This window comes from Schistocerca serialis, chromosome 3 (genome assembly GCF_023864345.2).
Source record: "Schistocerca serialis cubense isolate TAMUIC-IGC-003099 chromosome 3, iqSchSeri2.2, whole genome shotgun sequence".
NCBI lineage: Eukaryota > Metazoa > Arthropoda > Insecta > Orthoptera > Acrididae > Schistocerca > Schistocerca serialis.
Window position 1 is genome coordinate 251,359,596 of NC_064640.1, and position 144,179 is coordinate 251,503,774.

Below are 144,179 nucleotides of genomic sequence, written 5' to 3' on the forward strand. Positions count from 1 at the left end.
GGTTCCTGTCAAAATCACCCTCCCCTCCCTTCTCCATCTGTCCCTTCACCATCCCTTCTTGTTAAACTAGTACCATTTATTTTGAAGAATGAATACATAGGTCTTTTTCTGCGTTACTTGAAGACCTAGAAAAGGAAGGAAGGAAGCAACCACGCAAGCAAGGAAGACAGGGTGTGAAGTCCCATTGGTCTTAAGACACAATGAGCAATCACTTGATGTTACATTGGCCACATGGAAAGTAACATACTTTCAGCACCATTGAGCTAGTTCACATACTATCATACACATAGGGCACCACCTCAACTTCACTTTCTCTAATCACCGAGCACAAAGATCTCTGCACCTAACACCATTCTGTTTTCATTTCTAGGACAGGATGAAGATATAAGTGTAGAAAAGAAACTGCTAATATGCATAAACACTGTAGCCAATGTAAAGAAATACAAAAATACACCAAAACAAGTAATGCAGCACATTTTCCCAAGAGTACAACAGTCAACTGAATTGGAATCCTTGTGAACTTATTGCAGTTGCCAAAAACAGTGCTGATATGGCCAGACAAAAAGTAAAAACCCAACTGCAAAAAAATAGATTTACATATCTCCTTAGCCCAGTATATAATACTATCTCCATTTTGGTTGAGGGCAGACTTGAAAAAGCTGAAAACACCAAGGGGGGATTACAAGCCAGGGACAAAGTGAGTGGGTGGAGTGTTAGCTGATAGTGGACAAATGTATTTGCTAACAAAAAAATGTATGAAACTTGCTACAAATACATAATTAACTTCTATTTCTGTTCATCATCTTTTAATATATGACAGCATGCATCACAACGGTCCATGTAAGACTATTTACGCAAGTTTAAGATACACCTAAAAATTTGTTAGTCTGACAAAACTGAATCTGTAAGGATCTGTAGTTGTAGTGCTGCAAAAAGCACACACGTCAGAGATCTGAAGTGAATTCTGGTTTTGCAATAATATGATTCATTATCTCCATTTTCATTTACCCATTAACTGCCATAAACCCCGTCTAGGGAATTGTCTTTGTAACAAATTTTGTATTTATTATATTGCATTGTTGTCTAGAAAGGCCATTGTGTGTAGAAAATGAAAGCTAATATTTCTAATTGCACAACAGAACAAGTAACTTACACCAATACCTACACCGTTCCAGCAGAAACTGAATAGGGCTTATGTGGTTTGGTAGCAGCACTAAAAGGAAAGTCTGCAGTTGAGCAATTTGAAGAATTTTTTGATGAACAAGTACTGCGCTTTATTGCCAGTTAAAGTGTCTGGTATGCAATACAAAAGAATAATTGCAGCTATTAGTTATCAAATAAATGCATAAAAATGTTCTTAGGTATACTGCTCTTCAGTAAATAGCATGCTCTCCCACTGGAATGGTTGTTTTTGAATGAAAATAAGGACTTTGATATAAGGTGCATACAGCAATGTATGAGCCACAACAGATACCCAGAAATCAAGCAGCACCTTCACTTCAGTGATCATCCACTTCAACGACAAAACACATCTGAACAGAATCCCAGTTGAAGAAAGGGATGAACTTTTCAAAACTTGTGACTTGATGGATTGTTGAATAGGAATTGAATGAACTTTCATGTTTAATTTTTTTCTGACAGCCTGAGCATTGATCAGCAAATGGTTCAATATTACAAGAAAAAAAAAAGAAAAAATAAATAAATAAAAAATCTAAAAAAGTTATTTGTGGGAAACCAGAATCTCGAAGTTGTTAACAACACATATGGTGACAATATATGAAAGTGGGTAATTTACTGTGTCACAAATGGCATTTCAGAGCAAATATTTTGACAATACTCCAATTTCATCTCCACAGTTTATTCAGTCATCAGACAGTGAGTAAACAATTACAAATCAAAAAATATTCAACATTTTACGACAGAATAGTAACTAGGAATGAACATATGTCTCACTTGAAGTGCCTCAAGAAAATAGCCAAATTCTCAACAAGCTCTTTTAGAATCTCGAGAAATGTTGGAACTGTGCTACCCTCTTGACTGGATACGCAATTTATGTACTGTTAGTGTAAGAACTAGTCCACAACTGCAGCTATTGGGTTAAGCTACATGTAGGGTAGTGCTTGTATAGCTCTCAAATGTGGTTGTTATGACTGTGGTTGTCACACGCATAAAACGCAGTTGTATTAATATGCAGCTTTAACACACAGATTGTCACACGCATAGTGGTGGGTGTTTCACCACCAGGCCAGTCTGCACATGATGTCATGCATGGGATGCTGTGGCCACTGATGGCTTTAAGGTAGTCAAGATGCTGCAATAGGAACAATTTTTTGTATGATGACCTGCAATATCTGCTCTAAGTTAATACAGAAACAATAGTTTACTTACACAAAGGACTGACACAGCAGATCTCCATATTGTGTCCAGAGTTTTAAGTATAAATGTAGTAAATAAAAACAATTTTATCTTCCAACAGAAGAGTAGTACTCAGGTTACTACACAGACCCTGTAATATGGTTCCTGTAGAAGACTGCAGTCTTCGAATTTACATAAATTGAAAATTGGTGTTGTATTTAGGAATCTCAGATTAAAAAGTGATCACATTGCAAACCCAAGTGATGAATAAGCAATTTCCAAAGGCCTGAGAGGAAAAAAATAAAAAAAAAATCTGGGAGTGTGTCACTGACAATGATGGAATCAACTGACAAATAGTTCCAAAGAATGCTTAGACAACAGAAAAAAGATGTCCATTTACAGTTTTTGTAAATGTAAGTCAATTTGGAATTTTCAGACATTCTTGTATGTTGATATTGCCACAATAATTCATTCCCAAACACGATTCAATGCCAGATTGAATGTATCTGGAAACAAAGTTAAATAAAAAAAATTGATCACAGCAACTATTAAAGAAAGCCTGTTTGTCCAAAGCATTTTGCATGCCTAAAGTTAGCAACTGCTTGTAGTTTGATGTTACTTTATTTTATTTGAAGTATTAATTACTTTGCATACATCAGTTGTATATATTATAGATTATAGTCTGCAGCACACATTAATTTGTCCCCTAAACACACACTGAAGGCAAAATAGCTAAGTGTTTGAATACAATTCCAATCTAATTTATATCACTATAGAGCACAGGTAGGTAAGGAAGGATGTAATTACATAATGCTGCTGCAAAGAAAACTTATCTAATACACTACATATTTAGGGAAACAAAAGCTATACTTTGCGTACATACAAAAAACTTATTTTAGTTCTTCAAATTGTGTATCACTCCCACTGTATTTCACCTTTATCAGCTAATGTACTGGATATAACTACATGACACTGTATTTTATTTTTCAATGAAATCCATGAAATACTTTCATGCCCATGATTTCCTCTTTGTTAGCTATAAATATTGATTAAAGGTATTTCATGTAATGCAGCTCTTTTCTACTCTCACCAAACAAACAATGCAGCTCAAATGAAATGACTCAAGTATCTTATTGTGTCTTTTGGTGTTGCTATTTCCTGTGAATAGGAAGCAAGGCCTCCAAGTATGACAGCCTACTGGACTCATTCCACATGAGAGAGCCTATTGTCCTTGCTCTCACCAAATGTGTGGAACTGCAATATCAAAAGTTTGCTTAAATTTTACAGTCATTTTTGCACACCTTAAAAGCCATGTTCTCATTTTCCAGAACAATGAAGTAATGCCCACCTGAGTACTGCCATTTCAAATACTCCACATTGAAGTTAGAAAACTTATTGCAAGAAATATAAATCTTTCAGATCAGAGAAAACACCTGGCTTCATAACGTATTCTGAGACTAAGGGCCATAAGCTATGCTTACAGAAGTCGTACACAGCACAAAATTCTTACTTGTAGCCACATAGAAAACACAGCATTTTCAAAATTTTTACCAGTTGCAGTTAATCACAACATAAGTTGGATTTATTCATTTTTTAAAAAAAAAAAAAAAAAAAAAAAAAAAAAGCTATTTAGGAAATACTCAGTGGCATTCTGCATTTATTTCAAATGCATGTTTATTAGTGTGCCACACTTCTTGTAAAAACGGATGTCTTATTATTTAGTGACAATAGCACTTACGGCGACTTCCCAAGAGTTTTAAAACACCCAATTTATGCTAAGAGCATGAAGTGTATTGTCTGCAGTTTACTTGAAATCAAACTCTAAATGTAGACCTTTCCCAATAATTTCACTATCTGCACCTTTTGAAAATTTATGTGCCCCTACCACAATTTTCTCCCTCTCCCTTCTCTAAAATTCCTATAAGCATCTTTTTCTTTACAGTGATTTATATATATGCCATCTAAAATTTATTCTAACTAACAATTTGCTTTGATGCAATTCCATGAACACCCAATTACAATTGGAACAGTATGAAGTACACTGGTCTGGTATAGACACTTTTAAAAAATATAGCCCTTTACCAGTGTGAATGTTAGATTTCAGGAAACAAAATATTTCAAGAAATCTTCTCCAACTTCAAATGGCATGAGATTATTTTGTTTTTCATTTCTTCTAGTATTGCATCAGCTGAAACATTTTTAGGAGTTGCGGTATATACTGGCTTCATTTTACTGTAAGTTGGCTGCAAAGTTTCATCCGACTCCTTTAGTGTATCCCAAGCACCCACTACATTATCCAGTCTTGAAACAAGTATTTTCAGAACTTTGAAAATGAACTTCCACCAATCCAGGAACATCCAGAACATTCACATTACCTCTTGCACCATCATCTGTCTCATCTTCATCTGTCAAAGCAGCAGCATCCAGAGGAACAACAGCCACTTCAACATTTTTACTGTCTTCACTCAGTCCTTCAAAATTATCATTATAAATAATGTCTAAAGCTTCATTCATCATAACATCTTTGAAGAATATGCCATAGTTTGCTTTCATTTTCTCTGTTTTATTCTGCTACACTGTATGAAATAAACTTCACTCACTAACTCCACTACTAGGATTGAATGCTATTGTGTCCCCCTTTTATTGCAGCTGTGTCAGCAGATGATACTGTTTTTATACAGTGATCTAAAAAGAGATTAAGTTTTCTAGACAACAAAGTAGGCCAATAACGGCAAATTATTTACTCACAGTATTATTATGTAATTCTTTTTTCTGCACAACCAGTCAATAGCTAGCAAGAAGTAATCAATAAACAGAGAGGATATAAAAAGTAACTTTCTGCATTTTCTGCAATTGTGGTCTCTTACAACATGAGAAAAATCCCATTGTTTGTATGTAATCAAAAAATTACAATAATTACTGCTAATAATGTAGGTTTATAGCACAATAACTGGAAATCAATATATGTTGTCCAATTATTAGTAATAAATTAAAAGACAAGAGACTAAAAATAAATCATTGGGAGATAATAAAAAAACAGTAAACTTCTAGTACTCTGAACCTCACTATCATCTAATTATTTTAATGTTTGTTTGGAAAGCTTGACCCACAAGTAGTACACTCTAATGAAATTTCTTAATATCAAACACTTAACGCACTTCACCAACTGCAAATTCATTTTTGTGATAATCTGTTGAACAGTAAAAGTCAGTATACTGGTTGCACACACACGTTTTTATTAATTTTATTCAAAAAATACATTTTTTTCCAAATACTGTACCAGTTCCAAGTCAACTATATGAAAGAAGCTGGCTGGTAAAACTGACTGCTGTAACTACCAGTCCAAAGTTTGACACACACACACACACACACACACACACACACACACAAACTCAGTAAAAACACAATTTTATCAAACCAAGGAACATCAGTACAGCCTTCAAAATCTAGCTGTAAATACTAAAAAGTTAGTGCTGCAAAATTTGTTGCAGGCTGTTAGAAAAATGTCTCTCTCTTCACAAGTAATAACTTATGCAAATTCGTGAAAATCCTGCACTGGGAGACTGTCACAAACATTCCTTTGACTTCATGCAATGTGAGCACGCATTTTTGCTGATATTTCTGTGTTGCAGTCAGGGCACACAGAAAGGGAGGGGCCACATTCCACACATGCAATCACATGGCCACATGGAAGAAACACCAGTCCACGTTCTCTTTCAGCACAGATTTTACAGAAATGTATGCGAGATTCCTTGGATGAACCAATAATGGCATTTTCTTCTACTTGTTTTCTGCAACAAAGAATTACATACACACACACCATTAGTGCTACTTGCACTTCTACATTTAAAACAAGTCAGACCTTAATATACGACACCCTTTAACCATACACTTAAATTTTAGAGTTGAGCACGCGCACACAGAGAGACAAGTGTATTTTGCCACCTGTTGTGGATGGTAAGGCTTTAGAATTTTGAAGGCACTTTGAAACAGACGCACAGACAAACCAAAAATCTCACGAGCAACAACAATAAATTAGAAACAATGTGACAACCGTCACCCGTTCTGATTTTCTTTCTTCCATTTAAAGTCACTGACTACATAAAATGGCTCTGAGCACTATAGGACTTAACATCTGTGGTCATCAGTCCCCTAGAACTTAGAACTACTTAAACCTAACTAACCTAAGGACATCACACACATCCACGCCCGAGGCAGGATTCGCGGTTCCAGACTGAAGCGCCTAGAACCGCACGGCCACACCGGCCGGCCTCACTGACTACATAAACAATGACATTGTACTGTTATCTCTATGTACATTCTTACCACCATAACCGGAATTTGACAGGTTTCCACTTGTGAGGACTTATGCAAGCATTCAGTCAGTCACTTGGATGATCACCAACAGTTCTTAATAACATTAGTTCTGCTTGGAAACTCTCAACAACATTCAGTGGCAAACTTCCTCCAGGAATTAACCAAATACAGACATTTAGAACAAGCTCTACGGTACAATTTCAGGAACTTGACGGCATCATTTGGCTATTTTAGCTATTTTCTTGAAACTAGTCATTACGTTTCAGTTGTGGAAATGGGAAAGAGCTTATCGGCACAAAAATTTCTACTTTCAATCACTTTAGATGAACTTACAGCTATTGTATCTTTGTTTCCCTGTTATCTTGTAACTGCACTTTTTCTTCATTTCCCTCCCTTCAGTCTCTTAAACAGGTTTTTCAATTTTAATGGTTCTCTATTTTTATCATTATTGTATAATGTCCGCCCATGGTAGCAGAGTGGTCAGCGCGACAGAATGTCATACCTAATGACCCGGGTTCGATTCCCGGCTAGGTCGGAGATTTTCTCCGCTCAGGGACTGGGTGTTATGTTATCCTTACCATCATCATTTCACCCCCATCAACACGCAAGTCACCGAAGTGGCATCAACTCTAAAGACCTGCACCAGGTGAACGGCCTACATCTACATCTACATGACAACTCTGCAATTCACATTTAAGTGTTTGGCAGATAGTTCATCGAACCACAATCATACTATATCTCTACCATTCCACTCCCGAACAGCGCGCGGGAAAAACGAACACCTAAACCTTTCTGTTCGAGCTCTGATTTCTCTTATTTTATTTTGATGATCATTTCTACCTATATAGGTTGGGCTCAACAAAATATTTTCGCATTCGGAAGAGAAAGTTGGTGACTGAAATTTCGTAAATAGATCTCGCCACGACGAAAAACGTCTTTGCATTAATGACTTCCATCCCAACTCGTGTATCGTATCTGCCACACTCTCTCCCCTATTACGTGATAATACAAAACGAGCTGCCCTTTTTTGCACCCTTTCGATGTCCTACCCGACGGGAGGCCCTAGCCACATGGCATTTCCATTGTATAGTAGTTTAATTTAACTTCCAGTGTACCGACAGGGCATAAACTATTCCACACCTTTTCAATTTTGCTCATAGCTGCTAATCTGATGATTCAAACCCATTAACCACATAATGGTTGGTCAAAATAAAACTGACCCAAAAATAGTTGGCTCTTCATGACAAATCAAACATCAAAGAGAATAAGAAAACTACACAAAACCAGCATGGACTTCAAAAACATTGCCCAAGTGAATGATACCTTTCAGAAGTCGGACAAAATCATCATACCAGTTAGCTGTACAAGAAGGAACTAAAAGTTTGATACTTCACAATGTTCTGAGCATAAGTTAAAGCTTCCAGGCTAATCTGTATTTTGAGTTTGACTGATTGTTTCTATATGAATAGGTACTGGGATGTTGGGATCGTCAGTTTCTCTGTTTCTTCAGATGAGGGCTGTTTACGCCTGATTGGTTGGTTGGTTGAGGAATAAGGGACTAAACAGAAGGTCACAGTTCATTCAGTATTAGTGACATCCATGAAGCACACGTTATGACGATGGAAATACAAAGGAATGGTAAGACCTAGCCATCAGGTAGACCGTTCACCTGGTGCAAGTCTTTCGAGTTGACACCACTTCGCCAACTTGCGTATCAATGGGGATGAAATGACAATGATAAGGACAACACAACACCCAGTCCCTAAGCAGGGAAAATCTCCGACCTCGCTGGGAGTCGAACCCGGGCTGTTAGGTATGACATTCCGCCATGCTGACCACTCAGCTACCAGGGGCGGACACCTCTGAAATAGAAAATAGGGTATGGCAGAAACAGAGACAAACTACATCTTAAATCAATTAAAACAGTAATACAGTTAGGGTTAGAGATCCCCAAAATCAACCATCCAGCATGGGACACCCCAATCACTCTGCCCCTGCCCCTTCCAGTCAAATGTTCAGCCGATTCATTCCCCAAGGTACCAACATGACTTGGGACACACAGAAAGACAACCAAGCAGTCATTATGACTAAGTTCAATGAGAAGGTCATGAATAGCAGATACCACACGGTGAGAAGAGTGTCAGTCAGTTGCCTGCAGACTGCTCATCGAGTCACTACATATTAATATGTGGTCAAGGGAGGCCCCATTAAAGAAAGTGGAGGGTCTGTTAATGGATCAGCCAGCTCCACATAAGAAACACTAAATGTTCCTGACAACGTAGGTCCCCAACATGGGATGTAAAAGCATATCCTTTCTTCTCCACAGTTTCAGAGCCATCAGTGACATAGATGGTAGCACCCTGAAATCCATGAAGAACTAAATGTAATAGATGCCGACAGGTCATGGGACAACAGATTTTAGGACCCTGAAGAAGATTGGTCCCAATTCATGGTTTGGGCACCAATCAAGAAGGGTGTGCAAGAAAACATGGGGATCACAATCTATGTAGGAGAGGCAAAGATTTTTGCAGCAGGTTGCAAGGTGCCTTCCAACTGGTAATGCCACCCAAGAGCAGATATCAGGCAGTCGATGTCCCTTATATGTAAGAAGAGTGGGATATGCTGGATGATCAGGGAGTTGGTGAGTGGCAGTTGCATGGGAGACCAAGAATTGGTATCACTGGAACTGATGAGTAAAGATCCTCGCTTCATCAAGAAGTCTACAGGAGTCATCTGGAAGGCACTAGTGGCCAGATGAACTCCACGATGATAGACTTAGTCTAAGTATTTCAATACCGAAGGTGCCACTGAGCCACAAATCTGGACTCTCTAGAAGATTTGGGCCTGGTACATACTGAGAAGAGTAACACGATTTGCACCATAACAGGTGTGGGTAAGAAATCTGTGCATTAAGCTTCTATATGCAACTAGTCTAGTTGATGACAGTGGCACAGCCAAGTCAGCTTTTTATCAAAAAGTAGGCCCAAAAAATTGAAATGCGCAAAAGCTCTTCCTAGTGTTGGGTACCCAAATAGATTTCTGGGTCAGGAACAACCCTGGTATGATGGCAGAAACGCATGACCTGCATTTTTGGAGGAGAGAATTAGAAACTACGAGGAAGGGCCCACACAGAGGCCTATCAGATGGTGCCTTGAAATAAAAATTGATAGGGAGCCACAAAATCCCCAGTTACAGAAAGTAAGTTAAATGTCATGGCAACACAACGTGTCCTATACCATATGTACATCAAGAAAGACTGCCCTGAGGTGCTGGCATTTAGCATAGTTGGCTGTGGATTGACCCTTCCAGAAACCACAGTTACAGGGGGACAAAAGTCACCTAGACTAGAGAAATCAGCGTTATCTGCAGGCAACCATATGGGAGACTCCTTTAAGCCAAATATGGCTGAAGACTGTGAGCAGATATCTTTGTATAATAATTAACTGCTTAATTATCTGATTACAAATTTAATCAGGGCCTGGGAGCATATCATGAGATAAGGCAAGAGGCTGAAGCAGTTCCCTGTCAGTGAAAAGTTCATTATATGATTAAGCATAGTGGACTGAAATACAAGGGGAGGTTTTCAATCTGTTGTTTCTGCAATAGAAAGGTAGTCAGGTAAGGAGAAGATGCTGATGCTGCTGCAAAATGTGATCACAAGGTGTTCAGTAAGAACTGATGCATCAGTACAAATACCATCCTGAAGGACAAGGCCCAGAACAATCTTATACTGAGCTTAGCCCACGCCTGAGATGAAGAGGGAGGAGACATAGCACTCCCGGCACTCTTTCTTACTATGTTTAAATAGATGGCTATCCTTAGCATGATGTCAGTTAAAAGTGGTGAACTGATGTGCAAAGGATGTCACTTTAAAGACTGCATGGCTCTTTGGCAATCCTAAACAGCTACTGCAATGTCATTGATCCAAGATGGCACTGGCTGGCTGTGGAGGGGATCTATAGGAAGGGGAATAGCACTTTTGGCAGCATGGTTGATCACATCGGAGATATCTTGCACAACCTCATCAATGCAATTAGAGAACTGCCAACTGGTTCTTCAAAGCACAATGTGATAGCTGGTTTGGAGACGACAAGGAAGTAACAGGATCAACAGAAAGTCATCACTGTCATGAAGATTGTCATGTGGTGACAAACGCAGTGAAGTCACAAGAGTGTTGGGAAGAGATTATTAGATCAACAGCTGAAAAGTTTCCACAGTACTGAAGTTACAGTACTCTTGAATGATCACATTACCAGTGCCTAGGTTAGGTGTGAAGGGACTGGGAGAACCGGTCATGCCCCAGGATCACTGCCTCTCCCCGATGGGGTGGAACCGTATCAATGAGCATTGGTGTCATCGTCCCGATTCTTCTTCTTCTTCTTCTTCTTCTTCTTCTTCAGCCTATTGTAGCCGGATTCTTCTGAGGACCTATTCATGATGAGCATGTGAAGGCAGCAACTGGCTGTTCTTTAGCAACTGGCTTTCAGTGGGCCACTGATATGTGGGTTTCTGGGGAGAGGACTCCTGAGAGAGGCCTGTCACCAGTATACACCAGAGGAGGAAGCTGGAAGTGGTTCTTGAAGCTGGCACAATCCACAGTGCAATTTTCCTAATGACTCAACTTCTCCAGATTTTTTTGTATGTTTAGTGTTCTGCAGCTTACAGAAATTTTAAATATGTCATTAATTAATTGTTCAACAAAGCTGCTATGTGGTAATAATTTATTTCACTGGACTTGTTATGGGTCTTGCCCATTATCAGCAGTATCTTATACGTGATGTACTTTGTTTGGGGTATCGCAATGACAAGATTTTGTAATATTCATGTAGTAATATGATTACACAATTTATATACCCATATATGTAATCAGCATAAGCATTTTTTATGAAATATATACAGCTGTAAAAAATTCCTCGTGCTGATTACGTATCTGTATATATAAATCATGTAAATATAATATTAAATGAACACTGTGAAATATTATCATTTGGATACGCTAGAGAGTATTACATTTAAGATACCGCTGATGACTGGCAATGCCTGAGACTTGCTGGTGAAATAAAATACTGCCATGAAGCAGCCTTTGCTGAACAATTAATTAGGATGACATATTTACAAATTCTCCAAATTTATCTTCAATATGTTTCACAAAAAATAATGTCTTTGTCACAGTTTGAGTACATAAGTGTGGTTTTTTTTTTTTGTTTTAGGGCGCACAACTTCAACGGTCATTAGCGCCCAGACTACGTTAGGAATGCACCGCGAGTTACAAGTTCAAAACAGCAACGAAACGAAAAACACGATAAAAGACAGACTGACAGGCATAGGATTAAAAAAAAAAAACAGCATAATCAAATGTCCTTAGAGAGGGTTGTCAAGTTGATAAAATGAAGAACGCGAGCAGCTGCTCGTGGGTCATCCGCTAAAATGGCATCTAGAGTACATGGCAGGCTAAGATCAAGACGCAGTGTGTTAAAATCCGGACAGGACGTTAAAATGTGGTGGACCGTCAGCAATTGCCCACATGGGCAGAACGGCGCCGGCGCAGCAGTCAGCAGATGGCGATGGCTGAACCGGCAGTGTCCAATTCGTAACCGGGCCAAAACTACCTCCTCCCGCCGAGAAGGACGTGAGGAGGACGTCCAAGCCGCGGGAAGAGGTTTCAAGGCCCGAAGCTTGTTGTCTGTAAGTGCAGCCCAATCGGCATGCCACAGCGATAAAATGCGCCGACAAATTACCCTGCTACAATCTGACGAAGGGACACAACAAGAAGCTGTCCGAGGCTGGAGGATCGCAGCCTTGGCCGCGGCATCTGCAGCTTCGTTCCCAGGGATACCGACATGGCCAGGAACCCACATAAAGCTAACCGGAGAACCGACGTCCACCAGCTGCTGAAGAGAGCGTTGGATCCGGTGCACGAAATGGTGAACCGGGTACGGATCACTGAGGCTCTGGATGGCGCTCAGGGAATCGGAGCAGATGACATATGCAGAATGTCGGTGGCGGCAGATGTAAAGAACAGCCTGGTAGAGGGCAAAGAGCTCAGCTGTGAAGACCAAACAATGGCCATGGAGCCGGTATTTGAAACTTTGTGCCCCGACAATAAAAGAACACCCGACCCCGTCATTGGTCTTAGAGCCATCTGTATAAATGAAGGTCATATTAATGAACTTCGAACGAAGTTCGACAAAACGGGAGTGGTAGACTGAACCGGGGGTAACCTCCTTTGGGAGCGAGCAGAGGTCAAGGTGGACGCGAACCTGAGCCTGGAGCCAAGGTGGCGTGTGGCTCTCGCCCACTCGAAAGGTTGCAGGGAGTGAAAAATTAAGGTGTTGAAGGAGGCAACGAAAGCGAACTCCAGGGGGTAGCAGGGCAGAGACATACAACGAGAGAGTCATCAAAAAAGGAATGATAAGACGGGTGGTCGGGCATTGCCAGTAGCAGACAGGCATACCGACAAAGCAGTATATCGCGCCGGTAGGTGAGTGGCAATTCACCAGCGTCAGCATGAAGACTCTCGACGGGACTAGTATAAAACGCTCCGATCGCAAGTCGTAAACCCCTATGTTGTATGGAGTTGAGGAGTATACAAAGCTCCCATAATCCAGCTTGGAGCGGACGATCGACCGATATAGGCGAAGTAGGACGGTTCGATCCGCTCCCCACGACATGCCACTGAGAACACGGAGGACATTTAGAGAACGGGTACAACGGGCAGCCAAATATGACACATGTGGAGACCAGCTAAGTTTCCTGTCAAATGTAAGACCTAAAAATTTTGTTGTCTCCACGAATGGGAGAGCAACGGGACCGAGTTGTAAGGACGGTGGGAGAAACTCTTTGTAGCGCCAGAAGTTAATACAGACCGTCTTCTCGGCATAAAAATGGAAGCCATTGGCGACACTCCAGGAGTAAAGACGGTCAAGAGAACGCTGAAGACAGCGCTCCAGGAAACACGTACGCTGTGCGCTGCAATAGATGGTAAAATCGTCCACGAAAAGGGAGCCGGATACATCAGCTGGGAGGCAATCCATTATTGGATTGATCGCTATGGCGAAGAGAGCGACGCTCAAAACTGAGCCCTGTGGCACCCCATTCTCCTGGCGAAAGGTGTCCAACAGGACAGAACCCACACGTACCCTGAACTGTCGATCCATTAAAAAGAAACGAATAAAAAGAGGGAGGCGACCGCGAAGGCCCCATGTATGCATGGTGCGGAGAATGCCCGCCCTCCAACAGGTGTCGTAAGCCTTCTCCAAATCAAAGAACACAGCCGCGGTCGGGTGCTTCCGCAAGAAGTTATTCATAATGAAGGTCGACAAGGTAACTGGATGGTCAACAGCAGAGCGGCGCCTACGAAATCCACATTGTACATTGGTAAGTAGGTGTCGAGACTCGAGCAGCCAAACCAAACGGGAGTTAACCATTCGCTCCATCACTTTACAGACACAGCTGGTAAGTGAGATGGGTCGATAACTGGAAGGCAAGTGCTTGTCCTTCCCCGGCTTAGGGATCGGGACAACAATAGACTCGCGCCAGCATGCGGGAACATGTCCCTCAATCCAGATGCGATTGTAAGTACGAAGAAGAAAACCTTTACCCGCAGGAGAAAGGTTCTTCAGCATGTGAATATGAATAGAATCAGGCCCTGGAGCAGAGGACCGTGATCGGCCAAGTGCATTCTCAAGTTTTTCGCATGGTGAATGGGGCATTATAACTTTCACGATTCGAGGAGCGGAAGTTAGGTGGCCTAGCCTCCTCTGCCTGTTTGCGGGGGAGGAAGGCAGGGTGGTAATGAGCGGAGCTCGAAACCTCCGCGAAAAAGCGGCCGAAGGCATTGGAGACAGCCTCAGGGGCCACAAGGACGTCATTCGCGACCGTCAAGCCAGAAACTGGTGAGTGGACCTTAGTGCCAGATAGCCGGCGCAGGCTACCCCAGACAACAGAAGAAGGAGTAAAACTGTTGAAGGTGCTTGTGAAAGCAGCCCAGCTGGCTTTCTTGCTTTCTTTAATAATACGACGACACTGTGCACGTAATCGTTTATAATTGATACAATTCGCCACTGTAGGGTGGCGTTTAAAGGTGCGTAAAGCACGTCGACGAGCACGTAAAGCGTCTACATGCTGCGGTCCACCAGGGGACCGGTACGCGACGTGGAGAAGAAGTAGGGTGAGGGATGGAATATTCAGCAGCAGTGAGAATGACTTCCGTGAGGTGTGCGACCTGACGATCGCAGCTTGTGAAAGTTTGATCCTGAAAGGTCACCCTGGAAGAGAAGAGCCCCCAGTCTGCTTTGGAGATGGTCCAACTAGATGAGCACGGAGAGGGGGTATGCTGCAGGAGATGGATAACACACGGGAAGTGGTCGCTCGAATATGTATCTGAAAGTACATACCACTCAAACCGGCGTGCAAGTTGGGGAGTACATATAGAGAGGTCTAAATGGGAATAGGTGTGAGATGTGTCCGAAAGAAAAGTAGGGGCGCCAGTATTGAGGCAGACAAGATTGAGCTGGTTGAAAAGGTCTGCTAACAGGGAGCCCCTCGGGCAGGATGCTGGAGAGCCCCAAAGGGGATGGTGGGCATTGAAGTCTCCAGTTAACAAAAATGGTGCAGGTAGCTGAGCAATAAGTTGCATCATATCTGCCCTGGTAACGGCAGACGACGATGGAGTGTAAACGGTACAAATGGAAAATGTAAAAGTGGGGAGAGTAATCGGATGGCAACTGCCTGCAGGCCGGTGTGCAACGTGATGGGATCGTAGTAAATATCATCCCGGACCAGCAACATAACCCCTCCATGAGCCGGGATACCTACCACAGGGGGTAGGTCAAAACGCACAGAGGTGTAGTGTGCCAAGGCAATTTGATCGCATGGGCGTAGCTTTGTTTCCTGGAGGGCTACGACGAGCGGACGGTGCAAGTGGAGCAGCAACTTCAAGTCCTCTCGGTTGGAGCAAATGCTGCGAATATTCCAGTGAATAAGTGCCATCGTAAGAAGAAAAGGAAGATGAAAGAAGGGGTCACCTCGAAGGCCGCTGAGGGCCTGGCTTCGAGCGAGCACTGCTGCCGCTATCAGTAGGCGGACAGTCATCGTCCATTGGTTCTATAGATTCATTGGCCAGCTTGGTAAGATGGCCGGGAGGGGGAGCTTCCTCCGCCGGTGAACGGCCAGATGTTCGGCTACCAGCGGTGCGGCCAGGCGAAACGGATGACGGCCTGGGGCAGCAACCGCTGGGTGGCGCAGGAGAATAAATGCGCCGTGGCGGAGAAGGAGAACTGTGCTTCCTATGAGCCTTCTTGGAAGGTCGTTTGGTGGAAGTACCGGTTGATGGCTGGGAGGTCGAGGTACGTAGGAAGTCTGCACGGGACGGTTCCTTCTTGAAGGCCCGTGCATCTGACTTCTGGGTCTTCGTCTTAGCAGAAGCTGATGAAGGGGCTGGTGTCTGTGGGGTGATGGGAGGAAGAGGAGACGTCGACCGCGCGATCTTAGCACTGGCCGAACGGACGACCGTGGTGCTGAAGGTCAGATCGCATGTCTGGGTTGCCACCTCCCTGGTAGTCCGAGGAGAGGCGAGGACAGTACTTTATTTCCCCGCTGGGAGCAGCGTGGGCTTCCTACTAGCCAATAGCTTGCGAGCAGCCGAGGTGGACACTTTCTCTTTGACCCGAATTTCTTGGATACAGCGTTCTTCCTTATGGACGGGACAGTCACGGGAGGATGTGGCATGGTCACCCTGACAGTTCACACAACGAGGAGACGGAGGTGGACAGTCACCCTCATGGGCATCCCAGCCACAAGTGACACATTTAGCCGCACTGAAACAAGACTGTCGAGTGTGATTGAAACGCTGACACTGGTAGCAGCGCGTAGGTGTCGGGACATAGGGGCGAACAGAAATAACCTCGTAGCCCGCCTTGATGCACGATGGCAGCTTAACACTATCAAAGGTCAAGAAAAGTGTCCAGGTCGGTACAAGGTCATTGTTGACCTTTTTCATGACCCTATGGACAGCCGTCACGCCCTACTCAGCGAGGAAAGATTGAATCTCCTCGTCAGTCAATCCGTCAAGAGATCTAGTATAGACCACACCACGAGACGAATTCAAAGTTCAGTGAGCCTCCACCCGGACAGGGAACGTGTACAGGAGTGTGGCCTGAAGCAGTTTTTGTGCCTGAAAGGTGCGCTCAGTTTCTAGTAACAAGGTACCATTACGCAACCTGGTACAAGATTTGACAGATCCGGCTATAGGCAAGGGAAAGAAGGCAAGGGAAAGAGTAAGGAAGACAGTGAGATGGAGAAGAACAAAGAAAGGAACCAACCAAAGAAGGAAGAAACGAGAAGTGAAAGTACTTCATGAAGAATATTCCAAGAAAGGAAGGTAGAAGCTAGGGAATAGCCAGGTTGACATCAAAGGCTGCCACCATGAGAAAGAGCAGAAGATGGAATGATAATCTGAGATGAGAGATTGCCGTATAGGAAAGAAAGTGGGTGCTGCAATAGCTTGGGGCCCATGCTCGCCACGCATATGTTTATGGAAGAGTGAGCTTCCTGAGGTGTCAACATGTTTTAGTATGAATTTTCACAACACTTAAAATTGTATGGCAGAAAATCACAATCAGTACAATTTCTGGATTGCCTTTATTTTTGATACCACATATTTAGCAATTCCAGAATCTTAATGTACACTGATAAGCCAAAACTGACTACTGTCCACCATGCTGCATGCCACCTGGTGGCACTGTGGGCACGTGACATAACAAAAGTATGTAAGCACAGCATACACAGACAGGGGATCACTCTAGTGAAGGTATGGGCTGCAAATGGAAAAATCCATGGAGATAAGCGACTTGGACAACAAGAGAAATTTTAATTATGCAGAGCGTGTGATCGAGTGTCTTGAAAATGACAAAGGTGGTCAAACGTTCATGTGCTACCATGAGCATATACAGAAAAAAAGGTAGAAGGGCAGTGAAACTACCACCAGGCACTAAATGGTTGGACAACCATGACTCTTCACAGAATGTGGGGCTCTGAGGCTTGTCTGCTCTGTAAAGTAAGATAGATAGTGACCTGTCGCATCTCTGCCGAAATAGCACAATGTTGGTGCACGTACAAGCGTTTTGGAGCACAGCATTTACCTTACATTGTCGTGGAGCTCACAGCACACCACCGCTACATGTTCACATGTTTACCCAATGACACTGTCAATTATGATTGCAATGGGCACGAGATTTGACCGTCAATCAATGGAAATCTGTTGGCTCTTTGGGTAAATCACATTTTTTTCTACACTAGGTCGATGGTCGTCTCCACAAACGCCGTGATGACAATGACGACTGTGTGTTTAAGGGATTAAACAATGGGGTCATCAGTTCCTCCTTACGAGAGAAACATGCCAAAATGTAAAAAGCTAAAACAATGAGTAGTAGGCTGCTCAAACTATGTAAACAAGTCAAGGAGTTTAAAAGGGCATGACAGTAGTTGGACAACAATAGGCAAAAGAAAAGAGATAAATGAGGCAGCATCTTGTACAGGGGGAGCTAAAAGCCCAAGGTGAGGGGGGGAAGAAAGGAATCTGCAGTTGCTTTGTGGGTACTTACCATGGAGTGGAGGGGAGGGGAGAGGAGGGGGGGTAGGGGGGGGGGGGTAGAGGCAGGGCCCTCGCCCCCACAACTGCCCCTAACACTGGAAATGGAAGCGTGTTACAGATTACAGTAAAATCCATTCTCCCTCAGAAAATGCAACACTTTGGTAGTAGCTGTCACGTCATCCACAAGCACCTGAGGTAGGCAAGCTGAAAGCATGCTGCAGATTGGCCAGCAGGGCACACTCAACATGAACATACACTATCATCAGACCACCACAGCTGCAGTGAGGAGGATCCTCCAGACACAGCAGGAACTTGTGGACGAGTCGTGTGGTCAACCCACAATCAGTACAATGCCATCTTTCTGAAAGGCCTGGAAAGATGAATGCCACACCTTAGTGGACAATTTAATGGCTCAACTTTTTTTGGATCGTAGCAGCCTGCCATTCCAGTTTATAGAGCCTCGAAATATTGTGTCGCATTTTTAACCTTAAGTGTGGACCCAGTATCCTGACGTCAAGTTTATTTCCTGTAGTTGCGTCTTTAGGTAGACGGTTGATGAGTTCATTTCCTGGAATACTTATATGGCTCAGTGTCCAGATGAAGGTCACTATCTCTGGAGAGTTGTAGAGGTTAGCCAGTAGCTCCCAGATGTTTGCGACCAAAAGAGTTTTGGGATAGCACAGGGTTATACCTTTTAAGCAACTAATGGAATCACTACAGATCATAAAGTTCATCGTGGCCTGGGATTTGACGTACCACAAAGCCTGAAAGATGGCAACAAACTGTGCAGTGTATACACTGCAGGTACTTGGCAGAGTGTGTTGCTCATGACCCCATGAATGTGCAAAAGTGTAGCCGACCGTGCTGTTTACTTTTGATCCTTCTTTGTAGATGCATACCGAATTCTAATAATTGTGGAAGATTGAAAGAAACAGGTGTCAGAAGGGTAGGCTCAGCATCCTCCTTCGGGCCACGAAACAGATCCATCTGTATCACAGTACATGGCAGATGTCAAGAGGGCTCTAGGAACACAAGACTAACGGAGGCTGTTGGAGGTCCTTCAGTAGAATATAGAGTCGGATCCCAGTGGAACAAAGTTGAGTGACATGGATGGGTAGGCATCTGACAGACTGAGTTGTAGACTAACCTGCTGTGGTGGGACACCGGCTTCTGCCAGGAGGCTGTCAACAGGGCTCGTATGGAATGCACCCGTTGCCAACCAAATGCCAGTGTGGTGAACAGGTTCCAGCAGGCTCTGTAAGGACAGTGCTGCCGACCCATTCACAGGCCAAGGGGGATAAAATCACTGCTCAGAAGAACTGTGAGGTCCACATCCCACAAGCAGTGACTAAGAAGACAGAGCATTCTGCTTCTTCATGAAAGTGACCTTGAGCCAGTGGACATGGGGCACCCAAGTTAGCTTGTGGTAAAATAAAATACCTAAGAATTGTCAAGTGCCAATGACTTCAAGTAACTGCTCACCAAGATCAATTTCTAGGTGTGTGTGCACAGTCCCGAGTCATAAAAAAATGCATAACTCTCGATTTTGCAGGGGAAAATTGATATCTGTGGTTCAGGGCCCAGTTATGGACACACCAGACAGCTGCGACGTCTATAGAGTTCATTCCCAGTTTTTCTGTGCACCGTTCAATCTTTCGACCAACTTTGTTGTATGGGAGCGAAAGCTGGGTGGATTCAGGTTACCTTATCAATAAGGTTGAGGTTACAGATATGAAAGTAGCTAGGATGATCACAGGTACTAGTAGATGGGAACAATGGCAGGAGGGTGTGCACAATAGGTCCTACATTCATTACTTAATGCTCACAGCTTTTACTCTGCATTACCACACCAGTGAGAACAAGACTATGGGTAATAGCGAATTTATTTTCAATTGATTTTCAATTGATTTCGGGCAGTTGTCGATCACCATTAATGTCTGTTCATCCAAACATGCAAGTAAATAATGTGTCAGGGTGTGCACAAGATGATAATATCATGGGTCTTGAACCCTCAGTCTCATCCTCACTGGTGAATGGAATACAGAGTAAAGGTGTGAGCTTTGAGTGATTAATGTATGGGCTACAATACAGAGATGTTGACAGTGTGACACATGGAAGTTTGGATCAGTCCGGGAAGTGTGTACGGATAGTTGTTAAAGTAATCAGTTGTGACCAGCACGAAATTCGGGTTCAAGTCTCTGGCACAAATTTTCACCCATCAGCAATAGGTAGTATATCTATACCTAACACAGCTGATTCTAAGTTATTTGCATTCAGCAAATTTATTTCCGATGGCTGTCAATCGCCAATGTCTGTTCATCCAGACATGCGAGTAAATATTTACTTACTTGTTAATTATTTACTTGTTAATTACTTCTTGACAGCTACAACCTATTGCCTGGGGAGATAAAATAAAGCCATACAACTCCCAGTCCTGTGTATAATAAGTGTGTGTAATTATTACTACCTGGCACAGCCAGAAACTACAAAGAAAAAACCTAACATCAAAATAAGGAAAGAGGAAAAAGGAAACTACTTTCTACCACTATAAAACTATTACTAACCAATTACTGAATTACTTGTATTACTGGTGGTACTACTACTTTTAGAAGTGATATGTACACTTTTTGTTCATTCATTAGGTACATCTGAACTGTAGACATATCCTACTGAATGAACACAATGAAGTGTGCAAATTTTACTCAAAGAAGCAGTAGTACCAACTACAATAACAAGAACCCTGGCTCCTAACTTGCAATAAAAATAAAGTATATTATAAAAATTTGAGATATTCCAGAAGTAACAGTTCACTGACACTGTGCATAGTGTACTTCCTCTGCCTACTACACATCTCTAGCCACCTACCTCAGAACTTTCACAACACATTTCCTGCTATATTATTTTCCAATAAGAAGGAAACAAGCTTGTTAAATGCTAGTTAATAACTACAGATTTTAAAACTGATATCTGACAAGAGTTTGTCAAAATGGGTTGGGCTTCTGCATTGACTTTACTGGCACAGGAGAGTGGGAAGCCACAGATTTCACTTTTTAAGACACTGAGGTATTGACAGCAAATTTATGATCAGGCTTAGTTCAAATGTTAGAAGAAAACTGGACATCAGTTTGACATGCCTTCCCACAGCTGTAGCATTTTTTCGTCATTACAGTGAAATAAAAAGTTATCAATTTCCTCTGTTTTTCATTGTGTTCTCATTTCTGTATTTCTCCATACAGCTACCATGAAGGAAAACTTTGAAATAAGCATTTAGTTTGTTCATTGGGGATCAGCAGTAATTCACAGTTTTTGAGGCAGATCCTATGAGACTTTTAAGCTGGCCAAATCAGAAACACTGTTTCTTTACAAAGAAAACATTTTTAATGCAAGAAATTGATAATACTACAAAAAATGACCATGAACAAATCAGTTTTGATTGTATTAAAAAAGGTGCCTTGCAGAGTACGGATTTAGATGAAAATTTTATCTACCAACAGGACAGTTTTACAAGGCATGACAAAATGTGCATCACGTAAACACAAACGGCTTAAGCCACACCATGGTCTCACGATTTAAGCATTCTGAAAATCTGAAGGACATCTGAGAATCTAGTACTAAAAACAATAAAAATGTAAATAAAAGTAATCCGAATTAGTAACTTCCAGAAGTCTGGAACGAAGCATTGGAAGTTGCAACACCTAAAGTAGTACAATTAGGGTGTGCTTCCACAGAACACACTCACCGTATAAATATGCCTCATTTACAATGGCATTAGTCTGACAATGTTCCTTATAGTCTTGAGAGAATATTTTTGTGAATAAGAAATTCAAATTTTCAGTGTCCCCTATGTGTCACAATAATTCATCCCTATACAAGCATAAACATCAAATTACCTTCATTTCAGAATACTCTCTTTAAATATAAGTTTCCAGATAGTGTCACTTCATCAGCATGAGAAGCAGAAAACATTAAGTGTCTAAATAATTGCACATCTAAAGTTTTACTTTATGTTATTTTTAAATTTCAATTATTTTGCATATTTTCATGTGTAAAATACGTACTACAGCAGCTGCACTTGCACATTCTTGTTAACACAGTCTCCCAAACTAACCCCAAAGCCAAAATATCTGTGTGTTGAAATACATTTCACACTTAGTGTAAATGCAGATGTATCAGAGGTGGATAACCAAGGCTTCAATTAGATAACACTACAAGAAAGAAGCCCAATTTAATATACATCCCTACTTATGATGACAATACCAGGTTTATCTGTAATGTAGATCTAAAAGTACTTTTTACCCAAGAAAATGAGTGAGTCTGTCACTGTTAGTCATACTTTATCTAGTAATCTGCAAAGAAGGAGAGCCATATGGTGCAATCAAGAAGTTTCCATTCCAAAGCCGTACAGTCCAGAAATTGTATACCAATCAGATTGGATTGGATTGGATTGGATTGTTTGGGAGAAGAGACCAAACAGCACGGTCATCAGTCTCATCAGATTTGGAAAGGATGTGGAAGGAAGTCGGCCTTGCCCTTTCAAAGGAACCATCCCGGCATGTGCCTGGAGCGATTTAGGGAAATCACAGAAAACCTAAATCAGGATGGCCGGATGCGGGATTAAACTGTTGTCCTACCGGATGAGAGTCCAGTGTGCTAACCACTGCGTCACCTCGCCCGGTATACCAATCAGACAATATCACCGTGAGCACTTAAGTGATCAACGCACCAATGCACCAGGTTGGAAATACCCATTTCGTAAAACATTGTGTCCTGCTATGTACACTACTGGCCATTAAAATTGCAACACCAAGAAGAAATGCAGATGATAAACGGGTATTCATTGGACAAATATACTATACTAAAATTGACATGTGATTACAATTTCATGCAATTTGGGTGCATAGATCCTGAGAAATCAGTACCCAGAACCACCACTTCTGGCCGTAATAACGGCCTTGATACGCCTGGGCGTTGAGTCAAACAGAGCTTGGATGGCGTGTACAGGTACAGCTGCCCATGCAGCTTCAACACGATACCACAGTCCATCAAGAGTAGTGACTGGCGTATTGTGACGAGCCAGTTGCTCGGCCACTATTGACTAGACGTTTCGAATTGGTGGGAGATCTGGAGAATGTGCTGGCCAGGGTAGCAGTCGAACATTTTCTGTATCGAGAAAGGCCCGTGCAGGACCTGCAACATGCGGTCGTGCATTATCCTGCTGAAATGTAGGGTTTTGCAGGGATCGAATGAAGGGCAGAGCCACGGGTCATAACAAATGTAAGGTCCACTGTTCAAAGTGACATCAATGTGAACAAGAGGTGAACAAGAGGTGACCAAGACGTGTAACCAATGGCATCCCATACCATCATGCCACCTGATATGTCAGTATGGTGATGACGAATACACGCTCTTCCAATGTGTGTTCACCACGATGTCGCCAAACACGCATGCGACCATCATGATGCTGTAAATAGAACCTGGATTCATCCGAAAAAATTATGTTTTGCTATTCGTGCATCCAGGTTCGTCATTGAGTACACCATCGCAGGTGCTCCTGTCTGTGACGCAGCGTCAAAGGTAACCGCAGCCATGGCTCCGAGCTGATAGTCCATACTGCTGCAAACATCGTCGAACTGTTCGTGCAGATGGTTGTTGTCTTGCAAACGTGCCCATCTGTTGACTCAGGGATCGAGACATGGCTGCACAATCCGTTACAGCAATGCGGATAAGATGCATGTCATCTCAAATGCTAGTGATACGAGGCCATTGGGATCCAGCACGGCATTCCGTATTACCCTCCTGAACCCACCGATTCCATATTCTGCTAACAGTCATCGGATCTCAACCAACGCGAGCAGCAACGTCGCGATACAATAAACCGCAATCGCGATAGGCTACAATCCGACCTTTATCAAAGTCGGAAACGTGATGGTACGCATTTCTCCTCCTCACATGAGGCATCACAATGACGTCTCACCAGGCAATGCCGGTCAACTGCTGTTTGTGTATGAGAAATCTGTTGGAAACTTTCCTTATGTCAGCACGCTGTAGGTGTCGCCACTGGCACCAACGTTGTGTGAATGCTCTGAAAAATTAGTCATTTGCATATCACAGCATCTACTTCCTGTCGGTTAAATTTCGCGTCTGTAGTACATCGTCTTTGTGGTGTAGCAATTTTAATGGCCAGTAGTGTATATGAAGAGGTCTGTAACTGCCTGCTGCACATCCTTATCTGACAGAAATATCCAACCTCTCAAGGACTTTAAGGGACCAAAGGTGTGACAATTGCATGGGAAGAAATCTGGACTTTAGGGCAGGTGCTTGACTGTCTCCCACTTGAGCTAGCAAAATTTCCACGTTGCAACATTTGCAATATAGGGTGCTATGAGGTGGCAGCATCAGCAGGTACACCATACAACAATGGTGCTTTTTGACACACATGCCGCCCTGGACACATTCTTCATTCTTGATGGATGCCTAACCGGTGCGTGTCCTTCGGCAGTCAAAAGAAGAATACTTGCACATTGGGCCTGTTTGGACACATTTGATGATAATGTGACCATAGTTCAAGTTTCTGCATTTACTGCACACATGTCTGAAGGACACGAGTGCCATACTAGTCTGTCAGGGCTTATATACCTGCAGCGTGGTCTCACTATGGTGTATATATATACTGCAGCAATACCCTCAAATGGTAACTTTTTGATTGCCCTTATACTAACTGACACCTGTTATACATCGGCTTTCAAAAATTTTCCGAGATCAAATGCAACTTTGCACTTTATTTTCTCAGCCATCAATGTAGTATTCTCAAGCTCAATTTCCTCTTTGTAGCCAACTAGTTTGATGAGGTTTTTCCACTTTAAATGACTAAGCACACTTATGTATTACACAGCTTATTAACTATTTTTATTCACATCAGGATAGCTCTACAAGTTGAAAACCGGTTCATAATACATTCTTGTGGAATAATACAGAGTTACATTTGCTCTTCAAACTTAAATATTCCACAGTTGTCACGAATTCTAGCAACGGATCGTCAATGACATAATCAAACAATCTGTCAGCCTAATTGTCATTGTTGTTGTTGTTGTTGTTGCTGTTGTGGTCTCCAGCCCAGAGACTGGTTTGATGCAGCTCTCCATGCTACTTTATCCTGTGCGAGCTTCTTCATCTCCCAGTACCTACTGCAGCCTACATCCTTCTGAATCTGCTTAGTGTATTCATCTCTTGGTCTCCCTCTACGATTTTTACCCTCCGCGCTGCCCTCCAATGCTAAACTGGTGATCCCTTGATGCCTCAACACATGTCCTACCAACCGATCCCTTCTTCTAGTCAAGTTGTGCCACAAACTTCTCTTCTCCCCAATCCTATTCAATACCTCCTCATCAGTTATGTGATCTACCCACCTTATCTTCAGCATTCTTCTGTAGCACCACATTTTGAAAGCTTCTATTCTCTTCTTGTCCAAACTAGTCATCGACCATGTTTCACTTCCATACATGGCTACACTCCACACAAATACTTTCAGAAACGACTTCCTGACACTTAAATCTATACTCGATGTTAACAAATTTCTCTTCTTCAGAAACGATTTCCTTGCCATTGCCAGTCTACATTTTATATCCTCTCTACTTCGACCATCATCAGTTATTTTACTCCCTAAATAGCAAAACTCCTTTACTACTTTAAGTGTCTCATTTCCTAATCTAATTCCCTCAGCATCACTCGATTTAATTTGACTACATTCCATTATCCTCGTTTTGCTTTTGTTGATGTTCATCTTATATCCTCCTTTCAAGACACTGTCCATTCCGTTCAACAGCTCTTCCAAGTCCTTTGCTGTCTCTGACAGAATTACAATGTCATCAGCGAACCTCAAAGTTTTTACTTCTTCTCCATGAATTTTAATACCTACTCCGAATTTTTCTTTTGTTTCCTTTACTGCTTGCTCAATATACAGATTGAATAACATCGGGGAGAGGCTACAACCCTGTCTCACTCCTTTCCCAACCACTGCTTCCCTTTCATGCCCCTCGACTCTTATAACTGCCATCTGGTTGCTGTACAAATTGTAAACAGCCTTTCGCTCCCCGTATTTTACCCCTGCCACCTTCAGAATTTGAAAGAGAGTATTCCAGTCAACATTGTCAAAAGCTTTCTCTAAGTCTACAAATGCTAGAAACGTAGGTTTGCCTTTCCTTAATCTATTTTCCAAGATAAGTCGTAGGGTTAGTATTGCCTCACGTGTTCCAACATTTCTAAGAAATCCAAACTGACCTTCCCGAGGTTGGCTTCTACCAGTTTTTCTATTTGTCTGTAAAGAATTCGTGTTAGTATTTTGCAGCTGTGGCTTATTTAACTGATAGTTTAATAATTTTCACATCTATCAACACCTGCTTTCTTTTGGATTGGAATTATTATATTCTTCTTGAAGTCTGAGGGTATTTCGCCTGTCTGATATATCTTGCTCACCAGATAGTAGAGTTTTGTCAGGACTGGCTCTCCCAAGGCTGTCAGAAGTTCTAATGGAATGTTGTCTACTCCCGGGGCCTTGTTTCGACTCAGGTCTTTCAGTGCTCTGCCAAACTCTTCATGCAGTATTGTATCTCCCATTTCATCTTCATCTACATTCTCTTCCATTTCCATAATATTGTCCTCAAGAACATCGCCCTTGTATAGACCCTCTATATACTCCTTCCACCTTTCTGCTTTCCCTTCTTTGCTTAGAACTGATTTTCCATCTGAGCTCTTGATATTCATGCAAGTGGTTCTGTTTTCTCCAAAGGTCTCTCTAATTTTCCTGTAGGAACTATCTGTCTTAACCCTAATGATACATGCTTCTACATCCCTATATTTGTCCTCTAGCCATCCCTGCTTAGCCATTTTTCACTTCCTGTAAATCTCATTTTTGAGACATTTGTATTCCTTTTTGCTTGCTTCATTTACTGCATTTTTATATTTTCTCCTTTCATCAATTAAATTCAATATTTCTTCTGTTACCCAAGGATTTCTAGCAGCCCTCGTCTTTTTACCTACTTGATCCTCTGCTACCTTCACTATTTCATATCTCAAAGCTACCCATTCTTCTTCTACTGTATTTCTTTCCCCCATTCTTGTCAATCGTTCCCTAATGCTCTCCCTGAAGCTCTCTACAACCTCTGGTTCTTTCAGTTTATCCAGGTCCCATCTCCTCAATTTCCCACACTTTTGAAGTTTCTTCCGTTTGAATCTACAGTTCATAACCAATAGATTGTGGTCAGAGTCCACATCTGCCCCTGGAAATGTCTTACAATTTAAACCTGGTTCCTGAATCTCTGTCTTACCATTATATAATCTGAGACCTTCCAATATCTCCAGGCTTCTTCCATGTATACAACCTCCTTTTATGATTCTTGAACCAAGTGTTAGCTATGAGTAAGTTATGCTCTGTGCAAAATTCTACCAGGTGGCTTCCTCTTTCATTCCTTCCTCCCATTCCATATTTACCTACTATGTTTCCTTCTCTTCCTTTTCCTACTATCGAGTTCCAGTCACCCATGACTATTAAATTTTCGTCTCCCTTCACTATCTGAATAATTTCTTTTATCTCATCATACATTTCATCAATCTCTTCGTCAGCTGCGGAGCTAGTTGGCATAGAAACTTGTACTACTGTGGTAGGTGTGGGCTTCGTATCTATCTTGGCTTAATTATTGTATACAATATTACATTTGTTTACCATGTGGGATAACTGTCAGTCCTTGCACCAATTTATGATCCTCAGCATCTTCCTGCATTTTGATAAAATAATGTGGTGTTGCTAGTTCTTTAGATACAGCAGCAATATCCATTAGCAACCTCGTTGAGTTTCCAGCCTTATACAAGTAATGGCATGTTACACTTTCTTGAGATACATCCAGAACTAATTTAACACTGTTCATTGATACTTATCAAGAGGATTTTAATTACAAGGAAGGTCTTCAATCAAGTTGGAAAAGTTCTTCAATATTTCACACACTCTTAATCCATTCATGAAGTGACACTGCAAAACTGTAACGTCTTTACAAAATCATGCCTTCCGTGACTATGAACCATGTTAGCCAAGTTCATCCTGAACATTTCTCACAGAATACACAATTAATTCCTACTGAGAAGATTATGGCAATCAGAAGGTCATAGAAAGCCAACACAACATGTCGCTTCGTCTTACTCATGGCAGAAAAGTTATTTCAAAAAGCAAGTGCCCTGAGCCAGAATCTAATTGGCATCCTATCAGCTCTTGTGGCTTTCCTCTATTTAGTAGTTTAAGTTTATTTTCAGTCAGTCAATTAGTTCTGTCATTTCAGTATTCATACTGAGTTGCTACTTTAGTGGCACGATTTTCAGAGCAACTATTTTAAAAAACCATTCAGGATATGACATTGTGTCGTTCTGTTTCAGTGCAAGCAGGATTGACAGCAGTATGTCTAGATGACAAAGCCGTAACTAACTTAACTGACAAAAGCTCCCAAGCAGTTTCATTTTACGTTATGTAAGTCAACACATAAAATTCATTCAATTCTTCCACTGCTCTCCTTGCATGCATTTTCCCACCTTCTGCTTTGATTTGTCAACAAGGCTATTGCTTTTATTCTGTTGAAGCTTCCTCTGCTTTTTTAAAAAAATAGTTTCTCTAATATTGCTTTTAAACACTCCCATGACTCCCTCACAATAATGACTTACACATACCATCTGTTGGTAGTTGCACATACTCTAAACACTATGCCGTCCAGCAACACCACAGTGGTGTCATATGCATAGTATCGCTCAGTGGCTGGCAACAATACAGTGATGTCATGAGCATAGTACCGCGCAGTTGCCAGCGACAGCACTTTAGTATCTTTTGCATTCTGTTCGTGTTTTGTTTAGGTAACAATAAGTTACACACATCAAGTATGTGCCCTTTCATCATGGCAAATAAAAGACTATAGGATTATTTATGAATAATGCGTGGACATCTTGTCTGACTTTTCAGTAGACTTGGCCGAGTGGGAAGAAGACATTGAATATCAAAAAAATTAAAAGTGAAGCAGAATCGTCGGAAGATAGTGAAATACATCCAAGAAGGATTCCGCGAATGCTATGGTTGCCAACTGATTCGGATGAATCAGAGGAAGATGACAGTGCACAGTTGTCAGTGGTCAGACTTTGATCTACTGAGGACCAATAATAAACTTGAAAGATCTCCCAGTCCAAACATATTTCCCAAAGATACACAGAGCATCAAGGATATCATAGAATTGTGTATTGGGAATGATCTATTTGATTATATTAGCAACGAAACCAACAAGTACTACAGTCAAAATTGCAATAGAAGGAAATAGGATTTTAAAAAATGCCGAATTTGTCAATGTTCCCGGACCCAAACCTAGAAAATCTGAAAGATGCCGTGTTTGGTGCTGTTTACAAAAATAGCTTAACTGCACATTGCATTCTGAATGTGCCCCCTGAGACACTATCTGTTGTGGAACATGCCGTTTCTCAATTTCGACTTGTGGTAGAAAACGTTGGACACAACATTAAACACATCTTGCACACGTCACGTTGTTGCTGTCTTCAGTCCAGAGACTGGTTTGATGCTGCTCTCCATGCTACTCTATCCTGTGTAAACTTCATCTCCCAGTCCCTACTACAACCTACATCCTTCTGGATCTGCTTAATGTATTCATCTGTGTGTCCCTCTGCAATTTTTACCCTGCACGCTGCCCTCAGATACTAAACTGGTGTCATGACAGTTAAAAAATAATTTATTTATTTTGTTTTTGCAGTTTTTGCCTCAGGACAACTGAAAACTGGTTTTCCCATCCAACCTTGCTGTGGCAAATGGGCTTACCAAACAAACAGTGCCCCAACAGTTGAATGCCAAACTTGTGCAGTCATGCATACTGCACAGTACAAATGGTTTAATGTGCAACTCACACTATAGCTGGTCTATTGAGATTCATCTGTCCATTGTAGCAAATTTTTATTTCCATAATATTTCCCCCTTCTTTGATAATGTTCCATACAAATTAGATGTAATTTAAAAAAAAAAAAAAAAAAAAAAAGCAGCATTTTACAGGGTTTTCTCTCCTATGAGTTGACAGGCACATTTTCCCTTGTGCCTCTGCATACGTTAGCAATATGTACATGGAGACAGCCCTAACAAATACTGCTCATCATTTGTTTCATGTGACAGTGTTGATTGTAAATGTCTATTTCTCGTTGCAAACAAAATAATTTTTAAAGAGGAATTTTATGTTGCCCCTTTGATTGAGTGGCCCCAGATTAGTCCGTTTTATTTACCTGTATTAACAGAGAGAGTAAAACATGAAGAACGATCAGTACTCCAGCAGTGACAGCATCACCATGGCCCACGCTGACTGCTACCATCCTGCAGCAGCACTGCTTAGTCACTGCTGGTGTACTTTTTATTCTTTGTGTTTTACTGTGTGTTAATACCCATTTACCATGATTTCCATATTGAATGTTAATTACATTCATGACTGTAATGAATTTTTTTTTTTTTTTTACACACACCTCTACTGTGGAACCCATGAAGTCTTCGTACAGCTGTCTCATTCAACACTTTGGCCAGAAGAAGCACTGTGTGAGCTATACTGTAAAAATGGTTTCCCTTCAGAAGAAAGCTCAGTGTCTTGTGTCACTAACAGAAACCAGATCACTGATTATTGTGTAGCGAAAGTTCATGTCTCATTATGGAAAGAAAGTACTTTATGTCAAGTCAATCGGAACATGGAAACTTTTTTAGTGACAGGGTCAGTTCAGAAACAGACACACAGTGGTAGACTATCTGTTTCAGAGGAGATTGCAAGCAGTTCAAACCACATTCACGAGTTTGCCACAAATGTATTAGATACGCTCCGCAGGAGCTTCAAGTGTCAAAGAGTATAGTGCATAACGTGGTTTGCAAATGACTAATTTTATGTGTATCAGGTCCAAATTGTCCAGGCATTACAACCAGATGATTGTCCAAAATGTGAACAATTTTCAATGGACACGCTGAATTGTTTGAATGAGGACGACGATTTCTTGAAATGTCTGTTTTTCTGATGAGGCAACATTTCATGTTTGTGACTAAGTTAACTGCCATAGTGTCCAGATCTAGGGCTCAGAAAATCCTCATGTCTAACAGGAACACATTCAGGACAGTCCAAAAGTTAGTGTGGTGTGGATTAATGTGTGAGTGACTAATTTTTCTTCCTTGAAAGCACTGTAAGTGATATGTTTACCTAGACATGTTTGTGAATTGAACAGCAGTTCCTAATATTGTGAAATTACAACAAGAAGTCAGATATACCAACGGCACAATCACATCACACATATTGCAGAATGTGTGACAAGAGTCTTAATACTGACTTGATATTTTGCACAGAGTTGCCATGATGAACTGATTTAAACGTTGAAGAGTATTAGCTGTGTTAAATGTTTAAGGTTCAAAACTTAATGAAGAGAGACATATGCGATATAAAACATGTTTCAATTACTATATCCAAGAATGAGTTACATTGTTTTGTTATCAGGGTAAACATTTATGACAACAATTTCAAGATGTATGCAGGCAGCCAGAACAAAGATACTTTTGATAAATTTAAAATACACAGGAAGATTACACCAATAAGGAGAGCAAATTTTAAGGTTGACCCTCTTGATCAAAGTAAGATCACTGACAGTTTTTTGTGGTGCGTATTGTTATATTTCAAAAAATGGAGTAAGATGTTGAAAACATAATGAGATTATACACTCAGATATTAAGTTAAATTCTTAAAAGCACCACAGCACCTCTAAGATTAAGGATATGACAATGACAAATTCAGCCTTCTTATAATCCTGTCTACTAAATCCCAAGATGTTAATCTGGCAATAAATAATAACTGATAGTATATAATATTCTGGACAGAAACCTAATATCATTGAAACACAGGGCTGTAATCCTTATCTGCAAAAATAAAGTGACTATTCTTTGGCTTACAATGAAAAATTGCTTTCTTTGGGATTAATTTGGAAAAAAAAATTATTCATACCTAGCAATGTAATCCGTTCTCTGAAAAGCACTAATCCCACAGACATTAATAAATTTAGATTTACTTGAAATATATGAAAACATGAATACCAATGCAGTGGACACACTACGTTTAAATAAAAAATAACATTTTCCCTAAAAATATCTTCATTAACTATTTACATCTTTAATTACTATGTTCATTCTATGAAATCAAGATGTTCAGAATAATCACCGATTTTATCTATTTTGCAATCACTGCTTCCAGCAGCAAATTTTATGAACCCTAATAATGTACATGTTATATGGGCTGGAAAACACACACACACACACACACACACACACACACACACACACACACACACACTTCCATGCCCTCATCAGTTCAAAGAAATGAAGTACCTTAACTGCTACAGTAATTTTCCAATAACATATACACCGAAGCACCAAAGAAACTGGTATAGGCACGCATATTGTAATACACAGATATGTAAACAGGCAGAATACAGTGCTGCGGTTGGCAATGCATATACAAGACAAGTGTCTGGCGCACATGTTTAACAGGTTATCAAGATTTAAGTGAGTTTGAACATGGTGTTATAGTCGGCACACGAGCAATGGGACACAGCATCTCGGATAGTGTTGAAGTGAGGATTTTCCCAGACTACCATTTCACGAGTGTACCATGAATATCAAGAATCTGGTAAAACATCAAATCTCTGACACTGCTGTAGCCGGAAAAAGATTCTGTAAGAACGGGACCAACAATGACTGAAGAGAACCCAGTATTCCACCGATAAACTGAAGTCTACCACCTGCTTTACCCTCGACTGAGCCTATGTGATCATTCCATTTCGTATCTGTATGAAGTGTTACAAGTTTACATTTCTTAACATTTAAAGCAAGTTGACAAGTTGCAGCACTTTGAAATCTTTTAAGATCTGACTGAAGACCTATCAGCTTCTTTCAGACAGTACTTCATTACAGATAACTACATCATCTGCAAAAAGTCTGATGTTACTATTAATATTGTCAGCAAAGTCATTAATATACAACAGCAAGGGTCCCAACACATTTCCCTGGGGTACACCCAAAGTTACTTCTACATCCTCCCTATCAAAAAGTCCTCAATCCAGTCCCAAATTTCACTTGATACCTCATATGATTGCAGTTTTGACAATAAGCGTGGCTGTGGTACCAAGTCAAATGCTTTTCAGAAATCAATAAATATTGCATTTACCTGACTGCCTTCATCGAAAGCTTTCAGTAAGTCATGTGAGAAAAGTGCGAGTTTGGCTTCACATGATCAATGTATTCCGAATACGCACTGGTTGGCATCAAGGTGGGTCATTTTGCTCAAGACACCTCATTATGTTTTGAGCTCAGAACATTTTCTAACATTCTACAACAAATTTACGTCAAGGATACAGGACGGTAGTTTTTTAGATCACTTTTGCTATCCTTATTGTAGATGGGTGTGACCTATGCTGTCTTCCAACTACTGGGCACCATTGTGTGTTCGAGGTATTTACGATACATTATATTTGGTAGAGGGGAGAACCCTGCCACAAATTCAGTATAGGGACTGATAGGAATTCAGACAAGCCCTGGAGCTTTGTTCAATTTTAACAATTTCAGTTGTTTCTTAACACCACTGAGACTAAAATTTATTTCACTCATCTTTACAATGATACAAGAATTAAATTGAGGCAATTCTCATGGGCTTACATTTGAGAAGAGTTAAAAGAATTTCAGCTTTTGTTTGCTATCCTCAATTTCAGTTCCTGTCGCATTCGCAAAAGACTGGACACTAACATTGGTGCCACAAACAGCCTTTACACATGACCAGAATTTCTTGGGTTTTGTGAAAGATTATTTGACAATATTCTGCCATAGTAGTCATTGAAGGCTTCACACATTGGTCTCAACAACCAAATACATTTCAGTAATCATCTATCTATGCTTCATTTTACGCCCATTATGCAGTAGTATTTTAAGTTCCAGTGCATGGTCAGCTATTCTTTTAAACTTTAGCCACTTTTCATCTACTTACCCTGCCCTCTTCTGAAAGTTTCAAGTTCCTCACCGAGATATGGCACTGATTTTTTTAATTTAGTTTACTGAACATATATATTTTCTGCTTGTCTTAGTTGTCCTTTGCACTCTGGTAATCATTGTTGCCACAACTGCATCATGGTCACTGATACCAGTTTTGATGTGGACAACCTCAAAGACATCATGTCTATTTGTTGCCATTAGGTCCAATGTATTTCAGTCTTAAGTGGTATTCTAAACTATCTGTTCTAGGTAGTTTCAGAGAAAGCATTTAGTGATATTTCATGCCCACCACCAATAAAACCACAGTATTTCCAACTGATTATCAGATGATTAAAGTCTCCTCCAATGATTACAACACAATTGAGGTACTTACATATAAATGAACTCAGTTTTCTAAAAAGTCTTCAGTTACATCAGGGGAGGAGTCTGGTGGGCAGTGGATGGATCCAATTACCATTTTATGCCCACATCTGAGACCGAGTCTCAGCCAAACAGTGTCACATACAGCTTCAATTCCTACCTCTGTGGTTTTGAGTTTGTCTACTGCAACAAATACACCACCTCCATTTCCCATTAGACTATCCTTTTGATACACAAATTTTCCCCAAAAATCAATTTCAGGTTTCAACCTGCTTTCTAACATGGTATTATGTGAACTTCACTGCTATTCAGTAGCACTTCAAATATTAGCACTTTGCTGCAAATACTTCAGCAGTTAACCACTAGGATTTTAATACTCCCACCTGTGTAAGGCACTTGTTCCAATCTTACACTGATACTTCTGGGTTTCCTACAGTTATGGGGTTATCTGGACTGGATGGAGTTGCCTAACCTAAAAAAAACTTGTGTGCATCCCACACACATTCAGCTACATGGGAAGCAGCTGCTGGTGTGTAGTGCACACCTGACAGTTCTTAACCCCAGGGTGCAAGTGCAGGAAGTCGCAGCCTAGCTTGTAACAGAACCTTCAAAGTATCTGGTTCAGTCATACTCAGTTCACAACCAAGGGGCCATGATCAGTTCTGGAGAATGTTGGAAACTATGAGCTTCACAACATCCCAAATCATCTCTGTCCCCCATCCACACTGACCAGGATCAGTTCTTACAGCTGAGGCATGCAGACATTTGACGAACTGAAGAAGGGCTTGCTACAAACGTACACAAAGCAGAACAGCACAAGGTTTTTTGCGAGCAGTTGGGCAGTCTGTCACAGAAGCATAATGAGTCCGTAGATAATTTTGTGGACAGAATACGGACAGTGAATGTGCTGACATGAATTAGGGGAGAGATAAGGCAAATAGAATTTTACTCCATGAAGAAAAACAGAGTGCACTGGATGCATTTTTAAGAGGCTCATCCTCCAATACAGCAAGGAGGATGAGAATGGACACCTTGAAGAATTAGCCATAAAGTTTGAGGAAATTTATGTAGTAACAGGAATGTGGGGTAAGAGAGCAGTATCCTCCACTACTGTGAGGTGTTATAGATGTGGGAGGATGGGACATGTGCAGAGGTAATGTCACCAACCTCAGCGTGGTGGATGTGGTGGTGTTCAACAACACTACAACCTGATTGTAGAAATTGTAAGCAGGAACAGAGCATGAATAAGCAGAGCAAGCACATGTTAAACGCAAAACGAAAAATCTAGGTCCACCGTGCAGAGCTCCCGCTAAAGTTCGAGGCACCTAATACGGATACAGAGGCAGAATTTAGTATAGTGAAAAATATTAAAGGGTAGAAAGCAAAAGTTTTTATTCGAAATAGGGGCACAAGTTTGCAGCAAGTAAAGATCTCGAGTCAGAAGCGATCAAACAACTCCACACTGTAATTTACATGGAGTTGGAGATGGTGATGTGGAGTTCTTGGGTTCAGCAATAGTAGATTTTCAGGTTTAGAAACAGCATTTTTAGCAATCCACAGAAGTCGAGCCCCAGGTAAGTGATTGTTACCGCATGATCTCAGATTACACTTTCTGATAATGCAACGTGTGAAAGTAGCTTTTTTTTTCAGTATTAGAATTCATTGACCTGAAGCTGGTGAATGGAGTAATAGCAGACAGCACTAGTCCATGGAGTGCATGCATATACAATCCTTAACATCATTGAAACTACTGATAATTTTGGACAGTGCAAATACTTCACTACCTTAGCTCTGAGGAGGGGGTACCATCAGAGAAAGGTATTCCCAAAGGATTGTCCAAAAACAGCATTCATGGACCTCTGTGGCCATTTTCAGTATCAAAGTATTTAGTCTGGGTTAGCAAATACTCTAACGTTTTGGTGTTTGCGGGATGGACTGTTGAAACTTCGCCCGTGCACACCAGAGCATACACAACATTTGCAAGAGGGTTTTAGAAGATTATGATCAGTGAACTTAACATTAAGCACAGAAAAATGAAACTGCACATTTGAAGTAGTTACATATCTACAAGAGGTTATTAGCAGTGAAGGGGGTCAAAGATGGATTCCAGGTTGATACAGGAACTTCAATTCCTAGTAATGTCAAAGAGTTAAAAATCTTTCTTTGGATAGGGAATTATTATTGAAAATTCATAAAATGATTTAGAGATATAGTGTGACCGCTTATGTGACTTAAAATAGGTTGTCGAGTTTTAATGGATAAAGGAATGCCAAGATGTGTTTGAAGAGTTTAAGAAAACATCAACACCAAGTCCTATACTAATTTTTCTCAACTACGGGAAAAAGAGTTTGTCAATTGACATTTCTAATTGTGCTATAGGATGTATTCTCAGTCAAGTGGTAAACATTAGCATAAGCCTCTAGGCAGCAGAACATAGCAAAGAAGAATTGCTCCCCAAGAGATAAGACATGCTTAGTGTGATTTATGGAATCACGTATTTCCGATGTTATTTATATGGAAAGAATTTTTAAGTGGTAACCTGCAGCTCTGAAGTGGTTGTTGTGGCATAAGGATCATTTCAGTAGACTGAGCAGATGGTCACTGAGGTTAGTGAATTCGAGTATGGAGTCTTACACAATCCTGGTAAGAAACATACGAATGTAGATGGTTTAAGCCAAACAGTAGCACAAACATTGGGTCATGACCTTGTCCAACGGAACGAAAGGGGCACAACAGAAAGAAAGTGCCAAAATGGAAATAAAGAAATCGCCACAACGAGCTGAGGTGGAAAGTAAATGGTATGCATTCCAGCCACAATTCACTGGTGTAGGACGGATTGTTGTGCGAGATGACTAATTTGGGGCTGCAGGTGATAGCGGCAGTGTAGCTAAAAGAAGAAGCAGCTCATGACCAGGTATTGTCAGGTAATGAGGTTGTAGAACAATGAATAGGCAAGTGGCAGAATACTACTAGTGGAAGTCATGGAAGGAAGATGTGGACCGGTACGAAAAGAATTGTATGTGTTGTACACAACAGGCATGAGACATAAGTCAATACATTTGCAGAGGTTGCCAGAAGTGATGGAATTGATTGAGTTCTACACCCTCGAGCCAATGAACCCAACTCCAGCTGGGAATATATTTGTGCTGACTATTACTGATTTTTTTAATATTTGGAAATGGTTGAAATCCCTAACCAACAGCCAGCAATGGTAGCATACAGCAGAACACCAAAAAGTTTGATTACAGATCAAGGGACAAAGTTTTTGTCTGAGTTGTTAAAGCAGCTGTGTAATGTGCTAAAGTCTACTGCACCCTCAGGCTAATGGTAGGATGGAGAGGGTACATCACACAGCCTGAAGGATGTTCTGTCATTATGTAGATGCACATCACAATGATTGGGACAGGTATTTATCTTTTGTTGTAAGCACGTATAATTCAGAAATCCATTCTCCTACGGAACTATCACCATATGAGGTAGTTTACAGGAGGTCCATTCCATTGTAGCAGCACCCTACTGAAAATGGTTTCTGGGACTGTGGATGCTTGTGGCATCTGGGAACTGAATGGTATGATACAGCAAGTGATTTAGCAAGGAGGAACAAGGCCACTATGGACAGGCACACTACATAGTTAACCAGTTTGGAACAAGAGGGTACTGAACAACACACTCGCATTATGAAGGTTAGCAATCTAAGTAACATCTACATCTACATGATTACTCTGCAATTCACATTTAAGTGCTTGGCAGACGGTTCGTCGAACCACAATCATACTATCTCTCTACCATTCCACTCCCGAAAAGCGCGCGGGAAAAACGAACACCTAAACCTTTCTGTTCGAGCTCTGATTTCTCTTATTTTATTTTGATGATCATTTCTACCTATATAGGTTGGGCTCAACAAAATATTTTCGCATTCGGAAGAGAAAGTTGGTGACTGAAATTTCGTAAATAGATCTCGCCGCGACGAAAAACGTCTTTGCTTTAATGACTTCCATCCCAACTCGTGTATCATATCTGCCACACTCTCCCCCCTATTACGTGATAATGCAAAACGAGCTGCCCTTTTTTGCACCCTTTCGATGTCCTACCCGACGGGAGGCCCTAGCCACATGGCATTTCCATTGTATAGTAGTTTCATTTAACTTCCAGTGTACCGACAGGGCATAAACTATTCCATACCTTTTCAATTTTGCTCATAGCTGCTAATCTGATGATTCAAACCCATTAACCACATAATGGTTGGTCAAAATAAAACTGACCCAAAAATAGTTGGCTCTTCATGACAAATCAAACATCAAAGAGAATAAGAAAACTACACAAAACCAGCATGGACTTCAAAAACATTGCCCAAGTGAATGATACCTTTCAGAAGTCGGACAAAATCATCATACCAGTTAGCTGTACAAGAAGGAACTAAAAGTTTGATACTTCACAATGTTCTGAGCATAAGTTAAAGCTTCCAGGCTAATCTGTATTTTGAGTTTGACTGATTGTTTCTATATGAATAGGTACTGGGATGTTGGGATCGTCAGTTTCTCTGTTTCTTCAGATGAGGGCTGTTTACGCCTGATTGGTTGGTTGGTTGGTTGGTTGAGGAATAAGGGACTAAACAGAAGGTCACAGTTCATTCAGTATTAGTGACATCCATGAAGCACACGTTATGACGATGGAAATACAAAGGAATGGTAAGACCTAGCCATCAGGTAGACCGTTCACCTGGTGCAAGTCTTTCGAGTTGACACCACTTCGCCAACTTGCGTATCGATGGGGATGAAATGACAATGATAAGGACAACACAACACCCAGTCCCTAAGCAGAGAAAATCTCCGACCTCGCTGGGAGTCTTTGCTTTAATGACTTCCATCCCAACTCGCGTATCATATCTGCCACACTCTCTCCCATATTACGTGATAATACAAAACGAGCTGCCCTTTTTTGTACCCTTTCGATGTCCACCGTCAATCCCACCTGGTAAGGCTCCCACACCGCGTAGCAATATTCTAACAGAGGACGAACGAGTGTAGTGTAAGCTGTCTCTTTAGTGGACTTGTTGCAGCTTCTAAGTGTCCTGCCAATGAAACGCAACCTTTGGCTCGCCTTCCCCACAATATTATCTATGTGGTCTTTCCAACTGAAGTTGTTCGTAATTTTAACACCCAGGTACTTAGTTGAATTGACAGCCTTGAGAATTCTACTATTTATCGAGTAATCGAATTCCAACAGATTTCTTTCGGAAATCATGTGGATCACCTCACACTTTTCGTTATTTAGCGTCAACTGCCACCTGCCACCCCATACAGCAATCTTTTCTAAATCTCTTTGCAACTGATACTGGTCTTCGGATGACCTTACTAGATGGTAAATTACAGCATCATCTGCGAACAACCTAAGAGAACTGCTCAGATTGTCACCCAGGTCATTTATATAGATCAGGAACAGCAGATGTTCCAGGACGCTTCCCTGGGGAACACCTGATATCACTTCAGTTTTACTCGATGATTTGCCTTCTATTACTACGAACTGCGACCTTCTTGACAGGAAATCACGAATCCAGTCGCACAACTGAGACGATCCCCCCCATAGGCCCGCAGCTTGATTAGAAGTCGCTTGTGAGGAACGGCGTCAAAAGCTTTCCGGAAATCTAGAAATACGGAATCAACTTGAGATCGCCTGTCGATAGCGGCCATTAATTCGTGTGAATAAAGAGCTAGCTGCGTTGCCCAAAAACGATGTTTTCTGAAACCATGCTGATTACATATCAATAGATCATTCCCTTCGAGGTTATTCATAATGTTTGAATACAGTATATGCTCCAAAACCCTACTGCAAACCGACGTCAATGATATAGGTCTGTAGTTCGATGGATTACTCCTAATACCCTTCTTAAACACTGGTGCGACCTGCGCAATTTTCCAATCTGTAGGTACAGATCTATCGGTGAGCGAGTGGTTGTATATGATTGCTAAGTAGGGAGCTATTGTATCAGCGTAATCTGAAAGGAATCTAATCGGTATACAATCTGGACCTGAAGACTTGCCCGTATCAAGCGATTTGAGTTGCCTTGCAACCCCTAAGGTATCTACTTCTAAGAAACTCTTGCTAGCAGCTAATTGTGTTTCAATTTCCGGAATATTCCATTTGTCTTCCCTGGTGAAGGAATTTCGGAAAACTACGTTCAATAACTCCACTTTAGCGGCACAGTCGTCGATAACAGTACCATCGGCACTGCGCAGCGAAGGTATTGACTGCGTCTTGCCGCTTGTGTACTTTACATACGACCAGAATTTCTTCAGATTTTCTACCAAATTTCAAGACAATATTTCGTTGTGGAACCTATTAAAGGCATCTTGCATTGAAGTCCGTGCCAAATTTCGCACGTCTGTAAATTTTACCCAATCTTCGGGATTTCGCGTTCTGAAATTCGCATGCTTTTTCCGTTGCCTCTGCAACAGCGTTCGGAACTGTTTTGTGTACCATGGGGAATCAGTCCCATCTCTTACCAATTTACGAGGTATGAATCTCTCAATTGCTGTTGCTACTATATCTTTGAATTTGAGCCACATATCGTCTACATTTGCACAGTCAGTTCGGAAGGAATGGAGATTGTCTCTTAGGAAGGCTTCTAGTGACACTTTATCCGCTTTTTTAAATAAAATTATTTTGCGTTTGTTTCTGGTGGATTTGGAAGAAACGGTATTGGGCCTAGGTACAACGACATTGTGATCACTAATCCCTGTATCAGTCGTGATGCTCTCTATTAGCTCTGGATTGATTGTGGTTAAGAGGTCAAGTGCGTTTTCACAACCATTTACAATTTGCGTGGGTTCGTGGACTAACTGCTTGAAATAATTTTTGGAGAAAGCATTTAGGACAATCTCTGAAGATGTTTTCTGCCTACCACCAGTTTTGAACAAGTATTTTTGCCAACATATCGAGGGAAGGTTGAAGTCCCAACCAACTATAACCGTATGAGTGGGGTATTTGTTTGTTATGAGACTCAAATTTTCTCTGAACTGTTCAGCAATTATATCATCGGAGTCTGGGGGTCGGTAGAAGGAGCCAATTATTAACTTAGTTCGGCTGTTAAGTATAACCTCCACCCATACCAATTCGCACGGAGTATCTACTTTGACTTCACTACAAGATAAACCACTACTGACAGACACAGACACTCCACCACCAATTCTGTCTAATCTATCTTTCCTGAACACTGTCAGACTCTGTAAAAATTTCTGCACAACTTATTTCAGGCTAAGGATGAAAGTAACTACTGTGAACTGGGATATGAAAGTTTTACAGGCTTGGGTGGATACTTTCGATAACAGAAAGGCACCAGCAAGATTGTTGCAGCCTTTAGCTGATCGCATGTTGGCTGCTTGGGAACTGGTAACTGAGTGCAGAAAGCAGAGGAGGAGGAGGAGGAGGAGGAGGAGGAGATTAGTATTAAATGTCACATTGAGGAGGCCATTAGAGATGGAGCAGAAGCTGAGAGTAGGGAAGGAAACTGACCATACCCTTTCAGAGGGACCATCCCAGCATCTGCCTGAAGTGATCTACAGACGGAAAACCTAAATCAGGATTGCCTGATGTGGGTTTGAATTCTTGTCCTCCTGAATGTGAGTCCTGTGTGCTAACCACTGTGCCACCTTGCTAGGTGCAGGAATCAATCTTACGTGCAGCACAGTGTCAGCTGAGTCCAGCTCTGCTAAGTTCTTGGTAGGTCTGCAGAAAGTGCAGAAGCAATTGCCACCAGTATTTGAATTCTTACAAGGGGACCTTCTGGGATGTGCATCGAGTTATGAGTTCCCACTTTGCCTGCTTATGGTGTGGGTAGGCACCTATCACACCCTAAAATTGTAGGTGCCAATGTAGCCATGTTTTTGAAATATTGTCTGTTAAAGTTTGGGCAGCTCTTTATATACAGAAAAGTTTTATTGTGGCAAGTGAGTGAGTAGTTGAGTGGCACGCGAGCAAGACTCCCATCCAGGCAACCCTGGTTCGAGACCAGTCTATGCTACTTTTGTTTCCTTTTTGTTTTTTTCAAATGCTTGTTTTAATTTATAATTACTCATGAAAATTTTGCAGGGAATTTATTAAAAAGAATTACAAGCCTCTATAAATCAAAATTACAAATTGAATGTCACATTTTGTTTCAATCTTAACCGTAATTAAAACGTTGGCATACATAAATTTGCCTACTTACCTGAAAAATTGAGATAAGTTGTTAAACTTCTTCAAAAATAGTCATAAACCAGTGATACAAATGTTGGGACAGGGTCCTAGAAAATTTTATACCTGTTGATCGTTGATGTGTGTGTGTGTGTGTGTGTGTGTGTGTGTGTGTTGTAACAGTTATAACTGCTGAATAAATGTTTCTCGCCAGTTGACAGCTTGGCTTTGAAGTGGGCAGACGTTTATCCTTTAAAATGGAGGACAGTGCAAGTTGTTCATGAGTTGTCAGTGAGTGCAATTTTGACAATATTTAACATTTGGTGGAAGACCAAGGAGGTCTTTTGTGGGCTCCATCCAACACTGAAGAACGGCAGGAGTTAACAGACGCAATACACTGTATACGGCAGTTACTTATCAAAAACAACTTTATATTGGAATCCATGAGCTCCAGCATCAGCGAACAATCTTCATTAATCAGCAGAGAAATGTTCAAATGATTTCTAGACATGTACGGGACTATGACATTCACGGACCAAGAAGTGTTATTTTCTGACAATGAAGAGGTTGCGAGTCCAACCGACGCAAGCCACAATGAAAGTGACTCACGGAAAAAACAAAAAATAGAAGTAACACCTATTTCTTCAGGTTCTAATGAAGAAGATGATAGAGATGAGTGGACTAGAATCCCATATGCAGTGAAAGTCAAGACAGTGGAGATGGCAGAACTTCATCCAACTTGGTCATTGAAAACGTTACAAAAACATTCAACGAGATTATTGAAAAGCAAAATTCAGTTGTCAAAGTGGAAATTCCAAATCGCAGTAGGAGGGACGTGAAATGATAAACTGGAAGTAATCAATTTGTATGTTTATGACCAGTTTATTGAGGCGAGAGACCAGAGAGCAGCAATGGCTGCTGCTTTTCAGTTTCTGGATGGAAATTTTGACTTCAAAGCGTCAGAATCTTGGGTTCATCACTTCAAATTGATGCATGGGATATCTCAATGGCATGAAACAAAATATGTCTGAGAAAGACAAGAGAGCTTTGGGCGAGCTTCTGGAAATCGCTACAAAATATCAGCAGCAAACAAGCAATATAATCATGAGAGTCAACCCTGATTATATCATAAATACAGATCAAACTGGATGTGAATATAAAATAAGCAGCTGGCGCACTTTGTCCCACAAAGGTGAAAAAGTCACCGAAATTGCTGTGGGACAAATAACTGAATTGACGCACTCATATACTGCGCAATATGCAATCACATTGTCTGGAAAACCGCTGCCTAAAGTATTTGTTTGCCTGCAAGAAGTGACTGGAATGTTCGGCCCCCACGAGTCCAAAAAGACATGTATGGAGAAATACCAGAATGTTCACATCATGTCGACAAAGTCCAGAAACTGCATAAACAAACGTACAGAGAGTTTCTGGATGAAGTAATTCAACCATACATGGAAAATAATCAGTTCCTCTACATAATTGACTCGTGAGTGGGCAAACCTCCACGGACTTGCATCAAATGAAATTCAATGACGAAGATGGCCTAGCAACTTTTACTCTATCAGTGACACCACCGCCATGTACACCGTTTTGTCAGCCATGCAATGTATATTTTTATCACCAAGTAAAGAATTACATTCACCACTTCCAAAACGCTCCGTACCTATTGCAACACAATGTAGAAATTACATCCAGGGAGGACATGGTAAAAATCCATTCGCTGGCACATGATTAACTGCTGGCTCCGATATATAAAAACATGGTAAGGTACGTGAATAAAAGCATTATTTTCAATTTTCGGATAGCTTGCTTGGATTTTCAGATATACCTACAATTTCATCGTTAATACTGTTACAGATATGCCTGGCGTGCCGTGAAGCTAGATCCATCGCAAAAAGAAGTATTCCGTAACGTCAATGCAGTATTCCGTAACGTCAATGCAGTATTCCGTAACGTCAATGCAGTATTCCGTAACGTCAATGCAGTATTCCGTAACGTCAATGCAGTATTCCGTAACGTCAATGCAGTATTCCGTAACGTCAATGCAGTATTCCGTAACGTCAATGCAGTATTCCGTAACGTCAATGCAGTATTCCGTAACGTCAATGCAGTATTCCGTAACGTCAATGCAGTATTCCGTAACGTCAATGCAGTGACGTTTCCTGCGGACTTGAGAAAATACAGATGCGATTGCGACGAAAATGAATATGCATTTGTACAATGTTTGTGGTGTCGAAAGTACAAATGTTTTGATTGTTTTTATAACAAGTATCATCCGTCAGAAAGTACTTGTCAAAATATAGGAAATATCGATTAAGTTTCCATTAAACGAAACATATTTTTAATCCACCATTCGTTGGTATTTTTTAAAAATATTCCCTGCCTCAACGGAACAAAAGTAAAAATACAACGAAAAAACTGAACAATAATAAAATATTTCAAGAAATTACATTACAGTTAATTTCCTGTTAAAATAAAAAACCGCAAAAGATTGAAACAAAATTTGACATTCAATGTGTAATTTTGATTTATAGAGGCTTGTAATTCTTTTTAATCAATTCCTTGCGGAATTTTCATGATTAATTATAAATTAAAACAGGCACTTGGGGGAGAAGTAGCATAGATGGGTCTCTAACACCAGGGTCGCCTGGACTGGAGTCTCGCTCGCTTGCCACTCCACAACTTGCTCAGTTGCCACAATAATTAAACTTTTCTGTATATAAAGAGCTGCCCAAACTTTAACTGGCAATATTTCAAAAACATGGCTGCAGTGGCACCTACAATTTTAGGGTGTGATAGGTGCCTACCCACACTACAAGCAGGCAAAGTGGGAGCTCATAACTATGCCCCTCCCAGAAGGTTCAACTAACGAGGTTAGTTGAACTACACAAGTCAAGTCTACCAGTGTATTACTACAAGCAGCAGTTGAGATTAGGACAGATCCAGTACGATTGTATTAATGCGATTTGCAATTAGCAACAAGTGATAGGTTCAAATGTTTCACCTTACATGCATTCCCATCAACCTGGGGAACCTTGGGGAGGTGGGGTAGGGGGGAGTTTGTCCTGGTAAATACACAGGAGATATTGCTGATTGCAGAAGAGGAATTTAGTCATGCAGTGGTGTTGCTAACTAAACTAACATTGTCAGAGGGAGAGCATTACCACCTGCCCAAGCTACATTACGTATATTGGTACTGGCACATGCGAGATGCAACTGAACTTAGCTCCAAAATGTCCAAGTGACATCCTGGAGCTGCAACCCTAATCCTAGCAAGCAGGTTTACATTGGGATTATTCTGTAAACATTACTAAAGTAGTAGTTGTGAACTGCTATGACCAAGGTAGGCTTTCAGGTGCCAAGTGTTTGAAACTGAATGGGAGTAAAATTATTAATGGGGCAGATGAACACAACAGAGCAGACCCTTCACCTGCCAGCCTCTGTTACAGGGGAAACAGTTTAACATTAAGCAGACATATTTCTACTGGTCAGAGGCCATAAGCAATCATTCCAGTAAGAAGTCTGACCTACTTGAATGAAATGTTGGTTCCTAACCTTACACCAGCTAATAGGCATGCAAAAGGGATGTTTTTCAGTACATCAAATGCTTTCACATGTACAGCAATATCGTGAGGAGCAGCAGCACACGATCAAGGCCATAAGTATCACAGCCACAGACACCGACACCGTGTTTGTTTTGACTGATCTGCAAAGCCTTTGTCTACCTTCGGTGGAGGGCATTTTGTCAATGCAATCCTCCAGTACATCAGATGCTGCTGAACTGGTTAGCTGTTTGTACATGAGGTGTGCAAGAAAGTGGGTATACTAATAAAAAAAGTAGTTGTATATAATTGTGATTTTGAAGACAAGGAACCTAGAATGCAGAGGGAATGTGGAACTTCGGAGCTTCCCTGCTTTATATAAACAGAAAATTGTTAATCTTTGTCATAACCATGCATGTGAAGTCTTCTGTTGCAGAATGGTCAGGGATTAAGACCACAGATCTAGGTCTTCCCAAAGAGGGGAAGTAATTAATGCCATCTGTAATTTTGCATTTTCCTGGGTGAGCAGCAGCTCCACTGCAGAAGTATGAAGTGGCCTGCTGAGTATTTACACACCACTGTGACACGAAGTTGTTGATCAGTACATGCCTGGAAGCAATGTATCGGCACACAAAGCACGCTATTCATCACTACAAATACCCTCCAATTCTAGCACTGTTATTTGCAGTTTGGAAGCACTATCCATGACACTGAGTCCATGCCAAGTATCTAGCATGCTATGGGCCAGCCATCAGCCAATACTGGTCTGACCAGCCATCAACAGCAGACCAGTTCACAGTTATAAATGTGCACTTGTGAACTTAGAATGACATGACAGATGAGTCATCCCCAGGCTCCACAGCCTCAACGAACTCCTGTCTTGGAGGGTAGGAATTCACAGCCATCCACCAATACCAGGGCAGGCTGCGTCTAACCCAGTAGCAGTGGACACGGATGAAAATTAAATGGACTTTTGCACCACTAGCACTACTCACTAACGGTCACACAGTGTTAACTCATGCATGCACTGAGTGGAGTAAACAGTGTCAGCAAAGCAGGATTTTAACATCAAACAGCCATCCCACTGTTGCGACCATCTGACATCAACGGCATCGCCCGTACCACAGTTTTACTATCCACTCCTCGGCACCATCTCTTCCACAACAGCCACTCTACCACCTCTAAATCACAGCAACCCCACTCATAACAGGTTGGTATAATACTAGAAGTATCTCAACTATGCTTTTACAACACTGTAGAAACGCATATTCCTACACGTATTCAGCGAGTGGAAAGGCTGGGTGTCACCTTCTTAGGTTTCTGTATCACTTCACTTTTTAGATTCCTGCGGCTTATCTACCAGGTGGCTTCAAATGTGTATATTTACTCCCACACAGACAGTAGGATGTACTCATTTCTGTCACATACTTTATATGATACTGCATTGCCAGTAACAGCTGTGGCAGCATTGGAGTATGGTCATATCTGAGCAGTGATGTGGAAACATGATATAAAGCTCCACAAACACTGCAAATGGCACCACTAAGCAAGGTACTGGTTTTAATATTTTTCCTGTGTAACCCAGGCAACACCTAAAACCAAGGGCACACTACTTCTGAAGGCTTTTTATCACCATTAGTGAACTGAAAAGGCTTCCTTAGGGGCCTTCCTGTTTAAGAGGCATTTCTTGGTGCAGTCTTTCCGATTTAGCCTCGGTACCCACAAATTGCTGCTGGCATTGAGATGTTTCTAAAAACAACCAATGAATAAGGAACCTGAATTTCCATCTTTCCATGGCCAACCAAAGGCATAAAAATTATCACAATAATATGAGAAGAACACCCATTAAATTTGTGTTTACTATGACTTGTCCTCTTGTATCATTTGCTGGAACAGAGGGCTTTGACAAAGCATCACAAGTGGATTCAGTTGTGTGCTGTTGCCTTCAGCTCTCCCCATGGTGTTGCTGCTTATGTTGCTTCTCTGTCCACTGACCATCTCCAGATTAACCTGTTTTCCTCTTCTGAAATGGCCCTGGGACTTTCAATTCAGGGCTTGTGATTTTACTGCCATCTGATTTTTGCACAGCATATGTCCAACCCACTTCCATTTGCTTGCCGTTATTAGTAAATCCAAAGGCTTCTTATTTATGATTCTCCAACTCTTCACTGGATATTACATTCAGCCAAAATACTCTCAAGACTCTTTGTAAGCACCAGTTTATAAAAGTCTATTTTCTTGGTGAATGATTTTGTCATCATCTGGGTTTTGTACCCATACAGCAGCACTGATTTTGCATTGCCATTAACCATTCGAAGTTTTGTTCACAGGGAAATCTTATTGCTTTCCCAGATGGGATGCACTTGGATGAAAGGTGCATTTGCTTCAGACATTCTCCTTGGCTCCTCCAGTTTTGGCCACAATGCTTCCAAGATACTTAAAGTCTAACATCCTCTACATTACTTCCATTTATTTGGAACTTCCCATCAGTCACATTTAGCTGTAGATTTGGTCTTTCCCACATTTACAGTTAAGCTAACCCTCGGGGGCAATCTGGTGGAAGGATTGGGGTTTGCCAAATGCCTGGAGAACATTAGCCACTATCAGATGTAGTGCCAAAATGAAGTGTGGAGAAGGTGGTGTGATGGTATGGGAGTGTTTTTCCACAGTTAGGATGTGGCCCCTTTATTGTGCTTAGGAAAATGCTAACTGTTGAAGGGTATGAACTCATTTTACAGCACTGTGTTCTGCATACAGTACAAGAACAGTTTGGAGACAAGTGATTGTATCAGCATGACAGTGCACTTTGTCATGAAGCAGCATCTGTAAGGCAATTGTTTGTGGACAAGATAATTCCTGAAATGATCTGGCCCACCAAGAGTCCTGACCATGGAACACCTTTAGGACAAGTTAAAATGTTGACTTCACTCTAGGTCCCAGCTTCCATCATCACTATGTTCATTGGTTTCAGCTCCTTGAGGAAGAATGGGTTGTCATTCCACCACAGACATTCACACAACCTATTGACATCGCACACAGCGAAGTTCAATATAGACCGTCTTCACCCTTTGCCTTTATGACTGCTTGAAGTCCACTAGTAAGGGTCCAGATACTTTCGATCAGACAGTGTGTACAAAACCAATGCCCTGTAATTAGTCTTTGACACTCCAGCTTATCCTTCTCTTGTCCTCGTATGTCTCATCACTTTCTCCATCATACTTAAGAAGAAAAATGGCAGGACAACAGAACCCTGTTTTACCCCTGACTTCATGCTAATAGTTATCAGTTTTCCTTTGTGTATTACTTTGCAGGCGTATCCACTACACATTTCCTGCTTTATATTCAGAATCTTACCACTTACACCATGACATGGTTTTCCACATGCCGCTTCTTGAATCGAGCAACTGTCAAACTCTTAACACTAAATAAATTCCATAAAATGTTCAATAACTATTCAAAGTACATTAATCTAGTCTACACAGGTTTGGTTCTTACAAAACCAGTTGGTTCTCTTTGCAGGTGGGTTTCAAGGTAGTTCATTTTATTTAAGAAGATCCATGACAACACTTTACAAGTTAAGAATAAAAACACGATCACCCTACACTTTTTGCCACTTGTCAAGTTTCCCTTCTTTGTTAAGATTTACCAAGATGCCCATATTCCATTCTTTGGGCACTACTATTTCACACTTTTTGAACAGACTGTGTAACAGAATTTTCATTGAAATGATTTTTGAACACTGCCCGGCAAAGCCACACTTTGTTTAATGGCGGCTAACCACTCCCCAGTTAGGCACTGCACTCTTGATTCTTCCAGGTATTTACTATTCATCTCGTGGACTACATTTTTCCACTCTGGACAATTGGAAAATTGGGATTAACATTCTGAAGTAGTGCTAGAGGGGTACAAGTAAAGTAATTTGACTATTTGGGGGGGGGGGGGGGGGGGGGGTAACAAGTTTGGGCATATAAATTAACTTCAGTGTGGAAAATGTTTCTTATGTGCTGAATATCTTTATTCCATTTCCTCGGCACTGTATCATCTATATTTAAAAATGTTACTCAAATTTTGAGCAAAAATTCAATACAGAGAAGCACTGCTGTAAACCACGAAAAGTTAAGAACGAGTGTTACGGAATGTCAGATGTCTTTCACAGGCAGCACAACTAACCACATCTGCTTTTCTACAGTCCATGAAAGGAATTGTATGAACTACTTAAAAGTTTTGGGACTCATTCAACAGATGACCTAAATGTCCAAGTATACACTGATCAGGCACGAGCATTATGCCACCTACCTAATAGCTGGTATGTCCACGTTTGACACACAACAGCAGAAACTCACCATGGCATGCAAGTAATTAAGTAACACAAATGTTACTTAATTCCCATAAATTCCAGGGAGGGGGTGCGCGATGAGCTCTGACACCATGTTCTATCACATTCAAGATGTGTTTGCTTGGGTTCAGATCTGGTGAGTTGGGGGGCCAGCACATCAATTTGAACTCGCCACTGTGTTTGTTTCTCTAACCACTTCATTACTCTCCTGGCCTTGCGACATTTCACATTATATTGTCAAAAAACGCCACCGCTTCTGGGAACATGATTGTCATTGAGGGGTGTACATGGTCCGCAACCAGTTCGTGATATTCCTTGGCTGTCATGGTGCCTTGCACTAGTTCCATTCGGCCCATAGATATGCCTGTGAATGACCCCCAGAGCATAATGGAGCCGCTGCCAGCTTGTCTGTCTCACAGTACAGGTGTCAAGGAGCTGTTCCCCTGGAAGGAAACAGATTCATGACCTCCCATTGGCATGATGAACGTATCAGGATTCATCAGACCATGCAATGCTCTGTCACTGCGCCATGTCTAGTGCCGATGTTCACATTCCCATTTTGGTCTTAGTAGCAGAAGTTGGCACATGCATGGATCATTGGCTGTGGAGGCCCATTGACAGGAGGGTTCAGTGCACTGTGTGTTCACGCACTTCTACCTAGCCCACCAATAAAGTCTCTGTTAGTTCTGCCACAGTTCACTGCCTGTCCTGTTTTACCAGTCTGCCCAGCCTATGATGTCCAACATCTGCAATGTGGGGTGGCCACCCAACCCCATGACATCTGGACATGGTTTTCACCTTGGTTCTGCCATGTGTTGAAGACATTCACCACAGCACTCTTCTAATACCTGGCAAGTTGAGCAGTTTCCGAAATGTTCATGCCAAGTCTGGGCCATCACAATCTGCCCTCAGTCTTACACTGATAGATTACATGTTCCTCCATTCTATACATGGACAGCACACTCACTGATACTACATGCACCGGGCATGTGTCAATGTTCTGACTGATCAGTTATAGTTGCCTCAGCACAATTTGCCTGTGCACATAACTACTTGCTTAAACAACTGTCTGCAAGATATGGATTCCATCTATAAAACTCAATGCATTCACTTGCTGTTTCACTAGTTAGCCTGCTGCAGTGTATTAAAATATTGTATACATTAAACAAGCACTAGCTGGAGAAGTGTACATTACAAATAAATGAAATATTGTGCAAACATTTCTAAAATATGGAAGGGGCACTGGCATCATCATACATTGTGATTACTTCAAAACCAACAGTTACTTAGGTAGAGTAAAGTAATGAAGTATTTCAAGACAACTGGCAGCTAAGGAAATTAATATTAAAATTAATGTCAAAATATTAATTGAATTTTCTAAGATGATGCAATGAAGGGGTGGACAGGGAATCAGCTCAAGCAAGGCTGGAGAAAGTATAACACAAATGCTTACAACACAAGCTTTATTTGGAGGAAAGAAAAAAAGAAACAATCCTGTAAACTTAACAGACACTGATTCACTCCAACTGCCATCACTGTTAAATACAAACTAAAAGAGTAAACAGTTGCTAAATGTAACATCAAGTTAATATCTTTTTTTCAGATCTAGAACAGTTTACTATTATACTCTTCCTGAAACTGATTATAAACATAATATGGAATGGGGTGTCCTCGACTGTCTCCATTTCCAGGGATTTTTCATTTTTGTAATCCAGATTCAAGATTACAAGAAAAATCTTTAATTCAACTTGTGTTGTACAAAGTACTACAGTATTTATAAAATAAACTTGCTTAAACAGGCATTATGCCTATGCTAATGAGTACCTGTTGGCTGAAATATCAGACATCTGCCTCCCAAGGTTAGCTTGGCCCTGAAACAAATTAAAAATGAGAATCAAAGCATTATCACAGAATTAAGTCACACTCATACACCACACACACTCCTTTCAACCTTTCAACTGAGTAATGCAAATGACATTTAAGTTCAACATTTATCCAGTAAATGGTGAGAGAGAGAGAGAGAGAGAGAGAGAGAGAGAGAGAGAGAGAGAGAGAGAGAGTGTGTGTGTGTGTGTGTGTGTGTGTGTGTGTGTGTCTCCTGACTCCCAATAGTGGGTATCAATAAAAAGTACCCACTTGTTCCCACATCAGTGAGGAAATACAGAATATCTGTATACCAGAACTGAAATGTTTGCAATAATGCTCTGTTGCTCAACCCCTGTTCAACTGTATCTGCTGTCTTGTGGACCATGTGCAAATTTCCTCGAATATGCCAAACTGAAGCTTCCTTTTGCTACAAAAGCATAGTAACAAGTTATCTTGTGTAACGAATGCCTTTCAATATGGACTACACAGATGTTTAAGTACTAGGAAAGAGATGTAAAACATGCTATCATTTCCAGAAAACACCTGGCACAATATCTGTGGTTTCACAGAGTACAATGGAGAAAAGCGAAGCAGTTTTAAGAGTATCAAACACTCAGATGGCAAACCAGAAGAAAGTTAAGAACAGAAAGCTCAATGGAAGAAAGAATATATAGAAAGTTGAGTAAACAAGGGAAATGAACATGAAGATAATATAATTGAACGGAAAGAGGAAACTGAAAAAGATTAAATTGGGGGATATGACATTGCAAGAAGAATTTTCCAGAGCACCAGGAGCCCAAATTCAAAACAAGGCCCCTGGAGTCAACGACATTCTTTCATGATCATTGAGACCCTTTGGAGATTTAACCATGACAAAACTATTCCACTTAGTGTGTAAGATGAGGATGGTTCTGGAAGTAACTGCTGTTCCAGAATGGTGCTAGTGTTTCTGTGCAGAGTGCCACTGTTTTAACATCTGCACACTGATTCAGTATGAATCCAGCTGTGAAAGTATGAATCTCTTTCTTTCAAGTAATCACGTGTTATAATCTTCAAACATGAGCACTATAATAAAAAATCCTGCACAAATCCAAGTGCGAGCAGTAATAAGAATTCTTTTGGCACCAAACGTTTCAACAGCACACTTTCATTGTCAAATGTGTACTGTGTATTGTCCGAACGTCATTAGTAGAGGCGATGTGCGGCAATGGTTCTGATTTTCTATAAGTAGCAGAACCAACATTCATGATGAAGAGAGGAGTCTAAGGCCTTCTGTTTAACTAACGATCCCATCAAGAAAACTCTTGAAACAGTCCATGAAAATTGAAGATCCATGAAGGATTGGTTATGGCTCCAGGCAGAAGCATTTTACAAAGAAGGAATCTGAATTAGTGAAACATTATGACAAATGCTTTAAATTAAATGGTGACTATGCTGAAAGATGGGGAAAAAACCTGTTAGTTTCAAGAAGTATATGATAAAAAAATTTCTAGACAAGTTTTTTAATTACAGCCAAATGGAGGTTACTTTCCAGACCGCTCTTGTATATTAGAAAGGAGCAATACCATCAGACTCCAAGCAGAATGTAAGAACTCTTATCAAAACCAGATTGTAGCTGTAGGAATTTAAGGACATGGAAGGGAAGTAGTAGTTCAGGAAAGATTGAGACAGTGTTGTAGGCTATCCAATGTTATTCATTCAACCAGCACATCAAGCAAACTATGAAGGAAACCAAGCAGGAGTTTGGAAATGGAATTAAAGTTCAGGGAGAAGAACTAAGGACTTTGAGGTTTGCCAATGACAATGTAATTCAATCAGAGACTGCAAAGGACTTAAGAGCAGTTGAAGGGAATGGCCGGTGTCTTGAAAAGAGGGTATAAGATATCAACAAAAGCCAAACAAGGCTAATGGAATGCAGCCTAATTAAATCTGGTGATGCTCAGGGAATTAGATTAGAGAATCAAACAGTAAAGGTAATAGACAAATATTATTTGGGAAGCAAGATACCTGGTGATGGCTCAGGTACAGAGAATATAAAATTTAGATTTCCATCAGCAAGAAATTCATTTCTGAAAAAATAGAAATTTGTTAATATCAAATATAGATTGTGTTAGGAAGATTTGTTTGAAGGTATCTGAAGTGTAGTCATGGAGGCAAGTAAAAGAGGGAGGATAAACAACTCTGACAAGATAAGAAGAGAAACTTCTGAAATGTGATGCCACAGAAGAATGCTGAAGATTTAGATGGTTAGACTTAATTACTAATAAGGTGATGCTGAATCTAATTTGGGAAAAGACATTTAAGCCGCAACTTGCAAAGAAAAAGGAACCAGCTGGTAGGACACATTGTGAGGCATCAATGTAGCATCAATTTGGTAATGAAGGGAAATGTAAGAGGGAGAGACAATAGTTGTAGATGGGGGACCAAGGAACAGTTACAATAAGCAAGTTCAAATGGATGTCAGTTGCAGTAGTTATGCAAGGATGAAGACGCTTGCAACCAACAGACTATCATGGAAAGCTGTATAAAACCAGTCTTCAGAATTAATACCACCACCACCACCACCACCACCACCACCACCACCACCACGTAGGCACTCAACAACCATTAGACCATGAAATTTACATAGCTCAAAGAGTTACCCTTTCCATAACAGATTCTGGCAGCCCGGATCAGGTGCAACTTATATTGCACAGCATTTTCAAGATTCTTACTCTAGTACAGAAATAAAATTATGTAGCTTTCCAACTACCTGAAAGACCATTTGCAGGGCACATTTGAAACCTGTGATTCATAGGCCAGCACCCCCATTCCTCCCCAGTGTGTTTAACATAAAATACTGACTTTGGGTACGCAATATTATTTCACAGTTCTGCACACTTACATCATTTGCTTTCTTTAGTTAGTAACAGTCATGCAATCAATGCACAGGTTGATTTAACCTTAATTTGCAAGGCAATCCTATTTGTAGGTGGTATGCTATAGCCTTCAAGCTGAACTGATTCACATAGCCAATTTTAGAAGGACGTAAAGTCTACAGTTAAATTCAAAATGTTGTGATTCACTTCTGACAATGTTTTATATATGAGAGAGAAGAAAATATGACTAAGATAAAACTAACAGTTTGTAATCAAATATTCAGACACAAATTTAGTTCATATGTGGCCTACATTTTAATTGCACTACCTTGAAGATTTGGCAGTTTTCTCATATTTAAATGGATCCACTGCGTATGGTAATCATATCCTATTGAAATGGTTCAAATTGTGTGTGTATCACGTATACTGGTTGCACTATCTTACTGAATTTCAATTAATTAAAATATGAGTATGAGGCAGGTGTGCTCTACCTCTAGTGACGGAACAGATGTAGGTACATGTCTTGAGACACTTTCATAAATAATTACACTAGTTTTACTTTTCATCACTCCATTAAAATTACCAAAAATCACTGGATTTAATGGAATAAAAAAGAAGAATACTGCTAAAGCTACAATTACATACAACACGTTACACTTTTTCGTTATAAATATAATGTTTAAAAACATTGTCTCGGTTTTAAAAATTCAGACACGAACTTGTCACTTCTCATTCCTTACACAGAAAATGCTGTTAGTTCTACACAAATAAGTTATTCAGAGGGGACTGACTAATTCATTTACAAAGTTTTCTTACCTCAGCTGTAGTTAGTTTTGCTTTGTTCTGCTGAATGTGATCCACAAATGACTTTCCTTTTGCCATTACAAGATAGCCACATCGTGGGAACCAAACTGCATGCTGAATCCATGGGTCATCATGCTCTTCCCAGTACCTCAAACCCTTTCCGCAGTGGAAGCAAACAGTCTGATCACCTTTACCTGTACAAATTTGGCACCGTTTACAATTATATTTCATAGAAATTTTGTTGTTTCCAGATTTCTGTTCCTTTTTCCCAACCAAAACAGATGCAAGTAACTGAACTCAACAGACATACACTATGTGTCTAGTGTTAGCTTTAAGAAATATCAACTGTGAAAAAACATTTTACATGCCCTACAGTAAAATGGATATTCAAACAATACAGAACCAGCTATCATTACTAGGTGTACATGGAAAATGACTGACTACCATGATAACTATGTTGTCAGGAAAACAGATATGACTCATCTACTAGAATTTAAGTACGAGAACAGAACCATACCTAAACAAACATGAGAACACACTACACCGACTGTAAATTATGCCCCACAACTAGGTACCAGAAAAATTAACATTTGCGATAAATGTGAATTCTCGCACGGATTGCAAAATTACCTAATAAATATTATTTTGAAGGAAATTTTATCCAGGTTAACTATTTGATCAGCAATAATTACTGATATTTTTATTTTCTGCCTATAAATATCTACAAAGTAATCCATTTTTGGGTACTGGTATTTTTCAAAATCTGGCAATGCCCAATTTGGAACGAGAATATGTGTAACAAAGTGTTTGAAAAGGAAAGGCACAATTGTGCATAAAAGCTTCAGTGCCCTAACGAGTTGTGCAGTGGTACCAGGTCAACAAACAGGCAGGCGACATTATGGTATTCACAAGACATATGTCCCATGTGGAAAAATATGACAATGTGAGACAGTTTTGAAGAACGAAGACATACACAAACAAGACTGTCGACAAGGTACCTGATGCGGACAACAGAACCTATAGAAATGTACAAGGACATGCTGGAAAGTACTGCCTCTGAATTTAAGTAAACTCTTACAGCTTTTTAAATAAAACAAATGTTATTAATGTTCTACATCTTTATTCTTCACATCTACCTATTTGCAGCCCCCCCTGTCAATGGAGGGCTCTGAATTGTGGCATGCAACATGGCCATGTGTTACTGAACTACGTCAGTGGGGGGAGAAACAGCATACTGTAATCAAATTTTAAGAGTTCCTTCACATATGGAGCACCCTCTCCTTCAGCACAACAACGCTAGACCACAAACGAGTGTTGCGACATTTGCAACAACCTGATGCCTTGCATTCACTGTCCCGATCATCCTCCATACAGTCCTGATTTGCCTCTATCTTTCTTCAATCTGTTTACAAAACTTAATGAACACCTAGGACTTCACTTTGTGATGAAGTGGTGCTAGCAGAGGTGAAGTTATGGCTCCATCAACAAAGTCGAAGATTCTATAGTGACAGTATCAACAAACTGGTCTCTTGTTGGGAGAAAGATGTTCGTTACCAGGGTGACTATGCAGAGAAATAAATATGCAGACATGAAAAATGAAGATGCATAATGTTAACATTCGTTTTCTTTATAAAGGTTTAAGTTTTTTTTCGCAGAAAAAATTCACAAGCATTTCTTTTCAGCATTTCCTCTTAAATATATTTAATGGTATTGCTGTCTAGTTGCTACCTATGTTATGAAACTTTAAAGGTAGTCATTGGTGATCATCTATTCCATGGGCACTGTTGGTCACATAAGCTCAGTTTGGTTAGCAAATGCTGGGTAACAGCTATGTCCGATTTAAATGAAGCTGTGAGTGGTTAAGTCTGCTTTCTTAAACACCAGGAAGTGTAAATATAAATACATTCAGTACTTAAAGTATTCAAACGAAAGGACACCAATCTTAAGTGTGAGTGTGTGTGTGTGTGTGTGTGTGTGTGTGTGTGTGTGTGTGTGTGTGTGTGTGTGTGTGAGGGGGGGGGGGGCAGCAGCTTTAGCACAGATATTTTATCCCAGAAATGTCATTTTCAACAGTGTGAAAGAACCTCTAATTGAGACACTTCTGTGTTTCCCAAAAGTAACAAGATATACGTGGTCTAGTGGATATGAGAATTTTCAAACACTTGTTGACAAGCAGCTAAGGGAAAAGTCAAAGCAATAACTGTTTTCAATGTCATTCAGATTAAGATGTACATGAAAAGGGGGGCAGGACGGTAGGGGTTCAGGTCGGCGGTAGGGTGAGGGGGGGCAGGACGGTGGGGTGAGGGGGGGCAGGACGGTGGGGTGAGGGGGGCAGGACGGTGGGGTGAGGGGGGCAGGACGGTAGGGTGAGGGGGGCAGGACGGTAGGGTGAGGGGGGCAGGACGGTAGGGTGAGGGGGGCAGGACGGTAGGGTGAGGGGGGCAGGACGGTAGGGTGAGGGGGGCAGGACGGTAGGGTGAGGGGGGCAGGACGGTAGGGTGAGGGGGGCAGGACGGTAGGGTGAGGGGGGCAGGACGGTAGGGTGAGGGGGGCAGGACGGTAGGGTGAGGGGGGCAGGACGGTAGGGTGAGGGGGGCAGGACGGTAGGGTGAGGGGGGCAGGACGGTAGGGTGAGGGGGGCAGGACGGTAGGGTGAGGGGGGCAGGACGGTAGGGTGAGGGGGGCAGGACGGTAGGGTGAGGGGGGCAGGACGGTAGGGTGAGGGGGGCAGGACGGTAGGGTGAGGGGGGCAGGACGGTAGGGTGAGGGGGGCAGGACGGTAGGGTGAGGGGGGCAGGACGGTAGGGTGAGGGGGGCAGGACGGTAGGGTGAGGGGGGCAGGACGGTAGGGTGAGGGGGGCAGGACGGTAGGGTGAGGGGGGCAGGACGGTAGGGTGAGGGGGGCAGGACGGTAGGGTGAGGGGGGCAGGACGGTAGGGTGAGGGGGGCAGGACGGTAGGGTGAGGGGGGCAGGACGGTAGGGTGAGGGGGGCAGGACGGTAGGGTGAGGGGGGCAGGACGGTAGGGTGAGGGGGGCAGGACGGTAGGGTGAGGGGGGCAGGACGGTAGGGTGAGGGGGGCAGGACGGTAGGGTGAGGGGGGCAGGACGGTAGGGTGAGGGGGGCAGGACGGTAGGGTGAGGGGGGCAGGACGGTAGGGTGAGGGGGGCAGGACGGTAGGGTGAGGGGGGCAGGACGGTAGGGGGAGGGGGGCAGGACGGTAGGGGGAGGGGGGCAGGACGGTAGGGGGAGGGGGGCAGGATGGTAGGGGGGGAAGGCAGATACCACCTGGCAGTTTATAACTCAGAGCCCCTTCACTGAATCTACAGTACAGTCAGACTTGCACCGTTCACACGAAGTGCATCAGCCACCGAGGACACACCATGAAGTTTTGAGTGTTATTCCTCTTTAATCTCTTTTTTAGGTATGTATTGGTTACAGGTATACTATGACACCTTCATATGAGAAAAATTAAACGCCAAACATTGAAGAAGATATTGCTGCAGAAATAAAAACAGGTGAAATACCAAGCTTCACTTTGTCAGGTAGCACTGAAATACAAAATGGACAAACCCAGTCAGATTGTTTTTCTTACTTCTTTTCTTTGAGGCTCAGAAAACAACTGGAGTTATTCACATCCAAGTCAAAACTATGGCAAAATAACAGAGTGGAGTTAAATGACATGTCAGTCCCAATGGAGGGACTAGGACACAGCTAAAACCAGGCACGTGGAAAATGGCCAAAAACACCATACAGAAATTGAAGTCCAAAACTAAAAATTAAATGGCCTTTGCCATATAGCTTTGGTTCCCACGTGTCATTCACTAGAGCAGCTGATAAATCAAATGGCAAAACCCAAGATGGAATGTAGATTGTTAAAAAAGCGACATTCTAGCAGGAAGTGGAGGACAGTTAAAATTTGGTTGCAATGTGTACAAAGTGGTGGGGGAGCGTCATTTAGCAAATGACTATGGCTAAAAAGACAGTGCCCAATACGCGGTCGAGTTAAAATAATCTCATCACAGCAGGAGGGCCGAGAGGTCGTCCAAGGTGCTGGGAGAGGCTTAAAACACGAAACCTTATTCCCATGAAGGCAGGACCATTGGCGATGCCAAAAAGGACACCACCACCTGAAAAAACGGCAGCATCAAATATAGGTACTCGTGGGCTGAGGTAGGAGGACTGCAGCCTTGGCAGCAGCATCAACAGCCTCGTTTTCTGGCATGCTGACATCACCAGGAACCCACAGAAACATGACACTGGCTCCATGAAGAGTGAGCAAGTGACTATTTTCCTGGACCCGCTGCACTAAGGAATGAGCAGTGTACAGTGCAAATAGACTTTGGAGGGCACTGAGTGAGTCTGAGCAGAGGACACAATTGGAAAGGCTGTGATGCCGGATGTACTCCATGGCCTGCTACAAGGCGAAGAGCTCAGCTGTAAATACTCAGGAGTGTGCCGCAAGCTGATATTGAAAGACTCAGGTGCCAATGATGAAGGCACACCTGGCCCCACAATCAGTCCTAGAGCCATCAGTATATACAAAGGTACTATCGCAAAGTTCCGTGCGAACGTCACGAAACTGGAGGCGATAGACTGAGGCTGGAGAAGTGTCCTTAGGAAGCGAACGAAGGCCAAGGTTAACATGGGCCACTTCACGAAGCCAAGGTGGTGAAGGGTTCACACCAACTGGTAAAGTTGCAGGTAGTGTGAAGTTTAAGCTGCCGAAAGCGGACTCCAGGAGGTAAAAGAAGAGGGACGAGCCCCATACTGACAAAGGAATCCTCAAAGAAGGGAGGGGGGGGGGGGGGGGGCCCACGCATGGCAGAAAAACAGCATGCATACCTGCTGAGGAGGAAGTTACGGCAGTAGGACAGTGGTAATTCAGCAGCTTCAGCATACAAGGTCTCAACCTGGATGGTGTAAAAGATGCCCATGGTCCAACGGATGTCATGAAGTACCATTGAGGACACTTAAGAGATTGAAGGACTGTGTACAGCGGGCTGCCAGGTAAGACACATGGGAGGACCAAGAGTTTCCTAAGTTTCCTATCGAGCATGAGCCCCAGAAATTTCGTAGTTTCAACGACTGGAAGGGCACAAGGCCCAAGATGTAGAGATGGTGGGAGAAATCTGGGGTGGGTGGGGGTGGGGGGGGGGGGGGTGGTAAGCGAAAGCCATTGTCGATGCTCCAGGAGTAAAGACGCTGAAGACAGCAATCAGCGAGACGGGTCTGTGGAGAACTGCAATAGATGGCAAAATTGTCTACAAAAAAACAGAGCCAAAGATGTTCAGCAGGAGACAGGCCATTATAGGGTTAATGGTGATAAAGAGGGTAGCGCTCAGAACAGAACCCTAAGCACACCATTTTCCTGGATAAATGGTGTCTGACAAGGCAGAAAACACACACACACACACACACACACACACAGAGAGAGAGAAACAACTTGAAAACCCAGTCTCGTAAAATTGACCCAGTCTTGAAAAATGCCCGAAGAAAACAGGGCAGATGCCCACGGAAGCCCCACGTGTAAGGACAGGGTGTATACGGGGACTAGGAAAAATAATTCCCGGATATCCCGTTTAAAAATATGCTTTTTCCTGGGCGAAAATACACTTTTTCTGTGCTAAATGACAGTAGGTTTTCCGTAGATTTTCCCTCGGAACTATAAAAGATTCCATTCCTTTGAATGGTTAACGTTTTATACAACCGCGTAGAACTTCTCGGGGAAAAAAAAAAAAGGACAGGGCAGAGAAGTTTTGGAGAGACCTTTGATTTGCAGCAACATATACGCTGCATATTTTCGTATTACGAAAGTATAAATTCGAATTGCACCAAACAGCGCGTTAGTTTCTGGAGCGTTGAAACCAAGGTTTCGATGTCCTTTTGTAAGCGAGTCATATCTCAAGACACGAGATCTCTTGAGCCGATGACAGCAGCTATTCAGAGCATAGGACACGTGTTATAGTCAGCCAACAGCAAGATCACTGGTTACATAGCGCGAACACACAAGAGGAAAAGTTAACGGTTTACATTAATGTACACAGTACCGTATACCTACAAGAAAAGCTAAGCTTTCACATATAATATTAGTCTCTAAGATTAAGCTTTCACATATAATACTGAACTTTTTTTGCATGTGTTATACTTTAAGATACATCACACAAATGTGCCAGTAAATTTAAAATTATGACATAAATGTCTCTGCTCGAAATTCTTGTAAGTGGCTGGTCCTCGAACTGTTCAGTTTCGAACGATCTGTGATTTAGATATCCATTCCACTTTCTCACACGTAACATAATTCATCTTACGTAAAAAGAAATTTACTTTGAAAGTAATGCTTTTCTAACCACCGTTCGCAATACTGTCCGGAGACTGTTAGAAATAGGTTCGATTTAACAGTTGCCAGAGAGTGCCAGAAAACAAGCATTATTGTGCGTGTGCAACTGTAGCGGTGTAGGAAGCCCATATGTTTGTGTGTATAAAGCACTAAGAGAGCTTACATTACACCATAAAAGAAACAGGGCATCAGAGGATACTTCAAAGAGCATCGGAATTTCGTAAACCATACTAAAATGCATAATTCGGCTTTAGGTGCAAATTGGCTTTTTCCAGATTCACAATGAAGTACGTCCCATCTGATATTAAGCTTTTCAGGTTGGTTTTTGGGATGTAAATTTTCTTGGAGTACCAGTACTCTACGATCTCATTTTTGGTTCTTTATTATGGCATAATGCCATATATGGCAGATGATAACGTGCACTTGAAATTCAGCGAACAGTTGTAACTAGCTAATACTGTAGAATGAAACACTTCGTTTCAGATAAAATGATTGCCTCAGCAGAAAGATTAATAAAGCCAAATTTCTTTAGCAAACTTGCAAAAATAACTTCACTGTTCTGCAAGGCGATTAATGCTTGACTGCTACTAACTTGGAAATAAAATAAAATCAGAAAACTGAAATTAATAATATATTTTTGGCCTCCATAATTATGTGAATGTACTTTAATTCACTTAATAGCTCCCGGCCACAGAAATCTGTTTTGTTTTCATTTGACGTGGGAGCTGTACACGAAGATAAGCAGTGAAATCACTTAACGTAAACACAGGTCACGTGGAGGTTAACCCCCTCCCCACTACAACTCGGACAACTCTGTGCAAGCGTGAATTTGGCAGCCAGGGTGCGCGAGAAAAATTTTTCTCATTTGCATCTGGCTGCTTGCTGCTACTACCGATACAGCTAACAGCCAAACTTCAAGTAGCGGGAGAAGGTACTGCTTATATGCGAGTCAAATGTGCATGCGCAACAGACTGCTGGCAACTGGTCAAATGAACCTAATGTGAACAGTTGTGACGTCGTACTCATAGCAAGCAGTTCAATGTTACGAAGAATTACAGTCTGCGTCCTACGGCCTTTGACATATTTTTGCTATTTGCAGACGCTTGTGCGTGCATGGTTTTTTGTCGTTTTAAATTGCACACTTCCCTTGCCACTAAAGTTTTATTTTTTTCCCTCTCATTTATATTTTATTGCTGCAGTATCATTTTCCAGTAGCACGATACAATAACACTCTTTACTAGAGAATTAATTCCGCAGTCAAAATTACAAAAATTTAACTGAAACCTAAAACAATGAAAAATTCTCAGAATTCTGAAAAATTCCCGGGTTTTTCCTGGTTTCCTCCCGGATGAAAAAACTCCCGGGTTTTTCCCAGATTTCCCGGGTCATATACACCCTGAAGGAGTACGGAGGGTACCAGTTCTCCAGCAGGTGTCTTAGGCCTTCTCCAAATCGAAAAATACAGCCCCAATATGCGATTTCTGCAGATAACCATTCACAACATGGGTGGACAAAGTAGAGAGACGATCAACTGCAGAATGCCGCACTCAAAATCCACACTGTGCATTGGTTAGTAAATGGCGAGACTCGAGCCACCACACCAGCCGAGCATGAATCTTACGTTCCATCACCTTGCAAATGCAGCTGGTAAGAGAGAAGGCAGTAGCTAGAAGGAAGGTTTTTGTCCTTACCGGGCTTAAGTATGGGTATGACTGTGGCTTCACACCAGCATCCAGGAAAGGTGCCCTCAGCCCAGATGCGGTTGTACATGTGAAGCAGAAAGTGCTTGCCCACAGGAGAAAGGTGTTGCAACATTGCAATATGGATGGCATCTTGCCTTGAGGCGGAGGATCAGGATGAACAGAGTGTGACCAAGCTCCCTCATAGTTATGGCAGCACTGTAGCACTCACGATTCTGAGAAGAGAAGGGTATCGCCCAAGCTGCCTCCATTTGTTTCCGATGAATGAAGGCAGGATGATAGTGGGAAGAGCTTGAAACTTCTGCACAATTGCGGCCCAAGGTGTTGGAGATAGCGTTGTCAGTTACTGTCAGGCTGGAAATTGGGGAATGGATCGTGGTTCCAGAGAGCCGTTGGAGGTTGGCCCACGAGATAGAGGAAGGTGTGGAACTGTTACAAGAAGTAGTGAATGAAATCCAGCTAGCCCTTTTGCAATGCCAAAGAACACTGACATTTTGCATGCATCTGTTTATAATGAATGCAGTTTTCCAGCATAGGGTGTTGGTTAAAAACATGGAGAGCACGTCTCCGTGCACGAATTGCATCATGGCATGCCTCGTCCACCTAGGGACTGGGAGACAACATGGTAAAGAGGGAGTGCGAGGAATGTAACATTCTGCAGCTGTAAGGATAATGTTGGTGACAGTCCACCTGGTCATCACAACTGGGGAATTCTTGTTCTTCGAAGGTCGCCAGGGAGAAGTAAAGCTGCCAGTCAGTCTTAGTAAGCTGCCATTTCAGTGTGCATGCAGATGGGGTAGGAGTCAGCATACAGAGAGCACATGGGAAATGGCCGCTTGAGTAGTTGTCAGAAAGAACAGACCACTCTAGATTATGGGCAAGTTGGGCAGTACAAAAGGATAGGTCCACATGGGAATAAGCGTGCGAGGAGTCTGAAAGGAAAGTGGGTGCTCCAGTGTTAAGGCAGAAGAGGTTAAGTTGGTTAAGGTCAGCCAAGAGGGCACCTCTGACACGTCCTGGGGGAACCCCAAATGGGATGATGTGCATTAAAGTCACCAAGTAGCAAAAGTGGGTGAGGTAGCTGCCCAGTAACTTTAAGGAAGTCTGCCCTTGTGACAGCAAATGATGTAGGGACATAGTACAGGGGAAAAAGTTAAGTAGGGAAGGAAAAGGCAAACTGCCACAGCTTTAAAATTTGTAGTCAGCAAAATGGCTTGACTATGACTGTCATCTTGTATGAGCAGCATGACGACTCCTTGAGAGGGAATGCCAATCTCAGGGGAAACGTCAAAACGAATCAGTAAGAAATGTGAAAGCTCAAAGTGGTCGTGATGGCGCAATTTTGTTTCCTGAAGGCAGAGTACAAGGGGATGCTGCAACACTAAAAGCAGCCGTAAATCCTCTTTGTGGGACCGAAGGCCACTAACATTCCATTGGAGGAGAGTCATATTGAAGAGACGTGGGGATGTCACCTCGGCGGCTGCCGAGTGACAGCTGGGGAAGAGGCACTACTACAGGGCACAGAAGCAGGAGGATCCTGCTCCATGGGGTCCACAGAAGCATCTGCTTGTTTGTGCGGTCGGTCTGTGGAGTCCAGCGCCGAAAAACGGTCGGTGTGCACCGGCGACACGGAGGCAGGCTGGGCTAAGGTATCACATGCCAACACCATCCAAGAGGATCTCTGAGGTGGCGAAGTAGAAGACTGTTTGTCTTTGGAGGACTTCTTTGAGCCTTTCCGGCAGATGAAGACTCTTGTGTTGTTTGGCTGGAGGGACGGAGAAAGTCTTCATGGGAGTACTCCTCCTGCCCTTTCTGGCCTACCAGTTGTGTAGCTGGTGGTTTCACCCGTTGAGGCAGGAGTTTGATGGCTTGTTGCACTGCTGGACAGATGGGGGATGTTGATGCTACCTTGACACTGGGTGATTTTGCGACCTCAAAGCTGAATTGGAGGTCACATGTCTGCGTGACCATGTCCATAACGGAGCGAGGGGTAACAAGAACAGAACTATAGGTACCAGACGGGAGAACACAGGGTTTGAGACTAGCCAGCGACTTACGAGCAACTGGATAAAGCACCTTTTCCTTTACCGAGATCTCTTTAACAGGACACTCCTAAGAGGCAGCAGCATGGCTGCCATTGCAGTTGATACAGTGGGGCGAAGGAGTGGGACAATTGCCCTCGTACGCATTTCCTACCACAGGTGACAGTTGGCTGGGTGTCGACAAGACGTTCTAGTGTGGTTAAAAAGATGACACTAGTAGCAGCACATCGGGTTCAGAATGTATGGCCAGATGGTGATAATTTCATAGCCTGCTCTATCGAAGGTGAGAAAGAGTACGGATGGGCACTAAGGAGGAATCTACCTTTTTCATTACACGATGAACAGCAATGACACCCTGATCAGAGAGGTAAGATTGTATTTCAGTCTCAGGTAGGCTGTCGAGCAGCCTGGTGTAAATTACACCACGGGATGAGTTCAAAGTTCTGTGGGCATTGACACAAATAGGGTAACCATGGAGAAGCGAGGCAGCAAACAGTTGTTGCACTTGAGAATCAGAAATGGCCTCCAAAAGCAAAGTGGCATTCTGTAAACGAGAGCACGATTTCACAGGGCCAGCAACTGCATCTACACCTTTCTGAATAATAAACTGATTTACCGTGGCGAAGGTCTGACCGTCTTCAGTACGTGAAACCACGAGGAACCATGGTGCAGCAGGAAGGGACTTTGAATCATTAGCTTTGTTCCACTTACGTTTTGTAGAAGTTGAGTGGGAAGATGATTGACTCATTGTGAGGAAATCCCCCATAACTACCAATGTCTCCTATAGCATGCTCCTTCCAACTGGAGGCCCCTTCACAAGGGGACCCACGCACCTTAGGTAATTGTTCACACCTCAGGTCACACCACCTGAACACCTGATGGAGGGACCAATCGACAATTTAGGAAGGTTACAGCTCAGGCAGTCACCCCTCCCTGGGCCTGGTCTGCACCAGGGGGTACATGCAAACCCTATCTGTAAACCTGGGGCTGGGAATTATACGTTACCAAGTCATCTGTTACGTGTCAAGACACATGGGCCGACCTTCAGGAGTGCACAGGAAAAAAAAGAGGATCCTCAAATACTGAAGTGTAGGAATGAGAGGAGAAGGGAAACAAAGAAAGGGAAAGGGCACGAGAAACAAAGGTGAGACTTCATATTTCAGCAATAGAATGCAGAACATTCTGAAGAACACCCCAGACATGTTCCCCAAGGGAGGGTGGGGGGATATAGCAAGATGATAGACATACAGCACAGAAGGGAAAAAATGCTGCAAAGGCTGGGGCCCCATTGTAGCCAAGCACAAACCTGCCAAAGAGTGGCGAGCTGCCTGGGGCAGACCCACTCAGGTGTGCAAGGCAGTAAGACAGACTTGACAACTTACCAAGAGAAAATAACTATGTGTGCCCACATTAAGACACTTGCTAAATGGGTATTTCCACTGACAAGAGCTGAAGTTATGGTCATTCTTCAGGACTGTCGAACGAAATGGTTTGACCATTCTTTCTTAATATGGCAATCTTTCTGCAAAATGGTTCAGAAATTTCTGTTTGCGCGATTCACTGATGTTGAAATCTGAAGGTCTTTAACTGAATGGTAAAAGAACTACAGGTGATCCCTTTATCATTTATGATTTTTTTTACAATAAACTAGGAGAAATATTGTATTGGAAGAGGTGGACATCAAAGAGATGAACGAACATATGGACTTCGGACAAGACTTATTTTTGGCAGATCCTTTATTTAAGCGACACATATTATTCATGAAGTTCAAGGTTTCATGGTATCAAAATTTTCAAGCTACTTCAGTCACTTCTGTGCTACTGCAAAAAGAGGCCTTTACTTTTCTTGTTGGATGGTCACCTCAGTTATTTAGATAGCACAGTAATTAAAAAAGAACAAGAAAGTTGCTGTCATAAAACTGCTATGACACAACTGGCCAGCTGTAACTTCTAGTATAGCATAGCTTTAATGCATTCAAAGACAGTTTGAGTATCTATTTAATTCAATGGCAAAGAAGTAATCTGAGAACACCATATAAATGGGAATTTGTTGAGCTTTTCTGCAAAGCATGGACAAATACTTTGAAGTCTAAAAAATTTTTGGCTTCAAGGACACAGGAGCCTACCTCCCCTGCATCTGTAAATTTGCATGTACCACTTGGAATTTAATTAGTTATAGGATTATGGAGACAAATTCAAAGCTATGGGGAAAGGGGTTCTATGAAATATCTTGTTACTTGCAAGGATGAGTATGTGAAGGTCCAACACCAAATTTCATGGCGACTGATTTTCCAAAAAAATAATTGAAACCTTTTTACTACCCCATATGCTTGTCACATTCATTCAGAATAATGTTGCAACTGAACAATGCCATAAATGATCAAATTTAGTGCTCAAATCATGCTAAGAACTTCCAACACTGAGCAATTAGTTTCTGCAGTAAAATGGAGGTCATGCATATTCCAACAGCAAATTATATCACTCAAAAATAGAGGGTATTTATAGTTTCTCCATCTTTTCTTTTATAAAGATGTGGCTATATACAATCTCTACTAAGTCATGGATTAATTGGGCATTTGCTAGAGGTCATTCCCCTTCATCTTTGGAAATGACAGCTGTTACACCTCTACCGAAAAATGTGACCATCACATGCTTTTAATTACCGCCCAACTTATCTCATACCCGCTCTTTCAAAATTAGTATAATACTGATTGCAGCTCTAAATCTGCCAACATCTAAACATCATTCTAACCGACAATCAGCATGGTTTCAGGCCCAATCTGTCAGTGAAAATCAAAAACAGTACATTCACACCACCCTCATCTGAAGAGAGATTATCTGTTAATGCTATGTCGTGGAACTTGGTAACACATTTGTCAGCCAGATACAGGCTCACAACTCTAATCAGATCATACATGAGTGATACATTAGCTCTTCAGTTCAACAACGAGATCAAATGTTCTGTATGAATGTATCACTGGGTATGCCACGACATTCCACATTCGGTCCTTTACTCGTCATAATATGCATGAATGACTTGACTCACGATTAGCACGCGCGCGCACACACACACAATGGAGATAATGAACATAAAAGCAAATCAGTAATCTTCTTCAAATAGCTAGCACATAGGAATCTATGAATTGCCTGTTAATCGTAAGTGTAAATATTTCCTCTAGTTTAAATGATGCCAATGACTAATTCCGTTAAACTTTTTGGGATTCATTGACTAAATTAGCATGAGAAAGTCATCAATATTTTATTTGTATGAAGTCTGCACATTTTATGTATTCACTGAGTAAATGTAAGTCCTTTGTTTATAGTAAGCTTTGCACAATGGATATTAGGCCTCACTCTCCAACCACTTAATATATGGAGATTATGTACACCACCACCATACTTATGTGGTATCAATGCATTTCAGACCACCACTTAGAAATTGCTGAGTCACCCTCACTCACTAAAAATTGGAAATGTCAAGTTTCATCCTTGTTTATGAGTATTTCATAGTTTTGAAACAATAAGGTTTATCAAGTATGACCAATTTAAATTAGCACTGCTACAACATTTTCAGCAATACAGAATCCAGTAAATGCTGCCACCTAATGGTTATTGCCTGAACAAACACGCAAGAAACAAATCTTGGCCATTGGCTTCACCTGATTGAAGAATTCAAATATTTCCACCAACTTACCAACCAACCAATATAAATTCTTTTTATGCTTAGCAGCTGATCATTGTCAAATGAGCCCCTTTTCATTTTGTGAAGGATGGTGAAAGTAACCTGCCTTTGCTTTGAAGGCTTCCTAACTGGCATGCAATACACTATTCATCTTATGAGAAACTACATAACACATTCTATGTTTCATGAGTACATTTGGAACAAATTTAATTTTATGGTATTTCAGCTAAACTAGATAACCATTGCCAAGAGGTGTCAACTGAGACTGTGATGCTGTGCTTCTTTATTTCTAGACACCAAAACTGTTTATGAAACAAGTCATGTAACATGCAGGAAGCATTGTTCACAAATAAAGCACTAGCTAGAAAATTAACCACAATGATCACTGATCAGATGGTTGGTCAGTAAAATTTAGTACAGCGAGAACACAAAAGAGATGGGAAGCTTTACCCTGAAATCCTAACCAACTATGATGTGTTCAATTTTCTCATAGCTCTTACATAAGATCTTGGAAATTATTGATCTGTGTCTGAATCACCTGGATTTGTATCTTTCACTTAGTGTTTCTTGCGCACATTTTATCTCTCACTGATTAATCCTGTAAACGTCTCATCTCTCAGAATGAACACACACAGCATTAAGTTCTGGTCACTGCACGACACTCATTCATAAATTTTACGAGTAAGGATGTGCAAATAGATTGAACCACCCTTATTCTGCCATTACAAACCTGCAATAACACAATTAAAAAAGAATTTACTGAGTCAGGCAACTTAATGCAATGACATCTAGCAGCATTTTTGGGACAGGTAAAGATGATATAGTAAACTGAACAACAATATGAAGACCTGTTAGTGTCCCATGTTTGTGCTGAGATTTTTCACAATTTTCAGCAATTTTATGCACTTTGTCTTCATATCTTTTAGGTGTTTTAACTATATTAACATCTTGTCACAGACAAGGCCCAGAAACGTCTCATATTCAATAAGATTTGAAATAGTGCCACCACTATACTGCAGTTCGTTAACAGCAAAACATGTCTCATTAAAATTTAGAACTTTCACACTAAAAACCTAAAACCAGTTTTCAGCCTATTCTTCCAGACTTCTGCTGATTAACTGCAGCTGCCCTGTTACATTTGTATAGCTGCAAAACATCACAAAAATCATCCCTGAAGAGTTGCTGTTGATGGCTATCGTAAATAATTTTATACTTTTCAGTCTTTGGTGGTAGATCTGCCCAAATAGGGTAGTGTGACAAGATATTTACCTCTGGTGGAACTATACTCCCCATGGAAGAACTGACTAATAATTCAAAGCTGTCCTCTAAGGATATATTTGAACCACAGGTCAAGGCCAATACAGCTCCAAGCAATCTTGACCCAGTGGTCTTGCTGCACAGTACATCTGCTAACAGTTTATCCTGAAAATTCTGTAACCATTGCAAGGTGATACCTGCAAATAGGAGTTTGTCAAACAAATCCTCAGCTGTACACAGGTAAGACTGCCTGTATTAAAAATTCACTGCATCCTTCTATTGTGTGTTTACCTCTCCAGAGCCCGAGCTCAAAAAAGAAAAGAGAATTATTTATTAAACTTATTCACGGCAGAAACTTCACACTATACTAAAGCAAGCCTTTGAAACAGTAATTATTTAAAAGTGACACTAGCAATGGCAAGCCACTCAATAATAGGATAATTTTCTTCAGTCAAATGATTTACAGAAATATGAAAATTCTGACAGAACACAATTACTATTTGTTACACAACTCATGACATATAGGTGTATAGTTAAGCAAGTTCCAGACTAACAATACTGTAACTTTCCATTACATCAAAGTATTCTTAATATTCCATGAAGATTTAGGATTGTACCTAAGAACAATGGCATCCTGCCACAAAATTTTGACTGGTAACCAATCTGTCTCAAATAGTGGAGTTCCACAACCGCTTACTGTTATTGTAGTTGTGAAAAATTTGTGCACCAACACCAGAAAGATTTAGGAAGATTGGCTAAAAGACCACCTTCTGCCCAAACACTGCACTTTGTAATTTGATCACCATACATGTAGGAAACAGAGATCAGAAGGCAGTTACAGCTGAAGTGACTAGTGTCTCCATGCAGCTTAGAAGATATTTTAAATAATTATATGTAAGCAAAAATTCATAATGTCCAATGAACAGCACACACCTTGCTTACTCACAGCCCTTCCCTTACAAAATAGCACTTCTAGGTATTTTTAACACTATTTTCACCAAATTTTACATCCCTTAAAAATAACACACAAATGACTAGGAACAATATTTATACCTTTAAAATCACAGTCCACAATAATTTTTTTCACATCATACCTAACAAAAGCTGCAAAAAAATTTAATGCTCTGTATCAGGAGGCAACATGAAACAGAGTCAGCACTATAAAGTATGATAACTGCTGATTAACTACATACATTCTTTCCTCTAAAAAACACTGACATGCTGAGTGTACAGAAATGCCTCAACATTTGCAGTAACTCCCAGACAGTGTACTGCATATTGTGGCAGTAAACTGCATATTGTGGCAGTAATATTAGTTGAAACTGAATTATTCAAACACTGGTTTCAATTTTCTGCACATTTATGTAAAGTGCACATGGAAGTGTGTATAGTCTGCTGCACATATTTACTTGCCTGTATAAAAAAAACCAGCTTCACTTAGTGTTTCAGGTTTTTGTTTCATGGAAATAGGCCAATTCTCATAGGTTTTCAGTCTTGAATCAATTGTGACAAACTCTGGCCACAAGGGCTTGGAACTATATGCAATTCCAAGCTTCTCCATAGTTTCTGACAAACCACCTGGAAAAAATAACTAGTCTGAGTAAAAACTGTAATAAAATAATACAAGGCAGGTCCCACATGAAAACATCCTCAACCAAGTCCTACACATTCAAACTGAGCATTAAATAGCACCATGTAAAGCAGTTTAGTGTGATGGATAGCTGCTAGCTACCTGCACAGACAAGTACAGACATTACTAAAAGGACATGTCAAGAATAACCTAATAATGGTTTATTAATAATAAACCCTCTTCCTTCAATTAATGCATTTTACAAGTTTTTCCCATCAATAGCTACAGACAATTAGCAATCACTTAAGTTTTCTGTGGCCTGAATCACAATATGTAAATTACACTGCGTGTCCTCTGTCTGAATCCAATGTTTAATTCCAAGTCTGCCTTGATTGGTTGGTGAGCTGTGTAGTAACAGATAATGTGAACTGCCTAATAATAACCACTGTGGTACTGGTGCACAAACTGGCCTTCAAATTGTTGAATTCTTTCCTCCTTGACTGGATTTTATTGCACTTTCATTAAACTAAAAAGTAAAAACATTTCCAAACTGATTGATGCAGGCAGTCAACTTGCTAAAATTACGTTGAAGATAGGTTCGAACATTTTCATAAGAAGACTAAGCACTTATCTTACTAGGCAGTTACAATTCACTACACAAAAAGTAGTCTTTTTGTTTTGAAATCTAAGTCTAAAATTTCTACTACTGATAATATTTTATGGTACTGATAACACTTTATGGCTAGTAATGCAGATGATACAGAGTCACTTTCCTACCTAACTGACTACAAAGTGTCAGAATCTGACCTTTTAACCTAGTGCTGCTGACACACATTTATTTTAGTTAACAACAAATATGGTTTACTGCTTACAGTTTATCTGCACAAGTCTCATGGAGACAACACAGAAAGGGAAGTAACAAATGGCCAATTTGGATTGGATTTCCTGAAAATTCAGCCCTCAGCACCCATACAAACACAATTAGCAAGGGTTTTATTTTGAAGTATTTAAGAAAATGAAAGATGTGTTTTAATTCCATTGCACACTTCCATGGCATTTTAATGTAAACTGTCATGATATTAACCATCAATCCAGAAACAAATAATGACACAAATGTTAACAGTTATATGAGCTGCTCAACATTAAAAGCTGAACAGCCAAGATTTCTACTTTCCATTTATTAGTTTATGTCCGACTTTTCAGATTACTTGTCACTACATTTTTCTATCAAATTAAGTACTACAAAAATAAACTTCATTCTATTAAAATTTGGCAGTGTAGATACAAGGCCAATAAGTGCAGCTGTGTATAAATAAAACCCTAGACAAATTTCCACAATAAATTATGCCAGATCAGATACAAATAGCCATTTGAAGACATACTGATTTAAGAAACTACAGCTTCTGTCTCCTGATTATGTGGTTGCAAATAAGAAGACATGCATGACCTGGGTTAAAGTTCAGAAAGAGGAAGTTATCCACAGACTGCCTTAGAAATGTAAACTGGGACTTCATTTATAAATATTACAGATAAATCATATGTTGAAATTTTTTAAATAATTTTTTTAAGACCTATATTGAGTAATGGTACTCTTGCTCATGACTGTAAAGTTAAAAAGCTTAAATGGTACACTGATGACCTTGCTGGTATCAGGGAAAATTTCTTTCACTGTACAGAACGTATAAAAGTAATAGCAAATCCGCAAATCTGACAGAAAAAAATATGTATATAAAAGCCAAATTAAACTTGTCAAAGCAAGTTGCCTATGAAGATTACATAGGAGGAGCTCCAAACATGTGCAAGGCTGCTTGGGATATTATTACATAAGAATTCACTTCTATCCAAATTTGAGACATTCTGATTGAGCCAGAACAGCTCGGTCAATGCTTTACTACTGCAGTACACGATTTAACATCGAAAATTATCCAGCCAAACATCAGCAACTGAGAGACTTTCTGATCAGCTTCCTGCAGGGCATGATATACATTGTGATCTTTTTACACCCACAAATTTTGTAAATTTCATTTCAAAATTTTCAGACTAATAAAAGCATTTACTGCTACTAACTACTTAACATGATGAAAAAGGACAATACACTTTATTAGCAAACTGCTTGCTTTTATTATGAATAAATGCCTACAATTTTGTGTTTTCTCTGACCAGACAAAAATTTCAAAGTTATACCTATATGCAAAAAGGAGAGAAGTATTTCCCTGAGAACTTCACACCAGTGTCTACTGCTGCAACTTATTCCAAAATATCTGAAGCAGTTTTTCCACATACATCTTAGTAACCACTTCCCCAGTCCTTTAAGTTGTTAATCAGACACCAACTGTACTTGAAAATAATACAGTCTGTTGAGCTGTGCTATTTGAGTGCTTCTTAGCCAAACTACAGTATTGTGGAATAAACATAACAGCAGAGGTAACAGATTCTTATCTGAACAGGAGAAGATGCGTCAATTATAAACAGCCATTCTTCCTTGCGGAATGTCACATCTCATGTGCCTCAGGGCTCTGCCCTTCAACCATTCTTCATTGTTGCAATCAATGATTCACCACATTATCTTGTGCTTCAGTCAGCTATCTGCTATACGGACAATACAGCTTTAATAACAGCATATCTACATACGTCAAGGTTACACCAGAAACCACAGGACAATCTCTCCTTAACACGTAACTGGTTCTAATCTAACAAATTACTGTCTTCACGAGAAAACATCACGAGAAAACTCAGGGATTTGCAGCTGGGACAAGCTAAAGATGTAAAATCAAATTCTGTTAAGCTGCTCAGAAAACATACTGATTCCAAGCTAAACTGGGAACCTCACATTAACCATGTCCACACAAAGATACCACAGGAGTCTTATCTCGTACAGAAATTAGCTGATCTGGTGAGAAATATCTTAGGATAGCTTACTTTGAACTACTTCAGTTTCATACCTGATGGGCTGTTGCTATGGGGTCACCCTTTTCATGTCAGGGATGCACAACTGATTCAGAAAAAGGCACTACAAATACAGTGTAGGGTTTACTACGATCAAAATATTGACAGTGATAAAAATATTTATCTATGCATCACTATATACAATAAAAACAACACACAGAGTTTAGCACCAGAGAGAACATACATGGTCATTACACCTGAAACAATACTAGTCCTGACTTTCCTGAGCATAGGCTGACAAAAACAAGCTACTTCCACACAGAGAACTACTCAAAAATGTTTAATGAATTGCCACTTTCTGCAGTCAATGTATCTCCCACAAATTTTAAAAGTAAGCTGTATGACTAGTTAATACACAATGCATTTTATAGTTTAAGAGAATTCTTGGCTATTTGGGTAGAAATTTGTTTTAAGATTATGACTGCAATTCAGCACAATATGTTAATGTAGGATTAATTTGTGAATGTACTGTGAACATACATTAATACAATTATTGCTATTTTATCATATCATCACTGTAACGCCTATTCCATTACATGTGGTAAAAGGCAATAAAGAATCTAAATCAGAACTAGCCATTTACAGTGCACCATGGAAAAGAGATGGTAATGAAACTACTCCCTGCAGTCCACTACAGTTGTCACTGTCCATAAATTGCACCCATTAATGCAGTACCTCTCGGGATAAAGACAATAAATGTTTTTATAACTTAACATAGTTAACCACTCTTTTTCACTCACCGCTATGTTGTTTTATTTAGAACACAGTGAACCCAAGATAAAAACTTTCCTCTTATCAACTCTGATTAAATGACTTCAATGTATTTACATAAAGAAACTGTCTCACTCTGCATATGAAACACTACGGAAAAACGTGAAATGTTATGCATACTAAGTATCTTCTTGGAATCAATAAAACTAACACTTCTGTTGTGTGCAAAAGCTGTCCCCATGGATTTCCATTAGAACTAATTTACCTATTAATGGAATGGCATCCTCTATTGCTGCACTTTCAGAGAAACTGATTACACATAGTCCATCAAAATAGTTATCTCTGATCAAGGTATTCATTTTCAATGTACCTGTCTTACAAAACTGCCCGATTTCATTATTCACATTACCAATAAAGTTAAAAGCTGTTAAGAGTACGGTTATACAAAACAGTTTAGCTAAATTTCAAGCAATGTAAATTCCCATTTACACAGCAATTACAAAAAGCTGTTAAAATGCTTCATTTAAAGTTCCTTATTCGTATAATGGCGCCATGGGTGTCCCCACAAATTTATCCAGGAATCTACAATTGCCATTTTCAGTATGTTACACATGAAATGGAATGATCACGTAGTCTCAGTCGTGGGTAAAGCAGGTGGTAGATTTCAGTTTATTAGTAGAATACTGGGGAACTGCAATCAGACTACGAAGGACATTGCTTACAAATGACTCATGCAGCCAGTTCTAGAATATTGCTCAAGTGTGTGGGTTGGTTGGTTGGTTGGTTGCTTGAGGTTAAAGGGACCAAACAGCAAGGTCATCAGTCCCTTGTTTCAAATAGACTCCATTCTACTAACGGGACATCTCAGTATAGTCAGAAAAATAAAACGGATAAAGGGGAAACGTAAAAGGGCATTAGTAAAAACAAATGAGGGAAGTTGGCAAGAGAACGAACCCAACACTATGCTGAAACAGCATAGGCAAGACCACCTGTGACTTAAAAGGTACAACTGCTATAATGCAGAAAGTACGTATGGGAACAGAAAAACTAACCAAGCCTTAAAAAGAAGGGGTAAAAACAGAGTAAAAGGGAAAGAAAAGAGGATTCCGGTCAGGGAGGTGAATCGGGAATCTCTGAACACTGCCTACAGTGGGAGACACCCAAACACTCACCGCCCTGCCCCAACACCAGAGGGAGATTAAAAACTTTAAAACTGAGAATAAAAACCACTCTCCCGGAGTAAACCTAGAACCAGAGAGACCATCCGGGAATCGTCAGCCAACATCAAAGGTAAAGTGTGGGGGAGTCTGTACTTAGCACGCAGAGCCAAAAGAAGGGGGCATTCAACCAAAATGTGGGCCACTGACTGGAAGGCTCCACAACCACATAGCGGGGGTGGCTCATCACGCAAAAGGAAACCATGGGTCAGCCTGGTATGGCCAATGCGGAGACGACACAGTGTGGTCGAGTCCTTGCGGGAGAGGCGAAAGGAAGAACGCCATGGGCCTGTATTCACCTTAATGGCACGAAGTTTATTAGACAGTGGAGTAGCCTCCCAAGAATTGGCCCATGACTGTGCAAAGTGGGATTTGATGTGAAGCCGTAAATCCGCTGCAGGAGGGGTTACAGAAAATGGGGGGTAAGTAACTGCTCCCCCAGCCAAACGATCAGCGAGCTCATTACCCGGGATACCCACATGGCCCGGGACCCATAGGAAGTCAATGGAACAAGCAGCACGGTGAAGATCAGCGAGATGGTCATGGATGGCAGAGACCAAGGGATGGCGCGAAAAACACCGGTCAATAGCAAGAAGGCCACTCATCGAGTCCGTACATAACAAAACGCGGTTGTGTTGGGATTGTTTAATAAAGGTAAGGGCCCGGGAAATTGCCATCATTTCCGCAGTAAACACCCCACATGAGGGTGGCAGTAGATGATTTTCCGTTCCAACAAAGGACGTGAAGGCATACCCAACATGATCAGCAGATTTAGAGCCATCAGTGTAAAAAACAACAGCATTCCGAAACTCCCATAAAATTTGGCGGAAAAAGGAACGGAACACCACCGGGGGGATGGAATCTTTCGGACCGCGGCGGAGATCCATCCGAATTCGAGGCCGAGGAACTAACCAAGGAGGGGTGGAGGGGAGGGAGCGAGGAAGACAGGACAAAGAAGGAAGCCGAAAATCACGGGTAAGAGACGCAAGGCGCAGCCCAACCGGTAAACCCGCCCGAGGGCGGGAGTCAGGCGGGCGACGTCCATGGTCTGGGAATAGGATAGAATAGGAAGGATGAGCGGGAGAAGAACGGATAGTAAGGGCATAAGACACCAGAAGCTGGGACCGCCGAACAGAAAGGGGGGGGGATCCCAGCTTCAACCAGGAGACTATCAACAGGGCTAGTAGGGAAGGCACCGGTGGCCAAACGGATACCACGATGGTGGACTGGATCCAGCACGTGCAGCGTGGAAGGAGCAGCTGAACCATAAACTTGACAACCATAGTCCAAACGTGACAGAACTAGAGCACGATAAAGACGGAGGAGGAGGGAACGGTCCGCACCCCAGGAGGAGTGGGCAAGGAAGCGAAGGACATTGAGTTTACGGAAACATCCTACCTTCAGGAGTCTGATATGGGGCAGCCAAGTGAGCTTGTTGTCGAAAAGAAGACCTAGGAAACGAAACTGTGGAACCACAGGCAATCTTTGTGCAGCGAGATAGAGCTCTGGATCAGGGTGGACCGTAGTACGGCGACAGAAGTGGACCACCCGCGATTTTAAAGGAGAGAATTGAAACCCGTGGGAGAGGGTCCATGCAGAGGCACGCCGTATAGCCACCTGGAGCTGCCGTTCTGCAGATGGCATCGAGGAGGAACTAACCCAAATGCAGAAATCATCCACATACAGGGCAGGGGCGACCAAGGGACCGACAGAGGCCACAAGTCCATCGATAGCAATGAGGAAAAGAAGGACACTCAAGACAGAACCCTGTGGGATGCCCGTCTCCTGGGTCCGTGGAGAACTGAAAGCAGTACCAATTCGAACTCTGAATGACCGATGGATCAGGAACTGGCGGATAAAAATCGGGAGTGGGCCCCGAAGACCCCACTGATGAAGGGTTAGTAAGATGTGATGGCGCCAGGCCGTGTCATAGGCCTTGCGAAGGTCAAAAAACACTGCAACCAAATGGCGGCGCTGGGAAAAAGCCTGCCGAACTGCGGATTCCAAGCGAAGCAAATGATCGATTGGAGATCGTCCCTCTCGAAAGCCACACTGGTAAGGGGACAATAGATCCCGAGATTCGAGGACCCAAGTGAGCCGACGGGCGACCAGCCGTTCAAGTAACTTACAACCAACATTGGTCAAACTAATTGGCCGATAGCTGTCAACAGATAGGGGGTTCTGACCAGGCTTAAGGACAGGAACCACAATGCTATCCCTCCACTGAGAAGGGAAGTCACCCTGGAGCCAGATACGGTTAAACACCCGAAGAAGATGGTGCCGTTGTGGAGCACTGAGATGTTGAAGCAGCTGGTTATGAATGGAATCTGGGCCAGGAGCCGTATCATGAGAAGCAGATAGAGCAGAAAGAAATTCCCATTCAGTGAAAGGTTCGTTGTAAGATTCTGACTCACAAGTGGTGAAACATAAGGTGACAGCTTCAGCCTGCTGTTTTTGATGAAGGAAAGCAGCTGGATAGGAGGCCGACGCTGATGCCACTGCAAAATGGGTCGCAAGATGTTCTGCGAGAACTAATGGGTCCGTACAAATGCCATCTGGGAGGTGAAGGCCTGGGAGGGTGGACTGCCGATGGCAACCTTGGAGAGAGCGAAGTGTAGCCCATACCCGTGACAGAGGGACAGTGGAACCAAGGGAAGAAACGAATCGTTCCCAACATATCCGCTTGCTCTGTTTGATTAAATAACGGGCTTTAGCGCGAAGGCGCTTAAAGGTAGAAAGGCTGGCTACAGATGGGTGCCTCTTAAAGTGTTGCAAAGCTCGACGGCGATCACGGATGGCAATGGCAATGGCCGTACTCCACCACGGGACTTGCCGACGACGAAATTGTCCAGATGAGCGCGGGACAGCAAGGTTAGCAGCGCGAACAATCGCGTCAGACACGTCACGTAGGACGTCATCAATACAACCCGACAAAGAGGGAGAAAACTCGACCTGTGCAGTATATAGAGGCCAATCGGCGCGGTGGAAAGACCAACGAGGTAACCTCTCCATCGGGGAGCGGGAAGGGAGCGTGATAATCAACGGGAAATGGTCACTATCACAAAGGTCGTCGTGTGGCGACCAGTGTAATGAAGGGAGGAGAGAGGGAGAAGAAAGAGAAAGATCAATGGCAGAAAAGGTACCATGACCAGCACTGAAATGAGTAGGGGAGCCATCATTAAGAAGGCACAGGTCGTGGTCTGCAATAAATTGGTCGATAAGAAGACCTCGTCTAGATGGAAAGGCACTGCCCCACAAAGGATGATGAGCATTAAAATCCCCAAGGAGGAGGAAGGGAGGAGGAAGTTGCTGAAGAAGGGTGGTTAAGGCAGCAGGTGTAAGAGTCCTGTCAGGAGGGAGATAAAGATTGCATACTGTGACTGCAGAGTCTAAGTGGACCCTAACAGCAACTGCTTCCAATGTAGTTTGGAGAGGAATCCACGTGCTAGCAATGTCTGTACGGACCAACGTACAAACGCCACCAGAAGCCCGCAAGGGTCCGACCCGATTTCGACAGAAAACACGGAACCCACGGAGGGTCGGTGAGTGAGCATCAGTAAAATGAGATTCCTGGAGAACCACACAAGCTGCTGAGTAGGACGAAAGAAGGGATTTCAATTCCGGAAGGTGACGATAGTAGCCATTACAATTCCATTGGAGAACCACAGAACGATGGTTTAAATGAGGGCTGAACACGCTAAATCCAGTCATACCGCCGGGTCCCCACCTGTCACCGACAAGGAGGGGGCGACATCCATAAACGACAGGTCAGAATCCGGTTGTGAAGCCGGGGAAGGGACCTCCGGTGACACCAGAGGCTCTTTGTCCCGGGACTTATGTTTCTTCTTCTTTTCAGGCTGAGATCGAGGAGGGCTGTGTGGCATAATGGAGCCAGCTGCAGCAAGATCAGGAACAGAAAGAGACCGGGCGACCTGGGGGCCGACAGACCGCGGCTCTCGCGGTCGCCGCGCTGCAGCAGACCTTTGACCTGGAAGGTGCCGGGAAGGGGCATCCCGGGAGAGGCGCCCTTGACCGGCAGACGCCGAAGGAGTGGGACACTTCTCCGGCTGGGGAGGGGGAGCGGCGCCCAGAGGAGAAGGTGTGGGAGCCGCAGGGGAGGGGGGAAGGAGAGGGGTCCGGGACGGGGGTAAGGAAGGGGGAGGAAGGGATGAAGATGTAACCAAGGCGTAACTAGATGTCATGGACACAGGGTGCAATCGTGCATATTTCTTACGGGCCTCTGTGTAGCTTAAACGATCAAGAGACTTATACTCCTGTATCTTTTTTTCTTTCTTATAGACTGGGCAATCTGCTGAACGTGGAGAATGACTACCATGACAATTTACACATACAGGAGGGGGAACACAGGGACTCCCCTCATGGAGTGGACGTCCACAGTCACCACAGAGAGGGTCCTGGGTACAGCGAGAAGACATGTGGCCAAAACGCAAGCACTTAAAACACCGCATAGGAGGTGGGATGTACGGCTTCACATCACAGCGATAGACCATAATCTTAACTTTCTCAGGAAGGGTATCCCCTTCAAAGGCCAGGATAAAGGCACCAGTATCAATACGATTATCTTTAGGACCCTTCTGAACACGCCGAACAAAGTGAACACCCCGCCGTCCGAGATTGTCCCGAAGTTCCTCATCAGTTTGAAGGATGAGGTCTCTGTGAAAAATCACACCTTGTACCATATTTAGAGACTGGTGAGGGGTAATGGACACGGGAATTGTGCCAAGATGGGTACAGGCACGAAGGGCCGCAGATTGGGCAGCCGAAGCAGTTTTTATCAGTAATGAACCCGACCGCATCTTGCTCAGGGAGTCCACTTCGCCGAACTTGTCTTCAATGTGTTCCACAAAGAATAAAGGTTTGACACTGGTGAAAGTATCTCCATCAGTCCTGGTGCAAACTAGATAACGGGGGAAAGGTTTTGCCCCTAGACGACGGGCCTGACCCTCCTCCCAGGGGGTAGCCACGGAAGGGAAGGCCGAAGGGGCAAGAGAAGCAGCACTTGAGGAATCAGTACCACGCAGAGAGACGGCCGCAGAAGAGCGGCCAGAGGTTTGGACCCTTATGCGTTTCATCTGCATAGCGTCCGCCCTGATATCACCCACTCCGATCAGGGGCTCTCCTCACGGGCGCCACCCAGCCACAGCAAGAGCCGTCTGGCACGGCGGCCATTGCCGGGAGTTCCGATGCTCCAGGATGACGAGCAACCACTCCAAGGCATGCATGAGGAGGTCACAGCTCAGGTATCAGAAGTGTGATCCCTGTGTGTTCAGGGGGCTCAACCAAAAGGGTACATAGCAACCCCACCACACGGGCTGGCTACCGTGCTGGCTATGCACCCTAGCATCAGACAACGACGTAGAAGAAAAGGTGGAATATACTAGGAGGGCAAACGTCGGAGACACTAGGTAAGGTGCTCTTCCCCAAATGGCTCACACTACGGAAGAGGAATTTTGGAATGGAGGTCAAACCCCAGAGGGGGACCAAGGAATGCCAAAAGGAGGAGATGATTACGCAACAAAGCCAGAGTGTAAAACCAACAGAACCAGGAGGATAGCGGGGGCCAACATAAGCAAGGACACCAATAGAGGGAGAGGAGAGGGCGAGGGGAAAGGGGTATGGAGGGGAAAGGAGAGGAAGGGAAAGGAAATGCAGCCCGGGAGAGAAAGAAGGCTGCAATGGCTCGGGGCCCCGTGCTCGCCACGCACGTATCCACGAAAGAGTTGTGGACCCCCTGGGGGGTCAAGTGTGTGGGACCCATACCAAATAGGACTAACAGGGGGATACAGAATGTATACAGAGAAGGGCAGCACAAATGATCACAGGTTTGTTTGATCCATGGGAGAGTCAGAGATACTGCAGAGAATGAATTCAAAGACTCTTCAAGATAGACATAAACCATCCCAAGTATGTCTATCAACGAAGTACCATGAACCGGCTTTAAAGGACTACTCTAGGAATATATTACAACCCCCTACGTATCACTCACATAGGGATTGTGAATATAAGATCAGAATAATTACTGCAGGCACAGCGTCTTCAAACAATCATTCTTCCTGCACTCCATACGTGAACAGAATGGGAAGAAACCCTAGTAACTGGTAGAATGAGACATACCCTCTGCCATACACTTCCCAATGATTTGTGTAGTATAGCTGTAGATGGCTAATGCCATAGAACTGTCTCGCATCAGCCACATAATGACATAACTGGTAAAATGAGGTGTATAAAGGAATCACGGGAAATCACTTATAGAAGTGTATGAGAATTCTGTAATTAACGAAAACTCTGTACTCGAGATTCCAAGAGGGAAAAGGGGGGGGGGGGGGGGGGGGGTGTAAGGGAGTAAGTGCCCCTTGTTGCCACCTCTCTCTGCAGACTATGAATGGCACTGTGGGAAGAAGCAATGTTATTAATTTCTATTAAACCATGGCCTCAACTATATTTCCTGTAGTGAAATTATTCTTCTGACCAAAACAAAGGTGCAGTGGCAGGTTTTTTTTTTTTTTTTTAATTTAGTCTGGTCTATGGGCAATTTCACAGTTCACTAAATTTAAGGAAAACAATCTTAAAATTCTGAATTACAGGTTTGTCTCTTCTTGGCACGTGACTCACAGAAAGTACCTGTAATCTTAATTTAGTTTAATATCCTCAACTGATGCTGGAAAGGAAGTTCCTTGAAGGTTGTTTGCTAGAGTGGAAAATGTGAAAATCTGAGGGCACAAGATGAGTTGAATAAGGTGGGTGGCAAATGACTTCCCAGACCCAACTCCTATATCATTACGTTTGTCAGTCTAGCAGAATGCTGGCAGGCATTATCTTTGATTAGCATCACTTCACACAGTCTTCTTTGCCATTGTCTTAGGACTGTGATGATTACACCTCAGCAAGCAATTCCTAGTACACCACATGGTCACTGTTCCACCAGATGCGTAACATTATCTTTTGCGGATGTGTACAAGTCTTTGTGCAGGGAGTTGTTGCTTTGTTTGGGTTCAACCATTCCTTTCTTTCCCTTATGTTAGCATGAAAATACCATTTCTGGTCATCAGTAATAATGCAGGATGGTCAACATTGTTCCAAGCCAATTTGTGACAAGCAAGCAGAGATGCCCATATGGCCACCTGTTGGTTTTCATGATTTTGGCTTATCGTTGATCATTTTAGATTCATGTGTGTAAACTATTTTCATCAAACACAGAAGGTCTTCTTGAACTTTGGGAGTCACTAATGTCAAAACGATCCTCTTCAAAATGAATAAACTATTCTTTTGCTGTGCTCTGTCCAATGGCACTATCCCCATACCTGGTGCATATGTTTCTGGAGGGCTCTGCAGTCAGCCCTCTATTGAATTAACAGAAGAAAGTTGGAAATGTTCCGATTTCATTACTTGACATTCCATTTTCTGGCATCCACAGTTCCACTCACTACCTCCAAATGACAACATGTAAAATCAAATAGCAACAGTGAACTATCGTATGAACAAAAAATGACAGTAAATAAACCTATAGCAACTGGAATATGAACACGCAAAACGAAAATTCTACGATCAAATAATTTATGGGTTTGCTGCCGGGTGACATCGTCGACCACTGCCGATATCACACCCTGCCATTCTCAAGGAACAACTGCAAGGAGGAAGCAATGTGCAAGGGAATTAAATACCTCCGTCCACAGAGGAGAAACAAGGAAAATACCACACATAGAACAAGTAACCCCAAAGTCAACACACAACCAAAGATAACCAACATCAGAAATATCGATAGTGACTTAACAGGTGAGGTAGCCCTAAATCTGTCCCTGTGTTTTTTGATAAGAGACAGAGCCAGATTCCAAGCAGCAGTTAGAAAAAATCCACCACCTCTGTTTATAAGGTTGCTTGATAGTTTGATTTCAACAGCTTCCTTAATGACACTATCCCAATAGCTGAACGTGCAAGACAGAATCTCGGAGTTGTTTTATTCCATAGGATGACTAGTGTCAAGGCAATGTTCTGCAATAGCGGATTTGCTCGGCTGTTTTAAGCATGTGTGACACTTATGTTCAATACACCGGTCTTCCACAGTCCTGATTGTCTTTTTTTTTGTTATGGTTTTAGGGCACAAAACTGCTACGGTCATTAGCGCCCAGTCTGTGGCTTAGGAAAAGGCAGAAATGGGAACGAAACTCAAAAAATTGGAGAAACTAAAAATAGAAGGAAAGCTTAAAAAACCACTATAGAAGGGGGTTGGTTGTCCCCAAAAAGAGCTTCAAATGACTGACGTCATCTCACTGGCACTAATAAACTTGAGAACGCGAACGGCTGAGCGCGTCATCTGCTAAAATTGAAGATATATCAGGCGACAGCTGGAGACGGACGCATAACGGAGTAAAAAAGGAGCACTCAAGTAAAAGGTGTCTTACCATCCACAGCTGAGAGCAGTGGGGACAGAGTGGGGGAGGATCACCACTTAAAAGATGTCGATGGCTAAAAAGACAGTGCCCTATCCGGAGTCTAGTTAAAATTACCTCCTCCCAACGACACGTTCGGGAGGAAGAGGTCCAAGCACAGGGAAGACCTTTCACGTCCCACAATTTATTATTGGGAAGTGTCGACCAATGTGCATGCCATAAAAGAGTAACACGACGACATAAAACACTCCGTAGATCGGCGAAGGGAATCGTGCGAATAGCTGACTGAAGAAGAGAGACTGCAGCCTTGGCTGCTATATCGGCCGCCTCATTTCCACAGATACCAATGCATCCTGGGATCCAGAGGAACGCCACAGAGATGCCCCCCCAAGTGGAGCAAGTGGTGGCAGTCCTGAATCCGGTGGACCAGAGGGTGGACAGGGTAGAGAGCTTGGAGACTGAAGAGAGAGCTGAGAGAATATGAACAGATAACATACTGTATCCGCTGATGGCGACGGATATATTGGACAGCCTGGAGAACAGCGTAACGCTCCACAGTATAAACCGAACACTGGTCGGGAAGCCGAAATCGATTTGGGGTGTCGCCAACAATATAGGCACTCCCTACACCTAACGATGTTTTCGAGCCATCAGTGTAAATAAATGTGGCTTCCTTCATTTGTGCACATAGAGCAGCAAATGTGCGACGATAAACAAGTGAAGGGGTACCATCCTTGGGAAATTGACGAAGGTCACAGAGCAGGCATGTCCGGGGACGGAGCCAAGGCGGTGCTGTACCCCAAGTTGTCAAGAGGGTTTTAGGAAAGCGGAAGGAAAGAATGGAGCAGTTGATGGAAGCGGACTCCCAGTGGTAGTAGGGAGTACCCTAAATCCAAAGAGGTGGCGTCGAAAAAAGTGTCATGGGCCGGATTAGCAGGCATGGAAGACAGATGGCTAGCATAACGACTCAGAAGGCCTGCTCGCCAATTGGACAGCGGAGGTTCAGCAGTCTCAGCATAAAGGCTTTCCACAGGGCTGGTGTAAAAAGCTCCAGACACTAAATGTAATCCACGGTGGTGGATAGTCGAGATGCCGAAGAATAGACGGCGGAGCAGAGGGGTAAACTATGCTTCCGTAGTCCAATTTCGAGCGCACTAAGGCGCGATAGAGGCAGAACAGGACCACTCGGTCCACTCCCCAGGAGGTACCATTCAGGACATGGAGGGTGTTGAGGGATTGCAGACAGCGAGCCGAAAGATAGGAAACGTGGGAGGACCAGCACAGTTTCCTGTCAAACATAAGACCCAAGAATTTAGCGACATCCAAAAACGGAAGGTTGACAGGTCCTAGATGTAAGGAAGGTGGAAGAAACTCCGTACGACTCCAAAAATTAACACAAACAGTCTTACTGGGAGAAAGGCGGAAGCCTGTTTCGATGCTCCAAGAGTGGAGGTGATCTAGACAGTCTTGAAGACGTCGTTCAAGAAGGCTGGTCAATTGAGAGCTGCAGTAGATCGCAAAATCGTCCACAATGAGGGAGCCCGAGACATCAGGAAGGAGACAATCCATAATTGGATTTATGGCAATGGCAAACAGTACAACACTTAGCACGGAGCCCTGGGGTACCCCGTTTTCTTGGGAGAAAGTACGGGAGAGAGTAGTGTTCACGCGCACTTTAAATTTGCGCTCTGCCATAAATTCGCAAAGAAAAAGGGGCAGCCGACCTCGAAAGCCCCAAGAGAACAGCGTGCGGAGGATGCCTGTTCTCCAACAGGTATCATATGCTCTCTCCAGATCAAAAAATATTGCTACTGTTTGGCATTTCTGAAGAAAATTGTTCATGATATAAGTGGAGAGAGCAACAAGATGGTCAACTGCAGGACTCCAGCCACCAAGCTAAACGACAATTCACCATACGCTCCAAAACCTTACATACACTACTCGTGAGAGAAATGGGGTGATAGCTAGAGGGGAGATGCTTGTCCTTTCCAGGTTTCAGAACAGGAACGACGATAGCTTCCCGCCATCGTCTGGGGAAAGTACTGTCGGTCCAAATTCGATTATAAAGGCGAAGGAGGTGACGCAGACTATGGTATGATAAATGCAGCAACATTTGAATGTTGATACCATCCGGTCCTGGGGCGGAGGAGCGAGAAGAAGAGAGTGCATGTTGGAGTTCCCGCATGGAGAAAACAGTATTGTAGCTATCGCAATTTTGTGAGGAGAAAGCAAGAGGTCGCACATCCGCTGCACATTTCTTCGGGAGAAATGCTGGCGGGTAATTTGAAGAGCTTGAAATCTCAGCAAAGTGTTGACCCAGTGAGTTAGAAATTGCGACGGGGTCCACTAATGTATCACGCACGACAGTGAGCCCAGAGACCAGGGAGAAACAAGGCGCGCCTGATAACCGTCGAATCTGAGTCCAAACTTCCGAGGAGGGAGTGAAGGTGTTAAATGAGCTGGTAAAGAAGTCCCAGCTTGCCTTCTTGCTATCAGGGATGACGCGACGGCGCCGCGCAAGGAACTGCTTAGAGCGGATACAGTTGGCCAAAGTAGGATGGTGTCTGAAAACGCGAGGTGCACGTCGCCGCTCACATATTGCGTCACGGCATGCCTCGTTCCACCAAGGAACTGGGGGGGGGGGAGGGGGGGCCGGGGCAATTCGGAGGTGCGAGGTATTGAACGTTCCGCAGCTGTAAGAATGTCTGTAATATAAGTGACCTCATCATCGACGCTAGGAAAGTGACGGTCATCGAATGTCGCTAGAGACGAGAAAAGTGTCCAATCGGCTTGGGCAAACTTCCAGCGTCTCAGGTGCGTATATGGCAGTTGTGGCTGCAATCGAAGGACACATGGAAAGTGGTCACTCGAGTGTGTATCAGCAAGGGCGAACACTTCAAAGCGCCGAGCTAGCGGAACAGTACCGACTGAAAGGTCCAAATGAGAGAAATTTGTCGTGGAGGCAGACAAAAATGTACGGTCCCCAGTGTTGAGGCAAACAAGATCCGCTAAGTGGAAGACGTCTAGCAATAGTGAGCCATGTGGACAAGGATGTGGAGATCCCCAAAGCAGGTGGTGGGCATTGAAGACCCCAACCAGCAAATAGGGGGGTGGAAGCTGACCAAGAAGATGAAGGAGATCAGCTCGTGCCATTGGTGTGGACGATGGAATGTATACAGTACAAAGAGAGAATGTGTATCCAGAAAGGGAAAGACTGACAGCGACTGCTTGGAAGGAAGTGTTTAAGGGGAAGTGTTTAAGTGGGTGATGGAGAGTATCATGGAGAAGAATCATGAGTCCATGTGCTGGAGTGCCTTCAACAGAGGGGAGATCGAATCGGACTGACTGAAAAGGGGGGAAAACAAAGCGGTCGTGGGGACGCAGCTTTGTTTCCTGAAGACAGAAGATGACCGGCGAGTAGGATCGTAAGAGGATCGTCAATTCATCCCGATTGGCTCAAATGCCGCGGATATTCCAATGGATAATGGACATAGGGTGGACAGAAAATGGAAGAATGTGACCAAGGTTGCCCTCAACTCAACGACTGCTCAGAGCTTGCAACCGACAGCGTGGAATGGCACTCAGCCGAAGGCAGAAGATCCTGATCCATAGGTTGTTCAGGAGCAGCTCCTGCCACCGGCAATCGGCCGCCAGCAGTGCGCCTCGGCGACACAGAAGACGGCCGAGGGCGGTTACTGCCAGGTGGTGCTGTAGATGACACACGCCTTGGCGGAGGAGGAGAGGAACCGAGTTTCTTATTAGCCTTCTTGGAAACATGATGTTTAGATGATTGAGGAACCGATGGTTGTGAAGTTTGGGTACGTAAAAAATCTTCACGAGTATGCTCTTTTTTGGAAGTCCGGGTGTCTGACTTTTGGGATCGAGATTTAGCAGAACCCGATGAAGGGTGAGCCATAGAGTGAGCAGGCGAAAGTGGGGAGGTTGAACGGGCAACCTTTGCGCTGGCCGATCTGACGACCGTGTCACTAAAGGTGAGATCACAAGTCTGTGTGGCCGCCTTCTTTGTTGGCCAAGGAGAGGCAAAGACAGTGCTGTATTTTCCTGTCTGAGGCACAGTGGGCTTTCGACTGGCGAATAATTTTCGTGCAGCAAAGGTCGACACCTTTTCCTTTACTCTGATTTCCTGAATGAGCTTTTCGTCTTTAAAAATGGGGCAATCTCGAGAGGAAGCAGCGTGGTCACCCATACAGTTGATGCAATGAGGAGATGGAGGTGGACATGCACCCTCATGGGCATCCTTGCCACACTTAACACATTTGGCCGGGTTGGAACAGGACTGGCTGGTATGATTGAACCGCTGACACTGATAGCAACGCGTAGGGTTTGGGACGTAGGAGCGAATGGAAATTCTCTCATAGCCCACTTTTATGTTTGATGGGAGTTTAACTCTGTCAAATGTCAAGAAGACAGTACGGGTTTGGAACGATGTTTGTGTCAACCCTTTTCATGACTATAAACAGCCGTTACACCCTGGTCAGAGAGGTAGTGTTGAATTTCCTCGTCCGGCAATCCGTCGAGGGAGTGTGTATAAACGACTCCACGTGAGGAATTTAAAGTGCGGTGCGCTTCCACCTGGACAGGAAAGGTGTGGAGCAGTGAAGTATGCAGCAATTTTTGTGCCTGGAGGGCACTGACTGTTTCTAACAACAAGGTGCCATTTCGTAATCTGGAACAAGACTTTACAGGACCTGCAATTGCGTCGACACCTTTCTGAATAATGAAAGGGTTGACCGTGGAAAAGTCGCGACTTTCGTCAGACCGAGAAACAACAAGGAGCTGTGGCAACGATGGAAGAACTGTCTGAGGCTGAGACTCAGTGAACTTACGCTTGTGAGCAGACATAGTGGAAGATGAGGAAACCATTGCGGAAGAATCCCCCATGATTACCGGCGTCTCCGATGGCGCGCTCCTCCTTGTGGGGGCCGTCTCTGAGGGCACTCCCACCTCAGGTCACACCTCCCGAGAAACGGACAGAGGGACCAATCGGCACTTTCGGAAGGTATCAGCTCGGGTAATCACCCCTCCCTGGGCCTGGCCGTTACCAAGGGGTACGTACATGTCCTACCTGTCTACCCGGGGCGGGGAATTACGCGTTACCCCGTCACCGGCTACGCATGGAAATGCATGGGTCGGCCTTCAGACACACACAGGGAGGAAAAAAGAGAAACGGTAAAACAAAGAAAAGGAAAGGAAAGAAGAGAGGTCTCAAACGCCACAGCGGAGAAAAGGGTAAAGAGAAGAGGTAAGGAAAAAGGGAAGGACAAAGGAAGGCTGAAGACTTGCAAGCAGAGAAAGCGAAGAAAGCGTTACACTTTCGAGTGTCCGTCTCCGGACGTAGGCACAAAACATACTCCCAGAGGGGCAGAAAGGGAAGGAAAGAGGTGGTGGTGAGGGGGGGAGGGGGGGTGGGGCGAAGATGGGGGATGGGGAAGGATGCGGAAAAGGGAGGTATGCAGCCCGGAAAGGAAGGAGGGCCACATTAGCTCGGGGTCCCGTGCTAGCTACGCACTTATCCACAAAAGAGTTGTGGACCCCCTGGAGGATCCTGATTGTCTGACCAATATATGACATGCCACAACTGCAAGTAATACAATAGACACCAGCCTTACACAAACCAAAATCATCTTTTATGGACACCAACAGGGCCTTAATCTTAGAAAGTGGTCAAAAAACACATTTCACATATTTCTGCAAAATATGGCCAATCCTGTTAGAAATGCTTCCTGCGTAAGGCAAAAAGGCCATAGACTTAGGTGCCACTTCGTTGCTATCATCACTCACCCATTGCACACAAGGCTGATAACTCAACGTACATTTGATCTGCCCCTCACTATAACCATTCTGACAAAAGGTGACTTCGAGATGTGATAGCTCAGCTGCCAAACTTTCAGGGTCTGAGATAACATGGGCCCTGTTTACCATGTACTCCTTCACACTGAGCTGGATGGTGCCAACTAGCAGGTACAAGTCAGTGTGAGTAGGCTTCCTATAAACCGAATGTCCCAACATTCCATTAGTCTTCCTTCTGAGCAACACATCAAGGAAGGGAAGGCATCCATTCTTTTCCACCTCCATAGTGAACTGAATATTCAGTTGGCTTGAATTCAGGTATTCAAAAAAACAGGTTTAAATTCTCACTACCATGAGGCCAAACAAAAGTATCATCTACACACCTGGAAACAACATGCAGGTTCAAGGATGCTGACTCCAACGCACATTCCTCAGAGTCCTCCATAAACAAATTGGCCACAATAGGTGACAACGGGGTTCCCATTGTAACTCCATCAGTCTGTTCGTAGAGCTGACCATTGAATAAAAAGTAAGTGGAAGTCAGCACATGTCGAAACAAATTTGTTAACTCTACACCAAACTTAACCTCAATTAGCTGCAACGAATCAGAGAGAGGAATGAGAGTGGATAGAGAAATCACATCAAAACTGACTAAAATATCAGAGTCTTTCAAACGCAATCCCTGCAATTGACGTAAGAAATCTGCAGAGTTCTTAATGTGGTGTTCACACCTACTCATTAGTGGCCTCAACAAACTAGCAAGATGCTTAGCTACACGATATGTCGGAGCATCAATATTAGGAACAATGGGCCTCAACGGGACAGCCTCTTTATGGACCTTAGGGAGGCCATATAATCTAGTTGGTACAGCACAGTAAGAATTAAGACTCTTGATGGCCTCCTGTGACAAAGAATGTTTCTTCAGGAGGTTATTAGTCTCTCTCAACACACTTAGTAGGGTCAGCACCAATATTGCGATACACCAAATCAGAAGCTGAAGCGCCTGCTTTACGTTTACTCAGAGTCGATCCTGATGTTATTTTACCTGCAGACAAGGGAAATGCCACGGTTTTGTTGAATAAGCACAATTACATTCAAAAGATGCAGTGACTACTTTCCGATTCGGTGTATCGCAAAATTGGTGCTGACCCTACTAAGAGTGTTGAGAGAAAGAACTTTTCTTTAGGAGGTTATTAGTCTTTGTCACAGGAGACTATCAAGAGTCTTAATTCTTACTGTGCTGTACCACCTGGACTATATGGCCTCCCTAAGGTCCATAAAGAGGCTGTCCCGTTGAGGCCCATTGTTTCTAATATTGGTGCTCCAACAAATTGTGTAGCTAAACATCTTGCTAGTTTGTTCAGCCCTCTAGTAGGTAGGTGTGAACACCACATCAAGAACTCTGCAGATTTCTTACGTCAATTGCAGCGATTGCATTTGAATGACTGATATTTTAGTTAGTTTTGATATCATTTCTCTTTTCACTTGCATTCCTATGATTTGTTGCAGCTAATTGAGGTTAAGTTTGGTGTAGAGTTAGCAAATTTGTTTCGAAATGTGCTGACTTCCACTTACTTTTTATTCAATGGTCAGTACTACAAAGAGACTGATGGAGTTGCAATGAGAACCCTGTTGTCACCTATTGTAGCCAATTTGTTTATGGAGGACTTTGAGGAAAGTGCCTTGAAACCTGCATGTCTTTTCAGATATGTAGACGATACTTTTGTTGTTTCGCCTCATGGTAGTGAGACTTTAAACCCGTTTTTGGAACACCTGAATTCAATCCACCCCAATATTCAGTTCACTATGGAGGTGGAAAAGAACGGATGCCTTCCCTTCCTTGATGTGCTGGTCAGAAGGAAGACTGATGGTACACTGGGACATTCGGTTTATAGGAAGCCTTGTATCTGCGAGCTGATGGTTGGCACCATCCAGCTCAGTGTGAAGGAGTACTTGGTTAACAGGGCCCACATTATCTCTCACCCTGAAAATTTGGCAGCTGAGCTATCACATCTCGAAGTCACCTTTCGTCAGAATGGTTATAGTGAGAGGCAGATCAAACGTGCGTTGCACTATCAGCCTTCCATGCAACAGGTGAGTGATGATAGAAATGCTTCCTGCGTACGGCAAAAAGGCTAACAGGATTGGCCATATCTTGCAGAAATATGATGTGAAATGTGTTTTTAGACCACCTTCTAAGATTAAGGCCCTGTTGGCGTCCGTAAAAGATGATCTTGGTTGGCTGGTGCCTATTTTATTCCTTGCAGTTGTGGCATGTCATACATTGGTCAATCAGGACTGTGGAAGACCGGTATATTGAACATAAGCGTAGCACACGCTTACAACAGCCGAGCAAATCCGCTATTGCAGAACATTGCGAACACTTGTCATAGTATGGAATAAAACAACACGGAGATTCTGGCTTGCATGTCAAGCTATTGGGATAGTGTCATTAAGGAAGCTGTTTAAATCAAACTATCAAGCAACCTTATAAACAGAGATGGTGGATTTTGTCTAACTGCTGCTTGGAATCCGGCTCTGTCTAAAAAAAAAACCACAGAGGGACAGAATTAGTGCTACCTCACCTGTTGATTAATAGTCACTATCGATATTTCTGATGTTGGTTTTCTTTGGTTGTGTGTTGGCTTTGGGGTTACTTGTTCTATGTGTGGTATTTTCCTTGTTTCTCCTCTGTGAACTGAGGTATTAATTTCCCGTGCACATTGCTTCCTCCTTGCAGTTGTTCCTTGAGAATGGCAGGGTGTGCTCCTGCTGAAATATCGACGGTGGTCGACGACGTCACCCAGCAGCAAACCCGTAAATTATTTGAACATTCAATTCGTAGGAAAAAGTTAAGGTCTCACGAAAACACTATGAACTTATGCACTAACCTAATACCATACAGGAAAGAACAATCTCTTAACTAGAGTACTCCCAACATCCGTTTAGAGGTAAGTCTCAATGGTGTCATTTTACACTTACATTTCAAAATTATCTTTTTTTTTTTAATTAGTAAGCACACCTGTTGTGTACTGAAACAATAATTTATATCTATTCCCAGAAAATATAAATCTTAGTGCAAATATACATGCGTGTTAAATCAGACCTATCCTCAAAGCCTTAGCACACTTAAAAATTCTCATACTGTACTGCATCAGAAGTTACAACTATGAAATAACAGGATGTAAGTAATGACAATACAAAAATTAATCCATATCACACAAATTTTACAACTTTGGTTCACATATTTCTGTATCTCAAATTCATTTCTTACCACCACATGAAACAAACAAAACTAATGTCCCACCCCCATTCTTATGAAATGATTCGGCTATGAACAACCCTAATATTCCAGTGACAACAAAAATGAATCAGTAGTTCTGGCCATAATTGATCCCTGCACAAACATCAATAACTGCTTACCCATCAGCTCTCCAGGTGCAGGAGCATCCATTCCAAATATTCCACAGGTATCACAAGCACGATTTTTCTGAGGCCGAAATGGTAATGTTGATTCATCTATTGGCACATTACCAACATCAAACCCAGATACAAAAGGACATGTGGGAGACCATTTCTTATGTTCCTGGAATGGATCATCACCCCTAACCCAATGTCCAATTTCAGCGTGACAAAAAGCACACTTCACACCATCACTGCCCCAGTAATACACAAATCCAGCAGCAGCTAGTTTTTCTTTGTCTATAAAGGAAACTGACCAGTTGCGGAATGTTTTGAGGCGTTCTACTTCTGATTTATAGATGGACCAATCTATTTTCTGACCAGGTACTGCAATGGGCGAATTGACAGCAGCATCACCAGTGCTTGTATTTGCTGTGTTTGTAGCATCTGTTCTATCCTCTTGAGAGTTCACAAAAGTACTGGTAGCACCATCCACAGAATCTTTTTCATCTGGAGACTCATCATTAGGTGTTTGTGAGGTTGAGGCACTGACACCTTCAACACAGCCATCATTTGGTGCAGACTGACCTCCATGAGCCATCTGAGTGTCCCGTACAAACACCAAAATTGGTGCAGCTGCAAGATGCCTGGAGGAGGAAAAGAATAACAGTCACTGAACAAATGCAACTAATTTTCTTATAACAGTAATTTAAGATTGCATTTCAAATTTAATTATTACAAATTCAATTGCTACTATAACAACAAAAGGAGTGGCTGGTCAGCAATGTTATAGGATAATTAGGTTTTAAATATGTTTCATGTATAGAATCAGTGGATGTATATTAACATTATCTTTAGAACAAAAATTAACAGAAACATACAGCACAACAAAAGGAGCGATTTCTGAAGCAACGATAAACTGTTAACCTTCTCTAATAAAGAATGAAAATTGACATACAGGTAATTGTTTATTGTTCAGGGCTCACAAGAAAGCCAATGTGCACTTGGTATGTCTGCCAGAGGGTCTTATCTGAGATGTACAGGTGGTCTTTGGTGGCTCTCCAGTATGCAGGGTGCAGTCATCTGCAAGTTGTGGCTCATGTCAGCACTAATGACAGCTGTTGCATGTGTTCCGAGGCCATTCTTAGTTCACACTGGCAAGCTGGCAAAGGCTGCTGCTGGCCTCCCATCTCGGATGCAAGCAGAGCTTGAAATTTGCAGCATTGTTCCCAGAGCTGATTGTGGCCTTCGATTTGGAGCAGAGTCAAGGGTCTCAACCAAAAGCTCCATCAACAGTCTTTGCTACAGATTCCTGGACTTGCATTATTGGGTGGGGAATTTTAGAACTCCCCTCGACAGGTCTGCGGTCCACTACACAAAGGAAGCAGCTAATTTAGTAGCATAGTACCTGTGGAGTGCACTTTTAAGTTTTTTTTTTTTTTAATTTTATTTTTTAGGTAAGGTGGTAGTTTGACTAACACTTGGCAGCTGAAATATAGATAGTGAATTCAGACTGCGTTTTAGGTAAAGACACTGACTGTCAAAATTTTATCAGTAAACTGTGTAAGTATTCATAACAAAGTTTCCAAATTTACTGCTCTTCACAAAAGCTCATGCATTACAATTATTCTTGGGACTAAACTGGCTGAAACCTGAAGCAGAAAAGCTCCGAGATATTTAGCGAGACATGGAACATACATCAGGGATGTATTAGGTGCCACAAGAATGAGGAGTGGAACAAAAATATTCTCTCTATTGAGGCCAAAGTTGAATGTGACAGTGAAGTTATCTGGTCACATAACAGGCCTAAGTGAAAAAAGTTAACTGTTTGAAGTTTTTGCCAGTCACCCGATTCCACTATCACAGTTCTAGAGTCATTCAAAAGTTAATGGTCAGTAGCACATCAATACCTAATCATGCAACACTAGTTGGAGGCGACTTCAATCTATCGAGTATAGACTGGGACATCGGTGGACTCACTGTAGGGGTTACAACAGGCAGTCTTGTAAAGCAATTCTGAACATTTTTCCGAAAACTGTTTTGAGGAGTTATTTCAGTAGCCCACGCGCAATGGAAATATCTTAGACCTCGTACCTACAAACAGGCCGAACTTGTTGAGACCATCAGTACAGAGATGGGGACTGGTGATCATGAGGTCATCACTAGCATCTCTATCAGACAGCAAACTGACATCACTTAGTTCCAGTAAGATGGACAGAAGAATTATGGGAAAAGTTTTAAGCAGATTATAAATTGTGGTACGGAGGACTATGTGCCTTGTAAGTGGATCCACCACGGTTTACCAATGGAATTCAGAAAATTCTAAGGAAGCAAAGCCTGTTGTACTCTTAGTTCAAAAGAGAATGTGCAAATGACGACAGGCAAAGGTTAGTAGAGATTCATATGCCTTCTGAAAAGATCTATGTGCAAAGCATACTGCAACTAACAGTCATACCTCAGCAAAAGATTTGGTCGAGTACCCAAGAATATTCTGGTCCTATATAAAATTGCTGAGTGGGTCTAAGGTTTCCATCTAGTCATTTGTTGACCAGACTGACGTGGGGGTCAAAAAAATAGCAAAAGGAAAGCTAAAGTTTCAAATTTATCATTTAAGGAATCATTCAGACAGAAAAATCCTACAAACATACTATCGTTTGACTATCTATCACAGTGTGATATGGATGACATAAGCATCCCTGGAGTAGATAAACTGGAAGACTTTAAAACAAGTACGTCACCAGGTGTGGATAGAATCCCAATTCAGTATTACACACAGACCTCTGTAGCACTGTCCCCCTTATGTAGCTTGCATTTATTGTAAATATCTCAACCAGTGCAAAGTCCCAAGCAACTCGACAAAAGCCTACGTGATTCCTGTAAATAAGAAGGACAAAACAATGGACCCACAAAATTACAGACCAATATCCCTAACATGGTTTGCTGTATAATCTTAACATTCTCAGTTCAAATATAATAAATTTTCCTGAGAACAAAAGATTATGTTCATGAACCAGCATGGTTTTAAAAAGCATTGCTTGCACAAAACTCTGCTCGCCCTTTTCTCACATGCTGTACTGTGAACTGTGGATGAAGGGTAACAGTCAGATTCCATATTACTACATTTCTGACAAGCATTTGACATGGTACCTCAATGCAGACTTAAAAGGTACAAGCTAATAGTATAGATTCTCAGATATGTGAATGACTCTAGGATTTCTTAAGTAATAGAAACCAGTACATTGTCCTTGACAGCGAGTTGTTCAGAGGCAAGAGTACCTGCAGGAGTGCCCCAGGGAAGTGTGATAGGACCACTCACTTTCTATACACATAAATGATCTGTCCGACAGGGTGGACAGGCTTATGACGCTGCAGTGTACAGGAAGGAGTCTTAGTTTAGTGACTGTAGGAAGATACAAGATGACAGACTACATTTTTAGTTGGTGTCAGGAATGGGAAAATTTAAGTTAATGTGGATGTGTAGGAAAAAGAACTCATACGCTTCAGATACAGTATTAGTAGTGTCCTACTTGACACAGTTACATCACTTAAATAGGCGTAATGTTGCAAAGTGATATGAAATTGAAGGGGCATGTGAGGACTGTGATAGGAAAGGTGAATGGTTGACTTCAATTGATTGGGAGAATTTTGGGAAACAGTTATCTTTAAAGAAGACCACATAAGGGACACTAGTGTGACCTTTTCTCAAGTACTGCACAAGTGTTGGGATGCACACCTGGTCAGATTAAAGGAAGAAGGCAAAACAATTGAGAGGTGGGTTGCTATACATGTTACCAGTAGGTTTGAACAACAAGATAGTATTTTGGTTGGTTGGTTGGTTAGTTGCGTGATTCATCAATCGCACAGTACAGTAGCCGTTATGATGTGGAACATGTCAAGCGCACAAGAAATGCACATATGAAACAAGATTTTTAACACACACACACACACACACACACACACACACACACACACACACACAGCATATTTTACCCCTTTCTGTGCCAAAAACAGGTTGAGTAAAGAATAGTGTAAGTCTTTCTTTTTTCTGGTATTATAATCATGAATGTCACTGTTTTTAAATTGGTCCACATTGTTGAGAACAAATTTCATTAGTGAATAAATGTACTGTGAGGCTGTTGTGAGAATTCCTAATCTTTTGAAAAGATGCCTACAAGATGTGTGACTATGAACCCGACATTATTCTAACCACTTTCTTTTGAGCAGTGAATATTTTTTGTCTAAATGTTGAGTTACCCCAAAATATTATTCCGTACGACATCAGAGAGTGAAAGTATGCAAAGTATGTCAGCTTACTAATTTCTAAAATTGGCACTTATTCTGATTGCAAAAGTTGCAGAAACTAGTCGCTTTAGAAGATCCAAAATATGACTTTTCCAATTAAGATTCTCATCTACATGTACACCCAAAAACTTAGTATGCTCTACCCTGTCTACTGACTACTGTTGCTGTGTTATATTTACTGAAGGAACTGTACTTTTTGCAGCAGAAAATTTGATGTACTGTGTTTTTTCAAAGTTTAGAGCAAGCCAATTTGCAGAAAACCAATTAATGACTTTTCCAAAGACCTTATTTGTATCACTTTCAATTGGAGTTTCTTTTGCCAGATTAATAATTATGCTTTTATCACCAGCAAAAATTGTCAGTTCAGCTTCCTGTTTCAGATAGGAAGGGAGGTCGTTCACATATATCAAGAACAGAAGGGAACCCATGATTGAACCCTGCGGAACCTCTAATGTAATTTCACCCCAGTTAGATGAAGTGACAAACTTATTTAAATCACTTGACCCATATAAGGAAACTTTTTGCTTCCTCTTCTATAGGTACAACTTAAACCACTCATATGCTATTCCATTTGTACCATAGAACTGTAATTTCTGTAACATAATGTCATGATTCACACAATCAAATGCTTTAGGCAAGTCACAGAAAATTCCTATTGGTGACATTTTACTATTTAAAGACTATTATATGGACAGTGAACTTGTATATAGCTGTCTCAGTGGAACAGTATTTTTGAAATCTGAACTGTGATTTAGTAAGTATCCCATTACTGTTGAGATGGCTAACCACTCAAGTACATTACTTTCTCCAAGATTTTTGAAAATGCTGTAAGCAAGGATACTGGCCGATAATTATTGACATCTGTGGTGTTCCCCTTTTTGTAGAGCAGCCTGACAATGGCATATTTTAACCTGTCTGGGGAAATACCTTGAGTTAGCGATGCATTACATACACGACTCATAACATCAGCTGTAATTGCTCCACATTGTTTTATCATCATCTTAGAGAGGTCATCTACCCCAACAGAACACTTATATTTCAAAGATTTAATAATTTTACTTATTTCACAAGAGGATGTTAGGTGAAAATCTAACAATTTTTTCAAACTGACTGTACTGCCTGCCTTTTTCTTTTGAACTGTTCTGACCAATTTTTTTTTCTCTTACACTTAAGAAATGGTTGTTAAATACATTAGCATTTGTGTACTGTTGGTTAGGATGGTCTCATTCTCCTTAATAGTAATACTACCTTCCCCAGAGGTTACTTTTCCTGTTTCCCTTCTAACAACATTTCATATTGATTGGATTTTATTGCTGGAGTTGTTAATTTCTTCTCTAACATACATATTTCTTGATTTCCTTACAACTTTTCTCAGTATCTTACAATAATTTTTATAGTGTAAAACTACTTTTGGATCTTTACTAGTTCTTGCTGTATCATAAAGTTTCCTTTCTCTTTCTGGAGACACTTTAATACCTGTAGAAATCCAAGGTTTCTTTGAAAAGCGTGTGGTGTTACATTTAGTAATTTTCTTTGGGAAACAATGTTCAAAAAGGAATATAAATTTATCAAGAAATATGTTGCATTTATTATTAGCATTTGGCTCATTATATACATTTCCCCAATTAACATTTCTTAAGCTTTCTTTGAAGTGCTCTATAGATACTGGGTTGAGCAACCTCACACTTTTACTTAATGGTTTATAAACTGTACACCCTGTTAGGGGAAAGCATGTGTGTTTTCATCCTCTTTCTGTACAAATACATGATCTATTAGCATGCTATTGTCTTTAGCTATACATGTAGGGAAACTGATCACTGATTCGAAGTTATATGTTGTTAATAACACTTCTAGTTCACTTTTCCTCTCAGAATTTAGAAAGTTTACATTGAAATCAGTTCAGTTGCTGTAAGACAAGTAAGGTCTTAACATGACTATTGCCACATGCAAGTACATTTTCAATTGCTTACTAGTACTCATACTTAACAAGTTTCTGGAAACAATGCTGAAGTTGGTTGGTTTATTTGTGGAGAGGACCAAACAGTGTCGCCATCGGTCCCATCGGATTAAGGAAGGAAATTGGCCATTCCCTTTCAGAGGAACCATCCCGGCATTTGCCCGAAGCAGTTTAGGAAAATCACAGAAAACCTAAACCGGGATCGCCAGATGCAGGTTTGAACTGTCATCCTCCCAAATGCAAGTCCAGTGTGATAACCACTGCGCCACTCTGATCGGTGGAAATAGTGCCAAAAGATGAATAAAGCCATTAGTCAGCTGATGAAAAGAAACACATGGAGATGACTATTCCAACAGAAATGGTTATTACTGGAAATGAAAGGAACTTTCAAATTATTTAAAGGATGTCTACAGAGAAAAAAATTCCCAAAACTAACACAATACTTTTAATTGCTCGAATTCACAAGACAGACAGACAAGAAAAAAAAAATTCTGCGTACACTATTAGCCTTTTAGCCACATTGTACCCAACATTAACTCAAAGTATCAACAACCTCTCAGAAAAACAGTTACATTTTAATTGGCCAAATCAATCTTGCTGTAAAAGTGGATGCAGCACAATGCACCCCTTATACATTGTGAGTAAAATTACAGAAAATGCCAGTAAGCACAAGTTACCACATTGTCTGGGTCAGAACTGTGAGGAGGGAGAAAACAAAATGCATGCATAGTGAGGTGTTGCTGCTCTCATTTTTGAAAAATCTTTAACTGAATAAAGACATTAAACTGCCATTTTCTACATGACCTTGTTCTCCCCTCCCCAGGAAAGTTTAACAGGTAGCTGAGTATTAGTAATGTATGGTCCACTGATCTCCACAAGACTGCTTCATATATCACTGTGCCGAAGCAAGTGTTCTTCAGTGATAAAAACTTATTCAGTTTTACAATTACTGATTAAGTCATTATTTAACAAACTGGTCGAAGTTTTTCACAGCCCTTTTGTCTGTTGAGTCTAGTGGTATGGCTCAAAGGGTCAGTTTGACCTATGACTTTGTGCATATTGTTACTTTCTAGCAAGAAGGATTGTCAGCATTGGAAGTTACACCACAGCATCATCATCTGAACATTCAACCACTATCATGAGATGAAACATTTGAATATCTGCATCATAGGGGACACCCACAATCAACAAAACTGATGGGATAGCTACCTATAAATTATGCCTTGTAGCTACTCTGACGCCAATGCAACATATCTGTGTGCTGTCTTCTGGGGAGCAACCAAGCTGTGTTAACCCAAATAGGATGCAAATGCCTTGAGGAGGAGGAGATTAGTGTTTAATGTCCCATCAACAATGAGGTCATTAGGGACAGAGCACCAGATCAAATTAGGGAAGGATGGGGAGGGAAAGCAGCCATGGTGCCCCTTCAATGGAACTATCCAGCATTTGCCATAAGCGATTTAGTGAAATCAGAGAAAAACCTAAATCAGAACGGCCGGAAAGGTTAAATGGAAACCATTAGCAAGCATCTCCCTATGGAAACCATCTCCCTTCACAGACAAAGTCTTGTTGATAATGTGGAGGAGGATATATACTAATGCATATCTCCAGCACGTAGCTCCCAAGATTCATTAGGGAGGTTTGTCAGTCATGCTTTGGGCCAGTATCATGGATGAATATATGACACCTGTCTTTAGTAACGACAGTAATTTGAGGACTGTGCAATAAATAGAGTGCATAATCCAACCTATTTTCCAACCCAACAGGCAACATTCTGGCGATGGGTTCATCTTTTGAGAGGATCCTGAACACTCAGCATCTGCCTGAAGAATACCTTCCTCCACAAGTCCAGAATCAACTGAATGGAATTTTCTGCCAAGATGAACCAGACTGAACATGCTTGGGACTAGCTGAAACTTAATGTGTCATCAGAGGAATCTTCTGCACACTGGATGACCTCAGAATGGTTCCCACTACAGAGTAGGGCAGGATTGAGCAACAGCTTGGCCACCTTGTTGACAGCCTACTAAGGAGGATCCCAGAAAGTTATAACACACAGAGAGGAGAACACACTAGCAAATGGTACATCAGATGGTTTTGATTTCACAAATGTAAACATTTCACCAAACAGTATCTATCTATCTACTCCTCCTCCTCCACCCCCCCCCCCAAAAAAAAAAAGAAGAAGAAGAAGAAGAAGGGGGGAGAGTATTCCTGCATTAACAGCTCCAAGTCTAAGCCTACACAATTTCACAAACATGCAACTTTTTTGAGCTGCCTATCTCGGCCAACACTGGTATAACAATAACAGTCTCTCTGAATCACAGAAATTAACATGCTGAGCACTCACCTTTTCCCTAACATTCTTTCACTACAACTATACAGCTTTATATTTGTTCTGTGAGCTCACAATTCTCTTTACATTATGAGCAGATTTAATCTGTAATCACGTACTTGACACTCCACATATCTTCAGCTTTATACCTCCACACTAATTTTGCCCACATCATATTACATACACAGTGATTTGTCATTTACACCTCATTATCAGGAATCTTTTAATGAATGAATTCACAAACCCAACTTCAATTTCTCCAACTGCCCTCCTGCCAATATTTGATGATTTGAGCAGATAAGGTACATGGGCAACTCCTTCGATTTGAGTGGGGTATCTGAGGAACTCAATAGCAGATTATGATCCCTTCAGCCTTATAATGTGCCAGTAGACACATTCTGGGAGCAATATGGATAGTTGGGTCAACAGCTGTGATGCTGTCAAGAATTATGGCAAACAGTGTAATGAGACTACTAACAAGGGAACCTCCCCATCGCACCCCCCTCAGATTTAGTTATAAGTTGGCACAGTGGATAGGCCTTGATAAACTGAACATAGATCAATTGAGAAAACAGGAAGTTGTGTGGAACTGTGAAAAAATAAGCAAAATATACAAACTGAGTAGTCCATGGGCCACATAAGCAACATCATGGACGAAGTGTGCTTAGAAGCGCCGTGGTCCCGTGGTAGCGTGAGCAGCTGCTGAACGAGAGATCCTTGGTTCAAGTCTTCCCTCGACTGAAAATTTTACTTTATTTTTGCATAGTTATTATCTGTCCGTTCGTTCATTGACATCTCTGTTCACTGTAATAAGTTTAGTGTCTGTGTTTTGTGACCGCACTGCAAAACCGTGCGATTAGTAGACGAAAGGACGTGCCTCTCCAATGGGAACAGAAAACATTTGAACGTAAGGTCATAGGTCAACAGATTCCTCCACAGGAAAACACATCCGATATATTCTATACAACACTGGTGACGGCATGTGCGTCACATGACAGGAATATGTTGTCGACCCACCTAACTTGTACACTTGGCGAATGGGTAAAAAGATTCTTCTACCTTGCCCGATTTAGGTTTTCTTGTGGATGTGATAATCACTCCCAAAAAAGTGATGAAAACATAAGAGTGTCACATAAACTGAAAATTAAAAATTAAAATTTACACTTGATGGAAGATTTTAACCTAGGACCTTTCATTCCGCAGCTGCTCACGTTACCACGAGACCACGGCACTCCTGCGTTCCTACAGTCCTTATTGTTGCTTATCTTCCCTTGAACTACTCAGTTTGTATATTTTTCTTATTTTTTCACAGTTCTACACAACTTCTTCCTGTTTTCTCAATTGATCTGTGTTCAGTTTTTCAAGGCCTATCCACTGTGCCAACTTATAATTAAATCTGAGGGGGGGGGGGGGTGCGATGGGGAGGTTCCCTTGTTAAGAAAAGACAATTTAGAACATGCACAGGTGTAGGTAGATTGGTGGGAGGAGGAAGTGGGTGAACAAAGGTTCTTCCAGAATATGGCCAGGGTGAAAAACATTTCAGGACTATTTCCTTCATCCCCTTGCATCACCACAACAAGAGGAGATCATGAAAATTCATTCCATGTATTACGGGCAACTGACAATGTACATACACTTAAAGTATATGGAGGTACAATTTGGGTTTTAAAGAGCGAGATGTAGATGCTTTGATTGTATTAGCTAGGATATGTGGCAACAATTCATCATGATGTGATCTATGCCATAGTTTAAGTGAGACTTTACATGTTTTAAGGATGTTTTGGACTGTTGGGGTTGTTCTGCAGATGCAGTTCTCTTGATGTAGTAACTGGCTTTGTGAGAGGTAAGTATGACCAATACAGATGTGACAGACTACTATATCTTCTCTTCAAGAGAGGTGAAGTGACGTAGTCCGTTTCTTGGTGGAGGCTTTTATCATTAAGATTTTCCTTGGATTTTGCTCTCTCACTCTTCCAGCTTTTGCATGATTCTGCATCTGTGAGGTGCCTGTTAAGACAGCTTCAGGGATTAGTACTGCCAACAGGTCCACTGTGGCAGAGGTTTCACTGGCTAATAATTGCACAATCACCATCCAGGGCACTCAAAGGAACAAGAGTTTTTTGTACCGTTCATGTCATTTAAATGTTGGAGAATGTCAAAGGTCAAAGGATGGGCAATTTTCAAGCAACTTCAAATGACAGATTTACAACCACTTCCAGTACGTACTTACATCCACATCTCTATGGCAAGGAATTGTACAGGGACACCAAATTTAACCACATGTTATGCATTCATCTAACACTTCATGCACAAGTGAGTTTTAGCACAGACACACGACCTCCTAGGCTTTCCACACTAATTGTTACTTCTCATGTAAGTATTACTGTTCAAACACTGGATATAGCCTGTGCAGGAATTCTGTGAACACGGTAGTGTTAATTTCTCCTCTACCCCCACTATATTTCTCAAGTTCTAATCCCATCATTCCTAGCTGTGTTTTCACTGTTCCACATCGAATTAATGCTAATTCCTTTTATACTTCTATAGCGTTTCTGAATTTTTGTAACTAATTTCATTGCAGTTCTGTTACTATTATGTTTAATGCTCAGTTTGTCCAATATTTTTGTGCAATTTACTTGCCCTGCTCAGTAGCAGCAAATAATTTTTCTATCATTTCTCAACACAACTAAGTTTGTAGTGTCTCAATATAAGCAAGTTTAACTTTCACTTCTGTTAAGTTGTGTAATTTTAATCATTCAAATTTAACATCACTTGAAAACCATGTGACAATGTATACACAAAGTCTTTATTATGGTGGTGCACCAACATTTGTTAGGTAGGAAGTTGCCAATCTGAATAAATAGGAAAAACCAAGAAATGTGAAATCCAAAATAAAGGTGGTGTTAACAGACTAATCTGCAGTACAGCTTCATTTTATGTTTGATTCCTTGTATATACCATTACCACTACTGAAACTGCAAGGTAAATTCTGAACTGTATTACATAAACAGCAAATGGAGTATTTTACTACAAGGATACTGATGCATACATTCCATTCACTGCTATGTTAATTTCAAACTCAGTATCACTACTAAAAATGGACAGTACTTTAACTTCTTATCAGTTTTATAAATTATTTAAAACTGAGAACTACCTCATTTATGGAATGAACTTACCATACCTGTAAGAGAATCAGTCCACTAACTGCCTAAATGTGTTTTAGGGTCACAGTAAGAAATCTAGATCAATAGCTGGAGAGGACTATATAAGCCACCACTTTCTAATAATGGTGGTGAATTCTTATAGTCAGACTTAATATAAACAGGATATAATTTTTATCCATTTTCTTGTTGACAATAAAACTTACATCTTGTTTCATACCTCAGCAGTAGAAGATACATTTAAACTACTTATTTATATTTGAAATTTACTTTAGCTTCCAATTCAGTATTCAAACAGTGACCTTTGATCATGAATGTCCTACATTGCATTATCCAAATTACATTTAATGAAACTGACCAAACTAGAACATCTTTAGGAGCTTATTCCTAACCTTGCTAAAATGAAATGGGTGATCCGTGGTTGAAAACCTCAACTGACCTACATTTACCTCGCATGATGTGGTGTAAGATTTTATATAGCAAGTAGAACTCTCTCGTTGGCTGAAATAGTTTGGCTTCGTTGATACATTACGAATTAACGACTTAATTGCCGTTGGCCTCCTCGCCCCATAGCAGCATTACAAGACCAAGTAGCCGACGTGATATCGGAATCAATAACAATTAGAAGACGTATTATAAAGTTTTGTGTGCACACAACTGGCCAATATGGATTGCAAGCAACTGGATTTCAATAAATAACTTACACCTACTGTCAAATGGGGGTTACCAATCCACATTCTCTGGCAAGCGTTAAACAAATCGAGGCCAACTACTTAAATGACTGAACAATGGAAAGTACCAAAAAGATTATTTGCAAACACAAAGTACGCATTATTTACAAATGTTCCTTTACACTTGTTTTCAGATCAATTTGACAGCAGGCAAAAATTTGCTGCTGCGGCAACACCACCATTGCGAAGAAAGTGCAGGCATGTCATGGCAATTAACTTAATCGCCCTACACAAATATTTTCAATGTACTGGGCTTACCCTTGCACCTCTACCACATCCGCAAACCTTCACTTAAATAACAAGCATCGCCTTGGTTTACTACTCAAGCAGGTTCCCACCAGTCTACCAAAGAGAAACGCATACACTGTCCCCAACACAGATTTTATACAGCATAAATTTTCACTTTGAAATTGACCTTTTATTATTCCCACATAATCATTGCCATAGACGACAAGCGAGGAACAAACAGATTACTATCACAACAATTTTTCCGAACACTCTTTGTTTTATCGCTAGGGCTGAATTTGTGATATTGACAAGAATGTTATGTGCGTTACTGGGTGCCAGTCACAGACCATAGTTCTCATTCATTCATTCATTCATTCATTCATTCATTTCATTTCATTCATTCATTCATACGTTTTATTTGTACGACGGGTCTTGATTATGTTAGGCTTGTACAGAGCAAATGAGACATGTCAATGTGATGAAGTGATAGTGCGTGATTTACGAGATGATTAGATTAGTCATATACCATGGATGTTACGAAAGGTGATCGCTGGGATGCGAAGAGAAATCAGGGATCTACATTTAAGTGCGCAACACAATTAAATGACATTAACTTAACGTATTACGATGCTAATTATAATTAAGCTGTACACTAAGCTATGACATTAAATTTATGAGTTTCTTTGACGAAACCCTTCAATCGAGTAGAAGACTCAGCCTAACAAAATTTGGATGTAGTAATAATTGAAACTTAGATGGCACAATTTTTTAAATCCATTTCTAGACTATTTAAGTCTATGCTGACACAAAATAGCTATAATATGATTTTACTAGAATTTACGTTACATCATGAAGGTTTCCGTAATTAAAAATTAACATTAGGCATATACATAATTAAGCAAAGATATATTACATCTACATAGTGAGGCCTACGAGGGCACTAGAATTTAATATGTCAGACATGCTTCGTCATCAAATTCTTACACACTATTAAACTTCTGTAGTTGAATTCTCTTAAGCACCTTAACAAAATAAAAACACTATTCCAATATTAGGTGTTTTAGATTGGATTTAAAGTTTGCCTCTGATTTACTTAATTTTATTTCTTGTGCGACGCTGTTCAAAGCTTTATAGCCATACACTTGACACTACCAGTACACAATGTTGTCTTACTTATTATTATCTGCAACTGACTTTTTGTTCTATGTTATGACCATGACTTATTTACTTGTGCGTAACTTGTCTAAATTTTGTCACGCGAAGCAGTTTATTTCAGATTTGCAGCGAGAAGGAAGTGGTAAAATTGTGTGCTGCGTGATGAGTGGTCTGCAGTGCTCAAGTATCCCCTTAAAGAATATTAGCATTATGCCTTCTTTTTTGCATTTTGAAAATGGTTTGAGATTCAGTGCTTTTGCCCCAAAAAATTAAACCATAGGACTTGAGCGACTCAAAGCATGCATGTTAGATCGATTTCAAGGTATCTGTATTCACCACTTCTTTTATTGTCCTTAGCATTAAACAAATGTTGCTCAACTTCCTAGCCGTCATTTCAATATGCGGTTTTCAGCTATGTACATCAGTAATGTAGAGCAGAAGGAATTTTGTTAACTGTTTGTTTTCACAGAAGGCTACAGAAGGATTTTCTGCATTGAAATTTTGTGTAGTATGGAAGTTCAGGCACACTGTTTTGTGTATCAAGATTATTAAGTAACCTATTTGCCTCAAACCAACATTTCGGATGGTAAGTACTTTAGTTTCTTGTTGACATACCTTTGCTGCCAGTTGTCAATATATTAGTATCACCAGCATACAGGAAGGAACTGGCATTATGTAAACAGACAAGAAGATCATTTCTGTGGACAGTGAACCAAACTGGAATAAAGACTGACCCCTGAGGAACGCCATTCACTGTTCTGCCTATGACTGACTCTGAATGTAGCTCTTCACCAGATTTTGAATAGTTTATGACTTCAACAAACCGTCATCTCCCATTTGGGTAGCTGTAAAATCAACTGTGAGCAGTAGCACATATCATATACTAGAATAGATTTTCTACGTCTACATACATATCCTGCAAACACCTGAGAAGTACATGGATGGTACTTTGCACTGCATTTCAGGTAAGGGTTTCCTTTAATTCTATTGATGCCTGCAGTGGGGAGAGAACGACTGTTTAAATGCCTCTGTGCACACTGTAATTAATCTAACCTTGTCTCCGTGGTCCCTACAGGAGTGAGACATAGAGGGCAAAAGAGTATCTCTAGAATCTTCACTTCATACTGTTTATTGAGATTTTGTAGGTAGACTTTCACGGAATAATAGGTATCCATCTTCAATATTTTGCAAATTAAAGTTTTTCAGGATTTCTGTGATGCTCTACATTGAGCCAAACAAAATTGATTATTTGTGCTGCTTTTATTTGAATAAATTCAATATGCTTGGTTGTTCTTGTTTAGTATGGATTCCACATACAAGAGCAGTATTCTAAGATGAGATGTACAAGCGATTTGTGAGTAGTCTTTTTTATGGACTGACTGCATTTGCAGTATCCTGCCAATGCTATGAAATCTACCACGTGCCTTTCCTATAATTGAGTCTATGTATTCATTCAATTTCATAAACCCATAAATTGTCACATCCATTTATTTGTAGAATTGAGTAATTAACCATGTCAAAACCCTTTGTCACATCATGGAAAAGACCAACAGCTGGCTGTTTCAGTGTGCTAAATTTTTGCAGTTCGCTATAAATGCAATCAAACAATGAACTGTTGTTTTATTTGTACAGATCCAAACTGGGAAGGTAAAATAATTTTATTTTTCCGAGAAACATCTATTATGAGTAAATACAGCATATTTTAACACTTCTAAAAGAACAGAAAGGATGGCGATAGGTCAGTAACTAATTATCATCTTTCATTTAGCTTTTGTGTATGCAGGTGCTACCGTTGTCGTTTGTTAGTGGCTAAGGGTGTATACCTTTTGTAAATGAAGCACTGATAATGTATGACAGATGTTTATGAATAAGGTGACAGCATTTATGAAGTAAAATTCGACCAGCAGATATTATCTTCCAAAGTTTTACTTTCATAATTTTCTCAATTTCATTTTATATTGTTGGAGATAAACATAATGATATTGTCAAGTTGTTGCTGAGAGACAATATGGATCTTCTGTTTACTGTTTTGCATATGAAATTATTTGCAATTTATGAAAAGTATGAGTTGAAATCATTAGGAACATCATTCACACTGCCAATAGTTTTACCTTTAGAATTTAAATAGTTTTTTTAGCTGATATTGAATTTTCTTCCCCTAATGTAATTCACAATATTCCATATGGTTTTATGTTTAGAGGAAGTGCTTGACATTAACAGGTCTTTGTGGATTTTCTTGGCTAATTTCACCCTTTCTTAAAAATAAGTTTGTATTTTCTGATGAAGTATTTGAATTCATTGGTATGCTCTGCCTTATGCTCATATATACAGTAATCTCCTTTGTTTTGAAGATGTTTCAATGGAACAAACCATTTAAAACATCCATTTAAATTTATTTTTGTATTACATATCTAAATGATAAAACTATCTCACAGTTTTGCATTAAAACATTTTTGATAAGTTTGTGACAGAGTAAAAAATTACTAAGAATGTATCAAGACGAAACTTCTCCAGGGGAATACACTAATATTACTCATCTTCTACATGCTGCAGTAACTACTATAATTAATTACATCTGTATTAAAACTCTACTTAAGGGGTTTAATTTCACTCTATATTTAAACAAATTTTCAAATTAATCCCTAGCTGAGAAGACAATAGCTGATTTTTTCATAGTTACACATTTTGGCTGGTGAGTATATACTGAATTTAATTTTAATATTTCTGTAGATACCTCAGAAATCATTCGAGACATCACAAGCATTAATAGAGGTATGGAACACACACATACAACATATATATATATATATATATATATATATATATATATATATATATATATATATATATATATATATATATATATATAATAAAAGAATGGGAAATATCACAACAGGGGATAACCTTGGGAAACCTACAGATTAAATGCTTGGCTTTTGCAGACGATTTGGCGATCGTCACGAAAGGTACAAACGAAACAAAAGAAGCTATTGAAAAACTACATGAAATCGCTTCCAAAACTGGACTACAGATCTCTTACGAAAAGACACAGCCTATGAGAACAAAGATACTCTCATCTCTGAACACCAAGTATGGCACGATTTACAAAATGTAAAACTTCAAATGAACGGACATAGCAGAGACTCAAACCATGAAAGAAAAACTAAAGTGGACATGGCATACAAAGTAGTGTGGAATCATTACAACAAGAAGTGTATCTCACAAAAAGCCAAATTACACCACTACGACACGGTGGTGCTCCCCAAAGCACTATATGCAACACAGACCACACTAATCCCAGGGCATACACGTATCAGCCAACTAGAAAAAGTAGAATGGAAAATATTTAGGAAAATATTTGGCGCAACTAACAACAATGGAATATGGATCAAGAAACCTACAGATGAACTATACAAACATATGGAGACAATCACAGAAAAGTTTAGAAAACACAGACTACAATTCTATGGACATCACACAGACTGACCAAACAGATCTTTGACTGGGTAACCACTAGAAACAACAAATGGATGGCAGAGGTAAAGAACGACCCGAACCAACTCAACATCACACCAGACACAATAAATGACAGAACAAAATCCGGAAACATCATTAAGAAAAGTAAACTACATGAGATACACTGTGACAAACGAACAGACGTAAAATGGACAGAAGAACGCAAACAAGATCACAGCTGGAACATGAAAGAAACATGGGCAACCAAAAGGGCAACCAAGATGAAGCAGCAGACACATAGCCGACAAGAAGCATGGACAGAGGACTGGAAACAGAAATGCAGCGTGTGAATGAGGGAAGTTTGGGCAGCAAGGAAGGCAGCAAAAGGAATTGGCCATGTCGTTTAGTCTAACTGCACTCTTTAAGGACAAAACACCACTAATAATAATAATAATAATAATATAACAAATTATTAATTTTTGCAGCATTACATATATTTAAAACACATTTCAAATGCAATAAAAGACTGCATTACGCTACTGCACACTGATGTAGCACTTCTTAATTCTACAACTACAATAATAAACGTGTCAAAATCTGAATCATTTACTTGGTCTCCATAAAAAAATCATCAGCTGCATAAGAATTCAGTTATGATAGAAATTCTGTGATTTTCCTTTTGCACATTGAACTGGTAGCTCCCTGATACACTGAAGTATGACAATGAAGAGGTTGATTTATGTACAAAGCATTTCTGTGTTACCAGATCATGTTTATTCCAGAAATTATACATATGGCATATGCCATACTGCTGCTATCTGCAGTAGTTGCCCTTGATGTGCATTACTCACTGCAAGATATAGAAATATGGCAGAAGCAGAATTTTTAAATTTCTGAAGCTATGTCTACAAGAAGCTCTAAGTGCCATGATGTATATTAACCACAATTCCTTCTTTTGTAATTAAATACATTAGATGCATTCTTTAGATGATTCCACACAATGGTGTTACATATTATAAGCTCATGTATTAATATATAATAAAATTCAGTAATGGAATAGTATCAGAAAGGTTTAGTTTTCTGAGAGCAAGTATACTTTTACTAATATTAACTATAACTTTTTCTATGTGCTTGTCCCTGTGCAGTTTAAAATCAATTGTTATCCCAAGAGAATTAACAGCTCTTAATTCCTGTTCCAAATGTGTGTAATAATTCTACTTACTATGTAGAACTTGTGCTTTGTCTTAATTTATACAGAGGGAATTTAAACTACACCAAGCTTCAGTATTATATGCTGTCTGAGCCATTTTATATTTCAGCATCTCTATTGTTTCTGACGTTGCAGACAGATAGGTCATTGGCAAATAAATATGTGCAAGTAGCTGGTCTCATTATCGTTAACTGGCAAGTCATTAATGCAAATAGTATATATGAATGGACCCAGTACGAAACTTCGAGGAGCACCAATATGCACTGGGAAGAACCTGGACTAAATACCATTAATAACAGCTTTCTAAATTCCACTGCTAAAATAAGATTTAAGTAATTCAACAGAATTTCCAATAACACTGTAAAATTCTCCTTTATTCAGTTATATTGCTGTATGCATGTGCTCACATCATCCATCAACACTTCTAGTAGGTGAACTGGTCTACATTGTAACACTGCTGAATTCAATTCCTAAACTTCACCACTGAAGCAGTTGCTCATATTTTTCAATGCATTACAAATATCTTGCATCTCAATCAGTCTGAAGCAGAAAGCAATACTATCGTTGGAGTGTTGAACTTCTTTATTATTTCCTGTACTTCATCAGTAAAAAAGATTATTGTAATGGGTAGCATTCAGATCGCTACATCCTCTCTGTTTACTCCTTTTGTTGTTACACTATTAATCATCGTCCCACAGGGTTCAGATCTTATTTTCAGATGTGAGCATTACTGTAACATTCTTTTTACACTTGTCTTCTTTCAAGGTCTGGACATACCTTTTATTTTTCTTAAGCATATTTTCTTTATTACCTCAGAGCCTGTAATTCAATGCCAATTATACTACTAAATTCACACTCTCTTAATCTTCAGCAGCTCTTCATTATACGTTTTTTAAATCTACTTGTGTTTTTCTCACTTAATTTCTTATGGGGTAATGTCATATTAACAATTCTGGACAGTGTTTCTAGAAGATCATCAACTTATCAGTGGAATATTCGCAGTATAGTTGCAACTTCTTACAATTATTTAAATGAAAGTTAGATGTTTCAGGGTCTGTTCATTTGCCATGTACATTATTTGCCTGAAAACTGAGTTAGTTTTACCATTTCTTGAAAGATTGGTTCTAAGAACTAACACCCAGTGATCAGACACCCAAGTCTCAGTTATATACGACTTGAGGCGCTACAATTCAAATGAGGGAACTATATTATCTATACAACTTCCTAAGCCTCTGGTCTGTCGCTTCATTTTTGTAGTTCTTATGCAAAGAAAAACAGAATTGCATGAGCTCTTGACATATTCTGTGCTATTATTAGTAGACTACCGGAAATTTAATTTTAAATCGTTATAAATAATTATCCTACATCCATACAGGGTGTAACAGGTATAAGTACAGATATTTTTATATGTGGTACCTCAAAATTTACACACATCAATGAGGTGGTTGCTTCATTTCTCTGTGTTGAATATTCCTCCCTCAAACTGTCACAAACTTTAAAACCTGATTTTTTCTGCACTGTCATGCTGCACCACTATGCAGACTACACCTGCCCATATGGAATAGCCGTTATGTGTTCTTGCAATGACAGTTCAACTACAGACCTGCTGCCCAGGAGAAAATAATCACTAATGGCTTGCCACATGTGCTTAGAGGTACTAACCAACCTAAAAACATATGACTTGTAATGGCTGTAATTATTAGTCTGCAAATAACATAAACACTTATGCAATGTTGTTCAGTACACTGTCCTCAGTCACCAATAGAAATATCTGCACTTTTACCCATTACACCCTGTATTTGCAAGTACTTTCACATACAGACATTAATACAGATATTACTATATTAATAATCTCATCTGCTGCACTGCCTTGTGTTTCTGCTGAATAAAGAGCTAAAAATATGACACTTAATTCTCATGTACTCACTGCTGATACTTCACGTAACAATTCCACTGAAAAAGCACTCACCTCCTCCACAGTTTCAAAATTAATTCTCTTTTTTTAGGTAGATCTCATAACCACCACGATTTCTACTCGTTCTTTAGCATGGTTTATCCATCAGGAGAATACAAGTCTATGTCCACCTACTTCAGCCACTGTTTACTTGATGCAGAACACCGCTAAATTTTTTATTTAACATGAGCCATGTGCTGGAAATGTTGAAAATAAGTACTGTGAGATAGTAAACTAAGAGACAGAATATGAGGAAAAACCAGAAGAGAAAACAGAAGTCATGTTTTATTTTTCTTGGCAAACACGTTACACAGAAACAGAACTATAAAGCAGCGTAACAAGCTAGTTTCAAATAATGTAGCATCTTTAAAATTGATAATCTTTCACCAAAATGCGCAATCAGCTACAAGGAAATAAAAAATCTTAGATGTTTTTGAAGTTTGTGGCGGTCCCACCTGCTTTTATTTATTCGTTGATTGATGTTTGTTGATTTTCCTTGGTGTCTTTGTACTATGTTGCTACACTGGCTAAATATGGGTTGTGGATTCCGACACTGACTACTTTAAATGATGTAGCCGATATATGCACAGTTACATTTTACAGTACTTTAGTTTTCACTTTGCACAACCCTCCAATAATACACAGTTATATGTGTATGACCAGTGCACTACTGTTTAAACTTTCCACAAGCCTCATTAATAGTTTGCAGGTGAAACTACACATAGTGCTACAATAGTTTCTTGTTGAACATCTACAAGCAGTAAAACCTAACCACAAAGTTCACAGTTCTTGAAGAATAATCAGGTACATATGGAGCAGTCACTGTCATTGGTTTTTACACACAGCCTAATTGTTTAAGACTTATTTCAGAGTTAAATTGAAGCATTGTTGTCGTTCTACGCAACACAGATTCCTCGTCCTAAACTCGGCTGTGAACTGACTGTCTCGTGACCAAAAATCGGGCTCTTATATATCATCACTATAATCAGTACTGAAACCACACATTATTCGAAGTAAAATTTACAGAAATTACAATTAAAACTTAAGTCATTAAATTAACTGAATACATCAAAAAATTGGTTCTTTTTAGTAGTTTCTTCTACTATGAGGATTATGTCAAATTATTTGTCTAAATCGTGAAATTAAGAAATATGTTTATGTAAACAATACTTTTGACAAAACTGTTAATTACTTTGGAATTAACGAGGGGCTGCCTTTGCTAACATGTTTCTGAATAGAGCTAAATAGGAACTTTAAGATTACTAGTACTTTGTCTTCCAAATGTTTACAGTTATTACAGAATTTATCCTTGTTTATAAGTCAACAATAGAATTTAAGTTGCAGAACTATCACTGATTTCACCCTATAATGAAAGATACTAATTAGTAACAGTCAAAATAAATTAGAAAATAAATTACATACTTAACACTAAGCATAAAATTAGATCTGGTGTTATATTCTTATATGCAGATTATATTCACGTATGTTAATGATAATTAGTTAAAAGCAACAAAACGAATTTAAGGAGGCAGATGGCAAAACAAGAGGGAATTAAAATTATTCCAGCTTGCGTTGTCACAAGGTGAACTATTAAATTGTGCTATGTTATATCTTACTAGACAGTGCCTTGAAGAACAAAAATAAATATTATGTTTTCAAAATATTGTGTGAAATAATAATTTCTACAGAGTTGTGTGGATGCCCAGAGGCTGGTGTTTTGATACAAAAGTAGTGTAAAATTTGTACCTATTAATTTCATAAATGATATATGCATTGAAAGAGACTTAAATACATGAAGAATCAAATTAGTAAGGGAAAATATAGGCTATATGGATATCCTCTTAAAAAATATTCAATCTTGTCTTTACAAATTAACAAAACAATCAAGAAACCTAATGGATATTTCAGTATTAACTACTTAAAACAACCAAGACTAGATATTGATGTTCTAAATCTCCTCTTAACATTTAATTTAAAGCCTGAAATAGACATTACAATCTGGATAGCAATGACACTAACTGCACTGACTAATCATATGTTTGTAAATCTATGCTCCAAAAATAATATAGAGGCTTTTAATGTGCACTTATGGAATGTTATTGCATAAATAATTTCTCTGCATATAAAAGATCGTTTATAACTTTTAAAATAACATGTCACATTGTTATCAGCTACAGTGAACAAAATACAAATTATTTTGCAGATAAGTCCATTCCCCAGAATTTTACTGGAGATAAAAACGAAGTTCAAATGACACCTGACTAAATTTTAGTGACAAATTTTAGATTTCCTCTTCTATATGGTGTAATTTTATAAATCTGCTTTGCGCTGTTTACTATACAATTCACCTCCTACAATGTGTACTAATGGGAACTTCTTGAAGAATGTTGTGACTTTAATCTTCTGGACCAAATCTGTTTGATTTCAAGACCTGCTTATACTCTCTGGAAGGCACTACAAGAAAAAAATTGACACAGTATGCTATGGCCTAAAGTATTAACAATGATGTGTAATACTTCATGCCTAAGGACAGTGTACTTTGCACACTCACATTTTTCGGGTTAAACGTCTCATTGGACGGTTGGCGCACTTAGAGAGCATGTATAGGTGCACTCAACCTTTCCATCATTTGAAAAAAGGTAAAATCGAGATTCGGTGGGTCACACAACTCGCTTCCAGCCAGCTACTGTCCAGAATTCTGTTATCTGACCCAACAAAGACGTGCAACTTGTCTGTGCCGCCACGAGCAATGGCCTTTTGTGAGGTACCCAATTAGACGTCATTTGCATGCAGTTTCTGTCACAATGTTTGCCCAAAAACTGATTAAGACGGATCAGCATTCACGGTCAGCAGGAATCCCTGTAGGGTTTGAAACCAACAGCCATCGACAATGCATGACTCTCGTCTTTGGTCCCTGTCGGTTGGGATCTTTCTATGACCACTGTTCCTACGCCATGTTACAAGGCTACAAGTGGTACACCATTCCTTGTAGACACACTGGATAGACCACATTGTTATGTGTCAGCTTCGTTAACAGTGTGGTCATGGGCACACCCAAACGTGATCGCTGCTTTCTGCCATTTGGTCATGTCTCCAAGTCGACCTTTCTTGTTGCTCTAATTCAGTATAACTGATGGTCACTTACACACCATTTTACTGTCATAACATATGTCAGCCGTAGGGAGTTACATGACTGCCTGATATCACTTCTTGACTATCTACAGAGCTCCGAACCGACTAGTGTGCTATTTTAAGGTGGTACTTTGGCGTAATATTTTTGTTGTATGATGAAGAGAGAAGGGAGATGGTGATATCTAGTATTGGCACCAGTGGCTCTCTGTGATCATGTGCTAATGTGCTGCAGCACACTGTGAACATCACACTAAAATAATGCCATTTCTCTTCAAATGCGAAACAGAAATCGCACTAAAATTACGCCATTTCTCTTAGAATGTGTTTGGTATGCAAAGAAAAAGGACGAAAACATGTTTTGTAGCGTTCTCTCAGCGATAGCTAGAAACCAGTGTTGAGTGCTGAAATGACGGTCAGTCGCCGTACGATCAAATCAGAGAAGGGAGGCAGCTGTGTGTATTCGACTGTGCATGCTCTGATGTTACTTCATCTCTGCTGCTCCTAAGGGTGCTACGTTGCTCACAGCACCAGTCAGTATTTTTCTTTGAAGTTGCATGTAAAGTATTGTGCAAGTAACATGGCGAATTCTGTAGGTGATCTGCTGATGAGTCCCTGAGCAAGCAGTAAAGAGAACTCCGAAAGCCCATATCGATGATGTTTCATTGATTGGTTTGCACACTGACGCTTGTTGATGGCCCAGTATTGAAATCTGCAGCAATTTGCGGCAGGATTACACTTCTGTCACGTTGAACGATTCTCTTCAGCCATCATTGGTCCCGTTCATGCAGGATCTTTTTCTGGCCGCAGCGGTGTCGAAGATTTGATGTTTCACCGGATCCCTGATATTCACGGTACACTCGTGAAATGGTCGTGCGGGAAAATCTCTACTTCATCGCTACCCCAGAGATGCTGTGTCCCATCGCTCGTGTGCCGATTATAACATCACGTTTTAACTCACTTAAATCTTGATAACCTACCATTGTAGCAGCAGTAACCAATCTAACAACTACGCCAGACACTTGTTCTCCTATATAGGGGTTGCCTACCGCAGCGCCGTGTTATGCCTGTTTACATATCTCTGTATTTGAATACGCATGCCTATACCAGCTTTTTGGCGCTTCAGTGTATTAGGTAGTAATACAGGACTGTCTTCCAAAGCGCTGCGCCACAGCCATGCCAACTGAGCAGCGCCTTGTCATCAGCAAAGGCCAGCGTGAGCTCGACTTGCAGTGCTGCCAACACAGAGCGTCGATTGGTCTCTGTTGCGTCATGGGGCGGTCGTCGACCCATGCAGTCCGACGGCCTCCAGCTCTTCTTATCAATTCCCAGAGTGCTCTCGTTGATGTCGAAGGTTTGCACACAGGAGTCTCGCCCCAGGTCCACCTGAAGCACTCGCTGGCTCGCAGGGGTCGGCTCTCAGCCCCTGTTTAGGTCGGATGGCGCAGTAGTTAACACACTGGACTCGCATTCGAAAGGACGACGGTTCCGACTCGTGTCTGACAATCCAGATTTAGGTTTTCTGTGATTTGCTTAAATCGTTCCAGGAAAATGCCAGGGTGGTACCTTTGAAAGGGCACGGCCAATTCCCAGTTTGTGCTCTGTCTCTAATGGCCTCGACATCTATGGGACGGTAAACCCAATCTTCCTTCCTTTCCCTGTTTAGAACATCGGTGGCGGTGCACCCCGCCCCTTCCCCTCCCCCCCAGCCCTCGAAGGCGGATGGCGGACAGCATCCAGGTCACACAGCAGGTTTCCAGGCTGATGGCGACCTCCGTGCCCCAACAGTGTTGCCTCGGAAGTTGGCAGTGCTGCAGAGTCCTTCTAGCAATATTCGTGTTTCTGTAGACGATTGCAGGTAGCTAGATGTGCTCAGTGTTGACCTCCATAACTTCCTCTTTCACTGAATAGCTGCAACTGAAACAAGGATTGAGACTACGCTCTGGGTAGTCGGCAATCAGCACTCAGTATTGAGACATTTGTTAAGAAGGGTGGGATATTTATGTTGGCGCTTCCAGAGAGCTCTGTGGCGGTGGGGATGGCTTTAACATGATGTATACTGGTTTTCCCTCGCTGTCAGTTATCCTAGAGACTTCAGACTTCTGCAGCTTCACATTTCAGAGGTTCTGACTCATGTCTGACAACCCAGATTTAGGTTTTCTGTGATTTACTTAAGTCGTTCCAGGAAAATGCCAGGATGGTTCCTTCGAAAGGGCACGGCCGATTCCCTTCCCTTGGTACAATCCAAGTTTGTGCTCTGTCTCTAATGACCTCGATGTCTATGGGACAGTAAACCCAATCTTTCTTCCTTTCCCTGTTTAGAACATCGGTGGCGGTGCTCCCCCCCCCCTTCCCCCCCCCCCCCCCTCGAAGGCGGATGGCGGATAGCATCTAGGTCACACAGCAGGTTTCCAGGCTGATGGCGACCTCCGTGCCCCATCAGTGTTGCCTCGGAAGTTGGCAGTGCCGCAGAGTTCTTCTAGCAATATTCGTGTTTCTGTAGACGATCTCAGGTAGCTATAGGTGTGCTCAGGGTTGACCTCCATAACTTCCTCTTTCACTGAATAGCTGCAACTGAAACAAGGGTTGAGACTACGCTCTGGGTAGTCGGCAATCAGCACTCAGTAATGAGACATTTGTTAAGAAGGGTGGGATATTTATGTTGGCGCTTCCGGAGAGCTCTGCGGCGGTGGGGATGGCCTAAACATGATGTATACTGGTTTTCCCTCGCTGTCAGCTATCCTAGAGACTTCAGACTTCCACAGCTTCACATTTCAGAGGCTATTTTCCACTGGTTCAGCGCATGAAAAATTATTGTCGCGTTGTACCTAGCGTCTCTTATGACACTCTGCTTTGTCGCCAATGTGACGGTATCCCCCGGTTTACATGACATAACTATACTTCGTTCGCAGACTTCGGCTCTCGGTCGTTCCATGCTGCGATAGCTTCCGTGTTTGCAGCAACTTGCTCAGCATTTCCCTCTAGCTGACAATCTATTGGTCATTGACACAGGTTGTTCGGCTTCCGGGAACAGCCAAAGTAGAATTTGGACGAATTTTTGGTGCCCACTTGGAGCGTAGCATTGCTCTATGACAGATGATTTATTTTTGATCGATGAATTATTAATACTTTTTGAAATTTCTGATCAGTAATTGTCATTTTCAACGTTAAAAAACTAATGATGTAAGGTATGTACTGTTTAACAAACGGTGTGTGATACAAAGTTAGTCCGCAGCTCGTGGTCGTGCGGTAGCGTTCTCGCTTCCCACGCCCGGGTTCCCGGGTTCGATTACCGGCGGGGTCAGGGATTTTCTCTGCCTCGTGATGACTGGGTGTTGTGTGCTGTCCTTAGGTTAGTTAGGTTTAAGTAGTTCTAAGTTCTAGGGGACTGATGACCATAGATGTTAAGTCCCATAGTGCTCAGAGCCATTTGATACAAAATTATTGCACAGATGAAAATTAGTGAATGAAACAAGTTACTTGTAGACCTGGAATCGAACGCTCGAAGTTTAGTATTCTGACGAAAACACTGCCTACTGCACTGCCCGGGCATGAGCGCTACACAGTACTGAGTGATGATACTTGTCGGACATCTGATTACAGTGTCGCTGAATTACCTTTCTGTGACGTCCATTTTCTACAGAAAATAAAGCGGTTGGTCAAAAATATGGAAACACTGCGATAAATGCGTGTTTGAACACAAACGCAGAGGATAGCCAAGCCAGCAGGCTGCGCTCTTATATTTGACTACAAACGGTATGTCCAATGTTCTCAGCAAGTTGCAAGTGTCAAATGTGGTCAGAACAGTGTTCTGTGTACCTGTGAGTGCTTTATGCCGAAGCTAAATGAATCCGAACGTGGGCAAATTGTTGGTGCTTGTATGGTGGATCCTTCTGTGCCAAGGGAGCCCAAGTGTTTGGTGTCTGAAGAGGCAAAATATCGCAGTTTTATATGATGTACCGGGAAATCGGGAAACGTCATCCGCTAAGTCACAGCGTGAACGAAAATGCGTACTGAATGATCGTGGCGGACGACAACGGAAATGATTTTGATGAAAAATAGGAGAACGACAGCTGCGTAAGTCACAGCAAGACTGAATGTAGCACTCGCGAATCGTGTCAGTACCAAAACAACACAGAGGTAGCAACTTAAGCAGGGAATTGCGGGGCGAGCTGGAATTCCAAAACCACTCATTCGTGGCGCAGATGCCCATAACAGAAGAACGTAGTGCCGTAAAACCTGGACTATTGATCAGTGGAAGTCAGCCCTTCGGTCGGATGTGCCTTCTTTGGCGCTCTTTCTAATTTCTGGTCGAGTTTGAGTCATAAGAGTGAAATACGGTGGAGGTTCTGTGACGATTTGGGTAGCCATAACGCGTTATTCCTAGGGCCCCCTGGGTACTCTGCAAAGTCGCGTTACTGTCAAGGATTATGTGACCATTTTGGCGGATCAGGTCCACCCTCTGGCACAATGTTTGTTCCCGGATGCTGATGCTGTGTTACAAGAAGACAGGGCCCCTATTGACAGAGCTCGCTTCGTCCACGACTGATTTTGTGAGCCCGAGGATGAACTGTCGCATCTCCCCCGTCCAGCACAGTCGCCAGATCTCAATACCATACAACCTTTGTAGTCTACTTTGGAGAGAACGGTACGTGATCTCTAGCCACCTCCATCATCGTTACTTGACCTTGCCACTATTTTGCAGGAGGGACGTTATAAGATTCTCTTGAAAACCATGCAGGACCTTTGTTTATCCACTCCGAGACGATTGGAAGTCGTTTTGAATACCAACGGTTCTGCTACACCGTATTAGCCACGGTAGTGTTTTGTATCTTTGGTGTTTCAATGTTTCTGTCTATCTCCTGCAAGCGCGGCACGAAAATTTATTAGAGATATTTTAGACAACTATCGACAAACGCGATAAGTAGATAGTTATGTAATGATGTTCGCAGATTACTCAATTGCGAGCACTCCCTCAACGTATTAAAATCCCTTTAAATAGGAGCAAAATTACGATACTCTGTATAACTACACCAAGCTGAGCAACCACTGGAATCAATGACAACCGCCGAGTGAAACGGTATCAATTAAAAGTGATGTAAGGGGGAACGATCGCATTATTTTATTTGCTGGGAAAGAACATGGTTGTCTAACGCCAGGATAGCCGAGAGCGCTAACGCGCTGCGTCCTGGACTCGGGTAGGCGCGCCGGCCCCGGATCGAATCCGCCCGGGGGATTAATGAAGGGGGCCTGTGTGCCGGCTAGCGTGGATGTGGTTTTTAGGCGGTTTTCCACATTCCGCTAGGTGAATAGCGGGCTTGTCCCTATGTTCCGCCTCAGTTACACGACTCGCCGACATCTGAACATGTTCGCACTATTCCATGAATTACACTAGACGCAGACAACTGGGGTTCACTAATTCTGTCCCGGGGGGTATGGGGTGGCGGCAGGAAGGGCATCCGGCCACCCCTTCATCTTAATCTTGCTAAATCCGTTCCTAACAATGCCGACCCTGCGTCAGTGCGGGACATGGCACCAGTGAAAAGAGAGAGAAAAAAAGAACAGGGTGGACTAAATGAAACTTGCCCAGAAAATATTTGTTGATGCGATGTCAGAACTCTTTTCAGATAGCTACAATTTTATTGGCACCATTTTGGCACTCAGTCTTTCACTACTGGTTCTGCTGGAGGTTTTACCAAAACACTTCCAGTTTTTAAACTCTTAAGCAGACAGTTCTGCACACGTTTTCCAGGAATGCTCGACGGTTTTTATCATCAGTACCATTTTGTGTTGCAGTCAACTGGTGACTAAACACGTCTGCTTCTCTCAGTCACTCAAACGTAATGACACAGTGAGGTAGACGGGACTGAGCCTATGCGAAATACCACGCACACACATTCGACGGCATCCGACTGGTACATCGATAATCACAATTTCCAGCATTTTCTCTGAAGGGCAGTTCGGCGTCAGTATTATAATTATTTTCGGGGCTATTTGTATTTTGGCCAGCCTGTACAACAGTCCTAGGGATACAATTTGATCACGATGGAGGTATACATTCGCCCAACAGATTCTTCATTGATTCGCCGATCTGGGACCCTTACGAAGACGTACTTAGTGATGAGGTGGCGAAGATTCGTAAAGCTGTATTTTTTATTTCATTTCATTATTATTACTTTTTGTCGGCCCGAGAGCGTTATGGAAATGGTCAAAGACTTAGATATGGAGATATGACAAGCAAGACGTGCAATTAACATTAATGAGTTCTTTCCAAAAATGCCTAAAACTTCCATATAAGTGGGCTGCGCGGGTAAGTGGTTCACTCCTTTTTTTCTTTTGTTTTTAAGATGTTGAACATCACGGAAAAGTTTATGCTTCAAGTTTCAAGAGCGCACGTTCCAAGTCGAGTGACTGAAACAATATTTGCTTGGCATATATAACTTGCATAATAAGCCTGACGGTAAAATAGCGTTTCGAGCCTATAGGTAGGCGTACCAACACTCTCTCTCCACGTACAAGGTCCACGGATAGAATAATAATGACAGAAATTATACTGATATATTATGTTCCCTTCTCCACACACCTCACGGTGATTGGCTGAGAACAGATGTGGATATAACTGAACCGTAGATGTGGATGTACACTGTTTGGTCAAAAGTATCTGGGCACCTATTACTAGATATTACTATGGGGTGTGTATACCCTGCGCATATATGATGGCTTGAACTCTGCTGGGGACATATTCAGAGAAGTGTCTGAATGTCTGTGGAAGAATGGGAGCCCATTCTTCCTCAAGAATGAAACCAGAAAAGTTGGTGATTTTGGACACTGGAGTCTGGAGCGAATTCGACGTTATAATCATGCCAAAGGCGGTCACTGGGTTCAGGTCGGGACTCTGGGCAGACTAGTCCATTTCAGGAATGTTATTGTATGGAAACCATTGCCTCATAGATGCTGTTTTATGACAGGGTGCACTGTCAGACTAATACAACTATTCCTCTGCTGTATGCAGTGCACAATGCTGTAAAATGTGATCATATCCTTCGGCATGTCGCGGTTTCTTAAACGCAATGAGGGGATCACATCATAACCAGGGGAAAAAAAAACCGTACCGTAACACCTGCTGCTCCATACCTCGCTGCTGGCGCTACATACACTACTGGCCATTAAAATTGCTACACCACGAAGATGACGTGCTACAGACGCGAAATTTAACCGACAGGAAGAAGATGCTTTGATATGCAAATGATTAGCTTTTCAGAGCATTCACACAAGGTTGGCGCCGGTGGCGACACCTACAACGTGCTGACATGAGGGAAGTTTCCAAAAAAAAATGGTTCAAATGGCTCTGAGCACTATGGGACTCAACTGCTAAGGTCATTAGTCCCCTAGAACTTAGAACTAGTTAAACCTAACTAACCTAGGGACATCACAAACATCCATGCCCGAGGCAGGATTCGAACCTGCGACCGTAGCGGTCTTGCGGTTCCAGACTGCAGCGCCTTTAACCGCACGGCCACTTCGGCCGGCGGGAAGTTTCCAACCGATTTCTCATACACAAACAGCAGTTGGCCGGCGTTGCCTGATGAAACGTTGTTGTGATGCCTCGTCTAAGGAGGAGAAATGCGTACCATCACGTTTCCGACTTTGATAAAGGTTGGATTGTAGCCTATCGCGATTGCTGTTAATCGTATCGCGACATTGCTGCTCGCGTTGGTCGAGATCCAATGACTGTTAGCAGAATATGGAATCGGTGGGTTCAGGAGGGTAATACGGAACGCCGTGCTGGATCCCAACGGCCTCGTATCACTAGCAGACGAGATGACATGCATCTTATCCACATGGCTGTAACGGATCGTGCAGCAACGTCTCGATCCCTGAGTCAACAGATGGGGACGTCTGCAAGACAACAACCATCTGCACGAACATTTCGACGACGTTTGCAGAAGCATGGACTGTCAGCTCGGAGACCATGGCTGCGGTTACCCTTGACGCTGCATCACAGCCAGAAGCGCCTGTGATGGTGTACACAACGACGAACCTAGGTGCACAAATGGCAAAACGTCATTTTTTCGAATGAATCCAGGTTCTGTTTACAGCATCGTGATGGTCGCATCCGTGTTTGGCGAAATCGCGGCGAACGCACATTGGAAGCGTGTATTCGTCATCGCCATACTGGCGTATCACCCGGCGTGATGGTATGGGGTGCCATTGGTTACACGTCTCGGTCATCTCTTGTTCGCGTTGACGGCACTTTGAACAGTGGACGTTACGTTTCATATGTGTTACGACCCGTGGCTCTACCCTTCATTCGATCCCTGCGAAACCCTACATTTCAGCAGGACAATGCACGACCGCATGTTGCAGGTCCTGTACGGGCCTTTCTGAATACAGAAAATGTTCGACTGCTGCCCTGACCAGCACATTCTCCAGATCTCTCACCAATTGAAAACGTCTAGTCAATGGTGGCCGAGCAACTGGCTCGTCACAATACGCCAATCACTACTCTTGATGAACTGTGGTATCGTGTTGAAGTTGCATGGGCAGCTGTACCTTTACACGCCATCCAAGCTCTGTTTGACTCAATGCCCAGGCGTATCAAGGCCGTTATTACGGCCAGAGGTGGCTGTTCTGGGTACTGATTTCTCAGGATCTATGAACCCAGATTGCGTGAAAATGCAATCACATGTCAGTTCTAGTATAATATATTTGTCTAATGAATACCCGTTTATCATCTGCATGTCTTCTTGGTGTAGCAATTTTAATGGCCAGTAGTGTATAATGGCAGGTAACGTTCTCCCGGCATTCACGAAACTCAGACCCTTCTATCGGATTGCTACATGGTATGGCGTGATTCTTCACCCCAAGTGATTCGTTTACAGACGTCCACTATCCAGTGGCTCTTTACACCATCCCCAGGCGACGTTTAACATTGGCTACAGAAATGCGTGGTTTCTGAGGAGCTGCTCCACTATTTTGCCTCGTTCTTTTTAACTCTCTATGCACTGTCGCTGAGTTAGGTGAACTACCGGTAACACTGTGGAACTCACGAGTGATTCATTCACCTGATTTCATACGATATTTTACACTCACTCTCCGCAATGTTCTACAGTCCCTGTCCATCTGTACATGAGGTCTGCCGGGTCTCGCTATAGCTGTGGTCCTCCCTTTGCGTCTCCTCTTCAGACTCGCATCACCAACAGTCGGCTTGGGCAATTTTAGAAGGGTAGAGATGTCCCTTATGGATTTGTTACTCGGTGGACATCCAATGATTAGTCCACGTTCGAACATGTTTTATGCGCTACAATTAATTGCGGGTAACGCTCTGTCGTTATTCACGAAACCCAGACACTTCTATCGGATTGCCAAGAGTTATGTTCAAGAAAATGAGAACCTCCTCTATAAAAATCAACATGGATTCCGCAAACAGAGATCCTGCGAAACTCAGCTATCGCTCTGTGCCTCCATGAGATCCACGGCGCAGTGGATAACGGCCCTGAGGTTGCTGCCGTGTTCCTTGAATTCAGTTACACATTTGACACCATCCCGCATTGCCGTTTAATGAAAAAATACGAGCTTACGGAGTGTCGGAGCAGATTTGCGATTGGATTCAAGACTTTCTTGCAGATAGAACTCAACATGTCGCTCTTAACGGTTCTAAACAGACAGATGTAAAGGTAATAGCCGGAGTACCACAGAGAAGTGTGATAGGGCCGTTGCTGTTTACAATATACAGGGTGGTCCATTGATCATGACGGGGCCAAATATCTCACGAAATAAGCGTCAAACGAAAAAACTACAAAGAACGAAACTTGTCTAGCTTGAAGGGGGAAACCAGATGGCGCTATGGTTGGCCCACTAGATGGCGCTGCCATAGTTCAAAAGGATCTCAACTGCGTTTTTTTTTAAATAGGAACTCCCATTTTTATTTCATATTCGTCCAGTACGTAAAGAAATATGAATGTTTTAGTTGGACCACTTTTTTCGCTTTGTGATAGATGGCGCTGTAATAGTCACAGACATATGGCTCACAATTTTAGAGGAACAGTTGGTAACAGGTAGGTTTTTTAAATTAAAATACAGAACGTAGGGACGTTTGAACATTTTATTTCGGTTGTTCCAATGGGATACATGTACCTCTGTGAACTTATCATTTCTGAGAACGCATGCTGTTACAGAGTGATTACCTGTAAATACCACATTAATGCAATACATGCTCAAAATGATGTCCGTCAACCTCAATGCATTTGGCAATACGTGTAACGACATTCCTCTCAACAGCGAGTAGTTCGCCTTCCGTAATGTTCGCACATGCATTGACAATGCGCTGACGCATGTTTTCAGGCGTTGTCGGTGGATCACGATAGCAAATATCCTTCAACTTTCCCCACAGAAAGATATCCGGGGACGCCAGATGCGGTGAACGTGCGGGCCATGGTATGGTGCTTCGACAACCAGTCCACCTGTCATGAAATATGCTATTCAATACCGCTTGAACCGCACGCGAGCTATGTGCCGGAGATCCATCATGTTGGAAGTACATCGCCGTTCTGTCATGCAGTGAAATATCTTGTAGTAACATCGGTAGAACATTACGTAGGAAATCAGCATACATTACACCATTTAGATTGCCATCAATAAAATGGGGGCCAATTATCCTTCCTCCCATAATGCCGCACCACGCATTAACCCGCCAAGGGTCGCTGATGTTCCACTTGTCGCAGTCATCGTGGATTTTGGATTTTCCGTTGCCCAGTAGTGCATATTATGCCGGTTTATGTTACCGCTGTTGGTGAATGACGCATCGTCGCTAAATAGAACGCGTGCAGAAAATCTGTCATCGTCCCGTAATTTCTCTTGTGCCCAGTGGCAGAACTGTACAGGACGTTCAAAGTCGTCGCCATGCAATTCCTGGTGCATAGAAATATAAACGGTCCATTTTAACACGGGTATTGTATCACGAAGCAAATACCGTCCGCACTGGCGGAATGTTACGTGATACCACGTACTTATACGTTTGTGACTATTGCGGCGCCATCTATCACAAAGCGAAAAAAGTGGTCCAACTACACCATTCATATTTCTTTACGTACTACACGAATATGTAATAAAAATGGGGGTTCCTATTTTTAAAAAAACGCGGTTGATATCCGTTTGACCTATGGCAGCGCCATCTAGCGGGTCAACCATAGCGCCATCTGGTTTCCCCCTTCAAGCTAAACGAGTTTCGTTGTTTGTAGTTTTTTCGTTTGATGCTTATTTCGTGAGATATTTGGCCAGGTCACTATCAATGGACCACCCTGTATATAAATGAGCTAGTAGAAAGCGTCGGATGCTCTTTAAGGTTATTCGCAGATGATGCAGTTGCCTATACCAAAATAGCAACGCCAGAAGATAGAAAGAATTTGCAGAACGATCTGCAGGGTATTGATGAATGGTGCAGGCTCTGGCAGTTGACCTGAACGTAAATAAATATAACATACTGTCCATACATAGGAAAAGAAATCCACTACTGTACAGCTACACTGTTTATGACAAACAGCTGGAGACAGCGTCTGCCGTAAAATATCTAGGCGTTACCATCCAGAGCGACCTTAAGTGGAATGACCACATAAAACAGATAGTGAGGAAAGCAGACACCAGACTCAGATTCATCGGAAGAATCTTAAGGAAATGTAACTCATCCACGGAAGAGCTAGCTAATAGGGCGCTTGTTCGCCCGATCCTTGAGTATTGTTCATCTATCTGGGGTCCCTATCAGGTAGGACTGATAGAGGAGATAGAGAAGATCCAACAAAGGGTGGCGAGTTTCGTCAAGGGATCGTTAAGCTGGTGAGAGAGCGTTACGGAGATGCTAAACAAACTCCACTGGCAGACGTTACAAGAGAGGCATTGTGCATCACGGAGATATTTACTATTGAAATTTCGGGACAGCACTTTTCAGGAGGAGACAGACAACATATTACTTCCTCCCACATACATCTCGCGTATTGACCACGAGGAGAAAATTCGAGAAATTGGAACCAATACAAAGGCTATCCGACAATCATTCTTCCCACGCACCATTCGTGAGTGGAACAGGGTTGGAGGGATCAGATAGTGGTACCGAAAATACCCTCCCCCACACACCATTAGGTGGCTTGCGGAGTGTCATATAGATGTGGATGTAGAAGTCAATGAACTCTGCTGACCGACTCAGTTCTCAACACAATATACCCCGCCTCCTTTTATACTGGCAGGCACCTAGTGGTCAAACATGCTTTACACAGGGGTACTCGGATACTTTTCATCAGATAATGTGGACGAGGATGAGTCTTGTAATACCACAGACGCCTAAATATGCCTGCTACGCGCCTTATCACTAAAAGACTGCTTGAAAGCTGTCCCAGCGCAATTTTCTTGAGACATGGCACTCCTGTGTGCTGCTGCTCGACTTGAAGGTAACGATTTCGTATTCTAATGGTGGAAGAAGTATTACAGCCAGTATCTGGCCGGTGACGGGTGGAGACGATGTAGCGTGAAGTTCCTGATCACCAGATGTTACGCCAATGTCCTGGATTAAATTCAAAACCTTTGCGCAGCATCTCATGGTGTGAGGACATATGACACTGTTAATAATGATCCGTCCGTCTGGAATATTCTAAGCCTACGTGGAAATCCTGAATATCTCATTGATGTTTTCAGAAACCTGTATTTAGATTCGAGTTGCTGCATTAGAACAGAAGATGGGAACACCCCTATATTTTGAGAAGCGTCAGACAAGGATACATTTTATCAACATGACTGTTCATTTAATCGTAGATTTCGTAATGAGAAGAACTGTGGACAACTCCAACATGGGCATACGTTTGGATGAGCAAATCAGGCTTACATGTATAGATTTTGCTGATGACATTGTTCTTCTGTCAGAAATCGCACAAAGTTTACAACCAATGACTACCAAGCTGGGTGGAATGGCCAGCTGTGTAGGGATAAAAATAAACAGAGGTAAAACAAAAACAATATGCATAATAAGTGGAAATGTATCTACTCAAATTACAGTGCAACAGAAGGTACTACAAGGTGTTGGCCGATTTCCGTATCTCGGCAGACTTATCTGTAATAAGTGGGACGTAGATGCAGACATCACCAGCTGAATTGGAAAAATCTTCCAACGAATGCAATCCACAAAGTAATTAGCATGTCGGCAAAGCTTCGGCTGTATTCCTCTATCATCCTACCGATGGCCATCCACGCATGTGAGACATGGAAAATGTCAACAAAATCGACATACACGGTCAATGTTTTTCAGCGACGATGCTTGAGGCGAATTTTAGTATCAGCTATCGCGACCACGATTCAAGTTACTATCTGTTATTTACTCGAGCCAGAAGTAAACACACTGCATGGTAATTACTATTAACAACAAAAGAGAGAAAGAATTATTAACCTACACTGCTGGTGCGCAACATCTCGCGACATGAATTGCGCTCGAAGTCGCGAGTTGAACATCTTCTTCTGTGCAAGATGCTGCGTATAGTTGACAGATCAGTAGGTGTTCCATGGTACGTTCTTCTCCGCAGTCACAATTGGTGATATCCACAGAAAAATGCCAGTTCTGGAGGTTACTGCTGTGTCTTCCATCTCCAGATAGTAAGTGGTTGAGTGATCTCCACACGGTCCAATTCCGTTCACGACCAGGTTGGATGGTTTCCTAAGGGTGTTGCCAGGTCGAGTTTTTCTCAATTCGAGTAACCCACATTTGTTTCCATGCTGTAACTGCTGTTGTTGCAACGCTGAAGTGGCCTTGCTAAAACTTCTTCTGGCCCTCAACCTTGGGGCTGCTGGAATGTGTCCATATAATGATGGATGGTTTTCCTGATAAGCCTGATTAGTTCTCTTCACATTGGCAGCTAAGTTACTTCACGACGAATATCTGGTAGTTGCGCGCTGTTAAGAGTTTCAACTCTCTCAATGATCCATGATTCAACAGAAGTGCTGAGAAGAAGTGGTCTACGTACGCTGCGCAGAATTGTTGCTGAAAGAAGACTGAAGCTTGCGGGACACGTTCTACGCATGAAAGATGGAAGAATTTCCAAATCATCACTGTTGTGGAAACCAACGGACGGATAAAGAAGTAGAGGAAGACCGCTTTTTCAAAAGATCTTCTGTGCATGGACATGAACTGGGAGAGAGTTGCAAACCTGGCATATGATCGAGACCGTTGAAGGAAACTTGTTGCCTGATATGCTACCTAGCATTGGAGGAACTAAATCTAAGTAAGTCTGTTCCGTGCAATCTAAGTAATTCTTCACTGTGTGGAATGTGTTTTTAACAGACACTTTGTTAACCACCTCACTGAGGTTGCATTCGTAATATAGCGCTTACAAATTACTTTAAAGGTAGAGTTCTGCAAATCACTAAGCTACCGCGTAGACATGAGTCAGACCTGCGGAAGTGCTTTGCAGTCAACTATTTGTCATGAGCTGCGCTGGAATGCGTCAGTTGCTCGGCGGTGACTCAGACGCCGCTGTGCTAACGAGAAACAGAAAGAATTCCTTTTCACGGTACCAAGCATGAGCATAACTTGCAGTCGTATCACTTTCCATATCTCTATTTTAACACTGCGTGCACATTGTGTACGTTGAAAGATTTGCATCTTAGAACACATTAATTGTAGAAAATGTTTGTGGAATACAGAGAACTGACTGTAGAAAATATGTTCTGTAGGACACAGAAAACTGATTGTCCATTATACACATACTCTCTACTTACTGTTGAGTTCGACTCCACGAACGGCTACAAAATGAGTCAGAATCATATGTAAAAATCAGTTCATTATAAAAGCTGTTGCGGAAGACTCGCATTCGGGAGTACGACGGTTCAAACCCGCTTCCGCCAATCCTGATTTAGGTTTTCCGTAATTTCCCTAAATCACTCCAGGTAAATACCGGAATGGTTTCTTTAAAAGGGAACCACCTATTTCCTTCCCCGTCCATCCGTAATCCGACGGGACCTACGACTTCACTGTTTGGTCCCCTTCCCCAGACCAATCAATCACTCAATCAAAGTTTTACTATAGGTTCATCAAGCAAGAATCATATCAAGAAAGTGGAGAAATGTTACATAACGATATGTCTGGAAATGTCTGGATTATCGGTTTTGCACTAAGATGTTAACCAAGAAAGAACTGTACAATTATGTATAATGATTTGTGTGTTCTCTTTATTCTTAGCTTGAATACAAACTCTTGTGTTTCAGTTCGAGTCACAGTCAAATTGCATGTATGGCCAAGTAGTTGTGGCATCCCACTCGTTATGACAGCCATATGTATCAGCTTCACTCAGTTTATTGGATAAAAATCAGCCGGCCGGAGTGGCCGTGCGGTTCTAGGCGCTACAGTCTGGAGCCGAGCGACCGCTACGGTCGCAGGTTCGAATCCTGTCTCGGGCATGGATGTGTGTGATGTCCTTAGGTTAGTTAGGTTTAATTAGTTCTAAGTTCTAGGCGACTGATGACCTCAGAAGTTAAGTTGCGTAGTGCTCAGAGCCATTTGATAAAAATCAGATGTAGTTGTTTATTTGTGCTCAGCAGTTGGTTGAGTGCATTCAACATGTGGTAGTGCATCGTCATAGTGTCACATAATGTTGGATTATGTTGGGTTGCACGTTTCGCAGATGCCTGCGTGGTCGTGCTGTTAGCAATGAACACAGAGAAGAGTAGCTGTTTCGAACAGTATCCCCAGACCGATAACATCCGAATCATCAAGAGCCATAACAAACCGTCTGCCGACGGACACCAAAAATCACATCGGCAGTAGCCGTCCACATTCTCTGTAGTAGGCAGTTCATGATGGAAGCGAAGGGATCCTTTTGTGGAACGCTTTCCACAGCAGTTGGAAAACATCGAATCCACACAATAGTAGGGCTGTGATAGTCATCTGTGTTATGAGCTGCCACGTCGTTCACACGACTAGTATTCCCACTGCCAGAAATGCGACATAGTGCGGGCAGTGCTATCCATCTACATCTACATCATACTAGTTGTATAGTAATGGCTTTCTTTTCCTGTGTATCTTACATTTATTTACGTTCAGCGTCAACTACCGGACGCTGCACCATTCATCAATCCTCTGAAGGTCATTCTGCAAATCGATACTATTTTCTGGCGTTACTACTTTGTTACAGACAACCACATCACCCGTGAACAAATCGACGCTTTCTGCTAGATCATTTATATACATTGTGAACAATAACGGTCCTCTTATACTTCCTTTTTTTTTTACGCTGCAACAGAGCAGAGCTCAAGATCTATGTTGCGGAATCCACTATTATGAATCTTACAGAGGAGATTTTAGTGTTCTCCAAAAATGTAGTAATTCTTGAGCATCCATGGTGAAACAGCTGCGAGATGACGGCTATTCCAGCATCTGCTGTTGTTGTTGTGCCTGTTGATCACGCTTCGTGTGAAATTGTAATGCCTACTGCTCCTATAGCTTCTAGATGTGGTTTTCCTGTTACACTACGTGATCAAAACTATCCGGACACCTGGCTGAAAATGATTTATAAGTTCGTGGCGCCCTCCATCGGTAATGCTGGAATTCAATAGGGTGTTGGCCTACCCTTTGCCTTGATGACAGCTTCAACTCTCGCAGGCATACGTTCAATCAGGTGCTTGAAGGTTTCTTGGGGAATAGCAGCCCATTCTTCACGAAGTACTGCTCTGAGGAAAGGTATCGATGTCGATCGGTGAGGCCTGGCACGAAGTCGGCGTTCCAAAACATCCCAAAGGTATTCTATAGGATTCAGGTGTTGACTCTGTGCAGGCCAGTCCATTAAAGGGATGTTATTGTCGTGTAACCAATCCGCCACACTCCGTGCATTATAACAAGTGCTCGATCGTGTTGAAAGATGCAATCGCCATCCCCGAACTGCTCTTCAACTGTGGGAAGCAAGAAGGTTCTTAAAACATCAGTGTTGGCCTGTGCTGTGATAGTGCCACGCAAAACAACAAGGGGTGCAAGCCCCCTCCATGAAAAACACGACCACGCCATAACACCACCGCCTCCGAATTTTACTGATTGCACTACACACGCTGGCATATGACGTTCACCGGGCATTCGCCATACCCACACCCTGCCATCGGATCGCCACATTGTGTACCGGTATTTCATCATTCCATACAATGTTTTTCCGCTGTTCAATCGTCCGATGTTTACGCTCCTTGTACCAAGTGAGGCGTCGTTTGGCATTTACCGGCGTGATGTATGGCTTCTGAACAGCCGCTCGACCATGAAATCGAAGTTTTCTCACCACCCGCCTAACCGTCATAGTACTTGCTGTGGTTCCTGATGCAGTTTGGAATTTCTGTGTGATGGTCTGGATAGATGTCTGCCTGTTACACATTACGACCCTCTTCAACTGTCAGCGGTCTCTATCAGTCGCCCGCATCTCGTGGTCGTGCGGTAGCGTTCTCGCTTCCCACGCACGGGCTCCCGGGTTCGATTCCCGGCGGGGTCAGGGATTTTCTCTGCCTCGTGATGGCTGGGTGTTGTGTGCTGTCCTTAGGTTAGTTAGGTTTAAGTAGTTCTAAGTTCTAGGGGACTGATGACCACAGCAGTTGAGTCCCATAGTGCTCAGAGCCATTTGAACCATTTTTTTTCTCTGTCAGTCAACAGACGAGGTCGGCCTGTACGCTTTTGTGCTATACGTGTTGCTTCACGTTTCTGCTTCGCTATCACATCGGAAACAGTGGACCTAGGGATGTTTAGAAGTGTGGAAATGTCGCGTACAGACGTATGATACAAGTGACACCCAGTCACCTGACCACGTTCGAAATCCGTGAGTTCCGCGGAGCGCCCTATTCTGCTCTATCACGATGTCTAATGACTACTGAGGTCACTAATATGGAGTATCTGGCAGTATGTGGCAGCGCAATGCACGTAATATGAAAAACGTATGTCTTTGGGGGCGTGCGGATACTTTTGATCACATAGTGTACTTAAAAGGTTTTCATTTGGCTTTTTCCGTGAGGTAATCCAACTAATCTGGTCGTGATACTTACAATCAGAGTCCGCCTAGTAAGAGTCGGCGATATCGCGGAAAACAGATTCCGATATGGGAGCGGCGTCTTGAAGTTCTTGTCCTTGTTGATACTCGTACTAGGCTGGGAATATTTATATGGATGCTAGATCCCAAATTTTGAACTTGGCTCTTGCTGTCTCATATAAAGGCCTCTAACAGTAGAGTCAGATCACATAGCAGAGCCGGAAAAGTTATACTGGCAATCGACTCTGTGATCGATATTTACAGGCGATAAATTGATAATCAATAATCAACAATAGCGCGCAAGTTGTGGACCTTAGGAACGATCATATCTGACTTAAAAAATAACTTTTCATACGTGTGTCTCAGCCACAAAATTCAACTAGCTTGCTACTCTAAACGTATCTTGAAAAGTTAACGAATACTTCCTATGCCCAGGTGGCGCACGACAAATTCAAGGCTGTGATTAGACTGGTATAGCGACGTAGGTGTGAGGCGGTATATCGTAGCTTAGATGAAGCATATTCATTATCACACCTCTTATTCTATTTCTTAAAATTTACAACACTATTTGAGTTTCTCAACTTTTAAAATAAGTTTAGGTACAAAAGTCATTTCGTAGCACTGTTACGCAGAACTGTGAACATCAGAAGTAATGTCTGACGTCACCTAAGAAATCCTTAACTAAACTGTATAGTAAAGGTGACAGCACGTTTGAAAAAATTATATGGATCCGAAGGTTAGACTATATGTGTTTTATGTGAAATACCTTCACAGAGGTGTGATTGTATGGAGATATATGACCATTATGCATGGAACGTATTTGTAAGGAAATTTATTCAAATTTTCAAAAAGGCTTGGAAAACACATAAAATTCATAAGCATTCTTGAAATTTTATCAGAGTTGAACGAAACTTTTTCTTTATAAAATAGAAGTGCATTATGAAATTGCAGTGAGTTGATACATGGAGGTGGTGTGTGGCCGAGTGTACTACTGGTACCACTACCTTTTTCCCCTTTCCTTGCTCCATTTCTGAATGGAGCGAGAGAAGAATGATCGACTCAAAACCTCGATATGAGCTCTAACGTCACTGATTTTATAATGAAGGTCATTTCACGAGACGTATGTGATAGGAAGTAATATATTGCTCGACTCTTCTTGGTACGTGCGCCGGCAAACCTCTCCGTGATGCGCAATACTTCTCTCGTAGCCTCTGCCACTGGAGTTTGCTGAGAATCTCCGTAACGCTCTCACGCTGACTAAACGATCGTGTGACGAAACGCAGTGGTCTTCGTTGGGTTTTCTCTGTTAATTTAACTTGGTACAGGGTCCCATAGATACGAGTGATGCTCAATAATCACTCTTACATATTTTTTGTAAGCAATTTCTTTCATGGATAAATTACTGTTTCTTAAAATTTTTCCCAGTGTATTTCAGCTAGGGATCTGCTTTTCCTACAATTTATTTTCGGTCGTTCCATATGGTTTCTTTTAGATGTTTAACAGTAGCTATTTTTCACCAATAATGTAATCGAACAGTACTGGATCTCTTCGCCTATTCATGCATAATGTGCTGCATTTATTTACTTTCAGGATAACGGCCCTACATCACTTCCTTGAGGTATTGCTCAAATTACCTTCACACCCGTCGACTTTGTTCTGTTACAAACTGCAGGGCCTGGACAAAAATTTAGAAACACTGCGGGGAAAGCATGCTTGAACACAAATGCAGATACTAATCAAGCATGAAGGTTGCGCTGTTATATTTGACCACGAAAGGTACCTGTGCAATGTCCCCAGCAAGTAAGGCACCGAGCGAGGTGGCGCAGTGGTTAGCACACTGGACTCGCATTCGGGAGGACGACGGTTCAATCCCGCGTCCGGCCATCCTGATTTAGGTTTTCCGTGATTTCCCTAAATCGCTCCAGGCAAATGCCGGGATGGTTCCTTTCAAAGGGCACGGCCGACTTCCTTCCCCATCCGCCCCTAATCCGATGAGACCGATGACCTCGCTGTCTGGTCTCCTCCCCCTAAAACCAACCAACCAACCAAGTAAGGCAGCTATCATTATCTGCCGCCACTATCAGTAGGATTTGGTTAAATGGTTCCAATGGCTCTGAGCACTATGGGACTTAACTGCTGTGGTCATCAGTCCCCTAGAACTTAGAACTACTCAAACCTAACTAACCTAAGGACATCACACACATCCATGCCCGAGGCAGGATTCGAACCTGCGACCGTAGCGGTCGCGCGGTTCCAGACTGTAGCGCCTAGAACCGCTCGGCAACTCCAGCCGGCTAGGATTTGGTCTCTGGATCAGAGATGACCAGGAATTTACTATCGGCCGTGGACCTCCATTACGTTACTTTCTTCTACGAGGGTCTCTCCAAAAGAAATGCACACTATTTTTTTTAAACTCCATCTTTTATTCTACATGTTTGAAAGTTTTACAGTGTGTAGATACATCCTTTAGGAACATTATTTTCATTTCTCCAGATAATTTCCATCCCTCTCAACTGCCTTACGCCATCTTGGAACCAGCGCCTGTATACCCGCACGGTAAAATTCTGGACCAACCTGTCGGAGCCACTGTTTGGGAGCGTGCACAAGGGAGTCATCATCTTCAAACCTTGTTCCACGAAGAGAGTCTTTCAGTTTCCGAAAGAGATGATAGTCACATGGAGCCAGGTCAGGACTGTAAGGCGGGTGTTTCAGTGTTGTCCATCCGAGTTTTGTGATCGCTTCCATGGTTTTTTGACTGACATGTGGCCGTGCATTGTCATGCACAGCAAAACATACTGTTTTTGCCGATATGGTCGAACAAGACTCAGTCGAGCTTGAAGTTTCTTCAGCGTCGTCACATATGCATCAGAATTTATGGTGGTTCCACTTGGCATGATTCTAACATCCTGCATGGTGTCTGTTTGTTCTATATCGTGTCTCCCTACCACTTTCGCGCAACGACGCTCTGAGCGTGTTTTTTAGGGAATTGATTAGTTTGAACCTGGGACCTGTTGCTGGTAAGGAGACGCCAGACCACACATGTCATGTAGAATTCAGAAGAGTTCTGTGAGACTAGCGATGATATAGCCAAATGCTTAATGATTTCAGCGTCAGCTCCACTGCACTCCCTGTAAAAGAATCTTAATACTAACTAAATTTAGTGGAAGGGGTTCAAGGCTTTCCTATTTTTAGTTAGATGGTAAAATAACGTCGAAAAAGCAGTTAAGTTTACCATTGGAAATTTTCTTCTACTCACAAAACATTGTTTATAAATTGCACTGTTGATAAAAGGAAATGTTTTAATACAGGATGTTAAAAAACCAACTGCATTCAACAAAAATGTGAACGAATATTCCCTGAGTGGGTTTCCAAGTTCTACAATGGATCGAAGGATGACCTATGTCATATCACATCTATAATCTAGGTTTAAATTAAGTTTCACAAGAGAGAAAACTATCAAAATGGTCTACAGGCACCCTCAATTATCTTTAATTACTTATCTAACTTGTCGTAAATTACATTGGCTGATGTGGCTTCTCAATAACTATATAACAGAAAAATCATCGCGTTTCAGATTTTTACTTCAAGTGGCAAATGTGAACACCATGGGCTTTAATTGACGATCGACAGTAGTATTACGCAAAAAGGGGGTGTAACAGATGAGACTTCTGCAGTTCTGAGTGAAGTTTTATGCGCTGATACGTGGCATCGCGTGCGTTCATTACCTTGTCGGTGTTCATGAGGGGGCGGCGGACAACACAGCTCCGCTCACCTCGCCGTCTCGGAAGCAACTCTCTCCTAACTTCTCCTTACTACAATTTACCGAAGTTGTTTAAAAAAATTATCTGGCTGTGTTTTCATCTGACTAATCAGGGTCTCAATGTTAACCTTAAGCTTCACCTACAAAAATTCTGTCCATCTAATGAGAAACGTTATACTTTTTGTGGTGGGGCAATGTTTTTAAAGTTTGCAACATAACAGAGACGCGAAAAAGTCTCACGCTAAAACTTGCAGCTGGTGTGGTCCTTTTAGCGTTACCGTAAGATCTATACTGTTCTTCTGGAGGGCTCTATCTTTTAACGTGGGCTAGGGAGTGGTCCTGACGTAACAGAGACGCGAAAAAGTCTCGCGCTAAGGCTCTAGCTTTTAACATGGGCTGGGGGGTGGTCCTAACGGTTAGCTGGCGACGTGGGTGTCCGTCCCTTATCGTAGGGCCTTCTAACTTAACACGGTTCTGCTCTCGGCTTCTGTTCTCGTTTCTCCCCTCGGAACTGCGTCTGTCTTACGGTGGGAAGGTATGACATGCATTTAGGCATTCTTGTGTTAGTCTGTGGTATTCCATTTGCTCACTCGTTACTCGTATTACTTTGGTTAATTTAATGTCACGATTTATTGGGAGCTATGTGACATACTACCGGATTTGCTTATAATGTCAGGGTTTTCATGGAAGGTGTTGGATTTGCCTGACACCTTACATATCACCACCCTTCGAACTTAATTTTTGTACTGAAGTTAGGCAATGATTGAATCGTTGTGTAAGCCAGTCAAAAATTATTCCGTTATCTAAATTTTGTTGCCTACTGTTTAGCCACATTATTCTGTTCTATGCTAGCTTGTATTACTAATTTATATTTTTATATTATTCCACATTATTCTCAAAAATGACAAGAGAAGAATTTTTTTATGCTATTATTAATTTTTAATTATTTTCTTTCTTTATTTAAGTGTGCAGTTTGTTTTTTAAGAAGTTTGTTATCGAAAGCGAGGAGTCTTTCACATCGATTTTCTTAGAAATATATTTGTTTTATAAATGTAGTAATTAAGTAAAATCTATTCCTAACACATTTTCTAAATATCATGTACAAGTAAAATGTTTTTGTTTCTAGACACTCATTTCAACATTGTTACACCAACAAATAAGAATTATTTCCAAGAATTGCTTTGAAAAAGAAATATACATACACAAGTATTGAGATATTATCCTAACAAATGGTACAAATGTTAAAAAAAAGGGAAAACATCCAACAAGATAATTTTTTATTCTTTGTTTTTATAAGGAGATAATAAGTAAAATATAGTTATTCTTTTATTTTTATGAGGTGAAAATAAGTGGCATATAGTCTTAGTGTTTATTATGCCTTACTTTTGTTCTTTATATACTGTCCATTTCAGAACTAATGACTTATTTTTATCGATAGTCTATTTTTTTCTTAAGTCCATAGTCAATGACTGTTATTTTGTAGTTTATTAACTGTCTGGTGTGCTTAACTTATTTAGTTTTTCACACGTTTCTTTTGCACAATCCCTACATCACATAATTTGATTTCACACATTCACACAATCCTATGAATGTTTAAGCATGAGGTTGGCGAATGTTTTTGCACGAAGGTGGTGGACTTGAGCGAGATGGATGTGGGCAAGTATTTGATGTACAGCTTCGTTCATCGTTCCTTGTTGGTTTTGCAAGTGTGTGTTGCTGTTGTGGAGGTCCCATAATGGAATGGAGCTGTGAGTGCAGAATCTCATGGTTTACTGGCTTTGTATGTGTGAAAGTCATCGTTATGTGTCGCTGTAAGCGGCCGTTTTTCGTTGTAATACTTCGCAGACGACTAGTTTACAATAGGATAGGGATTTGGGAAGGTATGTCGTCAATTCTGTAACAGTTCTGATACTAAATGTAACTGGGTTTTCTCTTTTATTGCTAGTCAATTGTCAGGATGAGCATCACTGCAATGGGCATTAAATTCTAAAGCATTATGTCAGGGTGAAAATACTAAATAAATTAATTTTTCTCTTTTAACAACATGTGGGCAGGGTGGGTTCTTCCTTGGCTCGGGTATGAGGTAGAATGAAACAGCATTTTTACATAAGATAACTTTTATTGAAGATTTGTACAACTGTTTCCTTACTCGATGTCCTGGCTCTGAGAGCGGCAGCTGTGTCATTTGCGAAGCCTTCTGCTGTGGCAGCGGCGGTATCTGATTACACGTGGCAGTGCGTATCTTGTGTCGCCGTCTCGCCCAGCTGACTGGAAACGCGCAGCGCGAGGTGGCCCGTTTAATTATTGCGAGCGAAGTCGTGCATCGGATGGTGATACCTTGGATGTGGCGTCCCAGTGTTTCTCTTCTCTAAGCGGTTGTGTGTGTTCTGCGTCGGCCAGCGAAGCGGCGCAGCGGGGGAAGGCCAGTGTCCCGGACTCGAACAACGGACTCCCGCTTGCCAGTCTTCGGCTGTCAGATCTTCATCCCAGCTCACAGGTGACTGCTGATGTGAGGCCGTCTTCTTCCCGTCCTCACGAGTCACCCGGGTACGTAAAAATCAGACTTCAAATACCTTTTAACTTCTGTCTTCTGGCGCCGAGGCTGCTGCTTGCTATTCCATTACAGCGGCGGACTTGGTGCGTCTGTGCATGATGTAGTCTCTTCTTGCATGACGGTCTTCAGCACCGAAACTGACTGAAAACTACTGCTACTCTTCTCTTCTTCCTTCGTCTGTCAGGCTCACTGTGTCTCGCGTATTTATTCACTTCAGTTTACTGGAGGTGAATGACTTCATGGTCATTGCCTCATCTGTCACGTTGAAAAGCTTCTCGAAGAATCTTCTTAATGTCGGTCGTTGGCTCTTGGAATGTAGGCGAGGGCATTTGCTCACATGTGACAACTGAGAAACACGTGAGCCGGTCGGGCGATGCCCTGACGGCTGAATCAACAGCGTCTGCTTATGTGGAACTTGCTGACTTCACGGTCATTGTCTTTTCTGCTCTGCTGTTCTGCCCGCTGTTTGCCAGTATGTAACTCTCTAAACTAAACCAAGTTTTTCATTTATTTTCTAATTTCCACTTCACTTTGATTTCACTAATTTATTTACTTAAGTACCACTCAACATTCCTCCACCCTTCAGAGAAATTCGCCCTCGAATTTACCACTCAACATTCCTCCACTCTTCACACGGCAAACCACTAACACAAGCAATGAAAACTCTCGACTTAGAAGATTACACATGCTTCACATTAAGTATGTTGAAAATACTTTATCACTTTACTAAAGCACTGTACACTCATGAATCAGTTCACACATAAATCGTTGTAATAAGTGTAACAAATCTTGATGACAATGAATAAACAAAAAATAGATTTTCACTTAGAAAATTCCATAGCAACACCTGTTT

General features: G+C 41.8%; 1 protein-coding gene across 1 annotated transcript; it reads right to left on the reverse strand.

The window, feature by feature from the left end:
- Positions 1-5,570: 5,570 nt before the first annotated feature.
- Positions 5,571-108,255, reverse strand: LOC126470000 (baculoviral IAP repeat-containing protein 7-like). Its single transcript, XM_050097464.1, has 6 exons — positions 108,113-108,255; positions 95,390-96,015; positions 72,717-72,881; positions 56,297-56,478; positions 52,581-52,627; positions 5,571-6,146 (listed from the first exon to the last, which is right to left on the reverse strand). Exons 2-6 carry the CDS (start codon positions 95,967-95,969, stop codon positions 5,942-5,944), a joined length of 1,179 nt encoding a protein of 392 aa, XP_049953421.1. The 5' UTR covers positions 95,970-96,015; positions 108,113-108,255; the 3' UTR covers positions 5,571-5,941.
- Between the last annotated feature and the right edge of the window lie 35,924 nt (positions 108,256-144,179).

What these genes read in the sequence shown, in the direction of transcription:
- LOC126470000 (XM_050097464.1), bottom strand. Translation starts at nt 95,969, where the DNA reads ATGGCTCATGGAGGTCAGTCTGCACCAAATGATGGCTGTGTTGAAGGT. An exon ending in TGCACCTGGAGAGCTGATGG is followed by an intron (nt 72,882 to 95,389) that starts GTAAGCAGTTAT and finishes TATTTTTTCCAG; the next exon opens with GTGGTTTGTCAGAAACTATG. An exon ending in TCTGATATTTCAGCCAACAG is followed by an intron (nt 6,147 to 52,580) that starts GTACTCATTAGC and finishes TCTTTGTTGCAG; the next exon opens with AAAACAAGTAGAAGAAAATG.